The sequence below is a fragment of the Sebastes fasciatus genome, chromosome 5, assembly GCF_043250625.1.
Source record: "Sebastes fasciatus isolate fSebFas1 chromosome 5, fSebFas1.pri, whole genome shotgun sequence".
In the NCBI taxonomy this organism is placed as follows: domain Eukaryota; kingdom Metazoa; phylum Chordata; class Actinopteri; order Perciformes; family Sebastidae; genus Sebastes; species Sebastes fasciatus.
Genome location: NC_133799.1, coordinates 13,702,671 through 13,846,849, shown reverse-complemented (window position 1 = coordinate 13,846,849; position 144,179 = coordinate 13,702,671). Strand labels below are relative to the sequence as shown.

At 39.6% G+C, this 144,179-nt stretch overlaps 5 protein-coding genes and 1 long non-coding RNA gene across 10 annotated transcripts; 3 read left to right on the top strand and 3 right to left on the bottom strand.

Moving 5' to 3' along the window:
* Window positions 1-2,158: 2,158 nt before the first annotated feature.
* zranb2 (zinc finger, RAN-binding domain containing 2) lies at window positions 2,159-8,276 on the top strand. Of its 2 annotated transcripts, none has more exons than XM_074635152.1 (10): window positions 2,159-2,317; window positions 2,996-3,042; window positions 3,163-3,271; window positions 4,181-4,263; window positions 4,352-4,428; window positions 4,935-5,102; window positions 5,188-5,345; window positions 6,410-6,469; window positions 6,960-7,103; window positions 7,341-8,276. In XM_074635152.1, exons 1-10 carry the CDS (start codon window positions 2,262-2,264, stop codon window positions 7,396-7,398), a joined length of 960 nt encoding a protein of 319 aa, XP_074491253.1. In that variant the 5' UTR covers window positions 2,159-2,261; the 3' UTR covers window positions 7,399-8,276. The 2 variants fall into 2 exon arrangements, with proteins under 2 accessions (XP_074491253.1, XP_074491252.1); XM_074635151.1 differs by having other exon boundaries at window positions 2,996-3,048.
* Window positions 8,277-10,105: 1,829 nt separating this feature from the next.
* ptger3 (prostaglandin E receptor 3 (subtype EP3)) lies at window positions 10,106-15,632 on the top strand. Its single transcript, XM_074635149.1, has 2 exons — window positions 10,106-11,785; window positions 13,711-15,632. The coding sequence occupies exons 1-2, from the start codon at window positions 10,928-10,930 to the stop codon at window positions 14,035-14,037; spliced, it is 1,185 nt and encodes a 394-aa protein (XP_074491250.1). The 5' UTR covers window positions 10,106-10,927; the 3' UTR covers window positions 14,038-15,632.
* Window positions 15,633-70,939: 55,307 nt separating this feature from the next.
* On the bottom strand, window positions 70,940-77,192 carry LOC141767646 (uncharacterized). 4 transcript variants are annotated; one of them, XM_074635145.1, is made up of 16 exons: window positions 77,036-77,192; window positions 76,799-76,927; window positions 76,562-76,690; window positions 76,325-76,453; window positions 76,091-76,216; window positions 75,131-75,610; window positions 74,747-74,986; window positions 74,237-74,602; window positions 73,851-74,093; window positions 73,755-73,814; window positions 73,279-73,373; window positions 72,421-72,462; window positions 71,997-72,212; window positions 71,731-71,908; window positions 71,431-71,610; window positions 70,940-71,340 (listed from the first exon to the last, which is right to left on the bottom strand). In XM_074635145.1, the coding sequence occupies exons 1-16, from the start codon at window positions 77,100-77,102 to the stop codon at window positions 71,249-71,251; spliced, it is 2,772 nt and encodes a 923-aa protein (XP_074491246.1). In that variant the 5' UTR covers window positions 77,103-77,192; the 3' UTR covers window positions 70,940-71,248. The 4 variants fall into 4 exon arrangements, with proteins under 4 accessions (XP_074491246.1, XP_074491245.1, XP_074491247.1 ...); XM_074635144.1 differs by having other exon boundaries at window positions 73,755-74,093; XM_074635146.1 differs by lacking the exon at window positions 73,851-74,093 and having other exon boundaries at window positions 73,755-73,848; window positions 74,334-74,602.
* A 14,061-nt stretch (window positions 77,193-91,253) lies between these two features.
* cth (cystathionase (cystathionine gamma-lyase)) lies at window positions 91,254-102,780 on the bottom strand. Its single transcript, XM_074635148.1, has 12 exons — window positions 102,520-102,780; window positions 100,392-100,473; window positions 100,152-100,247; window positions 99,868-99,977; window positions 99,482-99,616; window positions 99,296-99,353; window positions 97,448-97,525; window positions 96,861-97,013; window positions 96,132-96,253; window positions 95,600-95,652; window positions 94,570-94,708; window positions 91,254-92,108 (listed from the first exon to the last, which is right to left on the bottom strand). The coding sequence occupies exons 1-12, from the start codon at window positions 102,703-102,705 to the stop codon at window positions 92,091-92,093; spliced, it is 1,230 nt and encodes a 409-aa protein (XP_074491249.1). The 5' UTR covers window positions 102,706-102,780; the 3' UTR covers window positions 91,254-92,090.
* Window positions 102,781-103,821: 1,041 nt separating this feature from the next.
* LOC141767649 (uncharacterized) lies at window positions 103,822-104,029 on the bottom strand. Its single transcript, XR_012593905.1, has 2 exons — window positions 103,946-104,029; window positions 103,822-103,894 (listed from the first exon to the last, which is right to left on the bottom strand). It is a non-coding gene; the product is annotated as an uncharacterized LOC141767649 (long non-coding RNA).
* Window positions 104,030-109,261: 5,232 nt separating this feature from the next.
* LOC141767645 (ankyrin repeat domain-containing protein 13C-like) lies at window positions 109,262-143,834 on the top strand. The gene is made up of 13 exons (XM_074635143.1): window positions 109,262-109,976; window positions 113,391-113,432; window positions 123,107-123,211; window positions 130,216-130,301; window positions 131,505-131,550; window positions 132,508-132,574; window positions 133,933-134,077; window positions 135,402-135,533; window positions 136,482-136,643; window positions 140,818-140,897; window positions 141,272-141,370; window positions 141,945-142,045; window positions 142,176-143,834. Exons 1-13 carry the CDS (start codon window positions 109,568-109,570, stop codon window positions 142,304-142,306), a joined length of 1,605 nt encoding a protein of 534 aa, XP_074491244.1. The 5' UTR covers window positions 109,262-109,567; the 3' UTR covers window positions 142,307-143,834.
* Window positions 143,835-144,179: the final 345 nt, after the last annotated feature.

Here is a 144,179-nt window from a genome sequence, read left to right as displayed (position 1 = left end):
TACTCCTGCTTTAGATAGCTGTTATTCGAAAGACTACTGTGGAATATTAGATACTGTACATTTGCACACACACACACTAGCCATCTTGAAGTTGTTTTTTTCACATCATAACCTTACACGGCCCGATTTACATGAACAAGCAAAATCATTGGCAACCTGTGAGCAGAAGACATAAACCAAAACAAAACAGGAGGGTTTCTGAACATGTGCAGTGTTAAACGTTGGCATTAACTGCCATCTAGTGGCTAGTACTGGCATTGCAAGAAAACAGAACTGGAAAAAAGGGTTTCAAACTCCCAGATCTGGGTTTTGAATGAACAATATTCATAATTCAAAACAGATTTAATCACTCGTAAGTTAAATTACTGTCACCTGGACATCCACTGCCCCTGTGTCAGTATCTTCCATCTCTTTGTATTCAAAGATGTAGGTTCAACATTGCAAATCAACAAAGTGAATGCTGACGTTTTTAAACCCCAATATTAAGGTTCAAGGTTCTTTATTATTATTATTAAAGCAGTCATTGGCAATGAAAATCTTTGGTCTCAGGTTCCTTCAACAATGCTCATAAAATATTTATATATTAAAGGGGAAGTCACACAAGTAAATGTAAAAGCAAAAGGATAATCTAAGGCATAAAATAGTGCCGTTAAAATAAATATAAACATAAGTAAAGTAATGTAAATTTGTAATTTAGTTGATGAAAGTATTTCAAATGGGAAAACTGAATGCAAACAGGATGTAGTATTTACGTATATGCATGATGAGAAGTAATATATATACACAAAGGTGTAAACAGGAATGTAGTATGTTATAATGAGAAGTACTAAAATATATATACAGAGGTGTAGACTATTTACCCATGTGTCTATAAAGCCTCATCTCCTCTTTTTAAATAAAAAGTGTGTGATGAAGAGAGTTTATCCAATACGACATATGATATACCTGAAGGGATGTAAAGTGTGTTTGATAGCAGGTTTATTGCCACATTGTAATCATCTTTGTATTCCTAAGAACTTGCATATTTACTGTGATATCCTTCACGGATAAGTATCACACTAAGGTTTGTGACATATTCCGTACACGGTGAAAGCCTATTATTTTGTACATACACAACCTTCACGGATAGGTATCACACTACGGTCATTCTTTGCTTTCCGTATTCTAAATCAATTCAATTCGGATACATGTATATACAAAAATCACTTTACTACAAGTTCTTTATGAAACTATTATGCTTTTCTTACACGGAAGTACAATATTTCATAAAACATGCGAATGCAACATTTACAAAAGACAAAACCTGTTTTTGTTGTAAGGAAAATAAGAATTGGCAAATATAATATGCAAATTGCGTTCTTTCTTTTTTTTTGTTTTTAGCAAAAGCAAAGAGTGCTGCAAACTTATCAGACAAAGTTGTCACTTAATTTAAAAACAAGATATTTTCTATGACTTGATCTGGATTTCTTAACCTAAAAATATTGGGTCTCATGCAGGAAGAGATATACAAACAAATGTTCTCTTATTCTGTTCATATGCATGATTTCTTCTTGTTTTGTTAGTACCCATTGATTTCAGGGATTCACCAATGTTTTCTTACTTTAGCGCTTCTCTTAGTTAAGAGAACATTTTACTAGTGGTCAAGAGCACTCTTACGAATTTAAGAAAAAAACATTTGTGTAAATATCACTTTACATGTAAACCTTATGCGTTATGAGTTATGCGTATTTGCAAATCGCCCTGTATTTTTGTGGATGTGACTTTACACAACACAAATACAATAATACATGTTTGTGGATAGTGAAATATTTGCAGATCATGGTACATATTTGTGGAGAGTCTTCTGAGGATTACAACTAATAAAGTCCAATAAAAACTTCCATATAAATGTTGCATTCGCATGTTTTCTGAAATATTGTACTTCCGTGTAAAGAAAAGCCTAATAGTTTCATAAAGAACTTGTAGTAAAGTTATTTTTGTATATAAATGTAAAGAATGCCCGTAGTGTGATCTTTATCAGTTAAAGGTAGTGTATGTACAAAAATAATAGGCTTTCACCGTGTACGGAATCGCAATCCCAAATACGTGTCTCCAAATTCCGAGCCAGAGAATGGCGAGTTTACAGCGCTACCGGAATGCACCTGAAGGCATCATCGGTAGAGACTGTGAGGAGGAGCTCAGCTAGCTGGTAGCTGCATGAACACACTGAGCAGAGCACACCCAGCAGCCAGCGAGCCACTCGGTGTTAAACAGGCACTACCATGTCGGGGAAGAGTTTCCGAGTCAGCGACGGGGACTGGATTTGCCCTGATAAAAAGTAAGTGATAGAATAAATCCACATTTATAAAAGCTGGTTTAAATAAAGCAGCTATTTTAATGCTTAAAGTCGCGTTAGCATGTCAGTTAGCTTCAGGCCTGTTAGCATTCAAAGCTAACGCTGACTAGCTGAGTAAACTAGTTCACTTTCACTTTCATTTATACCTCATTACCTGCTCTAAATGCAACATAACACGTCATATAAGTTGTGCATTTAAGGGGTGAGGATATAGTTGTGATTTAGGTGTCTTAATAGAAGTTGTCAGTGTGCGCAGACTTGTAAAAGATAAGAAAGCTAGCTCAGTTAGCTTTCTGTGTGTTGGCTGGGTGAGAGTCTACAATCATGGGTGGTGGTGGTGGTGTTTACAGTGTTGCAGGAGCCAAGTTGTCACGAGTGTAGGAGTCCAACTTAGGTGCAGAAGTATCATGTTGCACTTGAGTTGCACTAAAAACGTCTTAAGTGACAGACAAGCCAGCTGCAGATGTCACCCTGTGCACAGGCCTTAACACACAGGCTCATGGAAAGACTGCCAGCTTTCATGTGTGGCACATGCAACATGAATAAACCTACACTAACTCATCCTGCTTGTAGCACACTCAGCTTATGCCTGAATGAGGAAGTAACAAGCTCAATCCTTATCTGTTTCTGCTGTGTATTTACTGTATTATCCTGTTGCAGGTGTGGAAACGTGAACTTTGCTAGAAGAACCAGTTGTAACAGATGTGGTAGGGGTGAGTTTTTCTTTTTGGTGCAAATTAATATATCTTGCAGAAAGCTCAATGTATCCATACAAAAAAAGCTGTTGAACTATTAAATACAAAAAAAATGCTTTTTTGCATCCACAGAGAAAACCACAGAGGCAAAGATGATGAAAGCTGGAGGAACAGAGATTGGGAAAACTCTGGCTGAAAAGAGTCGAGGCCTCTTCAGTGCAAATGATTGGCAATGCAAAACGTACGTGTTTTATTGTAAATTATAAAAGGGACTAGGGATGTCACGGTACCAGAAATCTAGTAGTCAGATACCAATACCAGTGAATTTACACGATTCTCGATACCACGGTATAAAAAACCCCAATAAATCCCATGTAATTCAACACGCACTCCTTTTATTAAAACATTTGAACATTACAAAAACAGGCATAAATAAAAATAAACAACTATTAACATTGCAAAACAGAACAGTGGCATGTAGCCTTCAAGTATTTAAAACAAACAATATTGTCTGGATGTCTCGTCTTTGAGGTGCTTTGCTAAATTAGAAGTATTTCCTCCTTTGGAAAGAAAAGTACTACGGCACCGTTACTGCACCGCATACTGCTTTTTGCGAATCTATTATTACTCCTTGTAAATCCGCCCCGAACCCAAAGTACTTCCATACCCGACTCATGCTATTTGTTTTCTCAACGAGTTGATGCGGAGGTAGCGCTGGAGCAGCTTCCCATCTTTCACGTCTCGCGTTGTTGTTTTTTTCCTCACTCTTACGGCGTTCTTCTTCTTCTTTCATTTCACGGCAGATGAGAACACTTGTAATCGTATACTGCCATTAGATCCGGAAGAATCGCATCCCCAGTACCTCCGCTCCAGTATCAAATGACCATTACAGGCATCGTTCGGTACCGAAGAAAAAGAGTACCGTCACATTTTTAGAATTTTGGTACTGAAGTATCGGTTCTCGTGACATCCCTATAAGGGACTACCAAAATGCTTGTTTAACCAGACACTGGAGCAGATAAGACATTTTCCTAATGAGTGAAATACATAACACAATTGTGCATTTTTGAAAGCTGAAACTTTATTCATTTTTTAAATGTGTTGAGATTTTCACCGATTTGTATTTCCCTTCCCTCCTGTCCTCATACAGATGCGGCAATGTCAATTGGGCTAGGCGGTCAGAGTGCAACATGTGTAACACCCCAAAGTATGCCAAGCTTGAAGAGAGGACAGGTATCTCAACAAATATATATAGTTGGCCAGTTTTTTGTGTGCTTTTGAAAACCAGTTATTGATTGCCTTTTTTCCTCTTTGCTTTCAGGGTATGGTGGAGGTTTCAATGAAAGAGAGAACGTGGAATACATTGAACGGGAGGAATCTGATGGCGAATATGATGAAGTGAGTCGTACCTGAAACTGTAATGTTTGATAATTGAAACATTTCAGCTGTCATACTTTAAGTTGCATGTAAGTAGGGTTGCAACTAACGATTATTTTCATTGTCGATTAATCTGTCTGTTATTTTCTCGATTAATCGATAAGTTGTTTGGTCTATAAAATGTCAGAACTTGGTGAAAAATGTCAATCAGTGTTTCCCAAAGCCCAAGATGACGTCTTCAGATGTCTTGTTTTGTCCACAACTCAAAGATATTCAATTTACTGTCATAGAGGAGTAAAGAAACCAGAAAATATTCACATTTAAGAAGCTGGAATCGGAGAAGTTTTACTTTTTTTCTTCAAAATCAATTATCAAAATAGTAGTTGATCAATTTAATAGTTGACAACTAATCTATTAATTGTTAAAAATGTTTGGCAGGGAGAACTTGATGTGTCCTGAAACTGTTTAACTAAATTTGCGTTGTCGGAGGTCATTTTACTGACGAGGTTATGTTTTTAATGTCCCAGTTTGGTAGGAAAAAGAAAAAGTTTCGTGGAAGGAGAGACAGCACACCTTCCGCAAAAGAACCTGAAAAGAAAGAAGTAGCAAAAGTAGTAGCTGCAGCTGCACCTGACGAGGAGGAGGAAGAAGATGAAGAAGAAGAAGATGGTGACCTTTCCAAATACAAGTTGGATGTAAGTGGCTGGAGCTTGAAATTCAAAAGAACAAATATTACAATAGTAGCCAATAACAATGTCATATTAAACACTTCCTCTCCAGGATGATGAAGAAGATGACGATGGAGACCTGTCAAAGTACGACCTGGACGCCAGTGATGAGGAGGGGAAGCCAGCTGAGAAAAAGGGCAGCCCTTCGGGTTCGTCCCGTTCCCGCTCGTCCTCGCGCTCCTCCAGCTCCAGTTCACGGTCGAGGTCCAGGTAAAAGGGTACAGGTCAAGGGTAACTCCGGGCAAAATGTCAGTATCAGCTCAATCTTCCTTCTGATTTACTGATCAACATCAATTACATGTCCTGTTCTGCTGATTTGTTGTTTTCTGTTTTCTCAACCCCTCCCCTTCTGTGGTTTTAGAAACTTGATGTGCAGGCTGAATATCTTTTTCTGGATAATATCTTTTTATGTTTTTGATTTGAAACGCCTAGATGGAAAGAATGCATTGTTCATATTGTAGTCTTGAAATGCACACTGGTTCTCTGTTTGTTACCTCTACAGGTTTTAGTTGTTCTTCTATTTTCTGGGTTATTTCTCCAAACCCCCATAAGCATATTTTGTTAGTTAGAATACTTACTCATCAGTTATGTTATAGTAAGGCAAGAATAGTTTCACTCAAATACTCAATATTTAAATCAAGGTTATAATAGTTTTTAATTTTCAATTAGTTTTTTATTTTATTATAGTTTTGACTTTTCAATTTAGTTTTACTTTCAGTTTTTCAGAAATGCTTTTATATTCTTAGTTTTTCGTTTTACAGAACTTTTAGTTTGTTTTTGTTACGGCCAGGTATGATGTCTCAGAAGTATGTAGCTATATACATAAATACTACATGGTTGGAGAACTGAGTAGGAATGGCCATAACGTAAAATGTTTAGTCTTGGCGCTACTTCAGGGTCCGATGTGAAGCAATTGCGGCATAGCGCTGTTTGGAATGTCATTCAATTTCTGTGGTTCAATGTCAAAAGAGTTGGCAGAAATTCATGCCGTCTTTTTTTTTTTGTTAGTCATATAGCTTTAAAAAACTGAAATGAATTTTTGTTCGTTTTTATTAGTTTTTAACCAGGAAATATAGTTTTAGTTTTTCTTCATTTAGTTTTTATTTAGTTTCAGTTTACCAAAAACTATTTTTCACAGCTTATTTTAGTTTTTAGTTTACTATGCTAACCCTGATTTAAGCGCTGTTAAATCTGTCTGTGCATTGCTGTGTGAACCATCGAGCTGTTTCTCTTGTTCAGAAAATATTGGAAAGGTTCTGTTTTTTGTCTTTCAGGTCCCGCTCGAGAAGCTCATCCAGTTCCAGGTCTGGATCTCGCTCGAGGTCCCACTCCAGGTGAATGAGGTGACATGCACTCTCTCCTTTAGAGAGTGTATGTATGGGGCTGAAAGCTCCACAACAGTCCTATTCCCTAGCTTTAAGTTTGAACAAAGACTGGATAGTGCTTACTCCACTACAGTCCTCTTTCTCAATCTGCAGATTGTAATTTTGGTCTTAGGAAAATTCATAAACTGCCCGACGGTTTTGAATCATTTGATGTAGGGTTATTTCAAGTTTCAATTAGGGAGTGCAAAAAGTACAAGGTTTGACGAACCGGAAATGAGTTTTAGTGCTATCGAGGAGCAAAAGTCTGAATAGACAACTTGGGTCTTCATCAAGCGTCTCTCGGGATCGGTGCTGGCTTTCAATATAATCAGAGGAAGCTAAACATGTTCTCAGTACCATTAAATATAGTTAATCAGAGAAGCTTGATAAATACCCACGCTGATGAGACTCTGTCTTGACCTTACTGACCTCGGTGCTTGGTTTATTCCCCCCCCAAAAGATCCAGTTCTGGAAAGGGCTCCTCTCCCCGGAAGAGGTCCCGCTCACCCTCCTCCTCACCTGAGAGGGGACAGAAGCGCAGTCGCTCCAGGTCCTCATCTGGAGAGAGAAAGCGGAGGCGTTCTAGATCACGTTCGTCCGAAAGGTTTGGGTTTCTGTGGAATACCACACTGGCACTGATTATTATTAGCCATCTGTCGCCTCGCTTATGGGAAATCAGATTTACAGAAATATGTGCACATTTTGCCTTGTTATATTGTTTTTTTTGTTGTTTTTTTAAATATTCTTGGACCTTGTACTTGTTTCAAGTATGCATAAGTGAATGTTAATAGCTGAGCCCGCTGACCTTGTATTTCTTCCCATGGTGTTTGTGTGATTTCAGGTGCCGCGGACAGTCCTCTGGATCCTCCCATTCTGGCTCCAGTCCAAAAAAGGAATAACTTTATTACAGCCTTTAAAACAAGACAAAGGAACCTTAGTAGGAAAGTGCATGTTGGGTTGCAAGGAAAACAACCACATCATTTCAGTATGCTGTCCTTTTTCATAGCAAAGTCTTATTTCCCTAAAAAAAAAGACAGCGGCAACATGACTTCTTCTTCTCTCTGCCGTTACCCATCATTTCAAGCTCCCTTTTTAAAACCACATACACCCCAATCTGTGACAAGTGTCTGTAACTACAGGTGTCCAATAAACATAAATGTTTGGTCCCATAAGAAAATCAAATATACTTTGAAGAGGCATTTTAAAACCCATATCTTCATGGCAGTACATTTTATTCTACTCATCTGTGGAGACATTCAAGTAAACATTTTTAATTATTTTTTTTGGCCCTAGGAAAACATCTGAGATTATATTACTTTATTTTTTTAAATAAATACATTCTTCAACATGAAGTTGAAGTACTTGAGCACCAATTAAGAAATAACAGACGTAGCAATGAATTTTGGCCCCTTTTTATTTTCTTGATAAATATATATTTTGTGTTTTCAAGGTAAGTATTTTACTTTTTTGATATTGCTTGTATTAACTAAATGGCAGTAAATTCAACATTCTTTGGTTGAGGTGTTTAGTGTTGTTTTTTTTTTTATTCTTGACACAATTGTCACCTGTTTTACCACTCAGTTACTCCTCTTCATTTGTCACTTGGGAAACTAAATGAATTCAAGAAATTACTGATATTCGTGCCCCAGATTAGTACACCCCAGAATAATAAAACCATACATTATGTCCCGATTCATGGTAGAATGTGGCAATACAGTCCTTTTTATTGGTGGAACAACTCAAATGTACACGTGTAAATAAACTCCTGTCGACATTGTTTCTTGTTACTTCCTTCTGCGTTTTGATTTAGCCAAGGTAAGGCTGGGAAGTAAAATAGCTCATGTGTGTAATTTATCCCGGTGTTGTGTTGACTACTGTTTCCCATCGATATGTATGTCCTCCATAGAACAAAAGGTGTTTAAAAAAATTATACATCTATGGTTTTTTCCCCTATCTAAACCTAAACCAACCCTTAACTACCGAGGGGGTTCGCTATCACTTTAACAGGAGGGAAACACTATTCAACGGGGTAACAGACTTCAACATAACACCTCTATCACTATATTTAGCTGTTATGTTAAGTATAGTGATTTAAAGCAAGTATGGTAACAGTTCTGATACCAGCAAAGGTTAACACAGCAGTGCACTGAAGGTGTATGAGGTAAAAAAATCACGTTACAGTAATATAAACTCTGTTTTGTAGCTACTTTTGGTGTTAGACTAAAGGTTTAGTAGCTCATATAAATAGCTAATTTTGCCCTAAATCTAATTATGAAAGCCCCAATTATTACTGTGTAGTTGAATAGTGAACAATGGGCTCCACACTTTGGTGTTGTTGTTCTCTTTGTGGTCAACAGATGGCACTTGCTGCTGCTGCTACTCCTGGTATGAGTTTAACAGAGGAACCTCAGGGATGAATACATTGGTGTGCTTAATATAGTGGGAAATTCATCAAGCCAAAAGTCACATAAATTAATATAAAACTATTGTCCATCACACAACACCTGTTCCTTTCAGGGTGTGACACAACATGCCATTCAAACTTTGTCAAATTAATTGTTTTGCTGCACAGTTTTGGACACATTTACATAGGTTGTTGATTGTGGGTCTCATTAAGTGGTGCAGATATGCGTATGAGAAATGATGCATGGCCTGCATTAATTTCCCATAAATAGCCGGAGGTATAGTCGAATGATTTAATCCCTTTTTTTAATCTAATCAGTAAACCTCAGCTCTGCTTTCAGATGCACAAGGACAATGTTTCAGTGTTTTTTTTTAGCCTTAAGTTCAAGAGGCGAACAGCAGGTTTGTTTGTTCCCTTATCTCACCAGACGATATCTCTAGGATATTGACTCCTGTGGGTCGGAAACAGTTGTGTCTGTGACAGTGTTATGCCCATTTTAATTGCCATAATCTCCAGATCTACTTATGAATAGAAATTATTTAATGAACTGAAGTCACCATTTCCTCCTGAGACCCAGCCCATTGACATGTGTCCTCTATAGTGGACATTTCTTTCCACATGCATATCCTTTTACTCTTTTGACCTACTCTATCAACCCCTAATGTATTGGAAAGAGGACATCCTAGGCTTTCCAGTGATATGGCATGTGTTTTTTTTGTGTTTTTTTTATCAATTTGAATGTATTCTTGGTTTAATATCACTCTACAGCCATAATCTGTTCATTTTTTTAGTCTTTTCTTTCTTTATATACTTTTTTCAAGGCTGTTTTCATATATGCAATCCACTGTTTGTAATTACAACAGTCTATAAACCAACTTTTAAGTAGATGAGCTTACAGACAAACCCATAAAGTACACTAGAGAGAAAACAACCTCAACATTCAAAACCAAAGCAAAACCCAGAAGAGAAATAATAATAATGACAAATAGAAAGAGTAGAGTTAAAAGAAAAACAAATCAATAATCATACAAAAATACGAGTCATATTAAATGAAATCAACAAATAAGTTAATAGAAAATAAAAAAAAGGGGGAGGGGGGGAGCGCAAATATATAGTAATATGATTTACATGGGCACACACATGCATCCTCCTTAACGTGAGGTCACCTCCAAGCATAATGTATATGTGCATGCGTGTTAACCCATGTAACTATATTTTTCCTTCTATAAGACTCCATCTCTTCTCAAAAACATCCTCCATATTCCTTATTTTGTGAGTTCCCTTTTCCATAAATGTTACTTCTTGAATTACACTTTTCCTTTTTATAAAATCTGGGGGTTTAGTTTTTTCCACCCTTTTGTTATTTGCTTCAGTGCTGTGATTCTGAGTATTCTAAATAAGTAACGTTCATCTTTACCGAGAACAATTGGAGGTTTCCCGAGTATGATATGCTCTGCTTTTAAATACAGAGGTTTTCTGAAAATGTCTTCTATGAACTTAAATATTTCTAACCAAAACAGATTTAATACACTACATGTGTAAACAATGTGTAAATGATTTGCATTACTTTCACCACAGTTTCTCCAGCACTGGGCGCTTGGTTTTCTTTTATATTTATCTTCCAAGCGAATTCTCTCCAGAACAAGGAACTGGTTGTTTTATGTATTTCACTCGACATCTGTTTCCATTCTTCATCAGTTATTTGTGTTCCCAACTCTTCTTCCCATTTTGTCTTTGTATTCATTGTTTCTTCTTATTATGCCCATTTTAAGTGCCGTAATCTCCAGACCCACTTATGAATAGAAACTCAATGAACTGAAATCCCCATATAGCAGATGTAAATATATTCAAAATCTCCTCTTATTTGCTTCCTTCAGTGCGTCTTTTCAGTCCCGCCTCCAGCGCGTAAAAGGGACCAGACGCGCTTTTACGCACCACATTCAGTTTGTGGAGCGCAACAAGAGGAGGATGCTTTTCACACACATGGGTCATCTGCTGCACATAGACTTACCTTTCCATAAAGGATGACACATATGGACGGCTGTGATTCTCTGGAGAGCTTACAAACCACATCTGGAGACATGCTGAACTTCAATTTTTCCAAATTGCGCGAAGGCAATAACACCACACAGAAGAACTCCAGCTGTGGATCCGTATCGGTCTGTTTCTCCATCGCCATGATGATCACCGGCATGGTGGGCAACTCCTTAGCTCTCATTCTGGTGTATATCAGTTACAAAAAGAAGGAGAATAAAAGGAAAAAGTCCTTCTTGCTTTGCATCGGATCTCTGGCGTTAACGGACCTGTTTGGACAGCTTTTAACGAGTCCCATAGTGATTTCAGTGTACCAGGCTGATATGAAATGGGAGCTCATCGACTCATCCGGCAGATTGTGCGCTTTTTTCGGTGTTTGCATGACAACTTTTGGATTGTGCTCTCTCTTCTTGGCCAGCGCAATGGCAATAGAGAGAGCCATGGCGATAACGAACCCACACTGGTACTCCAATCACATGAAGACGAGTGTGACCAAGCAGACTTTGGCTGCCATTTGGTGTCTGGTGTTGCTCTTTGCGCTGCTGCCCGTCGCAGGTGTGGGTGAATATACGCGCCAGTGGCCGGGCACATGGTGCTTTATCAGCACTGGCTACAAGGCTGCCAAAGGCAGTGTGTTTTTTGCCATCACTTTCGCTGTTCTTGGGATTTTCTCTCTGCTTGTTACACTTTCCTGCAACGTGTTGACGATCCGAGGCTTGGTTATCCGGTGCAAAACAAAGTCTGGCACGTCTCAGTCTTCAAAGCAGTGGGAACGGCTCACCACGGAGACTGTCATTCAGCTGTTAGGCATTATGTGCGTCCTCCTTATATGCTGGTCTCCTCTGCTGGTATGTTTCTATAAAGGCGACTGCAGCCTTTATACATTTCTATATACAGCATGCAATCAATAGTTACACAGAATGGAACAGAGGATATATATTCTCTAATAATGCTTCAATATTTTATCCTATAGGGGGTTGAACTAATATGATAAAGTGGCCCAGTGTCATAATTCAGTTTTAATTGGGTTTTTACTGTCACAAACAGCTTCTGGTCTCCTCTGCTGGTGTGTTTCTATAGGCAACTGCAGCCTATATACATTTATATACACAATGCAATCAATAGTTAATATGGCACAGATTGGAACAGAGGATATATACTTTATATATTTTTCTAATAACGCTTGATTATTTTTTACTTTTTACTTTTTTTAAATTTTTTACTGATGATGCTTGATTATTTTTTACTTTCAAGCATATATTTTCTAATAATGCTTGATCATTTTTTACTTTTTAAAATTTTTTACTAATGCTTGATTATTTTTTACTTTCTTATTACTTTTTTTAATTTTTTACTAATGTTTGATTATTTTTTACTTTATTTTTAATTTTTTAATTTTTTACTAATAATGCTTGATTATGTTTTACTTTCAAGCATATATTTTCTAATAATGCTTGATTATTTTTTTTTATCTTACAGTGGGTGAACTAATATGTTACAGAGGATATACTTTATATATTTTCTAATAATGCTTGATTCTTTTTTACTTTCAAGCATATATTTTCTAATGTTTGATTCTTTTTTATCTTATAGCGGGTGATATAATATGTTAAAGTGGCCCAGTGTCATAATTCACAGTTAAATTGGGTTTTTACTGTCACAAACAGCTGCAGATCTCTGGAGATGCTTCATCTCCCGTTGGCAACAAGAAAGCAAGATGCTGCTCACATTTTCTGTTTCCCCCTCAATCACTCACTCATTCAAGTCAACTTCTTTTACTCTAATTCTCTTCTCTCAAACACAAACCATACTTGCATGTTACTACTTACCATAAATACTGTCATGTATGATTCCTTTGAAATGCCGGCTGCCACTTTCCATTAAGGAGCAATCCACTTAGCCGGGTCCTGTTTGGGGGGTCTGCTCAGTGTGCTATGAGATCATGCATTGTCAGGCACATTTTCAATAGTCCCACAAAGGATATTAATAGAAGCCACAGCACTGTGGTCGCACTGATGGCAGAGAGCGAGTACCTACAGGGAGTAGGAGTGCTTTTCTCCCAGATGTTTGATACAGTATCTGCTCAGGATTGTCTTAAGATTAGTGACATTAAATATTAGACCTGTTATTTCTCAGCCAGTGTGCATTTAATACAACATCCACCTCTCAAAAGGCTTTCTCAGTGGTACATTTTCACTAATGAACATAATTTATCCTCATTATCCTCTATTGGTACTAGGGCTGTCACTATATCAGATTTTCACTACACGGCCAAAAGAATTCACAATAACGATATTATCGCAATATCTATAGAAAATTCAGTAAAAATTCATCAGTACAATTAATTTTTTAACTTTGTTTATTGTGCGTTTTGTCTCTTTTTGGAAAATTAATTACATTCAAAATACTAGCGTAGGGAGGTGGAGAGAGAGTGTATGTACAGTATATGTGTATATATGTACTGTATATACAGTATATGTATGTACAGTATATATATGATTCATGGGGCACTGTACTATTTATACAATATCATATGTGTATTATTCACATGATATCCATATTACATTTTAAAATATCAGTCACTTAGTCATTATATACACATTACCGATTATTTATCAAAAATCTCATTGTGTGAAATTTTGTAAAAGCACCAATGGTCAACCCTAGAATATTGTCGCAATATTGATATCGAGGTATTTGGTCAAAAATATCATGATATTTGCCCGGCCAGTCCTAAATGGTACTAACAGCTTGTGCCTCCCGCCATCCTCAGGTGCTGATGCTGAGGATGATCTCCAACCAGGTGTCCTCCCACGACTGCAACTCAACATTGTTGACCTCCAATCACACCTCTAGCCGGGACGTCCAGTTAGACTGCAACTTTTTTCTGACTGCGATCCGCTTGGCCTCCCTCAACCAGATCCTGGACCCGTGGGTCTATCTGCTCTTCAGGGAGATCCTCCTCCGCAAGGTCTGCATCATGGCTAACGCCGTGTCCAACTGCTCTTTAGACGAACAGAAGGAGACCCAGACGGCGTTGGATGCCCTGAACCAGAAGAAGCAAGAGAGCATCAAGAATCCTAATTCACAATGTGGCTAAGTCGACCTCTGACAGGAAGCCGGGACAGAGACGGATGTGAAAATGGATACACTATTGTCATGGATGTGTTGCGAAAAACACGGGGACAAAAATGTTCCCCCACGTCCTCCACAGAGGGATATTGTGCAACGGGAGACAAGAGAGATCTCAGTTGCAATCTTAATGAGAATCAGCCAAGTCTGCTCTGGGTGCATTTGTTTTGCTTAAAACAAATTCCAGTTAAAGTCACCTGACCAGCATGTGGTTGCATGACCGTGTCACTTCCTGCATTTGGCTGCAGCGTGGGAGCTGGGAACTCCTTCATTGCCAGTTCTCAGTTTTGGTATCATCTCCCAGGCCCAAGAACTGAATATGGGTGACTCCTAAGTGACTTCCATGGAAGGGATTTATCTCATGCTCTTTTTTAGTTTCTGAACTGAGTCATTGCTTTCAACAACTTGAAGCCATAAACCAGCTAAAGGACAAGTGTGTTTTTTCTTTTTGTGAATGTCTGTAAATTAAGAAAGAAACTGTAAATGTGCTTATATTAAGTTGTAAATACCGTTGCCATATCTTACATGAAATGTAACCACGGTGGCCATTCAGAAAAAGAATGCAAGTCCTAAACTGGAGCCAAATATTGATTGTAAGGTTATTTATTAGTGTCTTTATTGATATGAAGTTAGTTGTTTCTGCGCTGAATGCTGATGATGCTACCTGCCGGTTTATAATATACCGTATGTTGCATTCCTCGGCGAGCAGCCAGGACTATGAAATGTGAAGCATTTCGTTTGCTGCCACTTTCCCTCCTGAATATGAATGCACTGGTATGTTGTTTAATTATTTTCTCAGCAATCTTCTTTTCAGAAATAGCTTCAAGGCTGCTCTTATGAACGAAGTGTGTGAGGGAAAGCGCTGTAGATTTGTGTTGTTCGATATTATGAGATGATGGATGACAGGGTGGCCTGATGCTGTAGTTACAAGGTGCCATTGAGCACTCCCTGCGTATTTCATCAGATTAAAAGTATTCTTGTTTTGTAAGTGCACAATGTGTAATGTACCTAATTTCACAAGCCAAAACTTTATGGAGAGGAAAAAATAACATAATTTGTGCAGCCTTTTGACCAGTTACATTAATATAAGTAGAGAGAGGGGTGCTCTTTGGATACACGGCCATGTCTAAACTGTCCAAATTGCATGCACCAGGACATTTAAATTATCAAAAAGCTTTTTTGGCACACTTAAAGCTGCAGTGGGTAGAATTGGAGGGAATATGATTTGAAAGAGTTATTTTTATAAAACGGTCACTATGTCCTGACAGTAATGCAAGAGACAGGTCTGAATAAAATCATGTGCCTCTGTGTCCTCCGGTGCTCCTATAATGGCATCTGCAAGATTTCATAGACCGGAGTAAAACAACCAATCAGAGCCGAGCTGGAGTCTGCCGTCTGTGAGCAGCTGTCAATCACTCGCGAACTCCGATCGAACGGTCAAACTAGGCAGCGCTGATCAAATATGAATCAATATTCTGTTACTGTAATGCCTATTTCTCACCTCAAATGTTTTCAGAAACATCTTGTAGTGTACTGTTTAGCTGTAAAATGAGAATGTTTATGACTAAATAGTACAGTACAAGATGCTTCTGAAAACGAGAAATAGGCATTACAGTAACAGAATATGAATTCATATTTGATCAGCGCTGCCTAGTTTGACCGTTTGATTGGAGTTAGTGATTGACAGCTGCTCTGTTGAATGAACAGCCAATAGGAATGCTCTCTCTCTGAAATGACCTGTGATTGGTCAAAGTCTCCCGTCACAGTCTACATTTTCTAAAGCCTGAAAACAGAGCCATGAGGAGGTGCAGAAGTCTAGTTTTCTCTCAGAACACTTGAATTACAATATGCTGAAAGGTTATTATGGAATTTGTTGCCCAACGATGCTAAAAACATTCTGCCTACTGCAAGTTAAAAAACTGCTTGTGCAGCTGCTACCAGCATGCGGCGGCTTCAACAGTGTTAGATAGTCATATTAATACACCGGGGCTGTAGCTGCATGTTTAAACATGTTTTTTAGCGACACAAATTCCTGCTTTTGATTCTGTGGCGATAGCCTCGGACATGTTGAATGTGTCATTCCGTATTGAATCGTTTTTCTTATTATCTGCCAAATTGTGTCCTTGTAGCCTCGGTGCTACCTCTAAATGGAGTTCATTTCTTTTTAATGTGTACAGTGCGATTCATCAGAGGTCTCAGATGAAATCAAGGTACTTTTCAATGAGGTGATTTGCTTTGATGCCAAATGAATGAATATCATTTAACTGAGGCAGTCTGTTGGCAATCCATTTCTTTTCCGGTGATGTAAATATGATCTTTTTGTTCGGCTACGTTGTCATGTATAGCACTGTAAATGTATTCGAGGAGGTCCAGCATCTCGATCAAAGACATCTCAAGGATGGACACATTTGCTGTCATGGTAACCTGCAGGTCATGTGACACTTTCTGCCTTCTCAGCACATCAACCAACAAGATTAGACCTATCTACACTCTGCTTTGCCCGGTCTTGCCTTTTTTTTGCCTCTCAGATGTGAGAATACATTCAAGCTCAGTGATAATGACCCTAGAGGAAACTTGTTATCTGCTAAAGCCATGTGAAAGATGAACCAGATGTAGAGTCTATCCTGTATCGATTGTGATGCCGGTCAGTTTAAAGGATTAACCTTGGGTTGATGAATGAAAACAACAATGTGAAAGGAAACAATGCGCAGGAGTGTGTTGCAGAGAAATCAATCATTTGGCATTATTCATGATTATTCTGGAGCTCATTGCCAGGCCATGAATGTGCAGAAAACACTAATCTTCAACAGTAATCAAAGTAATCAGGTTCATTAATGCCATCGTGCTATCCCACTAACACGAGGAGTGTTCATTTTAATTGAGCTTGTGGCTCTGCATTGTGAGCTTTTATTCCAAGCATATGTTCATCTTGTGCTGCAATTAATATGCTCTTCAACGGAGACATCTGTGGTTTAATCCATGCATTTAAAACAATGATTACAATTGGCCGCAAGCTGCAGTGTTTACGATTGACTCAATCAGCTTACACTTGAATTTGCGTCATGTAATTATCACAGTTTCGCCGTCCAGGAGTCTCTGAAGCTTCCTGTTCTTTAGTTAATAAAGAATAATTGCGCAAAGGAATATCCCCTTAAAGCTAACTGGCCCTACATTTGGTTTTGAATTTTCCAGGTTACATCCCACCCAACCCCCACAGTGGAAAGGAAAATGGCAGAATAACAATTCAATCTTTGTAAATAGAATTCAAGATACATGTCTACCCCTTTTTAATGGACTCTGTAAAGGCACAATGTTTACAAGGAGTGCTTTCTGTGGAGATACATATCAATCTCGAGCTCCGATTGTCCTCGACTGTGAAGGTTTGCTCACGTGCTTGATTGTTGTTCATTTGTGTAAAGAACAGGTCATTTCAGCAGGCAATTACACACAATAGTCCTGCACCAGCATCGAAGGGATTACATAATGATTTGAAAAAGGATTTATGAGGCCAGCTGGTAGTATCGCTCTCACTCAAGTCACTAATGCATGGAAGTGATTTACTGATTGCCTCATGAGCTTAAGAGTCACTTGATGTCTTGAGATATAAAGACGAGAGAAGAGATCGTTTCTGATGAAAGTGTTTGGCCATTTGATATTTTGCATTTGTGCTCATTTTTTAAACATTTTCTAAAAGGTTTAAGTTCAACGCTGTAGTATTCAGGTGATTACTTTATGATCCTTTGGAAAAAACGCCATAATAATATTTTACCGTCTCTGTAACATATGTAACATCAACCAAAAAACAACAAAAGCATCTAATTCCAGCCCGTTCTCATTCCCAGGGCGTCAAATACTGACGCTTTGTCACGGCCGTTTCCTAAAAAGACAAGGTTTTCATCCAGGAGACCGCTGTTTGTGTCCCGCATGTTACATTTCACTTTGTCTTTATAATCAGCTGATCATTCGTGTCCCGTGTTCACAACGTCCAGTCACATTTTCACTGTAAAAACGTTGTAATTTTAAACCCCAACCATCTATGTTGTTTTTTCCTAAATCTATCTAAGTAGTTTTGTTGCCTGAACATAAGCAAGTGTTTTTGTTTAATTCACAACATGAAGCATGTGTTCACTGCGACCGAAAAGTGGCGCCGAGGGGTCTGACAAAGCGTTAGTATGTGACAAGCTGGGATGAGATTGTGTTGCTAATTCCTGTAAATTTTATTCTGGTGACAGTTTTGCAGTGAGCAGGTGTCCTTCCTAGAGAGAACTGATTGAGATCTTTTCCCTTTTCTTGTCTCTGTGGTATCAAGAAATCTCAGACTGGCCCAGCTAGTAGACATACCATGAGCAGTTCACTCAGCTGCCACCGAGCAAAGTCGCCTTGTATAGCGCTTCAATAATATAAAACTGTAGTAAGCTTTGCTTGAAAAGCCATTTTCAAAGTTGATATCCATGAAAGGCAAAAACAGAGTCAAACATTAAGTGTAATCATTATTAAAAGGGGTGAACCAACCTGGCAGGTATAAGATCACATGATGGTGTCACATGTGCACACAGTATTAATAGAAACAGGTTTGCCCCACCAGCCACGGCTCCACTGATGAATGTAAATACATACCGGATGTCTATCAGATGTCCTTCTTCTTATCTCTGGTTCACGTTACGCCTCTGCTCTTGAATGTTTAACAAGAACATTTCACTCTGAAATGTCTCCAAACTCTGAACTCTGAGACACGATTCTCAGATGAGGGCTATCTACATACTTTATACTGTTGCTCTGTCAACGCTCTGGTTCTGTTTACGCCGGCGAGGAATGCTGTACATTTTGCAACCTTTTTTTTCCTTTGGATATTTTGACATATCTGTCAAAGATAAGCTTATGTAGTAACACATTGCTGAGATGAAAAGAGAAATATCTACCTAACTATCAAAGTGTCCTTTTTGATGTCTTTGTCCTCTACTTGACTTGTGTCAGTTCAACATGCACTTTTGATTCATTTTGTAGCAGTGCTTATTGCTTATTATGTGGTGGTGTAATGTTGTAACTTCATTAAATGATATGAACATATTTCTTTCAGTATGTGTTGGGATTTTGTGTCTGCTGAAGCATGTTTTCTTATTAAATATTTATACATCTACACTATCATGCTAATGAATGACTGATGCTATAGCGGAGTGTACGGTGTTTTACATGTAGTGTGCCTCCTAATTAGGCTGAGCTAAGCAATATATTAAATATAAAAACAGAAATGGGGGGGGGGGGTCTGGTGCATCGTCTAAGACTCGTACCATGAAACCATTCATGCCCCCTGGTTGGCTTTGTTGGCTTTAATTACTATTTTTAATTTCCCTCTTATGTGTAAAAAAAAATCCTCAAAATTGAGAAAGCATCCTTAAACAAAAGAAAGATATTTGATACACGGAGTGCAGAGTTAAGATTATTTTGCATCTTGGTGAGTCTTGTTTTCTGTGTTGAAATTGCTTGATGTATGAGAATGACAATTTAACTGAGAATGATGTGAATGTGTTTTCCACTGGTGAATGTTTCCAACACTGTGAATCTTGTTAAATACTGCTGGCCATTTAAAAGCATGTGTAGGCTTCTGTTGTTGTTGCCGTTGTTGTTGTTGATGTTGTGCGATGTGTTTCCCATGGGCCAATAAATGGAACAATGTGGTACAAGGTTGGTGTTTGCGATCCTCCAGTTTTATTTTGTTTGAACAGCTAGCACCTAGGCGTTGTCCAATGTGCTCCAGGCAATTTCCAGGACATTTTTGATGCGTTCCGTGACTTTCCCTCTCGTCCTGACCTGTCGGAAACTCCCCGTCAGAAACTCCCCGTCAGAAACTCATGTGAAGCACACCTTAACTCTAACAAACAATACAAAAAAATACATTCTGAGGCCAATGATATCACTGGTACAGGCGATGTAATGTATAAAACATTCCCCAGTCTAAAATATGTTATTATATTTTTAACATGTTATTTTATTGTTTTCTCAACAACCATCTGGCAAAAATGATCTTGCATCCTCCTTGGGGTCCCGACCCCTAGGTTGAGAACCACTGGTCTGCTTCGGATAAGCATCTGTTATGTGTTAATACGACAGTCTATTGTTACAGAGAGAGAGTCATAAAGGAGCATTGGCATTCAGAGTTTTGCAGAAGAGCAAAAAACAATATTTCAAATGATTGCATCGAAACACAACAAAAGAATCATTCATACTTTTATGGGGAACTGTTCAAACTTTTAGAGACTCAAGTATTCAACATTTATCAAATATCAGGTCTATTGCACTCCCTCTGTTTTTTGAATGATCACATTTATGTAAATATGCTGATTACAAAATAGTATGTATTTATTCATATTTTGTTAATCAGATAGAGCCCAGCAAGTTTCCAATAATGTATATATAATACCTGTTTTTTGTCAAAATATCACCAGTAGTCTCTCAAAAAGCAGACCCTCATCATGCACGTTTATAAAGTACCTTAGATGTGGAGAAAAGAGCAAAGGCCCTGCTGAATGTCTAACCGAAAGCTTTTATCATTAAATACTTGCATTAGGGGAAGTCTGCTGAGCTTTCTTCTCCTGATATTTTGACCTTCTTACACCTTAGCAGTTGCTTGTGAGTGTGGTGATCTTCTCAAAAGTCTTTGCAAACTTATTCAGAGTTTTAAAGTGAAAACTCAAATGAAATGGTGCCAATTTGTAAAGTATATGGCCGTACTGTATGCATGTGCATCAGGCTCCTCTTGAGTGTCAAAACCACTAGTTAGGATTTAAGAAGCTCTAACTGTATTTCACTTTCAGTAACCTTGGCCCCCAGGATATATTACAAGCTAAACAGTAACTACAACTACAGTCAGGTAACCCTTAAGCAAGGTATATGAAGCCACAGGCGCTTAATGTTTAATCTGCTCAGTAGCACACAGTAGGCCACTAAACTGTGGTGAACCTGAAGTGCTTATTGAATATACCCTCAATAAATAAAAGATAAAAGGCCTTTCCATCACCTTATAGATGACATCGGTGACTAATTTTGAGACTTTAATTCAATTAGTCATGAATAGTGTAAATCACCTGGCGCAGTCTCCGGGCTCCGCACATCACGTAGTCATTTTATTGCTGAGTAAGGCCACTGTCTGCATCTGATAAATTCTAGTGGGCCCATTAAAGGCTTTATCCTCCCATTATTTATCGTTGTTAAGCTCAGTAGACTGAGGATGTATATTCTTTTTATGTGGAAAGCACAGACAGAGGCACTTTTGTATCAGGATATATTGTGCTATATTGGTGTATTAATATGAAATATAGTTGTAAAACTTACTGTGGAGTGAGAAATAAGAACAAAAAATCTTTATTTACAACATGCATCCTTTTTTAGCTTGTGAGGGTGAATGGGATGCAGTTTTAGATGGCAATTTGAAATATACCAGATGAAAACATGCTGGTGTGGCGCTCCAAATGTGTTAAATTGTAGTCTAATTCTTGTTTTTGGTGAAGCAGAAGTGTCTCTCTGTGATAATAACAAGAAATGTACATTACCGCCTTAAAGAGGACATATCATTCTCATTTTCAGGTGCATGCTTGTATTTTGGGTTTCTACTAGAACATGTTTACATGCTTTTTTACATTAAGTAAATCATTAAGATGAACATTAAGTTCAAAAAATGCTTTATTTTTCTCATACCAACTGTGCTGCAACACCTCTTTTCACCCTCTGTCTGAAACGCTCTGTTTGAGCTCCGCCTCCCCAGAAAAGCCCAGTCTGCTCTGATTGGTCATCTGGCCCACTCTGTTGTGATTGGTCAGCCAAACCAAACTCTTCAGACTCTGCTCTAACTAGCTTTGTTTGAGGGCGTATACCAAACTAGCTGCTAGGCAGGTGTTACGCATACTGTATGTGTTACTTGGTGACATCATCACGCTACGGAAGAAAAGGCGGGACTTCAAGCAAAGTGTTTTCAGGCAGTTCAGAGGCAATGTTTTTCCTTTGGCGTGGACTTTGGGCTTTGTAATTTTGCAGACCTTTTACATGCACAAAAAGCTATATAACACACTAAAGGAGAGGGAGAAAGCACAAAAGCATAATAAGACCTGAGAAGGCTATTTCCATAAATTTAGAGGCAAAACATCTTGATAGTGAGGTAGTGTATTGTTTCAATAATTTATTAAGTCTCATGTCTCTCAGCAGCAGAGCACTCACGCAACAGAAACATTTCATTAATTTTATCCTCAACAATAGGGGCATTAATATAACGGACATATCACAGAACCTTTCTACTGTTTGGACTGCGGCCTTGAAGGATGTCCGTAGACGACTACTGCTATTGCTCCTTTAATGCTCTCCTTCCATAGACCATTATGCTAAGAGAGATAAATGTCTGTTTACGCTAAATGACATAATTGCTCCTCCAGGGCCTCTCACAGAGGAGCGGAGGCATGACTTTAACTGAATTAATCAGGTTGGTGATGGATGCTTCTATTTTACCTCGCTTATGCTTTTAATGTATTCTTTGAATATATGGAGGAGGTCTTTGTTCACAGACTTTGCGCTGCCTGAGGGAATAAGGCAAGACGATGCTGCTGGACAAGGTTTCCCCAGGTCAGATAAACAACCAGGATGGGTCAAAAGGTCGCCCGCTGGCTGCAGAGAGGAACCGGCAGCGTCCTCGCCCCTGAACACAATTACTCTGCTGCCGTGTAGAAGGTTTGACTGTATGTCCTCGGGCGATTATCCATTATGGCCACAAACATAGCGGTTGGTACAGTATGTGAAATTGGTGTATGCTCTCGCTGCATGACAATGAGGATGAAATATGTAAAGCTTTTGTTTACTCAGTCGCGGAGAGAGAGAGACGTGGACGTACACGTCATGGAGACGTGATTTCCACTGGGACCGAATACATACGCAACAATGTCCGAAGATGAAGTGTCAAGTAGATCATTTCAGCAAATTTAAATCACCTGAACACATATCACATTTTATATACATAGACTGCCTCGTTAATATTCATTACTTCATTGTTTTCCTCTCAATCTCACACCTGATTTATGTGTTTTATTAACACGGGGAGAATTGTGGTCAGTCTTTGCGAGACCCTCATCAGTTTCTACCCCGCGGTCTGTCACTGTTGCTCTCTGCTGTCCAAACACAAACGAATGAAGCCATAAATCCATCCCACAGCTTGGTTTGGCACTTCCAGTCCAGCGAAAACACTCGACAGTTCTCTCGTTTTTGCAGTCAAGCATGTATCCTAAAAATCACCTTGTTAATAGGCTATAGCTACAGAGATGCTGAATGGTAATGCTAATATCCGTGACACTTCTAGGAAGTAGACTGATGCAGAGAATACATTTAGCAAGCATTAGAAAGATTAGAATTGAAGATTTTCTTTAATATCATGGCAAACCAATAAGCGTATTGACCGCTCCGACACTGTTTGATGGATATGTATCGGATTTAAGACCACATCTGATTGAAATAAATCAAATTTCTGTGTCCACACTACTCTGAAAAAATCAGATCTGTGTCACATGAGAGAAAAACAAATATCTGATTTGGGCCATATTTGCTTGCAATGTGAACGCAGCCATTGTGTACCTTTTTGTATTTGTTCACAAGACTGCAATAAAAACCCTGTACTATGAAGATAAACACCATAAAAGCTGATTAGAGCTTCAATAAATACTTTAAAGTGTCAATAATGCAAAATAAAATGTATTGTTGTTATCGCAGTTTATTTCTAATGGAAGGCCTTTCAAAATAAAATGGAAATAATATGGATACGTGTGTGTGTGTGTGTGTGTGTGTGTGTGTGTGTGTGTGTGTGTGTGTGTGTGAGAGAGAGAGAGAGAGAGAGTTCAGAGTCATAAGAGGGCAACTTGCAAGGTTATGCTTAAAAGGCCCTGTTTGTCTTTTTTATTAGCATGTCAATAAAGCTTTTTATTACCTTGTGTCATTTAACATCAAGATAACAGCGACACCACACAAACCTGGAATGAAGACGAGTCTCAGATGGGATTTAGTTCACCCTCTTAATGTTATTTGTCAGCGTGGTATCTAATAGAATTAGTAGAGTAAATATTCACCCTCTGCTGCACTCGGCAAACACAACAGGTATTCACGGCCCTGTGACGTTGTTATGGTTACACTGTTGCTCGTTGATGCTTGTAACTCCTCCTGTCGAAGTGAGATTGTCAATGGGGCTAAATGAAATCTTTTTAATGTGACATTTAAAATCTAATAAACAAACAAAAATGGCTCAGCTGATACGAGAGTCTTGACAATGTAATTTAATCTGGTACAGAACAGTACATTTATTCATCTTGGGTTGTCTGTGTTATATTTTAGCAGTCTTCTGCAAACAGGCTTTACTGCTGGCAACTGAGCTACGGTATAATGGAGCAGCCGGGGGTTTGGCAGATTAGATAGAGGAGATTTTTCCTCTTAGTTTTTCTTGTGACTATTTTTCAACTTTTTTTTGTCAAAACAAAGGTAAGGAAGAAGAAAATTGATAAAGAAGTGAATTCAAAAGGAATAATATGCTAACATGCCAATTTAACAGACATAATGTTTGCCATGGTCACCGTGGCAACACAGAATTGCCATGGTCACCAGCTTGTTAGTGTGCTTTAATTAGACACAAAGTCCCGCTGAGGATGATGGGAATGCAATTAGTTTTGCAGATATTGAACAAATACAAATTTGGCCTTAAAGGTCCCATATCGTGCTCATTTTCAGGTTCATACTTGTATTTTGTGTTTCTAGTAGAACATGTTTACATGCTGTAATGTTAAAAAAAAACTTTATTTTCCTCATACTGTCGGCCTGAATATGCCTGTATTCACCCTCTGTCTGAAACGCTCCGTTTTAGCGCATTTTGACGGAATGCGACGGAATTGCAACAGAATTGCGTTGCTTGGCAACAGCTTGTGTCCATGTGTACTTCCTGCCAGCTGATGACATTCACATACACTGCAACCAGGAATAAACTGGGACACATTTAGAATGTTTACGTTTAAAACTGTGTAAAGGGTCTAAATATTGTATATTTGTGACATCACAAATGGGCAGAAATCCTGACAGCTTGTTTCAAAGGCGCCGTTTCTGAATACGGGCTGTGTGTATTTTCCTGTGGATTGAGTGGTTCGATACTTTCACAGTGGGACTTAAGCATGCTTTATAATAAAAAACATGAAAATCTCACTTTTTTTATAATATGGGACCTTTAATGATGGCTTTACATCATCACCAAAGTTATTACAGTTCCTCCTCAGGGGGTCATGAATGTGTACCAAATTTCACGATAATCCATCCAACAGTTTTTGGCAAATTTTATTCAAAACTACAAATATTAATCTTGTGGTAGTCATCAAAATGATCAACCTCTGTATCAAATTTTGGGCCAATCTATCTGGTAGAAGTTGAGATATTTCACGGGATAACTGGAAAACAGAAATCCATGTAAATGTGCGTGTGAGCTGATCCACCCACTCCTGTGGCTGACTCCACACCTATACTGTATATTAATGACCAAGCCTTCAATAATCAATCACATCTCATTGATTGATGTACGGACTCAACACTGTTTGTGATCAATAGCCCTCCCTGAACTACATTTGCATGTTCATGATGGAGCAATACCTGAATGAATATAAACACAAACGAGTGATCAAGGATGTAACCTGTGAGAGTCGTTCTAAGCCCAGTGAACACACTGCCGTTTACACGGGGGAAACGTTATTTAAATTCAGTAGCAAAAAGAATGGAAACATCGTAAAACATTGTGGTACTATAGCTCCCTGTTGACCTTTATACACAAATGCAGTAAAAGAAAGCAACATAATGGACCAATCATGACTGAATTTTACTGCAGCCATAATATTCTCCAGGGCAACACTGCAATAAAGACAGTAATACAATTGTAAGACAAATATCACTCGGTGCTACATGGCAGCTTGCAAACATTTTTTTTGGTTGGGTGAGATTCTTTTGCCGCTTTGGGCCCTCCAATTTGCTCCTACAACAAAAACGCTCAACATTTCCCCTCATTTCAATCTGCTGGATGTTTAATATTATTGGCCTCCCAAAAGTCTAAGAATGTGATATTTTTCCATGTGGCTGGGTGTAGTGATGTGCAGCGTGAATGGCTTTGGAAATGATACGCTTTGCATCCTCCGCTCTGCTAACAGGCCAAATCCAACCACATACATCTTAATAATAGCACTCTGCTCTGCTTCCTCCTTGTCTGCTGCTCTGCTCCATATTAGAGGTTCAGTTTCTGTCTTTCTGACCACTGAACAGGAATGGTGACTACCACAGCGGCAGGGTGGAAATTATAATAATTTTTTCTGTCCTGATTAAGTCACACTTTCTGTCACACAACAAATTACAGTGAAATCAAATTAACACATTGTCACAGTTCTGCGTTATATACCAGAAACACTGGAAGTGTTTAATGAGCACTATGTCGACAGCAGTGGTTGAAGAAGTATTCAGATTGCATTAATGTGTGCATAGCATTTAAAGGGAGTGTTTGTAAGAATCAGAAATGCTTCTTAACAGCGACACCTGTGGCCGTTAAGTCAACGAAAGTCAGCGTCGGGCTCGCGCTTGTGCTCGCTCTACATAGACGTGAACGAGCATCGCTCAAAACAGTGAGGCGACACACGTCAGCTAAAACCACAATATCACTCTATATTTCAGCTGCTTGGCAGTAATGTTAGCTGACCAGATGAAGGTCTCTCCATGAATCAATGCTGATCCTAGTGTTGGCTTTTCCTGCCTAAGCATCCCGACCGCGGTCGTAGGGAACAGGGGAGACACCGGAGTTTTGGTCGGAGACGATAACTTAACTCTTTGCGGAGCCCCATCACTTCACAAGACACAGGAAACCTCTGTTGGTCTGGAGGAGCTGCAGCATTTATTTCTGCACAAACGTCCACTGTACATTCACTAGATATTCTCAGAGCTACTAACTCTTCTGCAGTGTGTAGTGTGTGCACATGCACGTGAGGTGGAGCGAGCTGAGTGAAGTCAAGCAGGCAGAGGAGCAGAGGAGCAGAGTACAGCAGAGACTCCGGCCCTGGAGACCAAAGCTATGGTCTCCCCCGCGTCCTCCGAACGCCGCCAACACTTTTTTGCAAGACGGGCTTCACTAGATTTAACTTTGCGGTTTTGGTGCTTCCGTGTAGTTTGTGTTGGAGTCTGAACAGCGTAGTCACATGCGAGCGCGCATGGGACACCAACCCGGATTGATTTATGCGTGCCAGAAGTTACAAACAGTCCCTTTAATAACAGAAGCCTAGGCTTTATTCCAATTAGTTAACAGACCCCGATTGTTTTGTTTTTTTAAAGTTATTTTTTTGGGGGCATTTTTCCATTTTTATGACAGGACAGTGGATAGAGTCTTGAAAGGGGGGAGAGAGAGAGTGGATGCTGAAAGGGCCACAGGCCGGATTCGAACCCGGGCCGCCGCGGTCAGGACCAAGCCTTAATACATGGACACCCGCTCTACCAACTGAGCTAACCCATATATTGCTTGTAAAGGCTAAAATGTATCATATTGTCTGAATGGTATTACATGATGGTGAGAGGTCTGCTGAAGTGTGTTGTTGTCAGCACCATGGACAGGGCCTGCATGGGCTTTGGACAAATTACAAATCCTCCAATTTCACATGATGTAGTTGTTTATTTGTTTGTGCAGACTAGAGGTCTGCTGCTGGTTGCTTATCAGAGTTGTGTAAGGCTTGTTTTTCCTCTTAACTTAATTGTGTTGTATAATTGGTAATTGCTTTATTAATAGGTAGGATATTGTTGTATCCCATACATTGAATGGATGTTCAACTCATGTATTTTTTTTGCTCAAAGTCTTTTTTTAAGTGGTATTCTGTACAAAATCCAATAAATCACAGAAATAATTGTATAAACTAATTATATCCCCCCAACAATTACATTTATACAAATAAATGAATTCAATCCGATAGAAACATAAATGAAACATATACAAAAAAAAAGGAAAGTAAGAAGAAGGAAAGGACCAAAAAACAAAAAGATAAGTAAATTAAAAATAATAATAATAAATAAACAACAACAAAAAACTAAGTATAAGTTGTGAATTATATGTAATATGGGGTCAGCAGTTTGCTACTCTGCTACTAACTATACTAAATGCAATACAATAGTAGATAAAACAAACAATACACCAGCATTTTTACATTGCTTAGAGCGTTACAAATCGTGGGACTAAACATTTTTAAAGTTCCTCTGATGGTGCTGCTGAAGAATCTATTCATAAATCAAATCTTTATTTCCATGTTAAATCCACCCATTATATGTTTCTATTTCATTGTGTACTAGTGGTCATTTTAGCTTGATGGTTGCACTTTAGAAAATTCCAGTTGGTCTTCAAAAATCATTACTATTAGTGGTAATATTGGGCAAACCCTGGCTGATAGACTCAGATCACCACAAATCAATGAATTACTGAGATTGTGGTCTTCCAAAATAACATCAGTCTTGAAGGACATGGCACTGACGAAGTGTTAATACAGCAGAAACATATACTTAGTTTGGGGCTAACAAATAAAGTAGGCAGATCACATAGCAGCTGATTTATGGTCCCTGGTTTGTTCATTTTTGAAATGGCCTATTGACTTGTGTTTTTTTCTCAGTAATGGCAGTTTGTTTTCCATAAATATCGACCAGCCTGCATCTATAATTCAGTTTTCGTCAAGATAAAATGGGTTTTCCAATATTACTAATATGGTCTCACTCGAGGAAAACATCCTTTCTGAGCCTGAATAGCGACAACACCACTCTTGTTTTTCCACGGGAGTTTGTAGTTAATGAATTTAGCAGTAAATGACATTTCCTCAGCAGTAAATGCATTTCTGCTCTTCCTATGTTTGAAGGTGGAAGTGCGACAACATGAGGTTCATTGTTCTCGCTAAAGCTAGACAAACAACTGCCAGAAAGGTAAAGCTAATATCCTCGAAACCCTGCAGCTGTATTTAGGTTCAGGCAATCAAGTGATAGACACAAGGAGGAACTAAACAAGAGGAGTTAATCAGGTTGAAACAGAAACTTTTTCCACAATGATCACCCTGCCTGTTATTTTACAGCAATTATTTGAAATTGTGTGGGCGATTAAACATTGTCTATCACTGATTATCATCATTATTATTGCGCTGCTGATATAAAAAGGTCTCACTTTAAGAGGGAGGATGGCAGTGTCAATGCACTAACCAGCCACTCACATTCAATCATAGGATTCATCAACCTCTTAACCTCATAAAAAAATCTCTCTGCGGAAACTCAACTTTATTGTCTTATAGATCTTGTTTCTATTCAGTTATACTCCCTCTGAAAAAAATGACAAAGGGGAGGCGGGGAGCAGGGTCGTGACCTCTACCGCTCAGATGTAGGTGTTGTTGGTGGTTAACTTTTCTTATCCACATCCAGTGATGTGACTGGTCTGATCTGACTCTGGACTTGGTGTGTGTGTCAGAAGGAAAAAGCAGATACATGACTGTGTCATGTCATATGCGCCATAGGGTTTGACTTGTGGGCTACTGAAGGCCAAAACCTTTCTTTTTACTATATAATCTAAGTTTAGTGATATTGTATATTTTTCTTAACATCAATAAATGCCATTAAAAGACCAAAACCAACAATGAATTGAAGTATTGTCTGTGCAGCGTGATATATCTTATTCCTTTGTACTACAGAGCTCCATTGTTGTCAAAAACACATCATTGAGCCTCACTGTTGTATTGGCTGATGTTTTCTTTCATTACGCACTGTAATTTATTTTGAGTCAAATATAATGAAAGCACGATATGGCCGGATCACGTACGATACATCCGTCTGGTGTTGCCGTAGTGCTATTAATCAAGTATTGTGAGATGGACTAATGCATTGGATTTGGTCTCTTGGTCATGATATTTGTTGACAATAAGAGAAATATAGACTAAGGACCTGCTCCATCAGCCTGGGGCGGCTTTTTGTAATTATTTTCAATGAGAGTGAAGCTCTATGCGCCTCAGGTTTTCGCAGGAGTGCCCTGAACACCTCGAGTGGAAAAAATTCCACTCAGAGCGGAAAATCGGCCAACACCATTAGCGTTTTTTCTCCTTGTGGTGACTTGTTCTGGATACCCGGAGCTATATGACCTTACCAACTGTAGTTACCATGAACTGAACCGAAAACAACAGGTCTGGAGGCAAATTATTAGATTTTGGCTAAGATGTTTTATTTAAACTGTACTATTAACTATTAGGTAGCATACAGGTCATGGTTTGTGTTAAGCTAAAATTGACACTTATTCTGTGGTTGCCTAGCAACAATAAAAAAAAAGACTAATGGTACATGTCCACAGCCTCCGTCCTTTCCATGCTTCCCATTCATTGTCTATGTAAGCAGCCGTGTAATGCATTCTTGTAGCGTAGCGGCGCAATTCGAGAGACGGGGTGTCACGTTGACCGTTCCTCATTTGTATAAAGTTGAGGTCTACGCTACTATGCGTCCGACGCGACTCGCTGCCTCTGGAAACTCCTGAGAGACTTTTAAACTAAGCCTTGTCGATCCAAAATAAAGACCGATTCAGCAACTGCGTGGCTTATTTCTCACATAAAGTGTTTTCAGAAACACATTTCGGTGTATTTTTTTTTGTGATATAAGAGAAGAGAGTTTCCAAATGAGCCGCCATGTTGGCTCTGGTTTGAAAACTGGGAGCAGCAGCCCACTACGGAAAGCGTTCGCCCAGTCAGGTGCCTCGTGTCTAGTGGCAGCCCATCAAGCGTCCAATGCTGGAAAGCGAAAGCTGGAAAAAAACGCCCCTTTGTACATGTACCATTACTGCAAAAAAAGCTCTGTCTGTTCGGGCAACAAAAAAGCACTGCAGTGCGTCTCGCATTTTCCACCTGCAAGACGTGCTCTGTCTGATCAGGTCCTTAGGGGCTGATCACACCGAGATGCATCGCTATAAACGTGTCGCCACTCGCCAGCAAAACCATTGTTTTGCTATGGTATGACGCACCAGCCACGCTCTCCTCCCAACTATCAGCGCCAGGTCAAGCAAGAGGCAGGCATTACTACTTTACCACTTCCTTCCTGTTTTGATGCCAGTAGTTGTGGTAGGGCTAGCTGGCTAGCTAGCTGTTGGACTGTGAGAGAGCTATGAAGTAGGAGGGGGAATTCATATCTCATTTGTCGCTCCACAAGCGCACTGCCAGACGCGCTTTGCCAAGACGTTTTTGAAGAGGCCGTGCCTGTAGCGACGCGTCAACGCAATGCCAACCTCATCATTTAGTCCCTGATAAGTGATATTTTGAGATACATGTTATTGGATGTGTGAATTTTAATGTGTGATAGAAACCCCACTGAAACAGCTTTTGGAGCCAAATCAAACAATCACTCCACTGAAATCCATAATTAATTATTTGTTCTTTAGAGTTTGCACTTATTTAAGACAATGATCCACCGTGTGTATTTAGTTATGGGGAGAGATTAAACTTTAAACATTTTAATTAACAAAACAATTCACTGAATGTGAAGTGTTAATTAAAGTAAATGTCACTGCAGGCTTTGCAGAGTGTTTTGTGTAGCTTTGAACAGAGAGAAAAGTCATTAAAGGCCAGTATCTACAAATTAATTTCATCAATCAACTAATTATCAGTTTATGACCCATACGCAAGCTGAAGTGACCATAAATCATGTCCCTAAATGTACCTTCATCTGTCTGTGTGTGTGCATGCATCAGTCCATGTATAGATACAGGTATTCCTCTTTATATTCTTTTTGTCTGCTGTTGAACTCATTCAATTTGCTTTATTCATAAGCTACTCCACAACAAAGTGTAATTTAACTAAAGCCTGTAATTTCCCACTCTAATTCACTCCTAACTGAGAGGCAGTGCTAGTGAGAAGTGAGAGCAAATGGCAGTACAGACAGTTTCCAACAATAAATGAATAGCTGGTAGCATGACTTTGCAGGCTTAAAGATGAGTCGTCAATATAGCTTCATCGGGTCAGTCATAAAATGGGGCCGTGAAGTTAGTTTTTTCTGAAAGTAAGTTTTCTAACCTTTATGTATCCAAGTGTTTGCTGAACATTCATGCTATTTTTACACTGCTCTACTTCCCATCCAAAGTGACACAGATAGTGTTACTCATGACTTTCTCAGTAGGAACACTGTTAGCCACTGAGACGCTTGTTTAAGAGGGTGCAAATTAAGCAGCAGCTGTAAATTAAAATGCTAATGTAATACTCTTGAGATTAGTAAGTAGGACAGAGCAGGGTAAAATGAGCCATATGGAAACAATACACAATTTGTGTCATGAGGCCTGAAATATAGGGAGAGCCTTTAAGTTCACTAAAGCTGTGATGGTTTGTGGTTTATGAATTAATGGCTTTGTGTATTTTGAGCCATTTAATGAAAAAGAGGATGGCTTCAAACTTTCTTTCTATTTTTCAAAATGTTGCCTATTAAGCTGAGCCAAAAGTCCAGGTGTACATTAGGCTTGCTGTGGTAGTCGGTTTAACTAGAGTTAAACGGTGTTCGGGCATACACCGATTACGTTACTTGCCCACCATCGTTTTGCTATTTTTTATTTAAATAAAACTCATTTAGTTAATTTTCACGTATCAGCGGCGTGTTATCAATACATAGTGGGAGGACAAATGCTACAAACTGAAAGTGAAAGTGTCTGCTCTGTACAGCAGGAGTCATATTTCTCACATGGGGTGAGAGAGAGTTGACAGACAAGATGATGGCAGAGGATTTGGTGTCAAAGCGAAAAGCAAAAGCACCTATTTAGCATTATTCAGATTTAAACCCAATGCTATAAGGGAAATTTGTTAGTGAGGCAATCACCGTGGGGAGGACGGAGCGGTTACAGCTGGTATGAGCGGCACTGGATGGAAACCTGCGGCCTCGCAGTGAAAGTTTGACCAGAGATGCCAGACACATGTTCAACGTTAAAGATCAAAGTAAGCTCTCTGCATATATTTACCCTAATTTTCTTGTAAAATGTCCGGTGTAATCGGTAACACCGGTGTTAACCTGTTGGAAATTTTGCTCACCGTGACTTCCCTAGTGTACATTGGGCTGGGTTATCTTATTTTTTTGTGCCTATACAATACCAAAACAATACTATTACAATACATCCCTGAGGATAAGATGAGACAGTGGTTTAACTTGCCTTGCTGATGCAGTATATGTAATATAAAATAAAATGTATTGATAAACATTACAATAACAGTTTGAATATGCATAAAGAACAAATGCAAACTCCTAAATCCACAATCCAGCTGCTTGACGACACATGCCAAAGATTTTGTCCTGGTGATTGAAACTCATCTATTTCATTATTTTGTTCAATTACAAATACTCTCAAGGAAGCAAATGATGTTCGTCTACCTCCGCCGGCCCTCGTGAGTGACGTGTATTTCCCTAAACAAAGATCTTTATACATACTCTAAACAGAACAGTTCAAAATCCAATGTTATGGCAATATTCACACAAAGATGGCCACAAGGGCACCGTGACAGAAATAGTTTGAATCTGCATACTGGAATGACGTAAATAGCTTGTAAATTTGTTTATTGTTATTACAAACAACAATCAGTAAGTAGTGCAAATGTCAAAGCTTCTGTGCCATGACGAGGGCTGCAACTAATGATTATTTTCACTATCGATTATATCTGCCCATTGTTTTCTCAATTAGTTATTTAAGTATATGATCTAAAAAACATCAGAAAATTGTGAAAAATTACTAATCAATTTCCTAACACCCAAGGTTATAATATCAAATTGCTTGTTTTGTCTGACCAACAATTGAAAACCTCAAAAATTCCCATTTACTTAACACAAAGTAAAGAAACAAATCCTCACAATTCAAAAGTTGTTTTTCCGCATTTCTTCTGGAAAAATGACTCAAACAATTAATTGATCATGAAAAGAGTTGATTATTTTTCTATTAATCGACTAATAATTTCTGCTCTAGTCACGACATAATCCTGCAACTACCAAATGATGAAAATGGAAGAGTTAGAAATCTAAACACGTACACAACTTTCCAACGCCTTGGGCAATTCTGGGAAGGGTGAGTGAAAGTGTGGGAAGACGAGAAGAGTGTCACCTTGGCGAGCTGCTCCGTCTTAGTGGTAACAACAACATCCTTACTCTTGAGAGCGAGAAAGTAAAAGCGAGAGGAAAGCCACAGATTGACAGCAATATCACACTTACACTGTGTATTTGGCTTCATCTTAGATTTTATTGAAAATAAAGAAGGCGTCGTACAGTAGCCTGTTTCAGAACATCTTGCATGGATCAGCACTGCTTATCAGATGATTCATAACGTGGTCGTGGTCCATTTCATCCTTTTACCCTGAAGGAAATCATGCCTCATCCATCAATAACACTAAAGTCTTTTTCATCACCACCTATCAGTCACTTTTCATCTTCCCCACAGCGAATGTGATGTGAAGCCTGATGTCTCACGTCTACCCACTGTGACTTACTGGCAGGATGTTCTCTTTGTTCAGATGAAATACTGCAGCTGATTAAGCCAATATCAAGAATCACAGCTTATGAGTCTATTCTGGGGAAAGCAGTCTGTTTAATGTAGCACAAGACAAGACTTCTCAATGAAATGTAGTAACTTTATTACAAAGTAATAAAGTACTTATTGCAGATTTTGCAGCACTTTTTGCAAAAAAATTCTACTTAAAGTTTACACAAAAATCTATCTAAATATGGTAAAATTGAATGCAGGTTATGCAAATGTCCAAAATTCCTGAATCCAACGTTTGTGTGTGTATATGTGCGTGTGTGGGAGGGGGGTGGGTTTGCTTTGACCTCGAGCACAGTGACCAATCAGTGGAACATCCTGTCTCCTAGCATGGACATCATGCTTTTAAACGGAAGTCTGAGGATGTACAAGGCCATAGTCGAGCCTCATCTGCATTTTTAGCCACATGTGAATTCGCCAAGCACTCAAGGTTTTCGAGTCCGCTGCCAATTTGTGCCGTCCTACAAGGTCTCTCATTCCATTCATGTCCAATTCCCGTGCTGTTTTGGTCAGTCTATTATTCTTTGTTGACATTCCCTGGTCACAGAGCGGTTTGCAAGTTTTAAGGAGGATTTCCTGAGAAATCAGGGTTAAGACATGTTACCCCGGGGACTGAATGTGACTGGCAGAAATGTTGCACATTGCAAGGATTTGAGAACAGTGACGTTTTAGTCTGATGAATTGTATTAAAGGAACCTGTTGTTTTTTTTAAAAGCAACTTCTAAGGGCAATTACCAAACTCATACATCCACGAATCTTCGTGACTGTTGAAAGCTTCCCATGTAAGCTGTGAGCCGCTGTCACAGCACTGCGCTGCTCGGATGGCACGTTGGCAGCTTGTTACTATCTTCGAACTGTTTCAAGTCCCCTAATATGACAACTGTCACTGCTAAATTTGCATTGGTTTCATCCGCTCATTTCCAAAAGATCAGAACAGCTAGCCTAATATAATTTAAATGTTATGATTGTGCTAATGATTAAATCTAAAAAAGAAAAACGTGCACCTTCTCATGAACAAATCGGGTTGAAACAAGTGATTTACAACAAGCTCAGTTAAGAGAGTTTGGTGAACATGACTTGGAGCACTTGTAAGAGCAAACCGTACAGAAAAAAAGTAAGAAGTTTAGGATAAAAATGTGAAATGTTCCTCCATGACGCCCATTGTCTGTCTGTGAAATTCAATTTGTCAGGCAAGGACTTGAAGTGAAACTGCACCCAATAAATATTTGCGGTTTCTGTTTTTCGTTAATTCTGTTGGTTACAATGGAACAAAAGTATCTAAATTATCAAAATGTCCACAGAGACTTATTAAACCACCAATGTGTCTGTCTCTCTGTCCGTCCATCCGTCCGTCTCTCTGACATTTATGCTGTTTTTTGTCACACTGTCCCCACCCATTGGCATGTGATGAGTACAATTAAAATAGTACAACTTAAGGAGGAAGCAAAAGCTACTGTTTGTTTTACAGCGAGACTAGTTATGTGCTTGTATAAACACGACGGAGGCTGTTTTGCAGCAAAATGCAGGGATTGATAACAACTTTCCAAGAAGGCAGGGGATGAACAAGAAGGTTAAGGTCACTCTTTTCCAAAAAAGGTATACAACCAAACCAATACCTCATTCTTTGGTAAATATAAAATTCTTTGGAATCTGGCCTCCCCAATAGCTTTAATCTTTTTATCCTGTTGTTTTCCCGGATGTCATTAACCTCATATATCATGTCAGAGGTTACACTTATTCGTTTAGTCATTTCATGTTCTTCAGTGGAAAGATGACTGGGAGGTCACAGAAACAGTTCCAATTTGCCATCACTGCTTCAACCTATGTCCATTTAAAAATGGCCATTTTACACCATCCATTAATCTGCTCAAAAACGTCATTTCCTTTTCTATCTATCTATTTAGTTCATTCAAGCTTGTAGAGTACGCCCTACACAATAGCCACGCTCAATAAATATGTAGTGTTTGCTGTGTAAAATAGCACCAACCATTATTCCCTGAAGGTTGTTGTTTTACTTCGTAAAAGTGTATTAATATTTTATGATGTTAACGGGGGGACCACTTCAGCTATAAAACTGTGAAACCCTGCATGTGTAGCGGCAAACAGCCGCGTCGCTCTGATGGTGAGTGACAGCTCTCAGCTGAGTTGTAGCTAGTAGTGCACTTAGACCACAGTTGAATAATGTTAGGAATTAGAACAACAAGTTCACAACACATTAAACTATAAAGTACTTTGGTTCATGCTCTCCAGAACGACAAAACCATTAGTGTTTTCTGATCTGACGCCATATGGTTAAGGTTTGGCTAGGTTGAGATACAAAAAGAGCTTTGTTAGGTTGAGGGAAAGATAAAGATTATGGTTTGGGTTAAAATAACGACTTGATTAAAGTTATGAAACATCCAAGATCACAGCTAGAAGAAACCAACATTGACTGTAGGAAACGGAAAACAAACAGCAGTCTCCCACTTTTAAGATCAGCCTTTTGTTGACCGATCCATCCATCCCGACCTCTTCCTTCTGCGGACTTTGTGGCTCTATAATAACTAGTGTATAACGATACTGAATATTTGAAATGATTTCAATACTCATTTTCCACAGTATCGATACACGTGTACCAGCTGCGTTCTCTGCTCTCTTCTTCACACATACTGCCATTTATATTTTAATAAAAATCGAAACTGTTATGCCCTCAATGTTGTGATAATTTTCGAAAATAATATTGGATATCAACATTTTTTCAAGGTATTGTATCGAAGTTAGAAATTCCAGTATTGTGACAACACTAATAATAACGCTACACTGTTTACTCCTTTGCTACTGACGGGCAAAGGGGCGAGATAGAATCTGTAAAAACTGTCTTTGTAAATGTGTTTATTTAAAATGTTTTCACCTATACAGTTTTGTATAAATGTCTGATTTCGTTGTAGCTGTTATGTTTAGTTGTTGCAGGCCAACACAAGCCAAGCAGCTGTATAGCTAGACATTGGGTTTCTGTCAGGTTTGCCTAGTTTCACCAGTGTGTTATATTGTTTATTACTGTGTCCCAAGTTTTCTGCTGCCGTTAAAATTGAATTTTCCTCTGGATAAATAAATTACTCAACTATTATTTCAGAGGGGGGAAAAGGAAAATGGATCTTCTTGATGAATGTTTTTTGCCTCGCAGACGTATATAAAATAAAAGGCATGGGATCAAAAACGGCAGCTGTGCTTTGAAAACAAACCGACCACATCGTTATATAAATGCCATTTTCTGCAACGACTTTTAAACACCATCATGCTAATCAATGAGTAACATTCCTGTCGGAGGGTTTATTGATCCTGTGATATTTTGACTCAAAGTTGAAAATTGATCTATGCATTTCAAAGACAAAAAAACAATTCAGCATTTAAGAATTACAGACAGGAAGGTGAACAGGAGTTAATCAAACGTAGCATCTGAAATGCTCTTTAGAGGAAGTCAGGGAGGTTGAGTTCATCTTGCTCGTCTCTAAGTTTTATCCCTCTGGTTTTTGTGACTGTTGCTTTCATATGCTGGCAAAATCAACTCATAAAGAAACAACCAATCTCCAAAAAAGAGACATTTTGTTGATGGTTTCTGTCTGGACTCCTGTCTTACAAAAGTACCTGTCCCACAGATGCAAATCGGGGGAACACTTAAGATTTTCCCCTTGAGATGTGCCGACCGCTCCCTGTTAATGCCAACTTTAAATCTTTATTCGCCATCGAAAGAGATACAACAATCTCATCTCAAGCATTAAAAGTTATCTCTCTGTCTGGCAGTCTGCAGTAAAGTTGGAAGCCCAATTGTGTTATTACATTTACCCGTGCCAAGAGGGCATAATGGCTGCCAGAGGCATTTATTCCTGAAATTACCTCTGCTGTTACTAAAGCAAGTGTAGGAGTATAATGACTCATTTCTAAGGGCAGATTGCGTGATTGAATTTTAAATGTGGGTTTACTTTATTTGAGAGCTGCTTTGACTTTGAAGGTCACAAGTGCCAGTTCAAAAACTCTGAAACGTCAAAGGAAAATATTTGGTCAAATCCCTCCTGATCACTTTGTATCCTCCAAACAGCCAAACTGAATAGCAGTGGAAGTTCATTGACATTTGAAGGCTAAACTGAGGCCAAAGTATGATGACTCACTTCTCATTTCCCCGGCTCTTTCAATCAAGTCTTTTTGAGTAATGTGTACTATCAAACATTGTCAGAAAGGAAGGCTGTAAGAAGCACAAGATGATGTCTTGCAAAAGATGAAATACATTAAGACGCCTGTATGACGATTGAGACACATTTTTCTTGCCACATAGCAAAAGACTAGCAATATATCTGTTGAGGTTTGACAGGATTATTGATCCTAAACCAATGACTCAGCAATTATTTCGAATGTGCTGAGGTTCCTGCCCTGCAGGACATATTTTCCAGTCTCTGGTTTGAAACTGAAAAACTGCTCAACCCGGGAAGGATCTTGTATTTATAATGTATCGAATATACAATATAATACATCCAGTTGATTAACACCACAGGCTGGGTTGAATCAACACCTCCCCAAAGCAGTCTCAACAGAAATATATCACCATAAAGGCCTCAGTATATGCTTTAAACAAAGAACTTGTTGGATTGTCTGACATTGAATGAAAGAATTTTTTAACTTTCCAAAACAGACAAATCATGCAGTGAATGGTCAGGTGTGCAAAGGTTTATTCACTCACTCACTCACTTCCGTCACTTTTTGTTTGTACAAACACAAGTGCAGCACTATGAATGCCCTTGAGGACAGTCTGTTAAGAAGTGTGCCCTTATCGTCCTCCAAATTAAATGCCAAAATACGTCGTTTGCCCATGGCTTCTAGATCGACGCGCAGAAGTGCTTTCTAATCTGAAGCCCCTATCAGCGGGACAACGTCGGGTGTTTGCGCCTTCCAAAACTGTTACAATTCACTGTTGAAAAAATATGTTTGACGATGTGACAACAATATGGTTAAGGTTTGGTTAGGTTTAGACTAGGGCTGTCAATCGATTAAAGTATTTAATCGCAAATTAATCACACTTTTTTTTATCTGATCAAAATGTACCTTAAAGGGAGATTTGTCAAATATTTGATACTCTTATCAACATGGGAGTGGGCAAATATGCTTGCTTTATGAAAATGTATGTATCTATTTATGATTGGAAATCAATTAACAACACAAAACAATGACACTTGTCCAGAAACCCTCACATGTACTGCATATAGCATAAAAAATATGCTATATGAAATACATTTTGCAGATCAAAACTTATATTAATAAGTATATCTCTCAGACAGCTTACTTTAATAGGTTTGGCTTAATGGATTGCTAATCCATTAAGTTGCCAGTTGCCATTTAGTCAGTCTTTGTATCTTGCTGAGTGTATTCAAGTTATTTATAAATCTAGTGGTTTGCAGTACCTCTCATTCATGCATGAATCTTAATTATGTTGTTAAATTCTGCCAAAACACAGCAATCAAGCCAGATTGTGGCTGAAGAGCTCTATTATTATGTGACAATTACAATTAGGCTACTGTTTTATAGCAGTGAAATCAAGCAACTCAGATACACAAAAAGAGCTGTCAGCACCAGCAGCAGGAAAAACAAGATTGAAGTGAGTGTGTGACGGAGGTAATGTGAGTGCGAGTGAAGCTGATTGAGATGAAAAACTGCAACCAGTCTCTATTTTTGTCAATGTACATTTTGTCTTTTTTCTCTCAATGAGCTGAGGTTTCATGAAATAATTACTTTGCACTTACAGACATGTAGGTTTTTACTTCTATACTCTACTCTCACTAATTAAATCACTTGTTAATATAACAAGGTTATTACACAGTACAGTTTAAAGTCATGACACGTGGGTGTTTTCTCTGAAGATTCCTCTGGCAAGAGTGTCATATCTCATTTAGCAGCCACAGTGAATATTATAGAATAATTATGCACGGTACAAAGCAGTGACGGTCGCCGTGGCTCAGCAGACAGCGATGTGAGTTTCTTCACTTTCTATAGAAATTAAAGGATTCAAATACCACTGTACTGTCCACACTGTTTGATTGACAGATGGTCTCTAGAAAGACATTAACGTTAACATTACCGCTATTATGTTCCAGTAGTGTGTGGGAGTGAAAGTCCTTTTCTATTCTGTTCTATATTGTACTTTATCTATAATACCTCCTTGTCCTTGTTTTCCTGGACACAGTACATTGCAGCTGCATTTCATATATATATATATATATCACAAACTTAATTCCCTTTTAGTTCAAAGAGCCGATGCAGAGAGAGTCCTAATACAAGAGAAGGACGCCGGGAGGTTTTCACAGCTGAATAAAAATAAACGTGCACCACATAGAGCATTTTATGTACCTCTCAGAGGTGCATTACTGCTGGGGAAAAGTAATTAATCAAAGGGAGGACAGAATGAAACTTTACTGGCTTACCTCTTGCATCGTCTTGTTGCTGACTAAACACAATCCTCTAGTCTAGCAGGACTAGAGGAGTAGTGTTTTATTGTATTGAAGCTTTTTGGTATCTATCACCAAAAATGCTTCTTTCCTTTTAGTGCACCACTGAGTTAGCTGCCTTCCTGCGATTTGTGATGGAGTAAGTGAAGCATACATCACATTACACTGTCCTGTGCTGCAGGCACGTTCCCCGTTTCAAGGAATATAAATGTAGCGTGGATTTCCATCCATTATCCTGTTAAACAGTGATTGATGTAGTCAGGCCATACAGACAAAATATAGCATCCGGGACATCCAGCTCAAGGTTATATAGGTCAGGCATCTGAGAGGATGCAGCTGCTGCTTAGTATGGTATATTAAAGAGAGCAACCTGGCTTGGTTCATGACTGGAATTATAAAATACAGTGTTTTTCTGTGTCATCTCTGAAGGACTATTTTGTTTGGCCTATTGTTCAGACATCGTAACATTCTCTTCAACAGTAGACTACTTGTCCAGAATGCCAAATGAAGATAATTGTCTTCGGTATTTGTGGACAAAAAGTAAAGTCTAGGCCTGTTACGATAACAGATTTTGTTGGATGATATATTGTCCAAGAAATAATTGCGATAAACAATGTATGCCACAGATATAATGATAATATAATAGCATAATAATGCAAATACACCCTTTTAAAAGAGCAATAAACTTAATTTTTTTTTTAAATATTCAGCCATTGGAATTGGACTGTGACATTTTTTTTTAAATATCCTAAATTAATAAAAGATAAATAAAATAAAACCACACAACCAAAACAATAAATAAGATGGACTCTCGGACTCTGTTAACAAAAATGCGCAATGTCTTAAAAACCCTGCTGTTTATTCTAGTATCATGTTGGCTAAAATATTGATGACATTCGTATATAAACAAACACATGTAAACACAGCGGGCAATAGATGAGATCCGCCGGGCCTGAGAAGACTCCCCGCCGGGCCTAAGCATTGGGGAATTATGTATTCTTAAGATGTTTTTTATACTAAAATGTGTTATCTACGTAGCAAACTCCTTTAAGGCATAACTCAGTGCGTAGGTTGTGTGCTTAACGTTAACGAGTGTCAGTGTGTGGTATAGAGAGAGACACAGAGAGAGCGAGGGAGTGTGTGTGACAGAGTGACGGTGAGATGAAGTCAGCCATAGCTGTGAGCGTAGCAGTACAGTGTGTCTACAGTTTAGGCTGCCGGTGAATAAATGCTACAACTCCTCAAGCCACAAGCCAAGTTCCCGTGTCTTGAAGGGTTTTCTCATACATGACGCATCAGCCCAGCACAGCAGGGATTTACGTCTCCATTACAACAGGGCTACCACCGCCGCCGGTCCTAACAACTTTTCTGGCAGAAACCCTGGATTTAGTAATTATTGTGAGTGACTGGCCTATTAAAGTCCAAAAAGTGAAAAATGTTTTTCTAGAGTACCCCCATGTTTCTGAATTGCAAAATAAACGGTATTGATTAGAAGCCAGCACTTGCTGTAAAGTCTACGGGTTAGTATTCAGTATTCACAGAAGCACAGCAAACTGTGGTCATTTCATCTAAATGTCACAGCAATGTAGCCAAGATAAACTACTAAACGGGTTTCACAGCTAGACTACACCATGACTCAGCGAAAGAACCCCCCATCCAAATACTCCTTATGGTTTTAAAGCTCTAAAACTCTGTCTCTGTGGGGCCTTGTGGTAGATTTCTGGATGATAAGAAGGCTTGAAATCCATTAGCTAGATATTATAGTGCAAAAGATGAGAAAGCATTTTTGAGTCTGCAATAACTACATGAGGATGATGGACCCAAATGGCACAGAGCCATCTTAGTCTCCTTGGAGTGTCCTCTTCCTCAAAACCATCTGGATCTGCTATAATTATCTCTGTGCAGATTTGTCATGAATGGGATGGAGATGATGGTTTGATGTATGACCCAGGAGAAATAACACACTTTCCTCGTACGCCTCATGACTTTAACTCAAGCTTGCATAACTAGTGTCTCTTTAAGTATTTTTTTTAGACAGGCTTATGTAGTTCTCTTTTAAAAGTTATTTTATTCATGTTATTTTAGCCATGCAGGTGGCATGGCTCTATGGCAGTCGGTCTACTGTATCACTTTGGTGGTCCAGACTGAAATATCTCAACAGCTATCGAGTGGATTGCCATAACATTTACAACAGATATTCATGGTCATCCAGAGTGTGTGTTCTAATGACCTTGGTGATCACCTGACATTTTCTTTAGCGCCACCATGAGGTTGACAGTTTTGGTTCACAGTGAAATGTCTCAACAAATATGGGATGAATTGCCATGAAATTTGCTCCAAACAGTTGTGGCCCATAGAGGATTAATCCTACTGACTTTGGTGATCTCCCAAGTTTTCCTCTGGCACCACCATGACGTTGACATTTTGGAGTTTTATTGAACTTTTATATTTGAATATTGAATATTTATATATTTATTTTATTGATCTTGACAACTATTGGATGGATTGCTGTGGCATTTGGTAGGTACACACATTCACGGTCGAATGAATGGATGAATTGTAAAATTTTTGATCCCTTTTATCTTTCATTTACCGCCATCGTCAGGTCAAATGTTGATTATCCAGTACTTTGGTTTATGAACAGTTAAGGAGATGGGAATCGAGAAACGGTTCCACGTTGTCCGATTCATCGGACTTGTATGCCCCCGAGGTTATCAATTCCTTTTTATTGATGCTGGCGTGTTTCTTCTGTTAGTTGCGCATTGTTTGCGCTGCTGGAATCTTGCAACAAGTAGGAGTCATGGCGGAGAGGAAGAAACGGTCCAAAGTGCCAGTTTTATATCTGTTTCAAGCTTACTCCCTTTTGAAAAGGAGTATTGTAATTGAATCAAATATTACTTTTTATTCATTTTGTCAGTCATTTTTATATTTGTCTTCCAAATTATATCCTCTGACACAGAAAATTGATCAGGAATCAATAAAGAATGGGAATGATAATCAGAATAGATAATGGCATTGGCATCAGTGAAACCTTATCCATTCCCATCCCTACTTGCAGAACTAATTCCCACCATCCTCAGCTGTACTTTGTAAACTTGGAGGGTAAACATTATAAAGCACAGTTGTGCCTAATTATCGGACCCTCAGAGCCGCCCTGAGTCTTGTTTTAATTCATGCCATGATGAATTTATCTACTATGTCTGTCTGCTGGCTTTTTAATTCAACTAAAGTTGAGTTTAGCAGATTTTGTTGTTGATCCGGGTCTGGGATTTCTGCATTTGAGCTGAATAGTTTTGATTTCTGCAGCTGTAACTATATTAATGATAAATGAAGCAGCTGTTTAGAGGCTGCTGCTATGAAAGTTTAACAATTGTAGAGGGTTGGCAGAGGTTTGCACTCTCTACCGAGAGCCTTTTTATTTTTAAATAACTACTTTTTCATGTCTGACAGACTATAAAAGGAAAGGAAAATTCCCCCGCTTCGCTCGTCAGCAGGGACGGATGGCTGCGTACATTCCTCTAATCCTTTCATGAATGTCTCACATCAGAGCAGGTGAGATATTCAGAGGGAAATGGAGTAGAAAAGCTGTCACACTCCATCGTGTCAATTGCCCCTTTGAGAAGTCTAGACCATCGAAGTGCCATGCAGCTTGTTATCTCTTCATGCTCAGTGTGTGCTGGTGGTCAATGAGTGAAGCCAAAGAGCCAAGAAGCTGTCAGCGAGGGTCCGCGGTGACACAAACCAGACGCACAAGTCATTTCTGATGTTCAGCTCTATGGCAGGATTTTAAGCTGTTGGGGAACAGTGTCACACACTGGACACAGCATTTCAGAAAGACTCATAACTCATAACTGTGTTAAAACCCTCTCTAGGGGAAGGAGGGAGGAACACTTGTCTACCTAACTTTGTTATCCAGTTACAAAAAACGTAGAAACTAATGCAGTGGTTTTACACTGATGTTTCTTTTAGAGTATGCCCTAGGCTTTCTTTTGCTCTAGTTATACATGTGTGCTGAAAAATGATATACACAAACACGAGTGGAAGGGAAATAAGGACGCACAGGTGGTGCCCAGTCAAAGAACTTAACAAAACAAAACTCCCCTAGAAAAGAACATGTAGTGATAAGAAAACCCAATTATTCTGAATGAGCCACAAACAAAACACAGAGTGTGACACTCACCACAAAACAGTGTGTTTAACAGAAGTAAAACCACTCAGTGTAAAGCAGGACCCCGATCTTACCCGCCCCTTCTCGCAAAATCTGAGAGCATAATTGGGCAATTTCTAGAGTTAACTCAAAATAGTCAGACACTCTGGTTAGTCAAAAACATGCAGAGAGGTAGACAACAAACACTAATGGCCACAAAAAAACAAAAAACAAAAACAAAACAGCCAGGAGACTAGACTTGAATTTTGGCAACGGTTGCGCTAACAGTACAGAAATCAACAAACACTTTAATAAACTCCTAGTTGTAACGCAGCCAGTGCTGATGAACAACACAAGACACAAGAGGCAGCGAAGACAGTACAGGGTCTATTTTGTATAACCACACAAACAGATAACAGTTGCTATTACTGCTTGAATGAACCAGGGTCAGTCCCTTGGACAGCTCCCTCTCTGCCGACAGCAGCGAGGTCAGGACCCTGGAGAGCGCCTGATGCTGGACGCCTTTTGTATTTTAGCACTTAGATAACTGAAGATTGTAAAAAAAAAAATTGCTTAGAGCTGAGTTGCACTACAGACAAGGTTACATAGTGTTGTATAACGAGCTGTTGACACAATGTACATAAATCAGGCCAATAAGGACACATGATATTGAGTAAACTTGAAATAATATGATTATGGAAACGAATTGACATGTAGGCCTAATATTATTGATTTTATTTGTTGATACAGATTAAAATGTATTAAATGACCTAAGTAAATCTAAATCAATTGAATCCAGATATTTAGTAAATGTAATTTAAATATACCCAGATTTTGTGTAAATATTAATAAATTTTTCTTGTAAATTTAATTTGGATTTATAAAATTTTTTAGTTACATTAATTTTTTTTGTGTAGCCTACATTTGAGTAACTTTAATACATTTTTATCAGTTACCAATCAGATAGTACCAATCAATTTTGGTACTATCTATTCAATAATAGTACGTATCACTTTATTGCCATAAACTTTTAATCAGTGATCAGATTTTTTATGGTGCGGTTTCTGTTTTTGTTCCTCAGCAGGTGGGTTTGTTCAGCACAGGTGCTTGAACTTGGCCTTCATCGACTAATTAATTCTCCATGCTCCCCACAGATTTGCACAAATATGTGATATTTTCCATCTCATCACGAAAATGTCAGAAACATGAAATAACTCCGATAAAGATAATTATACTGATTTTCCTGGAACTTTAAGCATTATAATTTTTCAGAAACCACTCTTGCTTCTCCGTCCTCCTTTTAATAATATTAACACATTGTCATTTTAACGCAGCTTTCCTCTCGTCCACCTCCACAGGGCACACCTCACGTTGCTACCTAATTAACAATACACTTGTATAATGATTACACAACAACATTTGTTATGAAAAACATTCATTACCAACATTCACACCGAGTGAAACCTCTCACTTCAAGAGGGCGGATGTTTGCCATCACTTGGGGCTTGAACCCTGCTGCTCATGTTGAAGGATTGTTGGACTACTTTCCTTCCCTCCCTGCTGTCATTGAAGAATGTTGGCAATTGTTCAAACAATGAATTACTATTTTGAACAGCTTGTTCTCTCCTGACAGCATGCCGAACTCTGTGTGAAATGTGGAAAGAACAATCTAATGTTCTAATGCACTTACAAACAACAGCTCTGAGGAAGAATAACACAAAGGAGCAGGCTGTTTAAATCAAAACGTAACGAGATAGTCCGATGTTTGTGACAGATGGACAGCAACAGGTCAGAGAAAACAGCTGTATAAACATGATTACATGTCACTCATGCAACAGATCAGCTTTCAGACAAGCAAATGGCTTGTCATCAAGTTGGAAAAATGTGTCATGCTGAACAACAATAGCTGTTATCTCCATTTTTGGTTCTAATCTTTGGGCAGCAGGTTGAACAAAGAGACTACCAGTTATTTAAAACCAGTAGGCAAGTCCAGGGTCTGAGAAGTGAAGCCAATGCTGAAGTGCCTCAAACTTGATTTATTACCTCAGTAAACATTGTAAACATGAGTTTATGGTCTCAATCGTTAGTTTCAAGTCTTCTTCAATACAGCATGATGTTCATTTAGTAAATTAAGGTCCCATTTAGAGTCAAATAGATCATAAAGCAGTGTTTGCTTTAGGGCGTTGCTTCCTTGTGATTCCTTGTGATTGACGGGTCGCTACCACTGCGTTGTCACATCTGGGAGTTGTCCGTGTTTTCGTCTAACAACTTTAACCCTTTCACAGTGTGTTTTCAGTTCATGAAAGTTAATTATAACCATTTTGGTTGCCTAAAAATGTCTTATTCAGTGTTCGGTTGTACTTAGCTCCACCCTCTCGTGTCACTTCTGGTTGCAAAAGACCAAGATGGCAAAGGCCAAAAGCTTTAAAACAGCAGTCCACAAACCAATCGGTGATGTCACGGTGACTACGTTCACTTCTTATATGCAGTCTATATTTAAAACATATAGTTAAATGCTAACGTCAGCATGCTAACATGCTCAAAATGACAATGCTAACATGCCAATGTAAAGTGTTAAGCGTAAGTTTTGCAAAGATTTAGTCATTAAATAAAGTATTGAACAAATTAAAGTGTTGACCTGATGATGGCGCTAGACCTTGATTACAATCAATCCTGAGGGGAACATGAATATATGTATACATTTCTTGGCAATCCATCCAAACGTTGAGATATTTCAGGTCCAAACCATGAATGAGAACCTGCTTGTGGTGTTTGAGGAAAAGTCAGGAATGATCAAAGTCATCAGGATTCATCCTCTGAGGACCATGAATGACTATACACCTTTTATGGCAATCCAGTCCAATAGTAGTGGACCAAGCTGCTAGCATGGCTAAAAATAAATGTAATGTTACAATGTAATATATTAAATGATTAGTGATTGGAAAATATCTGTTTTGCTAACCTAACCAATGTTATTTGGTCATTTAGTCATTTGAGCTTTGTGGTTAAATGTAATTTAAAATCTTGACGTGTAATTTTCCACTTAGTAAACAGTTAACATTGTAATGAGGGTAAATTTGAACAGCTGGTGCTGGTGCTCCTGGTCCAGCACCCTTGACGGAAAAAAAGAGTGGCTGACATCTGAGGAGATGAATAAAGAGAATATCTGTTCCAGGGATCAACAAAGGATCATATAATCATTATTTTTCCATGAGACACTGTGTGCAGGTCTTGTATGTTCTTTCTCAGAAAAGCAAGGCTTCATATTTAAACACCAGTCAGAGCTGCCCAGAACAAGCCGGCCTCGATCTGAACAATTCCTGACTGAATGTCAAATGAGCGGAAATTGTTTAGCAGTGAGGAAGTGTTACTCATTCACTTTTAAAGTCAGCATGGGGATTGAAATCATTAATCATCCGGTAGCCGACACACTTCTCTAACCTTTTGAGGTACATACGTGGGACGTTAAAACAGCTAAAACTGTCAAATTCATACTCATAGTCAAAGAAGAATTTTGATCTCTGTGAACAGATGGTTCAATAAAGTAATCAAATGATTTTACTGCCTTGCATCAGTTTTTATGAGTCCAAACCTTTCATTGGACACGGAAATGTCTGCAGGCCACTAATGCCCTGATGTCACTAAGTGACGGACTGCTTTCTAATTGCTTCACAGGCAGAGAAGTCACGGTCCACACAACCAGCTAATCGGTTTGGGTAAACGACAAAAATAGTTTGTCGTGCTGTGGTTTCTGTGGAAATTCTCCCGGAGAGTAATCTCTTCTCAGCCGGGGTGCTTCTGACAAAACAGCTGCAACACTTAGTTAATGCTATTTCCCCCCATTTCAGCATGTTATTTTCCGCATTGCACTGAATGGATCATTGTTTGTGAAAAGGGATTCCTTATCTTCAGATTAAGCTACAGCACTCTGTGGCTCTTTTGGCAGTGTGGAAAAGTCAGTGGGAACATTCGACAGTTTCAAGATTGCTGATATTGTCCAGAGCAGGAAAATCTGACTGCGAATGTTCCCATTTACTGCAGTAAGATAAGCATTGTCGTACCATTTGCCGACATTCATCAACAGATACCATCCTCAGCTTACCTGACCGTGGAGGATGTTTGTACTTTGTTGGACTTGAGCCCTGCGTAGCAACTCTGTTTTCCCTGGCAACAAATGTTATGAGGACATACAGTTGTTCAGCCTCTGAGAAGCTAAACACTTTGCAGCCCGCTGGCTTTTCAGGTGGAATACAGATTTGATGGAACAGCTACAGCGATAAAATCAATGAAGGTTGATATAGAAACTATGCATCCAGGTTGTAATAAAATGGCTTTCGCACATCAAACGTTGACCGCCGTGCTGAAGAGAGGGCAGGGTTTTCGATTACAGGGCGTTAGGTACGAGGCTGTTAGTGACTCATGTGTTTCAGTAAATCATAAACCAATTACATTAAAACAGACAGCCGGCTTGGTGCATGGAGGCCATTGGCTTTGGTTATTGTGTTACCATTAGTGGTGGACCACTGCTGCTCCCGCCACAGCAATCTCATCATGTCAGAGCCCGTCATTGGAGTTGCATGAAAGCTAAAATCAATACTAAGTGAGTCTATACTACATAAATAAATAAATAAATAGGAAAAATAAATAAATAAGCAGCAGTATAATTACACCTTGTACAATAGAATTTTATATAACGAGATTTTAGTGGTATGTGAAAGAAAAAGAGAAGGTTTTAGCCTCAACAATGCTGGGAAACGTTTAGATTTACACCAAAGAGCGTAGAAGCAGAGAGACGAAAGTATAGTTTTGTTTGCCGCTGCCACCATTTTGGACTGAAAACGCTTATTACATTTATAATATTTTATTGTTCAACACAGGCCATTTCGGCAGAATATGACAACAGAATAGAAATAATTTAGTCTTACTTTTGTGCGGCATTTTTTAGATGAACGTTTTACTGGCGTCTGGTAGTCACTTTCCAAAGTCCAAAATAGCTCTGCTGCTCGGCGCTGATGTTGCAGTGGAATGAACAATTGTCTTTCACTTCTTGGCAATATACGTTCTTTGTTTACACATTGTACATTCATCCATCACTAATCCAAAAGCACAAGAACCAAACATAAACCATAAAGAATCTTCGTTCTGAGGCCATGATTGCACAGAACATGTTCGGAGGTGTGAAACGCAATCAAACCACACAGCCTTTTTGTTGCTTGATCAGACAGAGCGCGTGTTTTGCCTTTTGCTGCATCTTTTTTTTTTTTTACGTAAGCTTAACACAAACTATGAACCGTACACTACCTAATAGTTAATAATACAGTTTAAATGAATGAAAATAACTAAATCTCAAGTACCGCACTGATTAGTTTCCTGCTGTTTTCTGTTCAGATCATGGTAACTACGATTGGTAAAGTTGGTATCCAGCAAAAATCACCACAATGAGGAAAAACCATAAACTATATATAAAGATGGACGACGCGTCTCCACTTTCTCCCACTGTACAGAAGTGAAGCAAAAGTATCACAGATACGGGAGCTGCCACCTTGAGATTTTGACGTCATTTGGAGCCAGAGTTTGCACAGTAGTGATCGGGCGGTGGAGCCGCGGTATCAAGGTCACCTGCCCGAACCAATCACGAGCCGAGCATGGCAGCAGCTTGTCCGTGAGAGAGATTCACAGCTGCCAATCATGACGTCTCACCCCCTTTTTATAGCATCAAATAACAAATTGGAACCAAATTTATTAGAAAAAATAACACTTGAACATACATCAGTGTGATAAGAATAACCTTAAATGACAGAAACATCTTTGGGAAAAATGTATTTGATGTGTACTTTTTAGTTTGACCGATGTCCCATCCGCTAACATGGAGGGGGCGGTATTTATGACCTATACTGCAGCCAGCCACCAGGGGGCGATCGAGATGTTTTGGCTTCACTTTGGCTGTCATGTTGTCCATCTTTATATACAGTCTATGGGAAAAAAACGCTAATGATGTCGGGTACTTTTCCACTCTGAGTTGAATTTTTTTCAACTCGAGGTGTTTAAGGCGCTTCTGTAAAAACGCATGTGCACAGAGCGGAAAAAGGCGCTCAGCAACGCAAAAGCAACACAAAAAAAATGCTTTACTCTCATTGAAAACAAATACAAAAAGCCTCCCCAGGCTGCTGAAATGTGCTCTGTGTGATGATTGTCCAAATCTCTTTATATTGCCAGGCATCTTGTTTTCTATCTCAATTTACAGTGATTCAGTAAAAGGTCTCATGCTGCTGACCTGAGACTGAACAGAATTGAAATAAGCCCATACTGGAGCAAATGGAAGCTAATTGCCTTAGCTTGTACATGCCAGCCGAATCAGATAATTGCAGAAAGTACTAGATAATGGAGGCTACGAGGTTTGCATTGATATGTGACTGTAGTTAGGAGCGCTTGTGTAGTTACTCCAGGCTTAGTAGAGTTCTGTTTAATGCCATTAACAAAGCTGTCTAGCTCCGCTCCCAACCATCCCCTCTGTGATAAATTCCTTTAATTTTCTACTAAAAAATTGATGATAATTGGGATCAAGGGAACACACGGCCTGGCATCAAAAACATCTTTTGAACATAATAATATTGTCCCCACAAAACAACTGAAAGGGACACTGACATTGAACATGTGAGCAGACATGTTACTGGCTTCTTCCCTAATTTCTTTTTGAGTAACAAAATTAAAGTGATTATTTGTGCACCCTGTAAACCTGTTACCTCTTAAATTCAGTTTTCCCGAGCACCTTTTCACATGTAGAGCTGCAACAATGCACGAGCATGAACGCCCCCTGTTGGTGATTGGCTTGAATACTTTGTTTGTTTCTTATATAAGGTCCTGACACACTGAGCTGTTGGCTGTTTGGGGCCGTCGGTGAGCGTCCGTCTGCCTAGCTTTTGTGGTGTGTCCCGCAGCGTCGGCTTTAGTCTGCCCATGGCTGAGTTTTTTCGGCCAATTCGGCATGTTGAATCGGCGGTGGAGCTCGTGGGTGAGAAAAATCAATCTGATTGGTGGTTCAGCCTAAGCGAATCAGTGCACCAGAAGAGAAACGGACGTGAGGAAAGCAAGCCAACGAGTAAAGTCAAGAGGGCACCCACAGGAGCGTCTTCTCATTTTTCTTCTTCATCTCATCTGATCATTCAAATACACAGATATTTTCACAACGACATTGCCATCTGGAATGAGATGTGGTGTGAAAATGGTCGGCAAACGCTGCCTTGTTTCATGTACGTATCCTAACAACGGCTTGTATATCGCAGTCCTCGGTCTTCCGGTTTCCCTTTTTGAATAACAAATACAGACAACCACGACCTGCTTGTGTGGAGAGTTATGTAATCTCACACAGGCACAGAACGTAAGTGGTAGTTGGACGTCGGCTGTCATCTTTGCCGTGTGTTTGAGTGCAATTTTATGGCCAAGACAAGATGAGGTGACTCAGCATACGGCCTTCGTCGCCGCTAGTTCTTTGATGTCAGGTTGGTGTGCCTTGGCCTTTATAGAGCCAGGGCTGTGTATGCACACCGGATTTTGTTTCCACACACAAATTAGACAGTAGTGATGGCTGTAGCTCGGTGGGTTGAGTGGGTCATCTTTTAACCACAAGGTTGGCAGTTCGATCCCCATCTCCTACTGTCTGCCTGTTGAAGTGTCAAGGATGTCATGAGAACCGATACTTCGGTACCAAGTTGATGCCAAAATTTAAAAAAACTGACGGTACTCTTTTTCTACAGTACCAAAGGTACCGTACGATGCCTGTAATAGTCATTGGTAGGGATGTGACAGTGAGGAACATTTTCCCACCGGTTAATAAACTTGTGACAACACTGGCGTTACCGATTACACCGGACATTTTACAAGAAAGATTACGGTCAATATGTGCAGAGCCCTGAATCTGATGTTTAGTATTGGGTGGCGGTGTGTCTGGAATATTGAGAATTGTGGAATTTAACTGGTATATATATTGACTTCTATATTTCTGGTGTTGTGACATCCTTAGCTCTGTGTTAACTGTATAATGTAGTAACATGATCCCCCATGTTGAGGTTTACTAACTGTTCGGTTAAAGTAATGCAGGGCCGGAGCACATGCTGCAGATCACTAATCAATCGTGACTCTAATGACTGTTTGTCGTGGTGATTAGTGTTTTTTCCCCCAGAAGAAAAACCTGCCCCCACAACAGATGGAGTTACTGTAGCCTGGGGAAGCCAGAGCTCCTGTTTAAACACATTAGCCATCGGGGAGACTTTGAATATTTTACTGTTCGCTGCACAGACGTGTTCATAAACTCATCCATATCAATGTACCTGCAGCCTGAGCTGGTCTGCGGTTTCTACCAGATGGCTACAATCAGTCAAGGCAGGACCAGATGAATGATGCCAGAGTTTTATTGGCTTAACTGATGGGGATAATGGGTGTTTTTTACTCAGTAAAAGGTCCCTGCTAATATGTCGGTTATTTATAGAGGAAAGATTTCTATAAACTGAACAGTCAGTAAGCAAACATGTTTTTATACGTTATCACTTTCATGATCAGTGTGCAGTACAGCTGTTTGAAGAAACTCAGTAGCTGACAAGTTTACACGGCTATGGCTTATAGTTTTTCATTTGGCTGCAGGTCGGACATCTGCGCACATTTCTGTATTTCCAGCAACACTTGTACTTTGGAAGTAAATGTGTTTTGGGTAAGTGCACCACAATTGAAAACCTGTTTAAACTGAGCACTGAAATGTAAGATGATATGATCATGTGATACGTCTATAGCTGCAACTTATTCAGGCATATTCCTGACATAAAATCACAGGCATATAAAATCTATTACTGAGCTGTTTACTTTTGTTCACAGCAATTTCAACATGATATATTTAAGATTTTAAGAGTGTTTGTTTTCTTTTATAGTAGAAATCACACTTCACTGTTACAAACAAGTAGCTAATAATAACCATAATATTATTAATAATAATCCATGAAACGCTTGCTGGGTTGTTTCCTCTTGTGCATCAATATTTGACCTACATCTGTCAACCTGTCATTTGGAAATTAGAGATATTTCTAACATAAATTTACAACAGTTCACAAATTATTTTTAAAGGAGTAAGAAATCTCCCAGCTTTTCACAGAAACATAATGATGAAACTGTAATTAACATGTAGGATCATGTGATGCTGTTTTGCCTGTTGGTTTTTATAGTAGAAATCAGTTTGCTGTTACCACAAAGCAGCTAATAAAACCGTGTGTTCAGGAATTAAATGATCAGATAGATGGTCATCAGATGGTCCAACTGCTCTTGTCTTTTCTAAGACACACTGTGTATTGGCCTTCACATCCACTGAGAAATGGTCAGTTTATGACTCGACACATAACACACTGTTGACAGTATAGCATGTATCAGTGTGGTGACTGATGGTGACGGTGACTACAATGGCTTCTTGTGGCTTCTCCAGAGTCATTAATTTTATGGTTCAGAGTTCACATCTGCCAGTGTCAGTATTAAAGTGATAAAGGTCAAGGCTGACTGACAGGAATTACAGCCGCTGGAGAAAAACTAATCTTGATACAGATAATTAAATGTCATAATCATATCATCCTTAATGTGCAGATGCTTTTTCAAGTGAAACCTGACCAGTCATGAGTAATATCTGAATATTATCAAAATAGGAGTGATTTTAAAGAATACATTTAAAGGTCCCATATTGTAAAAAGTGAGATTTTCATGTCTTTTATATTATAAAGCAGGTCTAAGTGCTATATAAATACTGTTAAACTATCGAAACGCTCAATATACGGAGAAACACACACAGCCCGTATTCAGAAATTGTGCGTTTCAAACAAGCCATTAGTATTTCTGTCCATTTGTGATGTCACAAATATACAATATTTAGACCATTTCACGGTTTAAAAGGTAAACATTCTAAATGTGTCCCAGTTTATTTCCTGGTTGCAGTGTATGTAAATTACATCAGCTAACAGTAAGTAAACATGGACCCAAGCTGTTGCCTAGCAACGCAATTCCATTGCAATACCCTTGAAATGCACTAAAACGGAGCGTTTCAGACAGAGGATAAATACAGGTATATTCAGGCAGACAGTATGAGAAAAATAAAGTTTTTTTTTAACATTACAGCATGTAAACATGTTCTATTAGAAAAACAAAATACAAATATGAACCTGAAAATGAGCACATATGGGACCTTTAACAAGAATGTTACTCAGACCACAACAAAAAAGAAACATCTTACCGTATAAGCACTTCTGAAGTCCACCAAATAAATATCAAATCAGCAGTTTCACCAGTTCAGAGCCTATTTGAATTTACATTAAACAAAGCAATGACACCATCTTATTCATATCCTATTGTTAGCTTCAGTTTGCCAAGTTTGATCAGCAAAATTCAGAAACAGGAATGTCAACAAACAGGTACTCAGTGATAAATCATGAGATCAATGACACTATTTTGTGAAATAAGTTTAAAAGATCAGAGGTGTGTAAGTCAATACGACATCTATTAAAATATACTGTAGATTTATTATTTTGTAGGAAATAAGGACAGAAATGCTGACTGATGCTGACTCTAGCGGAGACTTTGCATCAGCATAATGGCCAAATAAATCTGAGGAGCATCATTCACCCAGCAAGTCAGTGGAATGACCGTGGAAGAGTATTAAAAGGTTTTCCATTTAAAAATAATTAAAACTAATTTCTTTAAAATGAACACTGGAGGTTTTTATGGAAGTGCTACTGTAAGTCTGACTGAAGCTTTTGTGAAGTAATAAACTAGTTTGAAAAGGAAACTCATTGACTGACTGAATACAGAGGACAATAGTGTATAAAAGTCACAGAGTTCATTCTCAACCCAGCAGTTTATTATGGATCAGGTGTAGTTTGCATGAACGTAAGGACATTGTTAATTATTTAAAAAAACTAATCTGAATATGCAGATCTTTAAAAGCAGATAATCATAAACCAATGTTAGTTTTTGGGTGAGGATGTGTCTCTGGAGGATAACGGAGTGGAGTTTAAGTTAAACAAACATTTCTCGGAGGCAGAGCTTCTTGCCAGATATGATCACAGAGTATAATCCGAATAAACAGAGACAAACAACTGCAGAAGATAAAATTATACTTTCCACCCTGTTGCTTTAATTGGAAGCTCAGTTAATATATTATCTATCAGGAACATCACCCCCAAATCTGATCATCGTACTCTGATTTAATCCTGCTGTTGTTGTAGTTGGTGGTGATGTTGATGTGAGCCTTCCTGAAGAGGAAGGTTGTGTTGCAGGTAATAGAGCTGAAAGGGCACTCTGATTAGCGATTGGCTCCTGGGACTCCTGTTGACATTGCCGGGCCGTGTGTGCTTTTAGTACATGTTTGTGCATGCCACCCCAACCGATGGCGCCATCATAGAAGCGTAACAACCCCCCCCTGGGTCACCCTCAGGTTAACACTGTCAGCACTGTTGCCGTTGCTTGCACTGTTAAGCGCTGTTAGCACCGTTAGCTGCGATCGTTGCCATGTTAAGAGCCGTTGAGAGGCAATAGAAATACTCCCAATAACGTATTTAACACCTTTAATGAGATTAACAGCCACCATAATTTACAGCCATGCCAACGGCTCTGACAAATCAAATTGTTGACCTGAGGGAAAAATGAAGTCCAATATTCACTCTCCTTTTAGCTCTGTTTTAACAGTTCTAGCTGGTAAATGCTGCACTATGTTTACCAGCTAATCTATAACTGTGGCTGTCTGCCGCGTGGTGCTGGGGAGGGTAGTGTATACCGTATATATAGTGGGTTTATCAGAACCTTTCATCAGGATTTTCACAGCTGCCCGGTGCGTCTGGAAGTGGTGCTGATGAGTGAAAAAAAAAACAGTAAAGTCGCGGGCCTTTAAACCAAACCAACAAGCTGAAAGATCTAGATCTGAAGAATCTATGTAGAGCTGATGGGAGCTGTAGAGTCAGGGGGATAATTCTCTGTGAGTTCCTCTCTATGCGTGATCCCTTATTATGGGGTGGTATGGGTTCACTCAATAGTTCATTAGTGACTCATAGGTACCAGATTTAACGCAGAAGATGAAAAAACATATACAGCTGGCGTAGAAAACAGATATGTGCAGCAGCATGTAAGAAAACATCAGTCATCATCAGTCAGTTTACATATAAACAGCAGCATAAACAAGTACCGAGATGTTTCCTTTTCATCCGACGCGAGCAGCTGACTCCTGTGCTCCTGGGTAAAGTCAGCCGTGTAAGTCAGACCAAACCGTGAATAATTGGACGTCATAGGATTTTCATCAAAGGGAGGCCTGAAACTCAAAGGGACTGCTCTGTCTTCTGATTTATTTAGATCCCGCACATCAGAGTAGGAATATTTTTTTATCAGGCTCGAATGAGTCGAATTTGACGGGAACTCGAAATAAATCACTTCACCTCTCAATCTACAGCCGGGGTTAGCAGAGCGTCTTTTGAAGTGCAGCTATATTCCCTGCACATCAAATGCTCATCAAGGAGCCCGCCAGCAGTAACATTAGCCCGTGAAACACCAGATCAGGGTCTGATGTGTTCGCCCCCCATCTACACGAAGTGAGAGAGCTGCCCAGAGGAGCACAGGAATAATGGAGAGGTGGAGAAGGTTATTCTGCGCTTCTCATGTGCAGCGGTGCCTGCTTCAGCCGGGAGCTGCTGATAATTTCAAACCGTGAATTTCTCACATATTTCGAGCGAACACGAGCCTTCCAGATTGAATCCATGAACAAAAATGGGCTCCGTGAAGGGAAATAATTCTCCAGTGTCAGCTGAACTGCAGATGTGGTGTTGGATGGAGTCAGAATAAATGGATATTCTGCCAGGAGACAAATGTAACAGCATTCGGTTTTACCTCAGAATGATGCTCCCTTATAGGCTATATGAGTGACTTTGGTCATGAATAAATTGAAATTACAGACACCTGACATAGCATAACAAGACGTTGAAGACAAACATGGAGGATGAGGTGGTCAATCTGACAGTGACAGGTGAGATTTTCTTGTCTGGAATCACTGAGATGAGAGCTACGAGTTATGGGCAGAGAACATAATAATGCTATTTTAAAAGTAATTTATATCGTGTTTATTTTTTAATAAAACAACATCTTGATTGACTGGAAAGCGCTGTGGATGCCCTGGGTTATAAATTATGTTAGGTGCATACGCGCCGGTCACGTAAACAATCACAGAAAGGTTGAGCCCCCACTGTGAAGGCTGATCAAGAAATAAATGAAAACATCAATACATAGATAAAACTGCATCTTAAAGAAATGCATCTATTTAAACTACTATTACTGTATTGCGAATTGCCATCCAATTGAAATTGTTATAGCTCTGAGCGACATAGTTTTATGTTGTGGCCAATGTGTATGTAAATAGCTTTTTTTATATTTTTCGTTACAAAAGATAAACTGAATATCTTAAGGTTTGTTGGTCGGACTAAACAAGACATTTGAGGATATGACCGTGGGCTCTGGGAAATTGAAATGGAAATTTTTCTCCCTTTACTGACGTTTTATAGACCAAACGATTCATTGAAAAAATATTCACAGATTAATCAATAGCGCAAATTTAATCTTTAGTTGTTGCACCAATCGATGTAACCTGCTCCAGCAGGATCGTGGAGCAGCTTGCTGTTGACTGCAAATGTATTCCATTCATGCATATTATTATGTGTAGAGAAAATAGGAATCTTGCTTTATTGTAATGACATTCAATACAAACCTGTCTCCTGGAAAAAATCATGTTTATAAAGTGCTAACTTGGTAATAAATACAGTCTTTGTAAAAATCTTGGTGGACAAAATATTAGAAACACCTTTCAGTAGGCTGCAATACATTTCCAAACAACACTGCCACAAAGTAAGTTACCATAGAGTCCAAACAACTAAACGCTGGCCCACACTAAGAGATTGTTCAAATCTTGACTATGTCAAAAATGTGAGACACCTGACCCCACACATAACGACATTTAATGATAAATTTAACACATTTGTTCTTATAGTGTGTGGCAATCAAACATTTGGCCAAACAGCACTAACACTAAAAAACAGAAATCACGCAAAATCCCTCGCGCTCAAACATGGCTTTAGTGTAAACAAACATGGCGGACGACAGGCAGGAAGAGTTAGCGATGTCAATTTTTGCACTACTTTGTACTGAAAATTCACAAAGAAAAAAGGAAAATAATGGATGAAGTCATGGAGACATGTTAAATAAACGCACATCAAAAAATGTTGTTTGCTACAGATCAACAAGTCGGTTCTCCATTTCTGAGAACATCTTACTCCTACTTTATGCTTTGTGTTTTGCATTAGCTCATGCATTAGCTCATGCATTAGCTCATGCATTAGCCGCGGTCGCTATGACGGCGGTTGTTGTCCTTCCGTCTTCATTCAGCTTGATTCCCAATTGGCTGTCGTTCTTTCCCACGTGACTGCGTCATCAGCTGTCCTTGGGGTTCCCCACACACAACAGGATATCCAATCGTAAATATTGAATTGAAATATTTGCGATTTGAAATTGGTGCGGCTAGGATAGACTTCCGAGCAGATTGGGGGATGTAAAATACACTTAACATACCTCAACATCGGGCAAGATATACAAAAATCTGGGCTTTGCTGACCATTGTCGTCACGGGGGAATCAGGCCCAAAATCGTCTTGATTCTAGTGTAGTGTGTGCCCAGCTTAAGGCAGTAGTCTCAACAGTCTCTTATGTTTTGGCATCTTGGAGATGCTTTTATTTTCTTGTATATCTGTACGGAGTGGTTGTAAAACATCTGCTACCTGCAGTAAAGCCTGGGGGGGTCACAGAGTCTGCCAATCTGTGGTAGAGTATGTGGTTGGTTTGATTTCTGGTGATTCTGCCTGCCCTCATTCCACCTGCTTGCAAACAAGAGCTAACAACGAATGCATTAGTTCTATTGATTCACCTTAAACATGTATGACCAGACAATGTGTATTTACAGCTTGCAATATGTTGTTTCCACTGAGGGCTCATAAAAGTTTAAAGGAGATCAGATACTCTGAAAACACATGAAAGTATTTCACCCGTGAAAGGTCACAGAGTGAAAACTAAAAGAGAGAGAAAATGCCTTGAGGGTCAAATATAAATCTGATTTATTGTACATTTGCAGAGTTGAAGCTTCAGGTTGTGCCAAAGCGAGTCCTTAACAAGAATTTACAGCATAATTTGACATAATACACCCTGTGTTTTATGATTCTATTGCAACATAAAGAGTATTATTTTGACCTATAACAGAAAGTAAAAAGAAAAGCAGGACGAGTCTGCAATTTATTACACTCTCACACTGTAGTGGAAGCATTTGTGAAACAAATCATATATAAATATGCTTCCTCTGGCCCCTAACAAACTCTCCTCTCTGCTCCACTCATGCATGGCCCGGGAGACTAAGCAGTCCTTTTATAATGGCATAGTAAATTGGTGTTGTCAAGAATGCAAATTCAGCATTAATGGGGCGTGTGGCTGTTTTTCATCATTATGCTCACGCAGTAAATAGCTCTTTGTGTAACTGAAATCGATCAAGATCTTAAAAGAGTCACCGGGTTAATGTGGTGAAAGCATCACGTAAAAAAACATGTATCATTCTGACAGTTCACTCCCCTTTGAAAACTCCCCTTCATCAACACACTACTCTCCAAAGTCAGAGCAAGAATTGATTTCCTATACCGCAATGAAGTATCTTTTACCCATTCTGCAAAGCACACCTTGGTTAAGATGACAGTTCTCCCAATCCTGGATTATGGATATATATTAACGCGTTAATATCGTTTTAATGACACTAATAATTTAACGTATTAATGCAACTTGCAATTTTGAAGCTGTAGTGGGATCAGTTTTAAAACTAGAGTGAAAACACTGGTAGCTTATGAAACTAGAAAAACCTAAGGAATCCATTCGTACTAACCATGTCATACTAGCTTGTCGTAAAGGAGGTTAAATAATACTCAAAATTTACGCTAAATTTTGGCGAGGAAAAAATAGCATGGTCATTTTCAAAGGGGTCCCTTGACCTCTGACCTCAAGATATGTGATTGGAAATGGGTTCTATGGGTACCCACAAGTCTTCCCTTTACAGACATGCCCACTTTATGATAATCACATGCAGTTTTAGGTAATTCATAGTCAAGTCAGCACACTGACAAACTGACAGCTGTTGTTGCCTGTTTATATTTTTTATGCTAAATGCAGTACCTGTGAGGGTTTCTGGACAATATTTGTCATTGTTTTGTGTTGTTAATTGATTTCCAATAATACATTTATACATACATTTGCATAAAGCAAGCATATTTGCCCACTCCCATGTTGATGAGAATATTAAATACTTGACAAATCTCCCTTTAAGGTACATTTTGACCAGATAAAAAAAGGTGTGATTAATTTGCGATTAATCACGATTAACTAGGGACAATCATGCGAATAATGACGATTACATATTCTAATCGATTGACAGCCCTAATAAATATTGTTACCCACTTCTTTGTCTGTAAACCATCTCATATCTCTTATCTCAAACATCAGCAACATCAACATCTGCTAGTTTTGTCTTCAATACTAAACTAAAACTACATCAACCCAATCATCAAATTAAAATGATTTGTCATCACAATCTTTTGGATTAAAAAACGTTTTTTGTTTTTTTTCTCTGTGTTTACAGCTCTTTAGCGCCGCAGTATATTCATCTTTGCTGTTTGTCTTAATGCAAATCATCCGACCGTTGACAGTCGATTTTATGTCCATTGATCTGAGGATTGGGGACCACCTTGTAATGACATTACCATAATCAATTATGGCATGTTCATTCATTATCGTCAGGTTGGCTTTCTTCCTTCAATATCACTTTGAGAAAATGTGACACCGTCAAATAATCACCGTTAAAAATGTTTTGATGAGTCCTGACAGAAATATGTCACAGTCTCAGATCAGAAAGTGTTCTGTGCAAAATTACCTTTTATTTATTTCATTGATTGAACACATTCCAGTTCACTGCTGTGTTACATTGAGAGGAAATGAGACTGAGTAGGTGTGGCTGATTGAAAATGCTCTGAAATCTAGTTTTGTTTTTCTCGTCTCTAACAATATATTCAACACCATTGCAGATCTGTCTGTTTTAGTAAAGGATCTTATAACTCAGATGTGCCCTATAGGTCCAAGTATTCAGGTTTATGTTGCTGACTCAATTCTCAGCAGCCCAAGTCAGAGTCTGGCACCTTCACATCTCTGTCACAGTTTCCCGAACTTTAAGTTGTATATATATCAAGCTTTTGTAATTTGAGTCATCATGGCAAATTTTCAAAATAGAACAACCCCATCGGCAGAAAAGAGCGTCGATATTGGACAAATCGTGGATTACTGTACGTTTAATGAAAAACTGTTTTACAGCCAATGCAACCGTTTTTAAGAGTCTTTATCTACAGTATCTGCACATGGATAAGCGAATGTTGCAAAAATTGCAGATCTATCAAACCCTCATAACTACTGGCTGCAACTAAACTTTCCTTTGTTTTTTTAAGACATGTAAGTGTGTGTTTGGCTGCTTTTACCATTTTTGCCATTTTGAAGCATTGAGTTTGACATTTTGGTCGTCGCCATCTGTGTTTTTTACTGTCGCCATCTTGGCTTTTTTGCAACCAGAAGTAACATGAGAGGGTGGAGCTAAGTACAACTGAACGCTGAATAAGGCAAAATGGTTATAATTAACTTTCATGAACTGAAAACACACTATGAAAGGGTTAAAGTTGTAAGACGAAAATGCGGACATCACCCAGACCTGTCAATCACAAGGTAGCCACATCCTAAAGCATACCCTGCTTTATGGTTTGACACTAAATGGGACCATAATTTACTACATGAACATCATTCTGTATTGAAGAAGACTTGAAACTATGGATTGAGACCATAAATTCATGTTTACAATGTTTACTGAGGAGATAAATCAAGTGAGAAGTAGGGTCATTTTCTCATAGACTTCTATACAATCAGACTTCTTTTTGCAACCAGAGGATTCGCCCCCTGCTGGATATTAGAAATAATGCAAGTTTAAGGCACTTCAGCATTGGCTTCACTTTTCAGACCCAGAGGTAGCCCACTGCTCTTACCTCAGTATTATTAACATCCACATACAATGTCTCAGTTGGGAACTAAACTCTTCTCTGATGCAGCATCATTTTGAAATTAAAGCTGTTTTAACACAACATTGAGATAAAAATCTCTCCAAGTCCTGATTTGAATTTTGAATAGAATACAACTTATAGTCCATCATGTAGAATCTTTGAGTTTCACTGTTGTAGCCACTGTTGTCAATATATCTGTTAGAATCAGCAGATGCAGCCAGTCAACGTCTACGTGTTTCATTATTTGTCACCTGTATTGTGCTGCCTCACATGTCCGGTCTGGTTACTTATGACACTAAGAGGTGTTTCCATGTTGTATTAAGGCCTGTTTTTTTTTTGACCAAGCTCTTCTGGATTCAGTTTGAATTGTGATTTAATTTTATTCACTTTGATGTTTTCCACGTCTGGCTGTTCCTCACCCAAAGATCCAACATTTTGATTTGCTCGGCCTTAAATCATGTTGATGTGCGTCTTTACACATATAAATTTTATGGGGTGCTAACCCATCAAAGGGTACTGTAGAGGACATCAGGCCATAATAAATCTACAGCATCTCTCTCCAGCTGATGGAAATGGAACAGGCCTGAGAGTGTGAGAGCAGGTTTGTGTCTGATGTCATCGAGTACTCTTCTCATCTGCCAGCACAGATGTTACATTTAATCAGGAGGACCATACTGTGTCTTTCCATGCGAACATCAAATGGATCCAATTTCAAACTGTGATATATCTTTTTTAGAAATCACTGGTGAAGAAAATCAATAAAAGAAGAGACGGAAGATGAATTTTGGACTGTTGCTATAACTAGAGAAGTGCTAAATTACTTTGGCTTTGAACCAGTTTCATTACTTTGAGTGTGCAAAGTTGAATATCTTGAATACAAATATGTTCTGCTTATAATAAATCAGGTCTAACAAAGTTTAAAATATTTAAAGTGTAACTTCACCCCCAGATCTGAAAAACAAGGATGTTATTAGACCTGGCTCTTTCACATTGAAGCCTTGAATGTGGATTTTTTTTTTCCAGCCTGAAAATTGAATAGACAACGTTTTCAAGCCATTTGAGGCAGAAAAATCAATCAGTAACTGTCCTGTTTGCTGAGGATCTTCCTCAGCAGACTGGCAGGACAGTCTATAGGAGCACAAATATCAAGTTACAAGTGAGTCACAGTCCAGTCAAAATGCCATGTGACACAGTGTATATATAGGGAGGCTAAAGATGGGTGACAAGAATGAAAATAGCCAGAACATTACTTGGCGTGGACTTTCTTTGTCTGTACCATTGACTCTATATATAGATGGATGACGCGTCTCCACTTCCCCCGCTGTACAAAAGTGAAGCCAAAATATCCTGGATACGGGAGCTGAGATTTTGACGTCATCTGGAGCCAAAGTCTGCGCAGTAGGTGATCGGGGGCCTGGAGCCGCGGTATCAAGGTCCCGCCCGAGCCAATCACAAGCCAAGCATGGCCGTAGCGCGCTGGCGTGAGCCACCTAGCTGCTATGTTAGCACCACGGTAGCTGTTTGACTACTAACCAACCATAATATCTATAACTACATTTATGATCAAATTGACACATGTTCTATTACTCTTGTTGGATCTCTAAACTATGGTGTACGGTCTAAGACCTGCTCTACATATAAAGCGTCTCGAGATAACTTCTGTTATGATTTGATAAAAATATGATATAAAAATAAATTACATTGAATTGAATTGAATTGGAAGTTAAAGTTACATCTCCTCTCTCTCTCGTACAATTCCCGATCCTCCAGCTGCGACTACTTTACTCAGAGCAGCTGTCAATCACAGTTGTCAAGAATGACGTCTCACCCCCTTTGTTATAGCGTCAAATAACTAATTAAAACCAAACTTATCAGAAAAATAAAACTTGAACATACATCAGCGTGATAAGAAATATCTAAAATGACAGAGACCATCTTTAGGAAAAAAATTATTTGACATGTATTTGACTTTTTTATTTCGTCCCATTTCCAATCCGCTAACATGGAGGGGGCGGGATTTGTGACCTATACTGCAGCCAGCCACCAGGGGGCGATCAAGATGTTTTGGCTTCACTTTCGCGGTGCTGTCTTGTCGTCCATCTTTATATACAGTCTATAGTCTGTACCATCGCAACTAGCTGTTTATCATCTGTTTTTTACTTTTACAATTTTACCAAATGTCCTCGCTAATGAGACATATTTAATTTAATACTGAAAGTAAAGTTTCATCCCAGGCTTGATGCCAACTAGCTAACAACTGTTAAAGGAGGAGGAGGGAAAGAAGGAAGGAGAAAGAGATTGAGATGAACAAGTAGATGGGCGGTCTGTGTGAATGTAAATCTGTGCGACCTGTGTAATGTATACTGCACATGTGGTCTTTGATGTATATTAGACTATTCATGCCTGTGAGTGCCTATTATGGTAACTATAGTAACCTCCCGAGGTGATAAAAGTGTTGAACGTGTCGTGAAGGGACCACTTCCAGTTTGGTTGTCGTGACAACTCAGACTTAATCTGTATGTATCATCTAACGGGAAATGTTTGTTTATTAGACTCATATAAGCAATGTTAGTAACAACATCACATAAATGTATTTACAGTAAGTCTGTCATTGTTCATGTGCAAACACACTGCACTGATGCATTCATTTGTTCATTTATATTTACTTATTTACTTTCCTCAAACACTACAAGAGACTGCGCTCAGCCTCCGCTGACTTCTCTGCTTTATATATAATTATTTCATCATATATATTAATATCATAATATGTATGTTAGCTGTTCTCTCCACCACAGTGCTCTTTAAGAAACTGGATAACCTTAATAAGTTATGACCATAATTCACTTTATCTACAAATCCGTCTGCAAATACACAATACACTTTAGGAAAAGTCCATAGTATAGTACAGATATATTTATATTAAAGGATTTTTATTGTGGTTTGCTTTACAACTTTATAGTTTTTAATTTTTTATATACTAGAAAAATTAAACAGCTGGGTCAAAATACACTTTATATATAATTATACATTTTTATCTTTTAATTTTTACCCTTTATATTTCTTTTTCTTTTCTTTTTTTTTACTCATATTGTTTTATCATTATTCCTCATCTCACACTAACATTTTTAGCACAGCCTGAAGAGTATGCCCGGTATTTTACTGCACATATTTGACAAATAAAATCCTTTGAATCTTGAATATATTCTGCAGACTTACCCAATCGACAACAGCTTGACTGTACTTTACAATGTCTGAGAGATAATTAAGGATTATTACACCTCAGATACTCAAACACTGTTGGATATCATCAAATGTTTATGGTTGTTTCATTATTTTGTGTTGTAATTACATTTTTTATGTGACTCAAACTGCCTGAGTTTAACAGTGTAATTGCCCCAAACAGCTAATGCAGATTTATCTTTTTTTCATAATGCTTGCAGCAGGAATAAAGCAGATAGCAGCAGGGTGATGAATGGCACAACAGCTCAGGTAAACAGCAGGTAACACCCCCGCAGAGATAACAGCCCCTGCCAGCTTTTGATGTGCAAATCCAGGTGTTGTGATGGGCTCTCTCAGGAGGATGTCCATCAATGTGCTTGTGGCGCAAAACCAATTTTGTCCCATTTGCATCCTCTTCCAAAAAATCAAGACCTCTGGGGTTCTTCTACTGCTCAGAAATGGAATAAAAATCACATCTTTTGGGTTTTCATTACGTAGTTTAAATTGCAAGAGGGTCTCATGTCCCTGGCACAGATTTTGTGCATTACAGCTCAGCATCAGGATCCTTTCAATCTTCACAACGCCATCACCAAGAGAGTGAATGTGTTTCTTAAGTACCAGTGTGTGTCAGAGACATTTTAGAAACCGAACGAAAAGTCCTCTGATGATCTGGTACAGTTGGTACAAGACCATTTTCTTGAGTAAAGAGCTTTCTTCGCTTTTAAGGTTCAGAAAGCTAGAGAGCCTACTGCAAGTCTAAGATATGTGTATAAGTACAGTTCAGTTCAAGATCTTTATCGTCCCACAAGAGCAGCAAAAAGCATAAAAACACAACCATGAAACAGTAAAACACACTAAGACAATTGAAGACATTTAAAGTGCTGTACCTAACTCAGAATAAAATAAAGGGTGTATGATAAAAACAAAAAAAGCTGCAACACAAAGAATGAAGATAAGAAAAATAAGAGACAGTTTTAATGCATTAGACTGCAACGATTCAATTAATCCCCAACATATATTTTGATAATCAATAAATCGGTTTAAGTCATTTTTTTTTTTTTAAAAAGTCAAAATTCTCTGATCCCAGCTTCTTAAATATGAATATTTGCTGGTTTCTTTACTCCTCTATGACAGTAAACTTAATATCTTTGAGTTGTAGACAAAACAAGACATTTGAGGACGTCATCTTGGACTTTGGGAAACACTGATCAACATTTTTCTCCATTTTCTGACATTTTATAGACCAAACAACTAATCGATTAATCGAGAAAATAATCGACAGATTAATCGACAATGAACATAATTGTTAGTTGCAGCTCTAATTAGAATTAAAGGCACTTATTGGGATACATGGGATTGATGAAAACTTGCACCTAATTTTTGGAAATCTGAATCTCGGACCCGAGTTTGTCTAAATAAACATAATGAAACCTCCAAAATCCAGTTGCAGCATTTGCAGTAAATTATATTATAATAATTAATAACTGACCTACATCATGGCTCAGGCCTTGAGATGGACAGCTCATTTTGAAGGGTTGATATCCAATATTTTCTATTTGTTCAGTTGTAATGAATATTATGTGTGTTTCTGCAACTATGTTCACTTTTTATTAAAAATAAATAAATACAAAAATCAACTTTTATGAATTTTAACCATCAGAGTATGTTTTTATTTAATTTATTTATTAGTTTATTTGACAGGGACAATACATAGGCATTGTTACACTTAATTAAAGTGCAACCGATGCAACGTATATATAGGACTTCTAGCCATAGCTAATTTGCAGACCTTGTCCCTGGTTAGGCTTTTAAGAAAAAGAAAATAAATTAAAAAAAATAAGGAATAGCACATCATACATAAAATCGCATAATACAACATCGTACATTACAAACAATTTACATATGTATGTTCCCAATCAATAATCAGTGATCACAGGTTTGGTTTAGTTTCAGCCAGTATTTCACATATATTTCATTTATATGTAATACATATAAACAGATACACAAAATATATTTTTATATTTATCCTTTGAGAAAGGAAATATCAATGTGCCACCACATTTTGTCATAATAGTTATCATTCCTTAAGGAAAATATTTTTGCACAAGAAATGGTTGGATGATTTTTAATTGTGTGTAATCGATTTCTAATCCATGTGAGTTTTTTGAGTCTGTGTGATCTTACACATTTTAGTTTTTATACATTTTAATTTGACATTTTTTTTATTGTTTAACAGATTGTTTTTCCTCCTATTGTTATTCACAAATCTCCTGAATCTCATGGCAGATTGCGAGCAATATTTCACTTTGACGGAACATGTCCGCGTACCGGCCCAGACCAAAATCAGTGTACATATCTGTGCTGAGTCACGACTGAATGGAAAAAATGCTACCCAACACCGCGGTACTTCAGCTGTCATGAAAATCAATCTGTAAATGACCATGTAAACTTTGACTTCATACAAGAAAACAAAACAAAAAAAAACTTATTAATAATGGAAATGAAGTTGTTGGGTCCAGCTGTTCACCTATTCCAGAAATATTAACATCTGCAGTGCATGCTTCTGCATCAGAGTGCAAGAACTCAGTGACATATTTTCTTTTCCAAGGTGATATAATTTATGTAAAAATGTTGCTCTATCTGCTATAAAATGGCAGCGATAATTGTTTTATGAATCGTTTCATGTTATGGATTGTTTTATCCGTGGCCATACTGAATCGTGCGACAGATCCCTAACGATGTATGCAAGAAAAGCACTACCATGTTTAAAATAAAGGCCTACTGCACTGTTTTTAAGACAAACGTGAACCAGATTTTTGTTTCTCTTGTCGAACTAATCATAAATATAATCTATAAAATGTTATATGAAATATTACACTCTCCTAGCTCCTTCACAGCTTTCCGCAGGTTTGACCGCGTCATCCCGTCAGCACCACGGAACAGTTGGACTACTGCTTTGCTGACAAATCCCCGGCATCCGACCTCCACGGGATAAACCTTTGCTTTCCAGCCAGCCTCTTGGTGTTCCGCCGCCAGCTTTGAGTACTTTAGATGTTTCCTTTCGTGGGCTGCTGTTATGCCCTCTTCTATTACAGTATATTGAAAACCAGTCCTTCATTTGTTATTTATTCTACTGTACCAACTCTTGTTAACAAGCTTTTTATCATTCTTTGTGGCTTCAGGCCTCTCAATAATTTTCCAGCAGTTATTTTTTGTAAAGACGTGATTGTAAAATAGTCTTTCTGGGTCCCATTTATCACATGACCTGTAGTTCAAACATCAAAGTCACTGCACATCCATCCAAATACTGAATGTTGTGAGCTAGTCCCGCTGATCTTAACTGCAATTTATCATGAACACATGGACAATCTCATGCAATCCAGTACAGCAACCCTTTCTTCAAAAACATTAAGATGTAATAGTACAAATAAATCATTGTGTCAAGAAGTTGTTATGAGGAATGAGGCATTATTTATTTATCAAGCCTTCTTTCTGTGAGGTGACAGTGATCACCACTGCACCTCCACCCTGTAGACATTTTTAATTCACTTCAAGTCATTTTTATTTGTAGCCCCATGTATAAAATAAAACCCCATTATTACACGGCTACGGTCTGTTATTTCTTCATAGCAGACCTTTGCTATGGACGCAGTTCTGATGTCGGACTGTGGAGGACCATTTTTGTCTCAAATTAGTGATTTCTTAAGTAAGTAGCCATGTAATAAGCGGGATAATGTACAGCTAGCGGGACAACAATGACCGGCTCGCTGTACATTATCCCGTGCACTCTCAACCCAGCTCCAGCTCTCTAAGAAAACGAGGAAAAACTCGGTAAGAAACCTCGGAAAAGGCAATTCAAAGAGATATCCCCTCTCCACGGACAGCTGGGTGTTTGAAGCATGAACGTAGGCCTATAATCACTATGGCTTGTCGCGGTAGTCCGTGTTACCAGTGTTACACGGTGGTCGGGCACATTACATTACATACCCGCCACCCACACCTGCAGCGGCAGGTTGTCAATAGATAGTCGGACGACCGATGCATCTGCTCCATACAGAGTAGCAGGAGTCAGATTTCACACACACGGGACGGGAGAGAGTTGAAAGACCGAGAGATGGCAGAGGAAAGCAAACACGGTTTAAATTTCAGATTTATACCCAATGCTAAGAGGAGGACGGAGCGGTCACAGCTGGTGTGCGCGGCGGAGCGGCGCCGGGTACACCCCAGCGGCTCCGCAGCAAAAGTTCTACCGGAGAGGCTAGTCACTCAGCCACCTGAAGGTAAAGATCAAAGTAAGCGGCTACACATGATGACCGTCATCTTTTCCTGTAAAATCTCTGGTGTAATCGGTAACACCCATGTTGTCACAAGAAATTTTCCTCCCCGTCACAGCCCTACTAGAGATTGACGCCACCAGCCTCTCGGTCTGATTTCTACTGCTTCAAGAGAGAGTGCAATGGGAGCCACATATGGGGACTACAGCAGCGTTAACCCTGGACGAGGTCCTTCCGTGGTCTTCAGGGATCCATCCGTGGTCCGAGAGGTCCAGTCTGTATCACATCAGACTGGATCCCTCAGGACCACAGCTCACACGAGCCAGGGGTGGTGCTTAAGAGTCTCCAGGGTGGGTCGGGCCTCTGGGCTCTTGTCCATACAGCGTGCTATAAAATCTTGGCAATCTGGACAGACCAACAGGAATCATGTTTAAATACAAATGCTGTACTCTTTGTGTGTTTATGTGTGTGCTTGTATTCTACTGCATGTCTTACTGTAGGAAAGAGTGTCACGGATGTCAGGGACTGCATTGATGATGTCACGGGGGTTATGGAAGGGGGTCACCCCATCATGCAGCATCTCAAACAGCACCGCACCGAGCTGCCACACAGTGGTAGCTTCAGGCGTGGACCACCCACGTCGGATATACTCAGGAGTAGTGTATAACAGGGTACCTACAATACATACAGCCACACAGAGACAAAGGTTAATGGATGAGGGACGGGAGTACAGGACAGAGACGGCAAAGATGCTGGGTTGTTTCAGAGAACAGGACCATAAGAACGACAGCCTACCTTCATTTTCAGTGTACCTCTCCTCTGTCAGAAATTCGCCAGAGCCAAAGTCAATGATCCAGACACGTGGGACATCAGAACCGGTTTCGATGAGAATGTTTTCCATCTTGATGTCCCTGTGGAAAACTTCTCCGGAGTGGACCTCTTGGAGACCTTCCACCAGTTGTTTTGTTATGATCTGGGGGAGAAAGAAAGAGACATGAAGACTGTGTGACACGGTTGGCGTGGACACACATACAGAAACACACATGTCATCAACTGCTTACCCGGCCCATGTCCTCCTGTATTGATGACTGTATGGACACCAAATAGTCATAGAGATCCATGCAGGGGACAGGTCTCTCTAGGACGAGAATCAGCTCATTGTCCAGATTGTACCAGTCCAGCAGGCCCACCACGGCACTGGTTCCTGCTCCTGCTGGATTGAGGTACAGCAGCAGCGCCACCTCTGTAGGGAGATCTGTAACTTCCCCATTCAAATCCTAAAGATATGGAGTGAAAGAGAAAGCAAATAATGAAACCTTAATATACACATGTATACAAAAGTTAACAGTATTTTAACTATTAGATTGTATGAGGTACAAGAGGAACATGTTCCCTTTGTACTCAGAATAAAAATAACTAAAAATAAATGTTACTCAAATGATTTAAATAATGTGTTGGTATTAGGATGAAAAACAAATCTCTTACCACTGTTGTGTAAAGAAACTCGCGGATACGCTTTATGGCCACCTACGGGACAGAAACAGACATTTGGTCAGCTTATACTACATGAGGCTGTTCTCATACGCCCTTCGTAGCTATACCTACAAAAAGTAATGCACTGTCATTCGTATATATATATCCCACAAAATCAATTTGTATGTAATCCACGTAATTGTGAACCACGAAGTATAAAGAGCGACAACTGCCGCGCAGGGAGGGAACGGGGTCTATGGGTGGGTCAAAAATTACCGGAATTTCCCCAATAGGCCGGTGTTCGTACCCCACGTGAAACCTGAAGTCAACGTTGATTTGTCATGTAACTTCGCTACTTAAGTTACGCCACTTCCGGAATTATTTTAACCCAAACCGTGTTGTCTAAACCTAACTAAGTATTTGTTTTGTCTAAACCTAACTAAGTAGTTGTGTTATCTAAACCTAACTAAGTAGTTTTGGTGCCTAAACCTAACTAAGTCGATCTTTACCTAAACATAACTAAGTAGTTTTTCTCATGTAACTTCTGTACTTAAATTAAGCCTCTCCTGGTGTTATTTTAACCCAAACAAATTCCAATACCTAACTAAAAAGTTTTGTTGCCTAAACCTACCCAAGTCGATCTTTTCCTAAATCTAACTTTTATTTTGAAAAGACTGGAGCAGAAATTGACACATGCGTCACGTGTTGCTGGACATTCGTAGGAAAGCGCAATGAAAAGTAGGAATAACTTTTTGTAAAATACAGTATCATATGAACCGTTGTATGAGGATACGTTGACTACATACAGAGCGGATACATGAATCATGGATTCTGTGTGTGTGTGTGTGTGTGTGTGTGTGTGTAACTTACAGGCAGATGGTCGTCCTTGCGGTGGCCAGCAAAGACTGCTCCGAAGCTTCCTTCACCCAGCATTCCCTCTTCCTCATATTTCGCCTCAAAGTCAGCTGCAGAAACAAAACACAAACACTTTGACCGTACTTGTTCAGAACTTTCTTTCCACTTCTAAACTAACCCCTAATACTACAGTAACAATTACTAATTTAAAATCAAATCCTATTACCAATATAAATTGAAAAGCCAAGACTAAAACTTAGAGGAACGATATGACCTTTTGAGCCAGCAGACGGTTAAGCTTAGCTTAGCATCAAGACTGTGAACAGTCTGATTCTGTCCAAAGGTAACAAGATCTGCCTATCAACATCCACTAGACATTATACAACAGTCTTCCCAGGCTAGTAGTACGCCCCATGAAGAATAAACTAAACTGAATTTACTGATCGAACTCACACTTGATCAATGTTTCACGTATTTCTATCTCTACTCACCTCTGTTGTGAAACAGAGTGGCTTCTGGGAAGGTGGTGTCAGAGTCGCTACTGGTGGCCTTAGGGGTGGTCTCAGCGGTGGCCTCAGGGATGGTCTCAGGGATGGTCTCAGGGATGGATGGAAAAAAGCGATTAAAAAGAAAATTAAATGGGTACGAGAGGTAGTGCAGGGGTGCCTGGTACCAGGGGTAGCTGGTGTCCGCACTGGGATTGAGGGACGTTCTTCTCCTCTTCCCATAGTCTCCCGTGTCCTCACACTTCCTCTTCCTGCTCTTCTTCTCCTCAGAGTCAGTGCTGGCGGGTATCCATGACACAGCATCCTCAGCGGAGTCTAAGATATCTAAACACATTATACATGTTAGAAAATAAGTGCTGAAACAGTCTTCCTAGGCTAGTAGTGTTCCTCATGAAGAGTAACTCAACTGAATTTACTGATAGAACTCACACTTCATCAACATTTCACATATTTCTATCTCTACTCACCACCGCTGTCATCTGTAAAGAAGGTGTCAGATCGGTAACTGAAGGAGGTCTCAGCGGTGGCCTCAGGGATGGCCTCAGGGGTGGTCTCAGCGGTGGCCTCAGGGATGGCCTCAGGGATGGTCTCAGGGATGGTCTCAGGGATGGATGGAAAAAAGCGATTAAAAAGAAAAGGAAATGGGTACGAGAGGTAGTGCAGGGGTGCCTGGTACCAGGGGTAGCTGGTGTCCGCACTGGGATTGAGGGACGTTCTTCTCCTCTTCCCGTAGTCTTCTGTGTCCTCAGACTTCCTCTTCCTGCTCTTCTTCTCCTCAGAGTCAGTGCTGGCGGGTATCCATGACACAGTATCCTCAGCGGAGTCAAAGATTTCTAAACACATTATACATGTTAGAAAATAAGTGCTGAAACAGTCTTCCTAGGCTAGTAGTATTCCTCACGAAGAGTAAACTCAACTGAATTTACTGATAGAACTCACACTTCATCAATGTTTCACGTATTTCTATCTCTACTCACCTCCGCTGTCTTCTGAGAAGAAGGTGTCAGATCCGTAACTGAAGGAGGTCTCAGGGATGGGCTCAAGGGTGGTTTCAGTGGTGGCCTGGTGGCTGGTGCCCTCACTCGGACGTAGGAACGTTCTTGTCCTCTCCCCGGATGCTTTTGTTTCCTCAGACTTCCTCTTCCTGCCCTTCTTCTCCTCAGATTTGGTGCTGGCGGGTGCCGATTTCCCAGCATCCCCAGTAGGGTAAAAGGTTCCTAAACACATTATACATGTTAGAAAATAAGTGCTGAAACAGTCTTCCTAGGCTAGTAGTATTCCTCACGAAGAGTAAACTCAACTGAATTTACTGATAGAACTCACACTTCATCAATGTTTCACATATTTCTATCTCTACTCACCTCTGCTGTTTTGTGTGGAGGAGGTGTCAAATTCATCACTGGAGGTGGTCTCAGGGATGGTCTCAGGGGTGGACTCAGTGGTGGTATCATTGGTGCCCTGGTAGCTGGTGTCCGTACCGGAACTGAGGGGCGTTTTTCTCCTCTTCCCGTATTCTCCTGTGTCCTCAGATTTCCTCTTCCTGCCCTTCTTCTCCTCAGAGTTGGTGCTGATGAAGGTATCAGATCCGGACCTGAAGGAGGTTTCAGGGGTGGCCTCAGGGATGGCGTCAGGGATGGTCTCAGGGATGGCCTCAGGGGTGGTCTCAGTGGTGGCCTGGTAGCTGGTGCCCTCATTGGGACTCATGAACGTTCTTTTCCTCTTCCCGTATGCTTCTGTGTCCTCGAACCTCCTCTTCCTGCCCTTCTTCTCCTCAGATTTGGAGCTAATGCTGGCGCAGGCGGGTGTCGATGTCCCAGCATCCTCAGCGGAGTTAAAGTTTCCTAAACACATGTTAGAAACTTAGTGCTGAAAACATGTGAAAAGACTGAACTATATAGTACTGAATTGTGGATTTAGACTGCTTTTCACCACTGGAGCCATCCTTAGCATAACCCTTTCCCTAACACTATATAAAAACTAGAGTGGTTCGGCCAGACTTATAACACTTAACACTCATTTTTTCATGATTTTTAAACCAAATTTTTTTATACTTGGTGATATTTTTAGGGCAGATGTTATTAGCACCCAGGTGTATATAGCATGGCAGAGACAAGCCGGACCGACCCAGTCACACTATATACTGTATGTGTATACAGTATGTACTGTTTGTATATTTTTCCTAAACCTGAGCAAGTAGTTTTGTTACCTAAACCCAACTAAGTCAATCTTTTCCTAAATCTAACCAAGTAGTTGTGTTGCTATTTTTACGTTACCCGGACTTTAAAAAAATAGCCCCTGAGGTTCTTTCTATATCATCTAACCTTGACTTGTCCTGCTAGTCTTGATGGCTCTTTCATGGCTCTCGTCAGACTTTCTCTTGGTGGCCCTCTGGTTTCCACCTGACCTGTTGTCCAGCATGTCCTGGATGGGATCTACTGTCTGACAGACTTAAGGAAGAAGCAGCGTTAGTAATCATTAGCCCAGCAGCTAAATCATATGGATATTAAAGTAAGAGAGACTGCAGTTCTCGTCAGGATTTTGGTATCACTACTTACCCAGATTTCTACTGGAGGACGGACGCTCAGGAGTCCTTACTAATCTTGTTCTTAAATTGTAAGGCATGGCTCTCAAACAGTAATGGTTCACCGTTGAAATGTCCTGGATGGGATCTACTGTCTGACAGACTTAAGGAAGAAGCAGCGTTAGTAATCATTAGCCCAGCAGCTAAATCATATGGATATTAAAGTAAGAGAGACTGCAGTTCTCGTCAGGATTTTGGTATCACTACTTACCCAGATTTCTACTGGAGGACGAACGCTCAGGAGTCCTTACTAATCTTGTTCTTAAATTGTAAGGCATGGCTCTCAAACGGTAATGGTTCACCGTTGAAATGTCCTGGATGGGATCTACTGTCTGACAGACTTAAGGAAGAAGCAGCGTTAGTAATCATTAGCCCAGCAGCTAAATCATATGGATATTAAAGTAAGAGAGACTGCAGTTCTCGTCAGGATTTTGGTATCGCTACTTACCCAGATTTCTACTGGAGGACGGACGCTCAGGAGTCCTTACTAATCTTGTTCTTAAATTGTAAGGCATGGCTCTCAAACGGTAATGGTTCACCGTTGAAATGTCCTGGATGGGATCTACTGTCTGACAGACTTAAGGAAGAAGCAGCATTAGTAATCATTAGCCCAGCAGCTAAATCATATGGATATTAAAGTAAGAGAGACTGCAGTTCTCGTCAGGATTTTGGTATCGCTACTTACCCAGATTTCTACTGGAGGACGGACGCTCAGGAGTCCTTACTAATCTTGTTCTTAACTTGTAAGGCATGGCTCTCAAACAGTAATGGTTCACCGTTGAAATGTCGAAGATTCGAAGTTCACCGTTGAAATGAGATTGATGAGAGATTCTGGTTGGTATCAAGAGTTTTCTCCGGAATGTTGGCCTCACAATTCCTTTAATACCTCACAATTCCTTTATGACATCACAACTGCTTCATGACCTCACAACTCCTTTATGACATCACAACTGCTTCATGACATCACAACTTCCTCATGACCTCACAACATTCTACTGTTGTACAGTTCTACTCTTAGAATGCATGATGTCAAGTCAAATCTAAACCAATAAATGTATTTAAAGGTCCCATATTGTAAAAAGTGAGATTTTCATGTCTTTTATATTATAAAGCAGGGTTAAGTGATAGATAAATACTGTTAAACTATCAAAACGCTCAATATAAGGAGAAATGCACACAGCCTGTATTCAGAAACTGTGCGTTTGAAACAAGCCGTTAGGATTTCTGTCCATTTGTGATGTCACAAATATACAATATTTAGACCATTACATGGTTTTAAACATAAATATTCTAAATGTGTCCCAGTTTATTTCCTGTATCAGTGGCTGTGAATAACATCAGCTGACAGGAAGTAAACATGGACCCAAACTGTTGCCTAGCAACGCAATTCCATTGCAATTCCGTTGAAATGCACAAAAACAGTGTGTTTCAGACAGAGGGTAAACACAGGTATATTCAGGCAGACAGTATGAGGAAAATATTTTTTTTTTTTTAACATTACAGCATGTAAACATGTTCTAATAGAAACACAAAACACAAGTATGAACCTGAAAATGAGCATGATATGGGACCTTTAATCAAAAACAAATACTAAAACAACAGCTTCTTGCAGATTAGGATTCTTTTTCATAGCCAAATCCCATAATATGTGTACAAACATTATAACATTGTGATAGTGATTATACACTAATGAAAACATGGTTATGAATATTATTTATTATATATCATTTCTGCAAATAGATCATTAAACATTACGTCCATTAGCTATATACTTCTGCGATGTTATACCTGGTCCTAAAAAAAGAAATAGAATAAATTTCTTACTGTTTTTCTGGCATCTTATTGTTTATATTTCTTTTTATTTGTAAATTATATTATAAATATAATATAATATATAATATTATATTATAAATGATATTATATTTTATTTGTATTATTTCTTTTTATATTTTTTCAATATTATTTTACTTTTTTTCAGACCCTTGAAGTATTTTTTTAATCGTATCTTAATTGTAATAAATATTATTTAATATCTTGACATTATTAATATTTTGGTTGCATAAGTTGTCATCATGTATGCACAAGATTTTATTTAAAACATTAATTAAAAAAAAAAAAGTGGGACTTCGGGGGCTGTGTATTTTTAAATATTTTTGAATTAATCATATTTAATTTCTTTTACTTTTCATGGACCATTGAAGTCACGAAAGATTATATGTATATTTTTTTATCTTATTATCTTAATTGTAATAAATACTAGAAAATTTCGCAAGAAAAACCATAGGAAGAGGAATAGTAAGACTTCACTAGAAAATTTCGCAAGAAATTTTGACCAGTGTGCCTGGTGCTGGGGGGGGGGGGGGTCTGAGGACCATAGTGAGGTTTTAAGAAGGTGGATGAAAGGCCCAATAAAGTCCCAAGTCTCGTGACCCGTTAAACTTTTAATGCTTTTTCTACGTTAAAGTATGGCGACTCTGTACGGCCCTAAAGAGGAGTGTTTTTGAGCTCTCTTCACATCGATTTGCCACTCATTCCTGTCGAGCAAATAAACAGGACATTTACATGTTTTCATTAAGTTCAACCTTAAAATGCTAATCGGTGAGGCTGAATTGTACAGCTAGCTAGCTAGCTAGCTAAATACACAGTTAACGTGAGACTCACCTCAAACAGAAGTCAGAGAGGCAGAAGGAGACGTGAAGACGGTATTTAAGTGAAGGTCACAAAACAAAGAGCCAATGAGAGTTCTTTAATTGGAGAGGTGTCATCAGATTCGTCAGGTTGGTTGCTGGGGACCCCCTGACCCCTAGCAACAGGTTACACATTGGTTCATGTGTAACCAATGTGGCATTAGTCTGCCCAATGAAAGTGAGTTTACATTTGAAATCAAAACAACATACATTTACATTAACACTGCTCTATGACTAAAGGAGACACCCCAAGTGGTTAGCCATCTACTGGCGGGAAACATCGTCAGGTTGGTTGCTGGGGCCCCCCTGACCCCTAGCAACAGCTGACACATTGGTTCATTCCTGCCCAATGAAAGTGAGTTTACATTTGAAAAAGGAGACACCCCACGTGATTAGCCACTTACTGGCGGGAAACATTAGTTCAAAACTCAAATTAGTCATGCTATAAAAACTATGCTAGGTGACACACAGTAACCTATTGGTGTCATTTAAACTGCGAGCAGCTTCTGTCCTCTGCGCCCTCTGTCGGGAGATTAACACACACAACAGCGCCATGCAGCGTCAGAAATGTTACTGAACTGAACAAACTGAATATCTATCTGTTGATGCTATGAATTAAGGGTTTATTTTGACCAAAACCAGATTTTGTGATTGTTGGAACAGTGGAAAGAGAGCTTCGCTCCTCCTATAACTGTAGGCCTGTACGCTACTGTAGGCCTATACACAGTTATAGGAGGAGCTTCGCTCTTCCTATAACTGTGTATATAATGTATGTATATAATGTTTAAATCTATATTATAATGTTTAAATTATAATGTTTAAATGTTATAGGAGGAGCTTCGCTCTGATTCGTCAGGCTGGTTGCTGGGGCCCCCCTGACCCTTAGCAACAGGTTACACATTGGTTCATAGTCTGCCCAATGAAAATGAGTTTACATTTGAAATCAAAACAACGTACATTTACATTAACACTGCTCTATGACTAAAGGAGACACCCCAAGTGGTTAGCCACCTACTGGCGGGAAACATCGTCAAGGTTGGTTGCTGGGGCCCCCCTGAGCCCTAGCAACAGGTTACACATTGGGTCATAGTCTGCCCAATGAAAGTGAGTTTACATTTGAAATCAAAACAACGTACATTTACATTAACACTGCTCCTTCGCTCCTCCTATAACTATAGGCCTGTACGCTACTGTAGGCCTATACACAGTTATAACTGTGTATAGGCAGCTTCTGTTCTGCAATGCCAGATTGAAATTACGCTGCAGAGCACATTGAACCAAAGAGACTAGAAATGGTTGTCTTATTAATATATTTTATGTATTTAAAATTGATAATATACTGGTATTTATGGTTTGGTATGAATATAGAAACGGTTTATTCATCTACCTGATAAAATAGACAACAGTGGTTGTTTTTGAGTGGTTAGTGATCTGAAAATGTATTTTCTTTCGTTCCTCCTATAACTGTGTATAATGCATGTATATAATGTTTAAATGTATATTATAATGTTTAAACTAGAAAATTTCGCAAGAAATTTTGACCAGTGTGCCTGGTGCTGGGGGGGGTCTGAGGACCATAGTGAGGTTATAAGAAGGGGGTTGATAGGCCCAATAAGTCCCAAGTCTCGTGACCCGTTTAAACTTTTCATAATTTTTCTACGTTAAAGTATGGCGACTCTGTATGGCCCTAAAGATGAGTGTTTTTGTGCTCTCTTCACGTCGATTTGCCACTCATTCCTATGGAGCAAAGAAATCGCGCTTTTGCGCGATTTTTTCGGAGACCGCTACGCGAATCTCTTAGAACAGTCATAGCACACCATTGTTTACATGTGAAATCAAAACAACGTACATGCACATTAACACTGCTCTGTGACTAAAGGAGACACCCCACGTGATTAGCCACCTACTGGCGGGAAACATTAGTTCAAAACTCAAGTTAGTCATGCTATAAAAACTATGCTAGGTGACACACACAGTAACCTATTGGTGTCATTTAAACTGCGCGCAGCTTCTGTCCTCTGCGCCCTCTGTCGGGAGATTAACACACGCACGAACACACACAACAGCGCCATGCAGAGTCAGAAATGTTAGGTCTGTTGACTTGTTCAGAGATCCTCTATCGATTTGTTCGAGAAGATGAGTCACTCCTCTCGAAATAAGTGAACTGAACAAAGTGAACATAGATCCTCTATCGATTTGTTTGAGAAAATGAGTCACTCTTGGGGTAAAAAACTGAAATGAACTGAACAAACTGAATATCTATCTGTTGATGCTATGAATTAATGGTTTATTTTGACCAAAACCAGAGTTTTGGTCAACTCTGGTTGACCAAAACCAGAGTTTTAACTGTTATTTAATATCTCCTCCTTTAACTGTAGGCCTGTACGCTTCTATAGGCCTATACACAGTTATAGGAGGAGCTTTGCTCCTCCTATAACTGTGTATACGACTGTGTATACAATAATATACAGTATAATGTTTAAATGTATATTATAATGTTTAAATTATAATGTTTAAATGTTATAGGAGGAGATTCGCTCCTCCTATAACTGTGGGCCTATTTGCTGATAAGAGTTACATATAAAATGTGTGTGTGTTAGTCAGGCTGCTCTGATTGGCTAATGTGATTCACCTGTCTGTCTAGCAGGAATGAAACGTTGCCATGGTGATTGGCTACTGCTTAGTACACTCAGTCAGACAACTGATAATAGGAGTTAACCAGAGACGTACATGTCATAAAAGTGCTTCTACGACAGAAACCGTGACTCCTATCGCTTAGATTGTTCATGAGACCAGTTAGGAGTCTCTGATGAACAAATGGTGTGACATTTGGGTCTGTAGTTTCAAAAATGTGACCTCGGCGGCAGTTTCGAAAAGTAGTAACTTTTTTCTCTGATCCAAAAGATTCTGTGAAATTTAATATGGGCCGCTATGGGAGCCTAGCCTGGAGTTGCTGTCACGTTCAGGCATGTCTCGCCAAACGTGTAAGTCCGACTGATTCCATAGCTACATGAATGCGACCGGCACAAAAATACCTATGTTTTGATGTATTAATTGTGTATGAAGAGTGACAATTGTGGGCTACAGAGCAATTTGTTCGGAAATTTTTTAAAAGATTTCAAAGCTTTCCCGCACTCTAGCGATGATGTCACACACTCTAGCCCTTAACGACCCACTCAATACACACCCATTATAAAATCTTAAACGGTCTGAAAATTTCACAAAACGTAAACTGCGATTTCGTGAAAACCGTGCCAGCTATCAAAAAATTTCCATTTGGCCAAATAAAGTCCCAAGTCTCGTGACCCGTTTAAACTTTTAATCACGTTTCTACATTAAAGTATGGCGACTCTGTATGGCCCCAAAGAGGAGTGTTTATGAGCACTCTTCACGTCGATTTTCAATGCATTCCAATGGAGCAAAAAAATCGCGCTTTCGCGCGATTTTCTCGGAAACCGCTGCGCGAATCTCTTAGTCAGGTCATAGCACACGATTCCCGATCATTCCGCACGTTTTGATGTACTTTTTGTACAGGTGTTGGCAACGCTGCCGGAGGAGTAGCGCGGCAAAGTTTAGGCAGAAGAAGCGGAAGAATAAGCCCATCGAATAATAGACCAGTGTGCTTTGCACAAGGCTTTGCCTTGTGCTTCTAGGTACACTGGAAATAGCAAAACTTAACGATCAGGCTCAGAAACACATTTACAAAATCATTGAGTTTGTTCTGCCTTTCCCTGGAGCTGTTATTTTCTTTCCTCTTGTTTTTCAAGTTTAAATTAATTGACATTCACAGTTTATTGTCAGCACAGTATTCATGCACTCATTATTGTTGGTTTCTGGCAATGCTAGTCATAAGTGCAATGGGGATATTGATTATATTTACTGTGCTTTATATATATATATTTTATATTAATATACTGAACTACGTGACTGACACGACACTGGCATGTAGTTATATCATTTCATGACGTGCTTTATATAATTCTCTTGTTATGACAAACGAAACCTAATGCATTTTTCATTCTGGGGGCTAAATTGTGATTCTTCTCCAAGATTAATAAACAAGTCACCCATGTTTGCAAACTGTCCCTTTTTAAAGACACTCAGAGTTGTCATCTGATTCAACATGAATCATAATGTTTGTGTTAGTGGTCTCGGTATCTGGTAACATGCTGCTCTGTTGGCTGTGAGTCAGTGTGAATGACTGAGGGTCAGATTCATGTGAGAGGACAGAGAGGGGCCGTGTGCTGCGACTCGTGTTGGACGTGATCCAGATGGGATGTTTTTCTTTTTTTTGGTACTTACCGGATGATGAATTTCCAAAAAGCAAAGACGAGAACTTCTGGGAAACAAATGAAACATCAGATTGAGACAGAGGGAGAACAGAATATGCTCTGTCTGTTCTCTCAACAACACAACACACCTCAGAGTGTAAATAATTGATGCGATGCCTCACCTTGACAGGGTCAGGAGCAGGGAAAATATTCCCCTCCAGCTCGACCTGCCGACGCATCCATCTCCTCCGCGTTAACACTGACAACTTATTTCCTTACTCAAGAGATACTTTATTCCGCTGTCTGATCTGATGGACTCCTGTTGGACCTTGTTCTCTCTGAAGAGGCGGTGCAAACACGTGGCGTATTGCATAGATATAATTAATCTCAGCAGATGGAGGGTAATAATGAGAAACAAGAGGCAATTTTCTGCTTGATCTATTTACATGCATGTTTCATGTTGTGTTGGAACAGATTTTAGCCCCAAGTCAAGAACATGCATAAGTTTGACCTTTGCTTGTCATGTTGAGCGATGCAACGGTCTCCACGCCATATAGCTACGGTGTACCTCCACCGAAGTGTTCACATACAGAAACATAAAGCACACAAGCACTAACGTATCTGTACAGAAACAAAAGTATGTACATGTACATAAAATGCATCTCTCTTGTTTTTCATGAGATTTTCTATCATGGCTGTCAGACCCCCGTGCTGTGCTGTGTACAAACTATTTGTCTTCCTAATTGAAATTTGCAACATATATGTGTATAAGGGGAGTTTCGTTTACTGTGTTCATGGTGTGAATGCATTTGAACAACCCTCTTGCGACATATTAAGTGGATTTTTTTCTGATCAAAGCTCATGACATACACTGATTTTTTTTAAAATGCAAGAGCCCATGGAAGTTTTTTTGTTGGTTTTTTGTTATTGTTGGTTACTCTCACTTTTTTACTGTACTTTATATTATAGTGTAAGAAATACTGTGCAATAGCATGATGTCCTTTCATTGTCACACTCTCAATACATTGATGTAAAACTACTTATTTTAACTTATTATCTATACAATATTTATTGCACATTTCTTCAATCGCAAGTTTCAAGTCTTCTTCAATACAGCATGAAGTTCATTTAGTAAATGATGCTCCCATTTAGAGTCAAATAAACCACAAAGCAGGGTATGTTTTAGGGCGTGGCTACCTTGTGATTGACAGGTCGCTACCACATCGTTGTCCGGTCTGGGAGTTGTCCGTGTTTTCGTCTTAGAACTTTAACCCTTCCACAGTGTGTTTTCAGTTCATGAAAGTTAATATTAACATTTTGAAAAATGTCTTATTCAACGTTTGGTTGTACGCGATAATAATGTGTTAACGCAAATTCGTTTTAACGCCACTAATTTCTTAAACGCATTAACGCAATCAAAGGAGGTTAAATAACGCTCCAAAGTTACGCAAAATTTTAGCAAGGAAAAACTGCCATGGGCATTTTCAAAGGGGTCCCTTGACCTGAAAACGGTTCTATGGGTACCCACGAGTCTCCCCTTTACAGACATATCCTCTTTATGATAATCACATGCAGTTTGGGGCAAGTCATAGTCAAGTCAGCACACTGACACCCTGACAGCTGTTGTTGCCTGTTGGGCTTGAGTTTGGCATGTTATTATTTGAGCATATTTTTTATGCTAAATGCAGTACCTGTGAGGGGTTCTGGACAATATTTGTGATTGTTTTGTGTTGTTAATTGATTTCCAAAAATAAATATATACATACTGTAAAATTTGCACAAAGCAAGCGTATTTGCCCACTCCCGTGTCGAAAAAAGTATTAAATACTTGACAAATCTCCCTTTAAGGTACATTTTGAATAGATAAAAAAAAGTATATTTTAATCGATTGATAGCCCTAATATATATACACCTACCTGTATAATAGATACATGTGTAGAGGTGCTTGTATTTGTTTAGGTTGTTACCTTCTTAGCTGTACATTTTTGTATTCCTCTGTGAATTTGTTATTTGTTATCTGGTATATGGAAAACTGGACTGGTGTCAACATACTTGGCCAATAATTTGGATTTTGATTCTGATATTTGCTACTAACCATGACTTTGAAATTTAAAAAAAAATGCCGCTGCACCATGGCTTTAAAATTCACTGAGGCAGCCCTTGCCAAAAATGTATGAACTAGGTACTCAATATGGATACAAGTGTCCACCAAATAGTGCTAACGTAAGCACAATTTCATTGTCCCTGTAGATCGATCTCCTCCCAGCAACACTCGTGACCTTTTATATTCAAAGCCACAGGGCCATGCTGCTGCCTTGATCAATACATGCTGTAACAAGGATGCAGACAATTAAAGGCTGGTTGTCATATAGGCAAAGCACACCTCTGCTAACGGTAGTATATGTTCAGAAAATCTATCAGTTTGTTCGGTGGCTATATCAGTTGAATTTTTTTCTTGAAGATGAAATGATGGTGAGGGGTAATGATGCCGTAGAGTCAGTTTGTTCTTTTAGATTTGACGTTAAAATATTTATTTCAGCCGTTTGTTGAGTACATTTGATTATACCTTCTGCCTTCCTTCTTCTTTATGGCTTTTCCCTTTCCAGTCTTAATCGCATCATCATATTTAATGGCAGCAGTGTTTCAGCAGACATCTACGGACTGTGAGTCATATTACAGAGAAACATCCAAAATCCCCCTAAATGTCTGTTTTCAGATCAATGACCTCCGTTGCAGTTCAGTTGTGGGTATAAATGGGTTAACATAACTAACCGCTTACAAGATCAACAACTGCCGCTGTTGTTTCTGGTTGTCCCAGAACATTTCCCAGAAAATTGACATAATTCAAAATCAATGCAGGACTAATTATGTTATTTCCCTTTCGAACGCAGAGTGGTTGAGAGAAGAATGGGGGACTGAAACCCTTCCGACATGTACTTATCACTTTCTGTATACCTGACACTATTGTAAGGATTTTTGTACGGTCTTTATTGACCTAAAAACAGATAACCTCTTAGTCAGCCTCTGGTCAAACCAAGAGGATAATTCTTCTTTTAACTACTGAAGAGTAATCTGTGGAAATTATGGTAGTCTCCTGTCAATTTTCACTTTCCTAAAAAACACGTCAAGTGTGAGATTACACTCTGTGTTTATAGTATCTCAGTATGAGAGCTATAGCAGGGCTGACATTCAGGGCTGCAGGACAATTTATAGCAAACAAGGCCTGGCGGACATGCTATAAAAATGAACATCAATGTGGACGTCCATTACAACCAAGCTATATAACATGACACCGTACATGAAGTGTGATACTCTGAAGGTCAGCCACACTGGAGCCATTTATTTGTATGGTTCATTTAGTTGTCATATTCAATCTACTACTAATGTATGCTTTAATTTACGGGCTAATAACGTCAATTACACTCAAATTGTAACACTGAGAACATACAGATCTGTACTGGGATTATGAGTGCTGTTATTCTTCATTGTGACTCTTTACTGGCCCATTTAATCAACAACAAAAACGGGTTTATTTAGCTTCTCATTTACCCACAGTAATTTTACATGAGCAATAAAACACAGTACACACAAACACACTGTTGCTATTTATTCTCAGGTCTCTCCTCCCTGCAAACAAACTGGTTAATGTGGGACAGAGTTTATGGGTTCAGGGATCATTCATTAGCCTCTTGTCACACACAGCCTGTTCAAGGCGGGACTGTTGCCGCTGTAATTCTGCCTCGCTGTTCTGTATAAAAGGTACGGAGGCTGAATGGGGGGATAGAGTTGTTAGGAGGGTAGTCACAGAACCGAGCTGACTTCAGTGTAAAAGGGACTGCCGACACAACAGGACAACACACACACAAACACTAAACGCCAATGCTGTTGTGTTTAACACCACGCGTCTTTTGATCCTGTGATGCTGTACAGTATTATCTATTGTATGGTTCAGTGTGAAAAAGCAAAGCCGGCATAATGGCGGATCTTCTTTGCGGTAGTATTGCGGAATCGCTGTGTGAAAGGGACTATTGTCTCATCAGACGTAATGGCCAACAAGTTTTTAAAAATGACAAACCATCACGATCCAATTCACCATTGGCCTTAGCGTGCGAATTTGTGCACAAATGAATGTTCCTGACCATTTTTACTGCCACTTCCACATCACCTTGTATTATCTTGAATAGGTAAACCAACCATTTCAAAGAGATATCACCACTTTGTTTTATGCATGTGTTATTGAAAATGTATACACATGTTAAATACTTTAGAAATGAGATCAAGTAAATGCATTTATGTGGAATTAACAGGCTCTTGTTTTTTCCTCTCATCAGTGAAACAAACAGAATGTATGCTAGCCTTTCATATTACATTCATTGTTATAAGTAGACGACAATTATCAGAGCAATATGAAGATTCAGGCTTCCTCATGTGGTTCAAAGGTGTACTGCAGATATACACGTTAAATAAAAGACTAATTTAAATCTAAAGACTAATCTAATTTTAATTAAATCTCCTGCAACCCAGTCTTTGGGAATGACTGCTCTAGAGAGACCAGGTACAAATATAAAACTATTTTTGAGAGACCAACCAACAGCAACGTTAAATACCGAATGAGCTCACCCAGTAAGCATGAATTTGGTGATTAGCAGGTCAAAAGATGTTTATAGTTTCAAAAAAACTGGAGAAAACGTGAAAAAATTTCTCCATATCCATTTAGTAGCTCTTCTGGAGATTTTGATCTTATCACATGAGTTTTCCCAGTTGTCATGGAATTGTAGCCTGGACTAAATTTGGTTGAAAAGCGAAGGCTTTTAGATACTTTGGTCGCTGCTTACTGAGTAGTGCAGCACAACTATAATCTTTTTGTTTATTTTTGGCATGTTAAAATCATGACAGGACAGATATCAAAATATGAATTTTTCATTCAAGCTCTTGCCAAACGGGTTCACACGATGCTGATTAAGCCTGTCGCTGCCAGGGAACGCTCTCTGTATTTCCCAGTATACCGAAGTTGTGGTGTCTGGTGTCTGTGGCGACTTTGTCAGGGGAGACGAAAGTTCCGCACTCCAGCTTTAAGTAATAAAACTTTGAATCAGGATACCGTATTCAGTCAAAACCAGTCACACTGCCCTCTGTTTCCATCACCTCTCTCTGTTTCCATCACAGTTAGTTTTGTAGTTTGGGGTAATTGTGAGACAAGTCTCAGTTGGTAAAGGTTTACAGCCTCCCATGCTGTTATCCTGCGTTGCTCTGTGTACAATGACAAAGCTAAAAAAAAAAGTGCGGTGATTAAATTGATAAAATACAAGTCAAATTGAGGGCTTCTCAACTGATGATTTGAATCATCGACGTTTAGACGGCAGCCCTAAGAATAATAATAGAAAATGCTCTAAAATTACAGAGTGAGGCTGTGACAGACAAAAGCAAACCATTAACATTTGTTGAGATGCTATATGTTCACATCAAAGGAATAGTTCAACATTTTGGGGACTAGGCATATTTGCTTTCTTGCCGAGAGTTATGTGAGATCGATATCACTCTAATGTCTGTACGGTAAATATTACGCTGGAGCCAACAGCCAGTTAACTTAGCTTATCTTAGCACAAAGACTGGAAACAGCTAGCCTGGCTCTGTCCACCAAAATCTGTCTACCAACACCTTTAAAGCGAACTAATTAATACGTTATACCTCCTTTTTTTAAATTCATACAGAAAATTGTAAAAACAACAAGTTGCAGTGGCAGTGACTGCTCCTGGCCAAGAAATAGTCCGGCACATAACCGCACGTGAAACCACAACTTGACATTTGTTTAATTGTCTGCATGGGGTAAATTCTGTCAGGTACAGTATAGCCGTCACTGGATTGAGGTGACAAATCAGCTTCAAAAAGGATAATGTAAATGGTCTCCTAAATAGCAGCAAGTAAATACTTCATCCAGAGAACCCTGGACTTGCCACTCTTGCATCGTTTGCCTCTCTCATCTCTTTGGTATGTTTTGGTAATATACTGTAGTTCTGCAGTTGATGTCACTTCACAAGATTTCTCGGAACCAAAGCCATTCAAGCCATTTTTGCCGTCGTAGTCACTGACACACAGGAAGTCGCCCTCGGATCTCTAAACCTCTTATCTACAGATTTGCGTACATGAATGTCATCCATGCCTTCAGATGTGATGGAGTGCAGACGGCCTCCAGTGAATGCAAGTGGGAGGTTTCTTTGAAACCCCGCATTAGGAGTCAAAACAGCCACTCTTATGTTTATATTGAAGACTTAAGCTGCACATTTTGTTGTTTAAACTGGTGATAGCACACATTATTTAGCAGTGAATAGTTATTTAACCTCTCATGCCTTCACTTGGTTGTATCATCAGAAACTTTTATCCGTGTTTGAGGCTCATCTGATGGAGACTTGTTCTCCAAAAAAAAGCTCTGGCTGCCTGGAGGGAGCTGACAAACACTGAAAACCTGCACTGAATGATGATGTTATCTAGAAAAGTCTAACCACGCACACTCACAGTGACAAGATCCCACCACATGAGTCTGGGAGAGTTGAGAGCTGAATTTTAAACACCTTAGCAGCATCTCTACTTTAAATGCAGAGCCTCCCCCAGCCCTGTTTCCATTTAGACCACCCTCCGAATCTATACTCTAACTGGATGTGCCAGGTTTCATCAAGTCTTCTGAGGCAGCATTTGTGATGGCTAAATGAACGCATCAGCCTTTGGCAGAGATTTGAGAGGTAGTTACCTAGATGACAGTCGGTACACCCCCAGCTTGGAGAAGCCACTTAAAAGAAAGGCCCAGCTAAAAAAACTTAATATCAGCTTAATTGTACTTTATAATTAGAATATTTTCCCCGCTTTACCTTGCCGTCAGAAAGCCCTTTCCGACAGGGAAGCCGTTGTATCCATGTATGCTCTCACCAAAGCCACCAGACTCCATTGAAAAAAACAATAATTTTACCTCGTAGAACAGCGGTAGACCGGCAACTCCCGTGTTCTGCGAGGTTAAATTACAGCTTTTTTCAATGGAGTCTGCTTGCTTTGGCGAGAGCTTAGATAACAGCTTCAGTTCCCCATTGGAAACATTGCATAGTTGTCTCATGGCAAGATAAGCCGGCAAAAATGAATAATGTAATAAACTGATATTGTTTTTTTTTAGTTGAGCCTTTCTTTTAGGTGGCTAAAAAGTTTTTTCTGCCAGCTCCGTCCTTCTGTGTGGTCTGTTTCTCCAACTGGGGACGTGCCGACCGTCATCTACTGTAGGTAATTCCCCACACAAAACACTCAAACTATACCTTTAATGGCTGATTCAGAAGCTCCTCAGAGGTCTGAAATCCATTACATGGTCGTAAGTAACAAGAAATTAAAGTTCTAGTGAACCAAAACCTTCAGTCTCCTCTCCTCGTGGAAATGTTACTGATGTTTGGTCATTAGGACGACAACTAGCTCATTTGATCCACAGGCTAAAACCCCAGTGTGCCTACCAACATCCAGAATAAATTGGATTTTGCTTATCGACTTGCTACGGTTACTAGTCCTGAACTCACAATTACACTGCTCGTGTGTTCGTAAAGCAGGATGGTTGAGAGGAAGCGAGACACGCTGCCAACTGATTTAAATGGATTTGTCGGTTACATAAATGACATTGATCGTGAATGGTCTGTCCCAAATGAAGCGTATACTTAAGCAGTGATGTGACTACAGCAGAAGGTGGGAGTGCCTGAGTGAAAAAATGTTTTCTCTCCACTGACAAAAACCATGCGAGTCCTGACCTGGGGGAAGTTTAGCCTTTGTCATCGGCCCAAACGCTTTGACTTGTTCAAGAACACACATCAAGTGTTTCATTATTCATCGGTAGAAATACTCTAACAGCCTTCAGTTGTTGCTATAAAAAACCTCCAACATCGTCATTGCTGGGAAATTCTGCTCTAAATAAGGCATGAGCTTTTCAAACACTCCCTCATTTATTGGCAAATATCCCCTTTACAAAGCATACACTGGAAGCATAATATCAATCATATCAATATTCTGTAACCACATACATACATTTCTATCAATCATGGTATCGTTTGTTCTTCATAAAATTATTTAATTGGTTCTGAAAGCCTCTAAAATCTTTGAGCAGATGCTGACAGTAAAGAGAAAATATTTTTGACTTTTGTACAGAAGGTGGCGGCATTCGCTTCGCATGTATCAGTCTGGTTAGTCCGACTAATGAAAGGTCATTAATGCGTCTACATCTTTTACAGAGGGAACTATGGCAGCTAGAATAATGAAATTATTAATACAGCCTGCAGTTTTGCAGAGCAGTGACATTTGGCTACCGTTGTGTGCATCAAAACTAGGATTCAGCCTGAAGTGCAGTGCACAAGTTTTAAAGCAAGATTATATCGGGAATACAGTGTTTGGTATTTTTTCCTGCAGAAATGTATAATATAAAGCATCCGTCTTGTCCACACATCGCCCTCCAAACAAAACAAATACAAACATAAAAACAAATCAAACCCAGCATAAGATAAATAAGATTACAAGTGATGTTCTAGTAATATAGGCATGAAAACATTTCTCATGTAAAAATCGTATTAATTATTCACAGATAGCATGATTTGTTTTTCTAGAACAAGTTGTTCCCTGATAGTTGAATCTCTGCTGTATGTGCGCTGAACAGAGATACCCAAGCGTTGATTCATCTGCGACGATTCGAGACTTCAGGTACCTCCGCTCTTCATCCCGCCTTCGACTGATTTCAACCTCAGCCTCGGGGGGCGCCCTGAAGACATTTTCACTTCTTCTTTGGATGCTATTAAAAGACGACAGGAATAGAAAGAAAATGAACAGTGAAATCAATACTCTGTACAGTCCACACCCAGGCATGAGGTCACAGTTAATAACATGCTACAATTTTTCTGAAATGACACATTAACACTTCCTTGGAAAGAAAACAAATCCATACAATCATTCCTCCTCTTTTTGCTTCATGTCTGCAATGAAGGCAAGTCAGAAGCAGAAAATAACAGAAAACTAATCAATAAAACACCACAAACATTATAAATGTCACAGACCCTTTAGAGAGTTCCAAATGATTAACCAACAGCCAAGTTTGTGATTCAAAACTATAACCCGAGGACGAGGACGCTTGACCGGAAATTTAACCGCCTGCCCCAATCTGACCTGCCATCCCATCCAATTAAACGTTTCACCCATCAGAGGTGCCTTTTCCCCGGACCACGCACAGTCATTAGAGATATTTGTCTCCATTTAATTTCCATTTGCTGCAGATGGGCAGCAGAGGGATTCAGAGACATTATCTCAATCCTGAGGAGAGGAGGTGCGGCTCGCCACGCAGGATACGGCTGCATGAGGTGGCATAAAGGGGTTTTTAGGAAACTCAAATTCCCTACTGATGGTAATGCAGTCAGTAGGTGGGAATTGTGATGAATTGTTTGCACACTAGAGCTTGTATAATACAGTTTTAATGCGATAAAATCTCAACCAGCTTCATATGCCAAATGAGCTGTTCGATTCTCGCCGTTTCATTAGTTTCTTTTCCCCTCTTAATGTATCTGTGAATAATATAAAACACACGATGATTCAATCGAAATACTGTGTGTTTGATGAAACCTCAGCCGCCATGCCAGGGCAGAAATAAAGAGACTGAGGTGCAATAAAAACCCTCAGATGTCGACATCTGCCGTTAGAGCGGAGAGAGAGAGATAATAAAAATGCAGATGTCTGGACCGGCCCGGGCCAGATCTGAGGGCCAACGGTACACAGAAATGAGAAAAGCTGAAACTGAGCAACTTGAAAATGGATTCTGGGAACACTGGAGTACTTCTGATGAGCCATCTGTTCTTCTCCTAAGTAAAAATACTTTGCATTTTTTTCCACAACAGAAACACTGACAAGAAGCTTGGAGCTACTAAATCAACTTCGAAGTATTTTTTTTTAAGATATGAGCGTGTTTGTGAGAATCTATAAACATTTTTCCAAGAGGGTAACACAAAGAGTGACTTTGGGGAATGACATGTAAACAATATAAACTATCAGGGATTTGCTGAGTAAGTGCAAATGGAGGAATATGCCCAGTGGACCACACTAAGAGTGACCTACCCCAGACTTCTGCACAGATACAGAGACCTCACAGTGTATGATGGATGTGGTCATGCAGCAGGGAGAGGTTTTTTTTTTTCAGATGGGTGGATACGCCACAGCCCTCTACAAAGTTCACAGCATGCAACCACTGCATACCTAACTCAATCCTGGTCTGCTCCTCTTCCTGGCCTGGCTGTCCCTAAATGTTCCCCCAAGATAATTGCCTCTTCTCCTCCAAGCCGGATTTGTCTTCATTTTGACAGACGTGCCTTATTCTGCACTATACAGGTCAAATATGTAGTTTGTTGTGTGCCTTGAAAGTAACATGTTAGAAATTAGATCATCCACTCTGTTTCCTGAAAATATATATTTCCTGGAAACTTGAATGCACCAGTAGGTTTTTTTATAAATATTACCCACAAGTGCAGGTCGTAACTCACGAGACATCCCACACATCTCTGAGATTAGATATAACCTTGTACTTGCAAAGCACAGAGATGCAAGCGTGCTTTTAACTCAACTTTCAGCAGTATTCTCTATGCTGATAGATTTTCATAGTGTATGGATGCATTCAAATATCTAGTATATAACAGGATGACTTGCTAGCTGCGATGTTAGGTAAAAACGATTCAGTGTAGTCGGTGGCCGTACAACTATGACCCATTTAACAAGTAAAATGATTTTGTCAGTTGCAGTGGAAGATGAAGAGACTCATCAATTCACACCTGTCAATCATTGACCACCTAACATCTGTTTTATATACTCTTCTCAGAGAGATCATGACCAAGTGACGCATTTTCAATTCAAAACTGTCAGTCTGGCTTCTGTATTAAACCTGAGTTACAGCTAACTGACAGCTGTCAGAGTCACACGCTGAAAACCTACACAGCCTGACATACGCTTATCGATTATTTATTATTGATCAGAAAGCCTGACAATCTGCCCTGTCTCATCTGAAAGCATGTATTTTTTTCTCTCACACGTTTTTGAGAATATACATCCAGCACATTATTAAAATCCAGACACCTCTATGTCCTCTTGGTCGTTCTGTAGGCTCTTCTGTGTAGATCAAAACTTAGAAAATGAGTGCTTTCTCACAATTTCTGATAAACCAATTAGTGTGCAGTAAATTCCCATCACTTATTGTGTTGGTATTGGATGTTACTTACAGCAGCAGACAGCGCTTGCTCCAGGTCTTCGATGATGTCGACCTCATCCTCCAGACCCACAGAGAGTCGGATGAGTGTGTCACTGATCCCCAGGACAACCCTCTCCTTTTCTGGCACTGATGCATGGGTCATAAGCGCCCTAAATTATGGGAGGACAATGACACTTACATATGAGTCATAAACAGAAAGACATCCTGCTGTTTTAATAGAGATTAGAGCAGAGACAATGGTAACAAAGTGTCTCAATTCAAATCTGTTTGAGAGAGTCTGATAGGGATTTTTCTTCTTGATCTGTGCTGCCCTCTTGTGGTGCTTCTTGTAACATTACAGCTTAGAATACAGTTGCTAAAAAGTTTCAGTTTTAGGTAAGAAACCTGCTGCTAAACAGTAGGAAGACTGCAGGCCCTGATCTGGTATCCTCTGCTACCCTGAAATATTGTGCATATTGAACTTGCCCTTATAATATGCAGCATTTTCCTAAGAAAACAATGTATGGACGGATACAAAAGTAATCCTTCTCAATCATCACTTATGACCCACGAGAAGTGTGTGGTGGATCTAAAACGGCACATATCCTGAAGCTGTCCACCTCCTTAACGCTACAAACAAACAGTAAGCACTGCAGGCCGGTCGGCAGGTTAAATTATGGTGCAATAGGGCAGATGTTTTTAATGCACTTGAAGCACCTTATCTAGTGGGTCGTTTGATGCCAATTTCCTTATTGGTGCTAGTGTTTTATTTATGGTGTTCTTATGTGTTGGATTTCATTTTACCCATCTGATTATTGATTTTATGATTATTTTGTTTTATACTTTGTTTAATGAATGATATGCTTTATGAGTGAGTGAGTGGCTTTACTAGGTTTGTCTTTGTTTAAGTGAGTCACTAAGACAAATTCCAATCAATCATGTTGATATACCAATACATTATTGAATCTTGAATCATAAACTTGCACATTAATGTTAGAATTTGGAATATAATATACTGTATGTATAATGTGTTGAGAGTCAAAATCTGCAGGGATACTTACGGATGTTCTGCTAAACTCTCATAGCCACCGAGACTCTCAGCTATCGCAAACAACTGAAACAAAAAGAAAAACAAAGTGCAGGACGTAAATAATGTGTACACCACAATATAAGAAACTGAAAAATTAAGTCACAAAAGATAAGTAACCAACTACAGAAACTACCCAAGACATGGTCATATTTTTCGCTTACATTTTGTGGTTCAGATCATTTTCAAACATATCAACAGTGAGCATTTGGAGGTCTGTCAGCAAAATACAATCTGGTATTGTGACATGAGCTGAGGCATGATTACATTAAATGGAATTATTTTAAACAGCTTCATGTTGCTTAAAATAAGCAATCCGTTTACTGAGGATAGTTTCTAAGGTGACCAAATTTAATGATTTTGGGACATACTCAAAAGCATCCCTTGAGTGCTGTTCAGTTTTATGCCAGTCCTAAAATTTGCATACTGCAGAAATTTTCAAATCCTACTTCCAAAACATATAACCGAGCAGTCCAGATCAAATAAAAAATGAACTGCCAAATTACTTTGAGGTTACTGAGGAAGGCGCTGGCGTGCTCGAGTTGCCCCTTGATGTAGAAGGTGATCATCCCCGGACATCCGGTACATTGTCTCTTCATCACATCATGCTGAGGGTGAGAGGGCAGGCCTACGTCGAGAGAAGAGAGAAGGGAAATATGAAAAACAGTCAGGTGGTGATTGTGTTTCTACCTCACTAAAGCATGGACAAGTGAGGGTGTGATTGAACAGGCTGGGACTAGTTTATTCTAACCCTGGAATGTTTACTCCTCCTTTGGTTCACTGCTATTCAAAACAGCTACAGGTGTAGATATAAGGTGTAGTTGCAGATGTCATTGGACGCAACGATAAAAAACACCAAAAATGCCAGGGTCAATGGGTGTAACAGGATGGGTCAATGACATCTGACCGTCAGCTGTTGTAAATGATTAGCAACCCTTAGATAACAAGGTGAAAGGTTTGTGTATTTTTTTGCTAGTATGACAATCAGAGAGCAGACGAACACCGCAATTTGTTTCCGCAGCATGCTACTTGTGAGAAGATGACACTTTTGAGCCCTGGTTTGTTGGGACTTAGTAACAACTCTGTCCTTAGAAGACTTTCTCTGGCATTCCTCCACTCACCATGAAATTTAAAAATAACTTTGGTTAAAATTTGTCAGTGACAACAGGCATGCCTCAACAAGATGTTGGTATGAAAGGCTGTAAATCAGCCACACCCCAGTGCTGACAGATTACCTGGGAAGATAACCCGCTCCACCCTGGAATCCGCCTCTAGAAACTTGGCAGCAGCCATGGCGTTCTTGAAGTGCCGCTCCATCCGCAGATGTAGCGTCTTCAGTCCTCGGTTACACAGGAAGCAGTCGAAGGGAGACGGTACACAACCCAGAGCTGAATCAAGATCACAAAGAACAAAGAGGTTACAAAGCCGCCAAAAACCCAGATCAGGCAAACAACAAACGCATGAACAAATACTTCCTTCTAGAAAGGTTTTAAGTTGGTGCAGACCTTTGGCCTAAGGAGCATGTTTTGCTTGTTAAATGAGTGACCAGTCCACCAATACTGAGCGTGGCAGAGCAAGACATGAGGTGAATATTCGACACTTGAACTTTCTGAGATCTGTGTCCTTAAATTACACCTGGTTCCAGATACATAACTGGTGAAACTGGCACTAGCAAATATTTGGCTTGTTGTTCGATGAAGTCTGTCAAGGCAGACACTCACTGACGTAAACTGGCATTTTGTCAAAATATGTTTCGTAACCTAACAGACAGATGTTGCCAATGCAGACTGCAAGAGTAGTTTAACATGTTATTTCCACTCACCATTTTGCAGGAACTTCAGTCGCTCATACAGATCATCCCGGTTCATCGAAGCCAGACCCATCACCACGTCACTGTGACCTGTCAAATTAAAAAGGTAAGGTGTTATGTTAAGGTGTTATTCAAATACGTTTTTTTAAATTCTCACTACATCCCGACAGCAATCAATAAATTAAATGCTTAAAAAAAATCCAATATCTGCAATTGTCGCAGGACTGTCATAAGCCCCTTCAATCATTTTATTTGGCCGAATGACACGGGTTGATTGGACGGATTGCCTGTTTGCGCGCACTCTGCTTGTACACTTATTGTGCGTCACCGGAGTCTTCCACAAGCTGCTAGCTTGACAGCTGTGAATACTAACAATAGCCATGTTCGTTGTTCATTATATGTTTCCGTTGATAATGATAATTTTGGGGGAGTGGCTTTGGAGGGAGGCCTGAATGGAAAGAATGTCAGTGTTGCAGACTTGGCAAATTTCTCTCTAGATTTTGGGACTTTTGTAGGGCTGACCCGAATGCTTTGTAGCTTTGAATCTTCGACCGTTGCCATGGTATTCAACCTCCAAATCACTATTCGAATGCTTTGGTTTTTTATTTTTTTCTTATATATAAGTATGTAATAATAATTATAATTCCAAAATAGCCCATGAAATAAGGAATAATCCCACAACATTATTCATATTCAACATTAATTATTAGTAGTTATTCTCAGACAGATATCGCTGTTTGTTGTGTGTAGAGGTCGTGTGTGTACAGTAGTGCAGCAGCAACAATGTCCCTGGCACTGAAACGGGGGAGATGAATACAGACAGAAGAGCATGTCAGCCTGCTGCGCCGTGCTGCTCCACAGAGCTTTGAGTACCTTTAAATATTTCTCACTGAAGCTTCGAAAGCCCAAAAAAATTGAATTCGGGACAGTCCTAGACTTTTGGAGCTAGGGCTACTACTTTCATAGAAAAAGAGAGAAGAGACACTGGGCTGGGTTTTTCGGTTCGATCATTTTTTAAATCTAGTGAACTCTTGTTAGTTTCTCAAGATTACCGACCCTGCCTTTAAAAGACAGGAGTAAAAGAAAGGTTGAAAAGTACAAATTTTGGAGCAGAAAGTCTTTCATTGGTTTGTGTTTTGAGAATAAGGTCATAATATTTCAAGATATAACAAAATGTTGTGCGTCATGATTAGATTGGGTCGATTAGATCGCATGCATGTTTTAGCTTTGCCTGACTGTCTATGTATACAGTTACTATTTTTTTTGCAAAATATATTGCAAATTGCGATATATGATATTTTCTATGAAAATATTGGGGACGATCGAGCCCCATCTTTTCATGCCCTAAAAGCTTTGATAATGAAGTGCTTGCTGGTGAAAAGGACAGACTAAAGATCCTACTCATTCCGCATTTTGACACAACGAGCTGGCAGACCAACTTTTTGGTTTAGATTGTCGGGCTGCACGATTTTGAAAAAATAGCTAATTGCGATTATTTTGTCTGATTATGCGATATGATTTACGATATTAGAGGGAATGAACATTTTTACATCATTATTCTCGTTTTCACTGAAAAACATTAAAATGATTATGGTGTGATTTTTTGCGGCGATCTGTACCAAACAAAGATGTTTTCTTAAGTCTGTAGAATATGATGTGTATGCCAGGACATCTCTGCAGCACCACAATATTTAATTTAAATGGTATTTTTACACACATTTGACCTTTAACAAATACTGCGATTTGAAAATTGCAGTAGGCCATATTGTGATTTCGATAAAATTGTGCAGCCCTATTACATTGTATAATATTTGAATGACATCTTATGCTAGTAAAATGGGAAAATGTAGACCAACCTACCGTTCATGTATTTGGTTGCTGAATACATGCAGATATCAGCTCCTAAAGCCAAGGGGCGCTAAGAGAACACAAGACAAACACACATCAATGACTTGTTTCCACATCAACTGGAATTTGAGTGCAGGAAATTATTAAACGGCCGTTTCAAAATCAAGAGAGCATGAAGCGCACATCTGTCACTCTCACCTGGAAGTAGGCAGACATGAAGGTGTTGTCCACGACCACCACTATGTCTTTGTTGTATTCATGGGCCACCTCAGAACAGGCCTCGATGTCAACAACCTTCATCGTGGGGTTAGTGGGCGTCTCGATCCACAGCAGCTACACGAAGAAGAAGAACCATGTTTAGGAGGGTGTGGCAAACACACACACATTCAGCTGAGGAAAAAGCTTTGACACAGCTCATCTACTGTGCAAATAACAGTCATCACAAAAAGTGCTGATTCGCCATGACGGCTTCAAGTTTGCCCAGAGGGAAATGACACATCCAGTTATCCAAGATACAAAACCAGACCAAACACAATTAGCTAAAGACAAACGACACTTAATTCTTATATTATTCTTTGACCTACTTTAGTGTTGGCCTTCAGAGCGGCCTTCAGCTGTGCTGGTTTTGTACAATCAACAAAACACACCTCCAGACCAAGTTCAGCAGCAATTCTTTGGAAGTAGCGGTTTGTGCCTTTAAAATCAAAAAAGTGAAACTCAGTTTAACATTTCCAAAACCATCTGCTTCCACTTTCACACCAACCACCATTTTTTGTACATGTGAGTAACTGGTTGGTTCCTAATGGCATCTGGAAACATTTCATGGTTGCATCATATTTTTCTGCACAGTTACAAAGCGGCCTCTTACCTCCGTACACGTCGTCCATGCAGACGATTCCATCACCCACCTTGAGCATGTGAGTGATGGTCACTGTGGCTGCCAGCCCAGAGGCAACAGCAATGCCTGTAGAGAAAAAGCACAAAATCCTTTTCATTTCAGAGGAAACAGACGCTGCAAATTACAGACATTTCCTCCATTATGATTGAATCCTAATGATCTAATTTGTTAAATCTTTCCTCTCCATGCAGTTTTGATAGTCTTACTTACAATACTTTCCGCCATCCAAAGCAGCCACGGCCTTCTCAAGACAGTTTCTTGTAGGGTTTCCACTCCGGCTGTATTCAAACCCCTACATAAAAACATGATTAGAAGACATTTAAGCCACATAAATCAACATTTATATTCTGTGTTCAAACAAAAGAAATAAGCAGTCTATTAGCAAACTGGTTAGACGAGATCAACTAGTATAAAAGCACCGCCTACTGACCAATCGGAGCTCAGTGCACAGAGCGTATGATGATATTACACAAATACAAATATATCTGTATTAGCATGCCACCGTTACCTGCAGGCTACATCCGTGTTTACATTTGTCTTTAGTTGGATTATCTCTTAATCAAGTGAGTGTGTGCACAAGACTGAAAACTGTGAGAACCAACAGTTAATTAGGGTAATTATGAGAAAAGAAGACATCATCCAGTAATTAGAGCCTCTGCATGAAAGTCCCAGAGGCCCAATGGTGTAGAGATTATTTTTCTTCTGCCCAATCCCATTTTTGAGTGGCTTGGGTTGCTCAAAAACTCACGAAAATTGGCACTCACTTCGGTGCTAGTGAAAATTGCAAAGTTCCGAGTGATTGGGCTCAGTCATGGCCGTCGGGCTCCATGGCGCCCCTAAACGCACGTTAGGGTTGGTCTAAAGTTCCCTTGATGTTCACGAAATTTGGTGGGCTCATTGCTCTCATCTTTAAGAAAACATATTAAAAAATTTAAATGTTTTGCCCGACAGAAAGTCAGACATTTTGGATTTTGTGCGTTCATTTTAAGGATTTTAGGATAGCAAATATGTTGGATAAGCTCAATTAGTGGTTCTACTCTGACTAGTTTCATCTGATTATAATATTAATGAACAAAGAAGCAGCCACTGTTTTGAGAGGTAAAACAGGTTTTGGTATTGTGAGCTCGAGCAGAATATTTTGGGAGTGGTGCAGCCTGATATATCAGTCAGAGAGTCTACAAAACAAGGTCAAGAGGTCAAGAAGTCAGGAGATCAGCGTGAGCGGTGGGTTGGGTGTTTCTTTTAGTTTGGTCACTTCATTTTAGATGCAGTTTTAGCTGTTAAAGCTGTACATATGCCTCCAGATTAGTTTTAAAACTGGAAGACATTAAAGACTACTCATCATTCCCCTCCTAAATAAACATGAGAAACCGTAAATGGCCTCTGCTCTCGATCACTCTTTTTATGTTATACTGTATGTGCGCTCTGTGTGAGAGTGTGATAACAATGGCACTTACAGACTTGTAATTGGCAAGACAATTCATGACTAATCAAGAGTATAATCATTGACATAGAGACAATTGGCAGTTGTATAAGTTAAATCAGGAAACAGGAAAACTAGATTTTCCTGTATACCTTCCATACAGACTGGTTAGTGTGGATTACATGGCAACGGGGTCATACAGACTGGTTAGGGTGGATTCATGGCCTTGAGACAAATGTCAGTTGTATAAATGAAATCTTGCTTGCAGAAAAAATGCCTACAACCTAAATTACAGGGAGAATATGACAGTAATTGATTTTCAAGTATACCTTTCCATACAGACAATATGCCCAAGGACTTCAGTGGGCTATAAACGCAATATTCAGTTGTTGTCAGTTGAGTCATAGAAACATGATGTGAGTAAAGCTAAACTCTCATCCATGTCTTCTATATTTTATGTTTTTATCAGAAGATATTTTCAAGATATATAATCAATACTGAATCACTCTATGATGGAGCCTATACTTTATTAATCCCAAATGGGCAATCCAGCCTTAAAGCAAGCCAAGTCACACAACAAAACAACATTAAAACACAAAGAGAGGTAAATAAGTCATCTTAGTAATAAGTAAACTTGAGATCTAACTTCATTACATAATTATCTTTATTTAATTTCATGCACCATTAAACCTTGAGGTTTTTGCTCACTATGTCTTTTTAACAAACATATTTATGTATAAAAAATTCAAAACATAATATCAATATATATAGAATTGTGTCCAGCTAACCGCTTTTACGCATGACATGACGTCAACATAGGGCTTCTTTTACGCATGGCAAGTGCATACCACTGACTGGATGACTCCACACACCACCCCCAAGTCTTAAGTAACATGGACATATCAGGCTACTTACAGCGTGGTTTCCTGGTCCTCGCTGCTTGAACGTGGTAGACAGTGAAATCGGCGGCACCACAGCCATGGACTTCCACTGCTCCGGCTCCTGACCGACGTGGATCGCCTCTGTGGCGAACGATTTGTACGCCGTGCTGAAGCCGGCGAACAGATCGCCATGCTCGTCTTGTTTGTGATTTTGATCCATGGCCAAAGCGCTCTCCTCTCCTCTCTAGATGCGTGCCACACAGGCGGACTGACTGAGGATGAATTACAGTTACGATGACGATGGGACGCAATTTAACTGGCCGTGTGCTTACGCTCGTCGCTGTCAGCCAATCAGAGGCCATCAACAAGCGGAGGAAGGCGCTGATTGGTTGCTCAGCAGGGGCGTCCAACCGACGCAGCACTGCACGTTGTTCGGTTCCTCTTTTTATGTGTGTGTGTTCAGTGAGTGATGATGCAACGTTTCCTGTTGTTTGAGTCAGTGAGGTTATGCAATTTTTTTTACACTTTTCTTTAAACATTTACTTCGAAGTCAGTTCTACTGAGTATAATAAAAAAAACTGATTTTAAACAGTCTCAAAATTATGATTTATGTAGTTCTGTAAAAAGTAAAACAAAAAATAATGAAATACATTTAAACTTCTTTGTAAACATCCATACAATACTAATAGGATGTTCACACACGCACACATCAGATATGTTTAGCTGTGTTCCCATTCCATTTCACTCTTTTCTTTCTTCATATTACACATTGACTTAAAAGTCAGTTCTACTGAGTATAATAAAAAAACAGATTTTAAATAGTCTCAAAATGATAATTTATGTAGTTCTGTAAAGTAAAACTAAAAAGAATGAGAATCTGTAAACACCCGATACAATACTAATAGGATGTTCCTCAACCACCATCATAACATTTGTTGTTATAAAGTTATACATTGATTTTTTTGCATATAGTTCTAAGGTAAAGTAAAACTAAAAAAGAATGAGAACAATTTAAACTTCTCTGTAAACACCCAATACAATACTAATAGGATGTTCCTCAACCACCATCATAACATTTGTTATTATAAAGTTATACATTGAATTTTGTGCATTTTTGTGGCTTGTGGCACACACTTACATCACAGATGTTTAGCTGCGTTTCCATTCTTGAACCATAGGGGGAGGAAGTGCTCTGAAGACTCAGTGATATCACTAGAGGTCTTAGATCAGCGGTCTCAAACTCAATTTACCTGGGGGCCGCTGGAGGCAGAGTCTGGGTGAGGCTGGGCCGCATCAGGTATTCCACAAAAAAAGCTTTGTTAAAAAAAAAACAATCTTCTCAAACGTCATTATTAACAGTTCTTTAACTTGAATGGGTTCTTCTGAACATGAACTGTCCTGAACATGAACTGTCCTGAACATGAATGGAACATTGAAGAACATGAACGGTTCTTCTGAACATGGCCTATTGCGTCTCCCACTTTTCCTGAAATTGTCTGTGCTCGTCACCAACCTTTCTCTTCACTGCAGGCTTTGAAAAAGACAAGATATATATTCATTCCACTTGGTGTCACTCCGCAATAAAGTTGTGCCTGCTGTGTTTGTGTTGCTCTGCAATTACACCACCAAGCCGCTAGTTGGCGGCGGCGTCTCTATGAGTTTCCTTCTTCTTCTTGTACTACAAACAGAAACTGAGCGGAGTTGGAGCTAATAACTGTTGAACCACAGAACTTTTACTGATATTACTGCAACGCCGAAAAGAGAAAATATATCTGAGTGGATTTGTGTGAACAAACATTGAAAAGATGGAGGCAGAGAGAAGTAGAACTTGGTCCTGGCCGCTCAGCATCGCTGACAGACTGGACCAATCACAGCTGTTGCGGTCTGCGTCGCCGCGACGTGTAGTTACATTTCTGGAGAGGTGCACGTCAGGCTACGGCGTCGATTCAACGCAGAAGTATAAATCAAGCTTTAATCGAGCTTATGCGATGTAACACGGGCGCCGCCATAGTTGTTGTGAAATGTTTCTCTGCTTGCATCAAGCCCGGCCGATTGCCCGCCCCCGGGAGCCATATACCCCGCTGTGATTGGTAGGTTCGTTCAGCTCGGGCTCGCGCAACAAAGGGACCTTCCACACACAACGCGGCAAACTGCCATTCACATAAAACTCGCGGGCCGAGGGCGCCTGGTTAGCTCAGTTGGTAGAGCGGGCGCCCGTGTAACAAGACTTGGTCCTGACCGCGGCGGCTCGGGTTCGAATCCGGCCTGTGGCCCTTTCCGCATCCACTCTCTCTCTCCCCCCTTTCCAAGACTCTATCCACTGTCCTGTCAATAAAAATGAAAAAAATGCCCGCAAAAAAAAACTTTATAAAAAAAAAAAAAAATTTGCGGGCCGCACTAACATTAAACTTTCATATCAAGGTGGGGGCCACAAAATATCGTCTTGCGGGCCGCAATTGGCCCGCGGGCCGCGAGTTTGAGACCCCTGTCTTAGATAGATAGATATACTGTAGATAGATAGATAGATAGATAGATAGATAGATAGAGTAGGGGTTCTACTTAAGTAGGTTTTGGTTATTAGCAAATTAATTAATAAGTAATAACAGAATTATTAATATTAATAAAGATTATCAATAAACATCAATAATAAACGGGGCACCACCCTGGAATCAGGGACCAATGACCAAAACGTTAATATAGTCTCATTATATATGCTAAACTATCAATTTGGAACGTTGATTAATAATTAAATTAATAACTATAACCAAAATAGATAGTAAAGGTTGAAGGATATCGGAGTTCTTGACATAGCAGAGGTTGGCATTATTCACTCTTGTGCAACGTTAAACAGACCAGCATGTATATTCCACAAACATTTATTTACAAGATAATAAAGGTTCAAAACACAATATTAATCTAACTAAATAACTAAACTAAACAAAGCAAACAGTGTGTGTGTGTGTGTGTGTGTGTGTGTGTGTGTGTGTGTGTGAGAGAGAGAGAGAGAGAGAGAGAGAAAGGGGGGTGGAAACAAGATGGGTTCTTGTCTCAAAATGTCTGTATGGCCTACAAACAAAATGGCGGGCACTGTAAAACTACAAAGATGGCTGAATCAAAGATGGCGGAATCAAAGATGGCAATCAGCATGTCACCACATGACCTCTTTGTTCTTCTGAGAAGAAGGACAGAGAGGCGGGTGATGTGGGGTTAAGATTATCTGAAGCTGTATGTTTATGTTTAACTAATTCATTGTTTCTGTATGTGATCTTTATGTGTTAGATATGCAGTGGGTTAGAAAAGATGGTTAGTTTGCATGCAAGACCTTGTCTATGTGAAGCATAACTAAACACATCAGATGTGGCGAAGCCAGTTACCCAAAAATCAAATACAGATAAATCAACACAGTCAAACTCAATGAATAACATTAAACCAAATCAATACAAGTACTTTCTAGAAATCAAAGTTGGACAGTCTTGCTCAGCCCTGTGCGATTGCTAATGCTAAGGCCCAGTACGTTACCGATCCATGGAAGAAAAGGGTTTGTGATTCCATGTGTTGAAGTTGTGGTTCCAAGTCAAAGATGTCGTCTTTGCTGTTAGCTTGGTGCTAACTTCTTTGCTTGATAGCTTGAAGTTAATTGGTGGAAAGGGCAGAGCACTCGCGTCATCTGCCTTTTGGTTCCTTGGTTGCAATGGCTGTTTCCTAACAGGCCATTGATCAGAACAGAGCTGTTTCTACAGCTTCTGGACTGGAGAGCTTAGATGAAGAGTAGAAAGAGGGCTGTGGGTCACCTCCAGCAGCTGGTCAGCTTGGGTCAGGAGGTGAAGAGCAAAGAGTAGAAAGAGTAGAAAGAGGAGGAACAAAGAACATTCCTCTGGTTTTGTTCTGTGTGATTTTCACACCTCTGGGTGAAATGTTACTGTAACCAATGAGGACTGAGATGAGTCCTGTGGTCAAGGATCAGGTTACTGAGTTCATGAGGTCACTTGAAACCAGCCAGATGCTGGGTCCCAACAATATATATATATATATATATATATATATATAGATAGATAGATAGATAGATACTGTAGATAGATACTGTAGATAGATAGATAGATAGATAGATAGATACTGTAGATAAATAGATAGGTAGATGGATATATACTGTAGATAGATAGATAGATAGATATATAGATAGATACTGTAGATAGATAGATAGATAGATAGATAGCTATATACTGTATATAGATACTGTAGATAGATAGATAGATGTCAGAGCAAAATCACACAAATCATTAATCAAGTGGGACAGGAACACTCAGTGAGGCAGGTAAGAGTATTATTAACATGGAGCAAAAACTTTCAAACTCCCTGGATTAAATGACTACAGGCGCTTGATCCTGACGTCCAAGGTCATAAAATCCTTCAAGAGACTGGTGTTGACCCACCTGAAGGACATCACATGCAGGACCCCTTCTGGACCCCCTGCAGTTTGCCTACCGGGCATACAAGTCAGTGGATGATGCAGTCAACATGGGACTGCACTACATCCTGCAACACCTCGCCTCCACAGGGACATATGCAAGGATCTTGTTTGTGGACTTCAGATCAGTGTTCAACACCATTGTCCCAGTCATCCTCCGCTCCAAACTCACAAACTTCCTGACGGACTGGAGGCAGCAGGTGAGACTAGGGAAAATCACATTCAGCACCTGGACCATCAGCACTGGCAATAGTCAGACATCACTAGACACATGAACAATAGATGAGTTTGTGATATGAATGTGATGAATGTAAATAAATGTATAGTCAAGTGAGCTCTCTTCTCATTGCATCTTATTTTGCCGTCTCTTGTGGAAACAAAGGTTATATCAAGCGTCGCTGTGGACTTGCATGATGGAGAAGATGCTATTACCTGTACGTTTTTAGGGAGAACAAAATGATAAACTGTAAGAGTTTAATGATGAAATAATGTTTATTTCTCTTTTCTGACTGTACCCTGAAGCCAACCACAAGAATGGAAATAATTATCCGTCTGTGTGCCTGGGGCTGCTGCTGTTGCTGTCATCTTTGATACATTTTTATAATCAAAATGTAAATTGAACTTTTAGGTTTCTTTTCCTCAGGCCATTGGTGCAGTGAATTGTTTATTGTGCTCTTAAAGGTGAATGTCTGGGTGAATCAACATTCACATCAGTAGGCTTCTGCTAACAGAGTTCTAATACACGAGACTAAGAGATTGTTAGTTATAGCTGAAGTAGTATGGTACAATACAATAAACTGTACAGTACACCACTTAACAGTGGTGGACATTTACATTTTCAACCTTTTACTCCACATTTTTCTTACTACTGGAAGTCACATTTTGATACTTCAAGTACATTTTGGTGATAATAGTTGTACTTTGATTGTACTTTTAAGTTGAGTTATAAATCCAGGAATTTTACTGGTATTAGAGTATTTTTCCAGAGTAATATTGGAACTGTGATTTCTTATTTTTTTTATACTTTATTTTTTCCCTTTTTTCGAGGTTGTTTTCATATATGCAATTTACAGTTCGTAATTACAATAGTTTATGAACCAACTTTTTAAGTAGTTCAGCTTATAGACAAACTCATTAAATACACTAGAGAAAACAACTTCAACATTCAAAATTGAAATAAAATTAAGAAAATAAATAATAATAATAATAATAATGATAAAAAGAAAGAATTGAATTAAAAAAATAACAAAAACAACTCACAAAACAAATAAAACCCAATAATAATACAAAAATAAGAGAGTAATATAATCTGTTAGACTCCATCTCTTCTCAAAAACATCCTTCATATTCTTTTATAAAATCTGGGGTTTTAGTTTTTTTCTTACCCTTTTGTTATTTGCTTCAGTGCTGTGATTCTGAGTATTTTAAATAAGTAACCTTCGTCTTTACCGAGACCAATTGGAGGTTTCCCAAGTATGATATGTTCTGCTTTTAAATACAGAGGTTTTTTAAAATGTCTTCTATGAACTTAAATATTTCTAACCAAAACAGATTTAATAGACTACATGTGTAAAAAATGTGTAAATGATTTGCGTTACTTTCACCACAGTTTCTGGAACTGTGATTTAAGAACTGTTGTATTGTGTATGTTTCATTGATGTTATGTTATAACAGGAAAAGACAATAAACATTGCCTATTGGGGAAAAATAGTATGTTAAAATCATAACCAGAAGTAGCCCCATCTCACATTTTTTATACTTTTTTTTTTTTTTTTTAACAATGTCTTTATTGTTTTTTTGTTATACAAACATCAGCATTATTATGCAATATATTCAATACAGGATTTACTTTAACAAACATAACATACCCCACACACCCACCCGTTCTCTCTTAACTTTTCCCTTTCTTACAGGTCCAAAATCAATATACAGCTTCACAGTATGAATCATACAATTGAACAGTTCAATGGCACCTCTAACAAAATGAAGATACACATAAACAGAAAATAAATATATAGAAAATAAATAATAAATAAAATAAAAACAAGAATCCATTCACTTCTAAGGATCTACTATTGTTATTTTTTTTACGTATCCTATCTTAATTATTACTCCTGTAGAAGCTCACCAATATCACTAGTTTTTATTAAATCATTAAATGATTTCCATATTTCCTCATAAACACCCAGTTTGTTTTTCAAGGTATGACATTTTGTATACTTAAATAACTTTCCAGAAACAAAATGTATTGAAGGAATTATATATTAGCTAGTGACCGTTAGTAACCTCTCCTGAACTCTCGCGATACTTCGAGGCGGAAGCCATCAGCCGAGTCTTCCGTACTAGTCAACGGGAGCCGCTTAATGTTGTTGCAGCAACCAGCGACACTTTTGAACCGAAAGGAGGGTGTAGTGAAGTGTTTGTTTTCATACTAAACCGGTGAACGGAAGCCGCTACTTGCTCGTCTTCGAACAAACTGTCGTTTTGGGTGGAAATATTAAGTGTGTTTTTCATGTGTGTGCAGTTTACGGTGTGTTTTGGCGAATCGCATCAGTTCGCCGACACCTACACCGTCTCCCTGCTCTGCTCTGCTCCTCCGTTAACTGTTTAGAGAAAGATGACCGGAGAGAAGATCCGCTCGCTGCGCAAGGACCACAGGCCGAGCAAGGACGAGGATCTACTGGAGCCGGACGAGGAGGCTGCGACCGGGACTTTCACCACCGCCTCCTCCACCTCCAAGAGCTCCAACAACAAGAGCAGAGCGAGTAAGATCTTCAGCAATCACAAGTTGGTGAAGTCTTCATCATCCACACAGCAGCAGCAGCAGAACCAGCAGCAGTCGCAGATTAATGCAAACACCAACACACTGTCCACAACATCGGATGTTATCGATGACAACAACAAGAACCCCATCGTCATCCGAACCGGGCAGGACTTTCCGGTGCATGAGTGTGTGTTTAAAGGAGATGTCCGACGGCTGTCTTCACTCATACGGACGCAGAATATCGCCCAGAAAGACCTCCATGGTGAGTCTACCAGATGCTTATCTCTTCAGTCCGATCCATCAATTGTACGGTTGCAGTGAAGCTCAGTAAGTTAGCTAATATAGGCTATCAGTTGTGAAGGGCTGGAAGTAGGCGAGGCTTCTCCCTATACCAAAAGGCCAACATGAGGAATATTATGATACCCCCTTAAATCTAGTTCAAGTTTCAAGTTTATTTGTCATGTGCATTTAAAAGTACAGTGTACAGTGAAATGCATTTTACCCTGGCTCTCTCTCAGCCCTTAAAATCTATAAATCTAGTGTCCTCAAGTCAACAGAACAGAAAAAGTGTGTAAGAATAATTTGCTTTTCTCCCACATGCAGCACTGACATTATTCAGAGCTTGTCACAAAAAAACCTCTCAGATAAGCCATCTTGGGTTATTATTAGAAGTTTCCATTATGTGTGTTTTATTGTCTGTATTTAGGGATTATTTGCAAGACTTTCCCCCAGACTGATAGTCTGCAAAGGGCAAAGTCTGCTCAGAATGACGTCCATGGTGAGTCTACCACTACCAGATGCTTATCTCTTCAGCCCCTGAAAGGCAGGAGTCCAGAAACCATCCACGATCCACCAGTTTTTAAGGTTGCAGTGAAGCTCAGTTATTTAGCTAATATAGGCTATCAGTCAGTCCCCAAGCAGCCAGCAGGGCTGGAAGTAGGCGAGGCATCTCCCTATACCAAAGGCCAACTTGAGGAATATTATGATACCCCCCTAAATCCCAGCCAACATGGTTATGTGGGCCCCACATGGGTTATGCTGGGGGTACCTGGGTACCAAGTGGGTATGGGCCCAAAATGGGCATCTTATCTGGGGCCCACTTGGATCAACTAAGTAGCTACCCAAGTGGGTTCTAGGTGGGTCACTAATAGGAAATTGGTGCATGGGCTTAGAATGGGCAACACAAATGGCGCCCACTTGGGTCAACTAAGTTGGTCCCACATGGGCTCCCCATGTGGGTTACCTGTGTGGGTCCTGGTTGGGTGACTACTGGGAAATTAGTGCATGGGGCCAACATGGAAACTGTGGACAAACCCACTTGCAACCCATATTTCAGGCCATGTAGTCCCCATGTAGTTCCCACATAGAACCTGAACCTGTGGCAGAGATGGGTTTTGGTTTATGTTGATTGATTTATGATTGACAGATTGGGCCCATATAACACCCACTGTACTCCTGCATGAAACCCACAAGGGCAATTGGCACGGGGCAATTATGGAACCCATGGACAATCCCATAAAGGGCCCATTTTTCAGCCCATTTACTACCCACATGGGCCACACAATCAAATGGATCTAGTGTCCTTAAATCAACAGAACAGAAAAAGTGTGTGAGAATAATGGTTTTGCTTTTCTCCGACATGCAGCACTGGAATTATTCAGAGCGTGTCACAAAAAACCCTCTCAGATAAGCCATCTTGGGTTTTTTATTAAAAGTTGCCATTATGCGTATTTTTATTGTCTGTATTTAGGGATTATTTGCAAGACTTCCCCCTGCAGACTGATAGTCTGCAGGGGGACTGATAGTCTGCAGGGCAAAGTCTGCTCAGATAACACCACCATTTCAACAGAAACCCTCCCTTGAACTAACAAAAGGACAAGATTGTTTTGTTCCGGTTCACGTGCCCAGACAAAAGATGTCCCTGCACTTGTGCTCAGTGTCAGCACAAGAATGTGGTCTGTCTTCAATCAGAGAGCTCTGACGTTGTGGTGTAATGCTACAAGGTGTCAAGACAGGGTATTGGCCTCTGCAAGGTGTTGTTTTGGAACTTGAGCCTGTATTTTTCACAGGTTTCGCCCCGTATAGTTGAGGGTTGGTGTGGTTCAGTGGAAGCAGTTTTGTGTGTTTACTACGCACACATTAGTTAAAGCTTCCACAGGCTGAAGCCAGACATTTTTGTTAAGTAGGATATGAACAAAGAAGTTTTATTTTTCATTCTATTCATTGGCCTAACATTAGCCACACATATAGCAAGTATAATGTACGATTAATGGTTATAATGATGTTAAATGATTTGATAATTGATTGGTCAATTCATCCACATTTTCTCACTTACTGCACCACAGTAGTAGTATTCAAATATATAAATCCCCAAATAGCCCACGAGATAAGGAATAATCCCACAATATTATTCATTATTCATATTCAACATGAATTATGAATCAACAGATATTGCTGTTTGTTATGTGTAGAGGTGTGTGTGTGTGTGTGTGTGTGTGTGTGTGTGTGTGTGTGTGTGCAGTAGCGCGGCAGCGGCACTGTCCCAAAGTTTCAAATACTTTCGGATATATCTCACCGACGCTTCGAAGCCCAAAAAATGGTATTCGGGACAAACCACTCAGATAATATCTTTATTTTGCTCCAGTGTTTTGAGTTGTCCTGTCATAGGGCTGCAACTAACAATTTTTTAAATGATTGATTAATCACTTTTTTTATTTATTGGTGTCTGTAAAATCTCAGAGAATGATGAAAAATGTTAAATTGCTTCTCTGTCTAACTAAATTTAAGATATTACATTTTCATTCATATTAACAGTGGAAAGCAGAACGTCCTAACATCTGTGAAGCTGGAAACCATTCATTTTTGCCAGTTTTTGCTCAATGAATGACTTAAAAAAACATTAATTTATTAAAAAATGTATGACTAGTAAAGTCGATTCATTGACTAAACATTTCAACACTACGTTTTTCAGACTTTTTGCAGAAGAAGTAACTGCCAATGAAAACTATTGACAGCAAGATCTGGATTATCTAAAGTAACCAGGATGCTGATTTTGGAAAGGGATATTGCTAATACAAATGAAATCCTATTCACTTCCATCGAATTCTGTTTATCACAACATGGAATGGGACTGCCAGCTGATCACCACCTTGTATTTTCATGCACATCGGGCTTCTACAAAGCAGGCCCTCTTTACTCTGGATGCTTGCCCACCACTCTCTCCCTGGAAAAGAAGCCTGAAGGAGCTGACCTGGCAGTTTGGTTTCCTCTTGAGGGATTCTCCTATGCTTATGAGGCACATTTCACATCCTGGGAAAAAAAAAACCTGTGCTTCTCCACACCTGACTCAAATGTTATTTTCCCCAAATGCATTTCTAGTGTGCAACCAGTCCCATTCAGTGCTTACTTTATGTCTGCCCCTGCCAGTTAAAGGCAGCTTATTTCGGGGGCGCAGTAGGTTAATAGTTATAATATTGCTTGTCATGGTAGGAGAGCACACAATAGGCATATACTTACCATGTCATTAGGAATTTAGTTGATTCTGCCTCCTAATTTAAACATCTAATTCAGTGTGACCATCCTAGAGACACAGTGCTTATCATCACAGACTCTCATCTCTTATTGTGGTTATCAAAAGCGGTCGACAAATTCTGTTTCTTTTTTTTCTCTTCTTCAGGAAACACACCGTTGCATCTTGCCGTCATGATGGGACACAAAGGTGAGTAATGATGTATATGTGGATGCACCTCTATGTAGTTTATATTTGTCTCTCTCTGTGGCTTTCTAATTTAATCTCTGCGCGTCTGTATGGCTTTTGTTTCCGTTTATTTGTGTGATTCAGTTTGCTTTCCCGTCTTTGTGTGTGTATTTGTCTGGCTAAGTAAGCACCACCAGACATTTGTCACACAGATCACCACACAAATCTCAGACGGCAAGATGCTCATGCATGAATAAAGAGTTTGTGTTTATGGTTATGGTTATGGTTTTAGGGCTGCACAATATGAGGAAAATATGCGATAACATTGTTGAATGTAGCGATAACGATAGGGATGCATCGATACCGGGTCGGATATCGGTGACAATGGGGTCAATCTGTTAATTTCAATTCTATGTTTATATACTATATACATACAGTATACCGGAAATTTAATTAAATTAAATTAAGTTTTGACCAATTTTTTTCTGCATTAAAAAGGTTTACACTTGAATTATAAGTCTTGATAATTTTTAAGATTTTTTTGCCAAGATGTTGGTGTACAATTTATTATTTTAATAATAAATAACAATTCAACACATTTGTATCTATGTATTTAATTGTTACATTTAGTTTTACAAAGTTAGGAAAACAATGTTTAAGTCAAGCCTGATGTTGCCTTACACATAAAAGAATGATCCCAGTCACTTCCACACAGTGAGGCATACAGCTTATTAATTAAACACTGGTATCGGATCGGTACTCGGTATCGGCCGATACCTAAAGCCCAGGTACAGTATCGGGATTAAAAAAGTCGGATTGGTGCATCCCTAGATTACAATATTACATGCAACAACTTGCCTGTTGAATTTAAAAAATCAGATGAAATTATTTCCATCAATTATTTCCATTTTATTGAACAAATTAAGCATTGAACACAAAAGACACCAATAGAAAAATAATGATTTAACAACTTTTTAAAGTACAGTTTTCTACGGATCAAGTCAAAAAATCCTTGAGTGCAGTATCGCAGTCTTTCGTGATATTGTTACTAAAAAAACTATATTTTGCAGCCCTATTCAAAGCAGAATGTAGCAAGAAAACAATTTCTTCTGATGGTCATTCGATACATTTATTGAGAAATAACATGCAGTGGGGATTAGATAATGATGACACTGCAAGAAATAGGATCCTCTCAGTGGCTCACGTCTCTTGTTCTGATTGATGTTCCACTGCTGGCTCAAAGACTAATAGTTTGAGGCTGGCTAAGGGGATAATTAGCTGAGCTAAAAGATGTCATTTTCAACTTCCAAATTATTTGCTTAGTGGGCTATAATTAGTTTTTCTGCTGGTGTCTCTTGTGCTGAAGAAGTTACTTAGTTATTATCATAGTTATTAGTTTGAATCAAAGATGGCACAAATGACGTGTCACACAGATGGTACAGCTATGTGTATTGTCCCAAAAGGAAACCAGAAAGTGTAACATGTTAGTGTATTTATGTAACACGTCCTAGAATAACAATCAGTTTGGAGCATAAGATGAATATGTCATGATGTATGAAGGCTTTGTAGAAGTCTTTACATGATTTTGTTCTTTAGCCGAGTTGCACTGGCTGGACTGAAAGCATGTGCATAAAATATTAATGCATTGCAAGGAGACTACAGAACATGCTATTGAAAAATTAATCCCCCCCTCTTCTGCAGCAGGTTCTCAGTGAACAATTCAAGCATAGGGTTACTCGTACTGCAATTGTTTAGTGGCTGTTACTAGAGCGAGGGTTTCAATTGATTTCACATTTGCAAGGTTTAATTCCCATCGACGGAGTGAAGGCCCTGCCGCTGTAGTCCAGATAGCGGACTGCCGAAGTGTAGTGGCGGATGGGACGCTATGGAATTGATTGTGCTAATGAGGTTGCCTATCTCTAGCCTGGGCTGCTAGCCTGTCCTCCAGGGATGCTCAGGCCAGACAGACTGAGGGCTAGAGCATGAGATCATAGTCTGGGTGTGGCTGCTCTGGTGGGATGGAGAGGACAAGGCTCCCTTTGTGTATGGCGTGGTGCGTGTGTTTATTATTTACCAGACTAGTAATGACAGTGATGCATGTCTATAGTCCCTTAAATTTGATCTTTTACTGTTGTACAGGTGAAAAATATCGTTGTCACTAACAGACACAAACGTAATGCAGTTCATTGTTGTGATTAGTAGCAAATAAAACACTGATAAAGCAGCGTTGTATGTTCATAACTATAGATGCAAGGCTAAATAAACATTTGTCAAAAAATAAAACATCTGCACAGCAGGGTGCACATGTAGGTTTTTTTCTTCTGAGATGCTACAATGTCTTCACCAACTTTCTCTTTCAATTATAACAACTGGGCACAGCACATCGAGGCATAATTCTTTATCCACACTTATTTTGTCCTTCATGGAAAAATGGATTATGCTGTTGCTATTACAGGGAGCATTTTTTTTCTCTGAGGGTTGCCAAAAGACTTCAGGGAAAATGCATACACAGCTGCTGCAACTAACAATTATTTCATCATCGATTAGTCTGCCAATTATTTTTCTCAATTTCTGCCAATTGTTTAAAAAATTTTGGAAAATACTGGAAAAATAGCTATTAAGGGTTTCTCATAGCCCAAGCTGACGTCATCAAAAAAAAATTTTTTGTCTATCCAACACTCCACAACCCAAATACATACAGCTTAAAATTATATATATAATAAAAAGAGATTTTTTTTTTTGGGGGCATTTTCGGTTTAAAAATAACTTGGTTATCAAAATAGTTGCCATTTGAATTTTCTGTTAATCAACTAATCATTTTCCTAGAGATGATTGTTTCATCTCTAGGAAAGTAGGAAAAGAGTAACTTAAGTGGTAGAAGACATGTCAAGTGGATAAACCAAATTTATTCAATAGATACTCTTCAGGTCACTATCTGACTCATTATTTGTGTCCCGAATGCATTCTCTTCTAATGAAACTCTTTGGAAATTGAAACTTGGAGTACACTAAATGCTGTATTTCACACCCAGTTTTAAGCTGACACTGTGGTCAGAGGTATACGATTAACACAGTTTTCTCCTGAAGCCTGTTTTCTGTCAAGTCTCCTCAAAGGACAGAAAATGTTTTCCTTTTGTCCAGGGGTTATGATATCTGATCCACTGGTCACAAAGATAAAATATAAATTGGTTTCAGAGATACAAGATAACAACGTAGTGAATGTCTGGAGCCAAAGTGCCAGTCTGGCAGGGCTAGTCTTCCTCTGAATTGACACATTTTATCACTTAAAAAAAGAGCAGCCTGTTTAATCAAGAGAGGCAAATAAGTACATTAACATACATTTTAGTCTGGAGAAAAAAAACACAACATTGGTTTGAGATAATCTGCAAAGCAAACCAGGCATCAGTTTTGCCTCAGAGACTGCAACTATGTGTTTCTTCAACTGCTGTTTGATACGGTCAGTGAGTGTGTGATCGATGGGCGAGGAAGTGAGCGAAAAAGCCATTTTATAGATGTACTCAGCCTGGATCAGGATGGGTGGAGATGGTGGGGGTTTTAACAGCCCACAGAGCCTCTTGACAAGTGCCCCATCTGTAGCCACTGCACGTAGCGAAGCAATAGATTAGCACTTTATTTCTCCATCCCACTCTGCCTCCTTCATTCCTCTGTTAGAGTTGTATTGTATGAGTCTTGAGCAGGACCTCCTTACAGCTGCTGCACATGCAATCAACCCACAAACCCACAGGGAGACTTCCTTTCAATACTTCACGACTGCGTAACAGATCGAATCGGACAGCAAACCATTGCTAATGACTTATAGGCTAAATGTATCCAGGCAGCTTTTCGATCGGCTTCAAATAAATCACCTGCATCTGTTTGATTATTCTTTCCCAGCTTCCTGCTAGTAAATTAAAGAGAAAACTCCTCAAAAGAACCGTATTTACATTATATTATAACTGTATTATATGATAAAGAGCTGAGATAATTGGTTAGTCCATAGACAGAAAACATCATTTTTTAAAAAAGATTTTTGGGGGGAATTTTATGCCTTTTTTCGGGTTTGCTGGCAGATGACGTGGACATGAACAAGGGACGTTGTGGTTCATGGTTGGCGCTCTGATTGGTCACCCCAATCAGCAACTACGTTAAATAACAAATTAATATTTCCATTTATTTTCTTAGCAGAAATACCAAACGTTTGGTTCTAGCTTCTCCATTGTTAGGATTGCTGCTTTTCTTTGGCGTATATGTTAATAAACACATAATGAATCTTTGGGAAATGATGATTATCATGATTTTTCACCATTTTCTGACATTTTATAGATAAAAGGTTTAATCTAGAAAATAATCAGAAGATAAATCAATAAATAAGTCAATTGTTAGTTGCAGCCCTCAGTCCATATAATAGCTCTACTACTCAAAATTGGAATCATTACTAAGTCATAATTAACTCCCAGGATTGATTACTCTCATTTAATAATCATTGATCATTAATGATCATTTGATTTAATAATGTTAATCGGTAGTACAAAGTTTGTGCTACCGATTAACATTATTAAATCATCACCCCATATGCACATCCATCCTCATACGCCCCACACACTCGCCCAGGAGAGTGTGTCTGTGAGAGGGATTTAGCCGCGAGAGAAGGGAAATGCCAAAAAAAAGTCTCATGCCGGCGGCTTAAAAAGATGAAATGTGAAAATGAAACAATTAATATGTGTACTCCATGTTTGCGATATAATCATTTACTACATCCCGTGTAGAAAAAGCCGCAATACATTGAGTATATTTGATGTATCGCCCATTCCTAGTACAAATGTTTAACATATATTTAAGTATATAAAACTAATTATTTAACCAATCTGTCCGTACATTATAAAGACGCAATCATTCAAACATTTTTGTCAATATCAGTTAATCCTCAAAGCCAGACTACAAGTCTACTCCTTGTACTTGAAAGTCTGAAGCCAGACCAGAAGCTAGCAGGTTGGCAGCTCACTAGAACACATGGCCTGGCTATTCTCTCCATGGTTATATAATGTATGCTAAATGTAGTCATTAGTATTACACAATCATTGGTTTTAGCAGGGTCATATATAGGTCAAAAGCCAGAGGGAATGCAGGGCTTACATCAGAAAGCAAACTCTCGTCCATTTGGCTGCCTGTATTTTCCCGACATCAACTTCTGTTATCGGAACTAATGCATAAACACAGAGGTTTGCTTTTTTTGTTTGCTGATGTAAGGCTCTTTGTGAGGCACTCTGCAGTTCCATCCACCCTTTCTGGTGCTAACGCAGCTTCTTTATTTAATTAAAGCATGCAATATGGCAGATATTAGTCAATCTTTCTGAAGTGCCGAGCCATGGACAATATTCAGAGCTTAACATGCAGATCGCGTCGAGCAGAATTGGGCAAAAAAGTAATGCAAAAACACATCCAGACTAGTCATGAGCCAAGTCTTTGAACCTCAGCTGCTCCCCTGGTGTGAATACAATGACTTCCCATTGGCCCGTCTTTGTTCATTTCGACTTCCTTTGCCATGCTTCCACATGGAAGCAAGCTGTATATAAGAGCAATGGTGTTGCTGATAATTGCTTCTGTAAAGAATATAGAGTACCAGTAAGCGCTGTCACAACACGCCTTTTTTTATTTTTCTGTAACTGCTCTCCTGAGATAGCCACGTCCCTCTTTTGTTGTGCGGATAATATGTTTAATTAGGAAGAGTTTCAAAATGTATTCCTCTCTGGCATAAAGAATGCATGAGACCCTGGCCTCTTTGTCATTAATAAAACATTGAGTATGTAGATCAGAGGGGTTATGTGGTGTTTTAGACTATGTGACAAAGTTGCTATGTGTGTTGTGCTCTCTTTTCAAAAAGGCAGAAGTTATTATTTCCAGTTCTAGGCACCAGGTTGGCTCTGTAAATATATTTTATTGATTTTCAAAGTTTTTATCCCACAAGAGTAGAACATATATATTTGACTTACATTTCAATTCACTTACTCAACCACCAACTATAAAGAGGCACCATTCAACAAAATACGTTAACAAATTGAAGTCCTCATTACCATGGATTTTCCAAAGCCTGAAAACAGAGCCATGAGGAGGTGCAGAAGTCTAGTTATCTCTCAGAGAGCACTTGAATTACAATAATGCTGAAAGGTTATTATGGAATTTTTGCCCAACGATGCCAAAAACGTTCTGCCTACTGCAGGTTTAATGAGGGAGAGGGTAGAAGTTCCTTGCAGCCCGAAGTGTCTCCTAAACTGAGCCCATATTCTTACTGAGTGATTAACTACTATACATTCAAACTGTTGCTAAGAAGGGGCAAGGCTACACAAACCACTGAGCCTTGGTGGCGTTGGCATGATTTTTAATAGCTTTCATATACCGATGTTAAGCAGAGAAACAAGTCCGAACATGAGGGCAGTAACCAGTTTGAGTTTGTTTACATGACTAATGGGTTGACTCAAAGGTTTGTAATGTAAGAAGGGCTGTATTGAGAGCTTCTATGCGGCCTTTGTGTGCCTTAACGATCATTGAAAAGGCCGGTCAAACAGCTATAATAATCCCGCCCCATCAAGTGAGAGCCCTGCATATCCACTGAGCAGCAGACTGTTAGCAGTTAGCCTCTGCTTTGCATTCGAGTGGTTTGCTGCTCACAGGCCTGTGACTGTGACAGCTCCTGCCCGGCGCTGAGACAGAGCCGTACAGACGCCAACACTGTAATGAATGATGTCACGACAAAACTGACAGCTGAGCCGGAACAACAGGCTTCATTTTTTGGCTCGCTGTAGTTTGTTGACAGGCTGCCCAGAGAGTGAAGGGATTTTGCACTGCACTTACTGCTGATCTTGCCATTGAAAGAGGGATGAGGCTCTTTGGCTGGTTTCCCATTGTTGGAATACAAGCACAGCTCTGAGGGTTACTCTGCACAGCACCAGGGGATGGTTGACACATTTTATTCCTGAGAATCTCTCCTCATGTTATAGCAGTATAGATTCCAAAGCAGGATGCTGAGTCTTGTGTAACTGTAGGTCCCATATGGCTCTCTGGTTAATGGGTCAGCTGACATCTCAATCCTACACACAATCTGCCCCTCTATAAAACCAGGATTAATTTTTATCATTGATTTGATGCTACAGGAAACATTTTCATCTTGTATCTCGTAGCAGTCAGACAACGTTTATATCTGAAATATACTGCAAAGTGATCAGATAAAAGTGGGATCAGATTAAACGGAAGCATGCAGCAGCATTTGTGCAAGAACAGAAGTGAAAAAGTAAAGCCAGTAAAAGTATCTTTGACTTAATTTATGGTTGGTTTGTTTTGTGACGACGAGCTGGACACAGTGTTGGCGTGGAGTTAAAATTAGTTTCTTGGGCTCTGATTATGCATTTAATGAGTATGTCACCATAGCAACATTATAGGTGACGACAAGCAGAAGCTCTGAATTAATGGGAAATGTGGGATATTAGGTCAGTCTCAACATATTAAAGTCCTTCCAGGGTATATAGGGATACAATGATACCAATACTGGATCGGTTATCTGTGACAATGGGGGCGATTTATTCAATTCAATTTTATGTTTATATACTATATACATTATATATTGAAATTTGAATTCCTGTTTAAGTTCAGACCAATTTGTTGCTGCATTAAAAAGGTTTACACTTGAAGTGTAATTCCTGTTGATTTTTTTAAAGATTTTTTTTACCAAGTTGCCGGTATACGATTTGTTATTTTAATAATAAATAACAATTACATAAATTCATATCTATATATTTATTGGTCACATTTTGTTTTACAAGTTAGGAAAGCAATGTTTAAGTCAAGCATGATGTTGTCTTACACATAAAAGAATGATCCCAGTCACTTCCACACAGTGAGGCATACAGGTTATTGATTAAACACTGGTATCAGATGATCGGTCCCAATACCCAAAGCCCAGGTATCGGGACTGAAAAAGTCAGATAGGTGCATCCCTAAGGATGTAGTCATGTTTTCAAATAAACATGTCCTGTGCATGTTTGATACCAAACAGACATAATCTAAACATTTTGTGGATGTGTAGCACCAAAAAAACAAATGAGGAAAGTCATTAGAGCTTGTTCACCCATTGGCGTTTGGCCCTTAATAAAGGTCATTTTCGCTAAATACCACACACTTTTTCTATCCCATCTGTTTCTCTGTGTATATGTTTGTTTCTGTAGTTAAAAGAAAACCAATTTCATTTCCTCATACCTGTGAGTCGTCTCTGAGTGAGACACCTTTGATGCTTAGGTGCAGAGTCTTGTTTTTGCTCCGGTCGAAATCTGTTAATCTTTTAATGGGCTGTGTTTATCACTTAGGAGGAATTCCTTCATAGTTTTATCGCCTCTCTTTTTATTGCCTGGATTAAATGTGTCTCCTGTGCCTCCTGTTTAAGCAGAAAGCAGCAGCCAGGATTTTAATGGGTGGTCAGAGAAAAAACACACTTCTGATGTTTCTGCACTGGTTACCTGTCTGTTGCAGAACCACCTTTTTACAGATTTGATGATCTTTTTTAATACACACACATAAGTTTACTGCAGTTGTATTCCAAAGGGTGTTAACTTCCAAAAAAGCTAGACATAAGACTAAAAACAAACAGACCTTTATTATGGGAGCACCTACTGACTCCTGTTTGTAAGGCACATACTTATGCTATGTAAAGATCTCTGTTTCCTACCTTGTGTTGTTTGCTCGTGGTCTTTTATTTGCATACTGTATATGTTGATGTTTGTCTTAATAGGATAGTTCGGGTGTTTTTAAGTGGGGTTGTATGAGGTACTTATCCATAGTCGGTGTATTGCCTACAGTAGATGACAGTCGGCACGCCCAACAAGCAGACAGGAGTTACCGCACAGGACAAAAGCAATGTACTGATGTGGATGGGGCCGGCAGCAAAGCATATTTTAGCCATCTAAAAGAAAGGCCCACCTACAAAAAAACGTTTCAAGTGATCGCTATTTTGAGAATATTTTCGCCGGTTTACCTTGCTCTCAGACAGCCCTTTCCGATGGGAAACTGAAGCCAATATATCCATCTATGCTCTCGCCAAAGCCACTAGACTTCATTGACGAAAAATTTAACATTACCCCGTAGAACACGGGGGTTTGCTGATCTACCGCTGCCTCGATCGGTTCGTTTATTTGTACTATTGTGTCGAACTAACCAAAGTCACACAATACCGTAAACAAACTAAATGAGCGGTAGACCAGCAACTCCTGTGTTCTGCGAGGTAAATATGATTGTCTTTATCAATGCAGTCTGGTAGCTTTAACGAGAGCATGGATAACGGCTTCAGTTCCCAGTCGGAGACATGGACTGTATAGCTGTCTCACAGCAAGGTAAACCGGCAAAAATATTCTAAATATAGCGTACACTTAAACAAATATTGATTCTTTTAGGTGGCTAAAATATGTTTTGATGCCGGCCTTGTCCACAGCAGTACATTGCTTTGAGTCCGTGCAGTAACTCCCGTCTGTTTCTCCAAACTGGGGGCGTGCCGACCGTCATCTACTGTAGGTAATACACTGACTGTGAATAAGCACCTCATACAACCCCTACACACCCTTTAATTGTGATGCCATTAGTATCATTTAAAGAAAATTGTTATTGTGATTTAAGTAATTATCTACCTATCTGACCATCTTCCTGTCCTTCTTACAGAATGTGCCCACCTGCTGCTGGCTCACAATGCACCAGTAAAGGTGAAGAACGCTCAGGGGTGGAGTCCCCTTGCTGAGGCCATCAGCTACGGAGATCGACAAATGAGTAAGTCGTCTGTGACTGACTGAGTGGCACTACTTGGTAACATACTGAAACCCCACCACCGCTGCTACATGCTAAGATGATGTTGCTCACCAGGCATATTTACTGAAATCAATGTGACATCAATAAGGTTTCAGTTTGGGCTTTCTGGTGTGTAAACAGTGATGGGGGTGAGAATACAGTAGATCCGATCAACAGGTGCAAATCTACAGTTGCCTCTGCACATTCTTCCATGCCAGTTCCTCCAAGGGAGGCCACGCCGCCGGCCTGCCTCCTTTGTCCCTCTGAGAGAGAGGGGACATTCCTCAAGGTCCTCTGGCTTTTGTGCTCCGATGAAAGGCAATTCATTAGATGTTTCTCTCTCTCCTCGTAGGCTGAATATGTTCAAGCCCCTGTCTTATTTTTTTAAGCATAATTTTCATTTCAAATTGATGTAGCCACATTTACTTGTAAGCATGGGCTTCTACAAAAACATCACTGACATGTAAGTGAAACCAATTAGTTAGTTTTTATAGCTACTGGGTGTTGGATGAGAACACCTTTGTACACTGGCAGTTTAATTTTTAACATTGAATATTGAGATTCTGCTTATGAGCATTTCTTTATTTCAAAATACACTTTGGAAGCACACCTCCATCAGTCTAACAGATATCTCCCTTTATGTACTAGACCTTAAAGACCGTATAGTCTTTTGATATCTCAAAGCCTACTTTTACATGACCGGTGCATCTTGTCTATTATCTATTCTAAGCTCTTGATATTCTGGTCATGGAAACAGGAAAGGCCTGAAGTTTCGCTCTGTGTGGCAGAGCTTTGTGGCAGTGGTGAGAAACGAACTGAATTACAATACTATTGCTACAAAGTTACTGAGGCAAGTGTTGTCAGCTGATATTGGCATATCACAGGTACATGGGGTTGGAAGATTATGTTTAAGCTTATAATTTAAAAGGAAAAAAAAGAGGAACATTGATTCCAGAAAATCCCTCTTATTCAGCCATGCATAAAAGCCCTTGATGTAAAGCGTCATCATGATATTGTTTTTTTTAGCCGTTTCCATTGTCTTTAAATACCTCAGCATGTGACCTAGCAGGGTAGCACGTCACAGTTGAACAGATGGTGATGCTGTTTTTAGAAGACTGAAGGTAAATATGTTTTTCTTGTAGTAAAAGGATCCTTCATATAATGTGTGTTAATGTATATACATACACTTAGACGTTTCATCTGCCAAATATTGGTATCATATCGACCCCAGTAATACATAATCAGTAGGGGTTTAATACATTTCTGGGCCCATTTGTTTGACTAAACATTGATGCGACAATATTACATAGAGACATTTGCAACAAGGCTACAATGAGGCTAAAAGGCAGAATGCTGTTGAATTTTCTCAAACAGACTGTTAAGTGTCAGTCCATCAGAATCAAAGAGTTAGGGCTTATTAGTGCAGCCACTTGGCACCAACATTGAACAGCTTAAAGTGTCTCCATTGACTGCATCCTCTAATTAACTCTTGAATGCCACTTACCTTACTGGATTTACAAGCGTCTCTATTGACTGAAGCCTCAAATGAACTCTGTAGCACCATTGTACTTTACCATTGACAGTTCCTCACCTCATCTAGCTTGTACAGAAGCTACCTGTCATATTGGCATTGCTGAATGCAGCAAGTTTGTTCCTGGTGTCGGAATATTATTAAAAGACATTCTGGGGAAAAACAGAAATTCTGACTGAAGTTATGTAGAAGGTAGGTTCAGGGAAAGTGATTGTACTATTAAAGTAATTCACAGCATTTCATAATAGGGGTGGGAATCACCAGAGGCCCCACGATATGATATTATCACGATACTGAAGTCACGATACGATCTTATCGTGATTTGCTGAGGGGTTTCTTTAAGTAAAATTCAAGGAAGTTCATTGTTTACTGTGGGATTAGTATGTGTGACAAAATGAATCTCAATTTACCAGCTTTCACAAGGCTTTCAAACACATCTCACGATTTTCATCAGCAAATGTGAAAAAAATTAAGGATTAAAATACTATTAGGTTGTAGAACAAGCTCTTCCTTATCTCAAACTGGACTTCCTGGATCATATTTCATTATGTCACTGGTACCTGAAGCAACGCAGCCCCAACGCAGCCCCCCTGCATTGTTTTAACACAAGGCTGACTTTGGACTCTGAATGCCCCCCAAACGCTCTCTTTTCAAAAGGCAGAAGTTATTGTTTTCATTACCATGGCAACTTCTGTTCTGGACACCATAAGGCAAATGTGAGCCAGGTGAGGGGTCGTTGGGTTGTGTAGTGGTCGTTGATAATCCGTATACCCTCCACTACACCACTGGTGAAGGGCCAAACTAAGACTCAAAGATCTCTATGGGATGGCATTCAGACAAAGTTCATCAGGACTATACATGTTTCTCCTGGATGCGGGACAGGGAGAGGCGTTCGTAAGCCAGATCAATATAGGAGATCAGCAGACAGGTACAGGTTGAACCCGCTGGCAGACAGGGACAGTAGGTCAGTCTGCTGATTACCTGAATCATCAGACAAGATGAACTTCTGTCGCACTGAAGCAGAAACTCTGCCGCTGGGACTGTTGTTATTGTTTAACCCTCTTTACCTCTTTATGTTCTTTTAATGTCGCTCCAAAGTACAGGGCATGGCCTCAAACGGCTGAGTCTGCACGCCGTTAAACAATCACACTCCGCCTTCCACATACAAAATTGCACCCGGCTGCCACGATGACATTAGAGGAGAAAGGTGCTGAAGGAAACTGTGACTGTTTTTCTCCATTCAGTGCAATAAATGTCGAGTCCCATAGCTGGCTTAGCCCAGCAGAGCCCTGCCTAGCAGTTATTCAGTATGAGCTGAGTCAGCGGGTGTCTGTGAGGGAAGTGGAGACCTAGGAGCTTTACAGTAAGGCAAATGTCCTGGGCTCAGTGCTGAAAACTGGCGACGTAATTTAATCTAGTTACAGAGGTCTGGTTCTCCATATTGTCAGTTTAGCTTCTTTCTTTTCAAAGAAAACATTGTCTTGAATGTGGCTGATAAAAGAAATCCTAACTCGGTGCTCTCGCTGTGTTATTTTTAGCCACCGTTTGTGACTAATTTCCATTTGTCGACCCACATTTCTTTGTGATTTGATGTATTTGTCAGCAGAGCTTTTGTCACTTACGGCTTTATCGTTTGAACAAGGAGGCAAAACATGGCTCAGAAATAGTTTCTGTCATGTGTTTTTTTCAATACGAGCTATTTCTGTCCTTCCACTCACACAGCTGTGTTGCAGGCCTCAGGAGCTCATTTAAAGGCTGTCACTGTCATGTTGGTGTTTATAAGACGGGGATCTGCTTGCGTGCTTTCATTGTTTCTTGCATTATTCTCAATTTAAAGAACAAAGGACCATATTATAAAATTACAAGATCAAATGATGAGGATAGATTAGGGATGCACCGATCCGAGTTTTTCAATCCCGATACAGATAGCGATACCTTAGCTTTGGATATCGGTCGAATTACCCTACTAATAAAATGATGATCGTCAAATAATCAAACAATATATATACACTTAGAATGTTAGCAGGTTATTTAAATAAAATAAAATATGAAATGTGGCTTTTAACAGTCCGTTACAGCGTCAATAGCGTGAGTGGTAACATTTATGATCGGGAATAAACTCTATTTTTTGGAAGAGTACTTTTTATATTTATAAATGATCAAAGGGCCAGATTTGCTAATAGAATAGACCTGTTTCAGGTTGACAGTATCAAAAAGGAAGTGTTGTTCTTTTTAAGGCCATATGGTTTGTAATTAAAGGGACCATCTTTTCATAGACCAGGAGGGGAAGTATGGCTGTGATATAATTTTCAAATTTTAATTTATTTAATTATGGGAGAGCATTGGTGTTAGGCTGGGTATGCCGTGATTATCACCACGCTTTGGCCAAGATTTTATTTTATTTATGTTGAATCAGTTTGTCCACTTTTACAGCCAATTTAGGTAGTAAACACAAAGAGTATAGATGCAAAGAAAAAACACTTGTTCAACAACAGCAGCTGCTGCCAATTTTGACTGAAAACACTTATTATATTTATAATATTGCTTCTTGTTCAACACAGGCCATTTTGGTAGAATATGACAATAGAATAATGATTTTGTTTTACTTTTGCACGGCACTTTTTAGGCGGACGTTTTGTTGGCGTCCGATAGTCGCTTTCAGTCCAAAATGGTGGAAGCGTAGCTTTGCTGCTTGGTGCTGATATTGCAATGAATGAACTGCAATTGACTTTCACTTCTTGGCAATATACGTTCTGTGGTAAACAGCCAACATTTTTGAAGATTTGTAATATTGTAAAAACACTGTGTGTTGGTGCCTAGCCTGTACTGGAGTCCTCTACATCTATAGCATTAGACCTACAGTCAAGTATTGTAGCTTTCAGAGCAACGTGAAGTCACATTCCATTTAAAATGCACCTCTGACAAAATAATATTAAAACTACATATTAAAGATCCAGATCGCCCATGCTGAAGCTCAACTAAATTCTTTCTTCGTCCCTAATACATTTAAAGCAGCTTATAAATTTTAATCAAACATTAAGAGCTTTCCATCCTGCACGTGGCGTGTTATCTCCAGCTAATGTGGCCGTTTTCAGTCTTTCTAGATGTCTTGTAAAATTAATAGACCATGCCTCGGTAAGTTAAAATATTTTAAACTATATTCAGATTGGCCTGTTGGCTGCTGCCTGCCTGCTTCGCTCCACCATGCAGTGACTCCACAGCGTACCTAACCTCAGATTATTGGAGACCTGCCAGCAGCAGTAGTCCAGTTAGATTCAAGGCCTAATTGTTAAATTAGCAGTTTGTGGTAAATACAAAACTGTCCTGACTTTGTCTCCTTTCATTAATGTGCGGATGTGAAATTACTGAGACTTAACGCCAGGAAAATGCCCAAATCAGTATCTGGGTGAACTAACTCCAGCGTGGAGAGTCACTTTGGTTTAGTGTTAAAGAGGTCGGTATTGGTTTCTCGGCCCTGTGTTGGCCGGGTGGTCTGTGAGCAGATGGCGAGATTGTACTTTTTTTCTCCTCGCCCTGCTGAGAGGCGGCGAGGATCAGGAGGAGCCCCGTCCAGAGCTTGTCCACACTCATTACGCAGCCGGGCCACAAAGACACCCTCGTCCTGTACTTGTGTCTGTGGCAATTGGCGCGTGTGTCATCATGTGTATCAGTGTGTGCGTGCCTGTACTCTCATTTGGTCTTGTTTTAGCATCGAGCCCTCCACCCCTTCTGTGCTGCCTCGCTGGGAGCATCAATACAACAAAACAATATGAACGACACGTTTGTGTATTGACTCACCACGTGGAGCACAGGAGCTACTTAGGCCAATGATAATGCCATATGTACACTATTGCTTTTAGTTAGTTATTAAACTGTAGGGAAGTCTGGGTGTCACAAGCCAAACATTTTTATTTATTACTATTTCCATGAGGTTAGAAATGGCACAGTCATGTCATCATTTACTCCCCTCCTCCTGGCTCCATTAAAGCACCACAATTATGCCAGTGAGCAACTGATGCTCCCCCTCCCTTTATACATAACAAATAACATTTGAATAAATGCTTACTAGTTGGGTGTGGATCCTTTTTTATTTTTCCTTAACCCTGTTTTCTTTTGCATAAACAAGCAAGTCTTCCCCTGCAGCCGATGGGCTGAAGAGCTGTGAATGCTTGTTAATCTGACCTGTCATGGTAAAAAGTCTCCCGTGAGTGCGTCTCTCCCCCAGGTCGTTAAGGAGGTTAAAGGCGCAGCTCATTAGCAGGAAGCTCCATATCTGCCAGGCTTGTTCGCTTTGAACTTCCTGGAAACGGTTTGATCCCTGCAGGCGGTGTACAGGGATTGGCCCGATGCTGCTGGGAGTGTCCCATCTGGCCCCAGGAAATCTGCCTATCTCTGGGCCAAAAGCCATCGTTACTGTGTGATATCTGCCGTTAGCGTGTCACGCTGCTGACAGGATTTGCATAGTGAGTCAAAGATAATGGGGGTGACTCAGTACATTCATACAGGCATAAGCTTAAAGGTCCTCTATCCAGAGCATTAATATAGCAGCAAACAACTATTTGCTTTGTAAAGATATAGTGGAGTAATGTCTACCTGAGCAGAGAATTAAGTCGCTCTCCCTCTGTGTGTGTGTGTGTGTTGTAATCCGAGTTTCTCGACTTTGTTTACATAGCCGGGCCGGCTGCGCGTGCCTTTTAGTACATGTGAGCGCATGTGAGCGTGCCCCATTGGCTAGGTCACGGCCGCCACTCTGCACTGCGCTCATACAGCGGTTGCAGCTGATAACGCCGTCCCGATCCGACGGTGTTGTTGCAGAAGCGTAGCACCCACCCTCTGGTTCCCCCATCAGGTTAACAATGTTAGCTCTGTTAGCCCCGATAGCTGCGTGCCGCCGGCTCAGCCGTCGCCATGTTGAGAGCCGTGCGGAAGCAATAGAAATGCTCCCAGTCTTGCATTTAGCACCTTTAAGCCTTATTAACCCTCTCAAAGACCTTAATAATAACTTTCCTGTACAGTGCTACATTAAGACAGAATTCATTTTGGCAACCTTAAAAATTTGTTTTGGTCTTTGTGATATGAACTTTATATTAGTTTTAGTTTTCTTGTAAAACTTAAGCTCTTTTTTTTCCCGTAGTCAACTAATCATGATTAATGTGAAGCTGGCTTCCATGCCTTGTGGAGAAGGAGGCTTGCTGTTTGCCAAAACAAGAGCAAACATGGTGGAGAAATGAGTTTTTTAATATAGTGAATAAATCTTCTTGGAGCGAGTTAAGTGGTGGGATCAGATTCAGTAGCAGCAAAAGGTTATTCGGAAAAATTCACATTCAGCTGCTATGGGAACAAATTACATTTCTCCAATACACTTTTTATAATTTTCTGTGTGGAAACAACTCTTCAGCCAAAAGTCATCATTGATGCTTTTGGTCTTATTCGTGCTTCTCTTTCTGTCTTTCAGTCACAGCGCTGCTGAGGAAGCTGAAGCAACAGTCCAGAGAGACTGTGGAGGACAAGAGGCCCAAGCTGCTGAAAGCCCTGAAAGAAGTAAGTAGTCCAGTTACTCAGTCTTCTGCTCAGGATGTCTTGATGCTGTTTCTTGTTTCTGCTCATCAGATCTTCTTACTTCTCATTTCGCTCCCATCTTGTAGTTCCTTTTTATCTTCTCTTTCTCTTCATCACGACAAAGCAAAGCCAGGAGGGACACACACACAATGACACAAACACAGACACATTAACAACTAGTCTAAGGCGTGGTATTAAACGCTAAATGAAACCTCAGTGTTTTTGTGGCTGTCTGATATGACATCACATGTCCACAAACTCTGTGAACTGTTAATGTAAATACTAACAGACAGGCAATTATCCTTCAGGCTTTCTTGTGACATGTTGTCACACTTACATAGACACACTGTAAACATTTAGTCATGTACAGACAGACATGTCTGCTTTTCAGAGCAACCAAACGAGGAGCCTTTCTGTTTTGTTGTTGCTGCCTAAGATTAAGTTATGGAGTCATAACTGTAGGCGTGTAAGTCGTAATCGTCTGGTGCGCCGGTCAGCTGCACATCAGCGCCACCCCCACAAGATAAGCCAGGGAGGCAAGTAAGAAGGTACAAGATCAAAAGAGGCAAACTATCTAAAGTTCTGTGAGTTTTTAACTGCATTTAAAGAGGTCCCTATACTACAGGCTATAGATTTGAATGTCTGTACAAGTTGCTCAACACTGAGCCGAGCCTGTGTTTGACGTGACAGGATGTGATCCTTCCTGGATGCTGAGGCAGAGATGCCAGAGATGAGATTTTTCTGCGTCATCATCGTCGTCGTCTTTCAGAGATTATATAGCTCTGGGAAATCATGATCTCTTACGCCAGCCTGACGTCATCACTGAATGCCAGATCGAGTCCACCAGTGGCGGTGATGAGATTTCATCCCACTTTAGTACCTCAGAGAATAATTAGGATGTATTGAGTTGTGTCAGTCAGGCAGGATTTGTTATGAATGGACATTTTTTAACTCAGGTTCATGTCAACTGAAAGGCTTTGATACATCATTTTAACTTCCATTCTGCAAATATATCTTCTCTGTGTTAACCGTTTGTGAAATGGCTATTGTTTCTCATTTCTCTCTGTTTCTCATCTATTGCCACTAAAAATTATGTATACTTTTTTTTTTATCACAAATAGCCATGTATTTCTTTCCATCATTTAGTTTCGCTTGTGATTGAGATGTGTTTGTCTTCGTTTGCAGCTTGGAGACTTTTACTTGGAGCTTCATTGGGACTTCCAAAGTTGGGGTGAGTCAAGCAACACCTTCTGCTGTCTTACAATAGTGGCATCATTGTTTCACAGACATTATCCACTCTGGAAATGAACCATCTGTCCTCAGTAACGACTTGGTCTGAAACATCTGCAGAAATATGTGTTGCAGACTGGAAAATGTGATGGAATCTGCCAATGTCTGTCTGGTTAGTGAGTGTTTATCTGTGCCATAAGGGACATTGACTGTTGGAGTCACCAGAGGCTACAGCCTGAAAATGACTCCCCCTGCTGGACATGCTATCCTCTAATGTCAACATCCCTCTTTTAGGATTATATCAGGACTATCTGCTGATACCAGGAAGCAGAATTTACACATTCACCTGATAAACTGTTGCAGAAGAAATATACCGAGAATGTATCTGCTGGCACTGGTACAGCAGCACTTGCTTATTCTGCACTAGTCTGGCCTCAGAGTGCGAGCCAGGACTGAATTCTGTGTACTCACTGTGTCCGTGTGAATTATTGACAAGGTGGGCAAGATTATGTAATGGACGCATGATAGTAACAAAATGTAAACTGGTTGCATAACAGTGTATTTGTTTAATGGAAATTGTGTCGAAAGTAAATTATTTGTAGGTTGGAGAGCTGAAGATTAATGTGCTTAGAGAAGCATCTGGTTTAAACCAACACGGTCTCACAGATCTGTCACAGTGTTGTTTTTTTCAATGCAGACCTTCACAGAATTGTTTTGGACTGTTAAAATACCTCTTGAGTTTTGAGCAATGCCAAAAACAGCAGGAGAAGTTTTCTTGCTTTCAGTTACTTCAGTGAGTTATTAAATATTTAGGTACGGACTTGCACGTTATACAGCCCTCTAGTCTACAGAGCTATACAGTAGGCTTTGAAAAGGATGGTTGTCTTTATTATTGAGTGAGCTTTCTAAATTTAGACATTGTTTCACATGTTTTTACTCTTATCTTTTCATGTTGCAGTGCCTTTGCTCTCCAGAATCCTGCCGTCAGATGCCTGTAAGATCTACAAGCAGGGCCTCAACATCAGGCAAGTGTTGTTCAACAAATGCATTTAGATTACTACTGTCAATCGATTAAAATATTTAATCACGATTAATCGCATGATTGTCCATAGTTTGAACATTTTGAACAGATAAATAATGTTTAACTCATTTAAAGACATTATTTTCTACAGCTGGTTTGTAACAGCAATATATGTTGTGGTCTTGAGCCAAAATAAACAAGAACACCAACTTATAGGAACCACATCGAATTAAATCGTAGTTCTTTTTTAAAAGAAACCGCTTTTATCGAGGCACTTTGTTACTTTTGAGTCTTACCAATTCATCTGTCATCTTGCGCTGCACATAACAACCTCTCCTCTGTTTCCTCTCTCCTCTCTCTCTACTTCCCAATTTTCTCCCCTCAACCTAGTTTGGTTAACTAGAGTGTGAAATCAGTGCTCGGCAGTGTGAGGAAGCTGAACAGCGATGCCTCTGTGCACAGATCTCTTACTTCTGTGTTACAGTAATATGCTGCCTAGCTCACTTACACAGGGCGTCAGCAAAAATCTGTCATACTCTGGCGCAAGCCGACGCGTAGTCACAGCCATGAATCTACCGCAGGAATCCACCTTGCTGTGTTTCATGGCCTTGTGGGCAAAAAAGCTAACAGCAGCTCTCACAGCCAGGGCAACTGCACAGACATCAACACTTGCAGTTGTATTTTATATCTGTTAGACAAACCAGGGCAGCCCCTTTATCCAGCACATACACACACGTTTCTATATTTGGATATCATAACATATCAACTTGAAGTATGAACTCAGCACATAAAATAGTGTGCTGTATGAGATATCCTTGATGTGGAGCTTGTCATTATTCTCTGAAACTGCTCCTGGCTGTCTCATTTGGTATTTAAAATGCCCTCTTATTATCCTGGAGTTGCAAAGAGAGAGTGAAGAGAAAAAAACCTGTCACAGCAAGTTCATTTACATTCTAGTGCTACAGTGTGCCAGGTCTGTCATACCTACACACAGCACCTACTGCTTTGTGTCTGGTCTTCACAAGCAGATCAGCTATTCTCTTTGCTGTCGAGCCTCATTCCAGGACTACCCACTTTGACAGAGATTCTTGAAATGTGCTGTTGGTCTCCCATGGCAGTGATTACCATACACATTGTCTCTAAACTCTCAGAGCAAAGGTGTGACATCCATCACAGTTTTTCCTTTTTGCTTACAGTTTTGACACTGCGTTTGTTTGCTGGTATCTTAGTGGGTGCCAAAGTGCAGCTCTTTTACTGTCATCCTCTGTTTCCTTTTCCTTGTTTGGCTGTCTTCTCCTTTCATGCATCTAAAGTTCCCACACTAAACCTACTCTCTGTATGTACATATGTGTGTGTGTGTAGATTGGACACTACCCTGATAGACTTCACAGACATGAAGTGTCAGCGCGGGGACCTCAGTTTCATCTTCAACGGCAACGCCATCCCGTCCGAGTCTTTTGTTGTGCTGGACAACGAACAGAAAGTCTACCAGCGGATACACCACGAGGTGTGTGAGGCACAACAATATGTAGCCGTGTTTCCATTCACATGTTTTGATGCACATTTTAAAGCTGTATGGAAACAGTATATTTTGATAATACTTAAAAAAGTTTTTACGCTCATTTGAGGTGGTTTTTGCTTTTGTCGAAAAAGAGGTGATGCGCTAAATGGATTATGGAAATGCCTTTGCCGAATAAATCCTGACGTAGCAAACACTTAACTCACATGACTGATCTGCTGTTGCCGTCTTCTCGGATGTTCCCCTAACGTGCGAATACCTGTCTTTGTCCCTGGACGGCATGATATACGGCCACTACTAGCTGACGGGAAAGAACAATTAAAACTTGCCCAATTGAAACAAATTCCTGAAGACCTCTCCATTTTTCTCTTGTAGATGCGATAGATTGCCAAGTCGACTTGTTTTGTTTCTGGTTCGCAGCCTCTACTTCTGGTGGATTACAGCCATGTGTAGCCTATAGCGTCAACTTCTGGCAAAACTACACTGTAGCCAACAAGCCCAAACCAGTTGATGGAAATGCGCCTAATTAACTTAATTAACTAAATTTGCTTGACAATTGAATGGAAACATGTTTTTTGTCATCCGATTTAACCTGCCAAATATTCTCTCGATTCACGGCTTTGCCTATAAAATGTCAGAAAATAGTGAAAAATTGCTTCATATTTTCCCATAGCCATATTCAAATGTCTTGTTTTGTCCAACTAACAGTTTAAGACTAAAAAATTTTGAGTTTGCTGTCAGCTGAGACAAAGAAAAGCAGCAAGTGCTCACATTTGGAAGGCTATAGTTGCTTGAAAAATGCCTATGATCAAAATAGTTGCAGATACATTTTCTGCAAAACGACTAATTGTTTAATTGTTTTAGCTCTACAGCATTACCGAACTTTTGGCATACTGACAATAGCTATTCTCACAGCTTTATCAGTAGTGTGGCTAAACATGTGTGGTCTGTTCTGATGGTGATGCTAGAATAGAGGCTGTTAAAATCAAAAGGGTCCATCCCCTGATGAGTCTTTTCAGTAAATGACATGGTAGTGTTCCTACATATTATGATATTTCTTATGTTCAAGTGAAACATTTGACCTGAGGGAGAAACTAGACGAAAGGTCAGGTATCAATATCATTATCAATCAGGCTCTGGGAAGCATGAATATTCATACAACATTTTTGTGCCATCTCACCAGTAGTTGTTGAGATATCTTGTGTTGGAGGAACCAGCAGACATCAAAGTGATGACGCTCTTCACCTCATATTGAGTGTCCATGCCTGCGTCGATGCCTCTGTAGTTTCCTGACCCTGTCCTGTATTTCCAGGAGTCGGAGATGGAGACAGAGGAGGAAGTGGACATTCTGATGAGCAGCGACGTGTACTCCGCCACTCTCTCCACCAAGTCCATCACCTTCTCCAGGGCGCAGACCGGCTGGCTGTTCAGAGAGGACAAGACGGTTGGTGTCCGCTGTTGTATTGTGGTTGTTGTTCTTATCGTGATATTATTACCCCCCAGCACCACAGCTTCTACAAAGTCAGCTGTGCGTCACCTGGATGTGGAATTTCTGGAATTTTTTAGTAGCTTGACCCAGACAGAAAGTTGGGAATTTGATCTTGCAGGAAATGGAAGGTAAACAAATATATATCAGAATGTATATTACAGATTATGTGTAACATCAGCTGCAATGCATGATGGTTTTCAGCTGCTTTACTCAAAAGGAACCCAGACTGTTGACCCCTTTACAGCATGTCTGACCTGAAAAAACATGGGCTAAACTAAAAGGCATGGAATATTAGGTCTGGTCTGGGAAGTGCTCCGACAGTGTGCTAGATATGAAAAATCCACAGAAAGAGACAGATATGGATCCCTGTACTCTACATTTTTTACTTTTACTTTACTGTAAAAGCTATAATGCCTGCAAAAGAAAGTATTGCAGATGAATGAGTAACAGTTTGACAGGTCTGGACTGAATTAGTTTGTTTTTTTGGCTCTTTTTCCCTTTTCTTTCCATCTTTTTGGGCGAATACTTTCGGTCACCATTATGTGTTATTAGCCTGACCTGTAAATGTTGTTTCTCTGCGTCTCCTTGTTATCTCAGCCTTCCTCTGTAGAATATGACTCTAACTACAGTTACTATTGCTATTCATTGCTGTTGGCTCCATCCACTTTCCTGATCATATTTCCTGCACTACATCTCCCACACCAGGCAGGAAAGACAGTGAATAAATCATTGATAACCCCAGGGAGGAACCACAGGTGACAGAGTTAGACAACAACACAGGCAGGGCAGGGGTCTTGAAGGTGGTGGATGAGAATTGCTTTCTGTCCCTTTGACGTGTGTTTAAAAAGGGAAATTGATGACTCAGCAGGTGGGGACTTATATAACTGTTTCTTCTACCTCCAGGAGCGCGTGGGAAACTTTCTGGCAGATTTCTACTCCGTGAACGGCCTGGTACTCGAGTCCAGGAAGAGACGGGAGCATCTGAGCGAGGAGGACATCTTGAGAAACAAAGCCATCATGGAGAGCCTGAGCAAAGGAGGGAATCTCATAGAACAGAACTTCGAGGTGAGTCGGGCTGATGGTCGCTTAATTTTCAGCAGGGTGATGGAGGAAGCGGAGGAACTTCCACCAGAGAATCTAATTTACAGCCTCAGTCCACAATGCCCACGCCATCATCACCCATGATGTGATTATTGGGTTTATGGATATCCCAATGGAGCAACACATCACAAACCTATCATAGACTGGTGCTTGAAACCTGCACGTTGAAAACATGACATTTTATGACTACATTAACATCCACCTTGACATTCTGACGCCCGCAGCGCTGTTAAGTAGCTGACAGTACAAGCTGTACTTTTAGGGAGTATCCGGTATCTTCAGCCTCTGGCAGCAAACAACAGCTCAGGATACTGTAGATTCAAGGAGACTTCTTCTATTGGAGAATGTTTCATCATTTGTTTTATGTATTTCATTAATTGGACATCATTAGCTCCTTTTGACCAAAAGATTCTGGGAACTATAAAACCAGAGGAACTAAAAGTCTCTTTCCTATTCCTGTATTTGCACTTCCACAGCATCTGAAGAGCCCTGATTAGAACAATGAATGGGGAAATAACTGTGGTCGTGTTTTAAACTAGTGATTCTCAATTGATCGCTCAGATTCATTCATTTAAATCATCATTATTTTTTACAAAAGGCTTCATAGTTCAATAAATATTGAAAATTTTAAATCTACGGTACAATAGTTCATAAATTACGCTCTAATCTAACAAAACTATAACTCTTAGAATCTGCAAATATGTTTAATTAATCTATTAGTCTAATATCTTTCTAGTACATTTCTCGTGTGTTGTTCTTTCACATGACTAAGACTATAGAAGTGTAAAAAAAATAGGTTATACAGTACATCAAATAATTCCAAGGGACGTACGTGAGGGGGTCACCGGTATATTTTCTATCTTGTAAGGGAATCCGTAACTGAAAAAAAATTGAGAACCTCTGTTTTAAACATTCACACACAGAGGAAACAGTAACACAGGGTGACTCTCGCCACCCCTAAACCATCAGAAAGTACTTCCCCAGAGTAGGAGCTAAAGTTTTACACCTGAAGCTATCTTACAGGAACTAAAAGTTCTATTTGTGAAAGGTGAGATGCCGATAAAAGGTACCCAACCCTAGTGAGATACAAGTTCTACAGGTTTGATGCAGTTATTGTACTGTATCTCATCTATACATCCCCCTCAGTTTACTTTCTCACAGGTTCTCAATCAGTGATGAAGTTGCATAGTGAGTCAGACAAACCTGGTTAAACCTGCATTGTTTTTAGTTGCCCTCCATTGGGCCATTTACTGTGACAAATAGTCACAGACATTGTGGATCTTTATCATCAAAAACAGCCTGTTTACTTATACCTGCAGCGTAACCACCAGTCCAGTCCCGAAACTGTCCTGTCCCGCTGGAACCTTGGGGTAGGACACGCGTCTCAGACTAAATAAACCTCACAGTTCTCACTACTGTATCTGTAGAAAAAGCATGGAGTTCCTGCCGACCCCGTCAGTCAACTTTGCATGGTTTATTGAAACATTCCTGTCGTGCTGTCGTTTCTTTGATGTTTGATTTGTTTCGGACATGAAAACAGTATGAGAAGCTGCCCCCCCCCGATCACTCACTGAGACAGGTCCCCCTCCTCATCCTCTATGCATGGATTTGAGTCCGAGCACTGCCACCTAGTGGCGAAAGTGACAAAGCAGCACCTTCACATTCACAGGGATGACTCTCCCACCCACCATGCACCTCACTGTAGTATGTTCCAGAGTTTGCTCAGCTAGCCCTTGTCTTTACACTGACCATAAAGCCGGTCGCACAGTGAAGTCAAAGCCTCTCAACACTCAATGGATGCCCTTTAACTGCTCTTGTTGTTCTTTGTTCTGTGCTGGGCTTTGTCTCATCACAGTGTCCTCTGTTGTCTGTCAGTGCATTTTACATTTGAATCAGTGCCCACTCATGTTTAAAGTGAAAAAAGCTGTGTTTTAGTGGGGATGTGGAAATAGGTTCTCCTTCCACTCCAGCAGAAAAAATGATACATAGAAAGTGGGCGAGTGAGAAATAAGCAGCTGCTGTGACGTAGCTGTGTTTACCACAGCGAAGGAGAGCAGGTCAGCTCTGTGTTTGTGGACACAGGGAAGCGTGGGGGGGCTTTTGAACAGGGCTTGACACTATTGATCACATGGATGAAGGCTTAAAGCCCCGCTACCGTGGAATGATGGAATGGTGGGATCGGCATACCAGCAGGCTGTGTGTACTCTGTCCTCGTCACAACAACACGCCAGAGCCGATACACACAGTGTGAGAGCGAGCACATAACAAGGCCGCCGCCCACCGTAAACACGCCAAAACATCTCTGTGATGACTGCAAGTGTAGGTGGTAGTAAAGGTGAACTAAGATATCGTCTCCATTTGCACACACAGCTGACTCCTGGCACGGTCAGGTGTCTCGTCATCCACAACATTTTTTCCACATTATTCTGCCCTAGTTGCCTTATTTAACCACGGCTTACAAAACGGGAGGTCAGCTGGTGTGATTCAGTGTGAACGTTGGCGAGAACAGTGAGTTTATTTAAGGAGAAATTAATTTTTAGGAGAAACAGGATACAGATCAGGGTTTGTAAGAGCAGATTGTCCAACTCTTACGGTTTATTCAAGAATGCAGAGCTGAGATAATTTTCCTCAGGAAGCTTCGATTATTTGATATGAGGAGGAAACTCCTGCATGTTTTTATCTGGGTGTTCTGGAGAGCAGATAATAAAATAATAAAATAATAAAATAATAAAAATGATCTGAGAAGTGTGCTCTGTTATTATATGCCACTCCTTACAGAGGACAGTATTCTTGATTGTTCCAACAATCACATTATATAACAACTGACGCAAATCTTCCAGTAAGGCTAGGACATACTGGCCCTGCTTTTAATTATGATTAACGGATGATCTTTCATCATTCATGATACATTTTGATGTTTAACTGATCATAATATGAGTGCTTTTATTTTATTGTTAAAGCAGTGGGTTGACTATTTTTATGTTCTTTGTCTGTGTCTTTGTCCCCTGAGTCTTTTTGTTGTAGATGTTTTGTTAGTGCATGTAAAGCTAAAGGTTTTTGAGGCAGCAAAGAAAAGTACACAGAAAAAAAAAATGGCAACCATCCATCCATCCATCTTCAACCGCTTATCCGGGATCGGGTCGCGGGGGCAACAGCTCCAGCAGGGGACCCCAAACTTCCCTTTCCCGGGCCACATTAACCAGCTCTGACTGGGGGATCCCGAGGCGTTCCCAGGCCAGAGTAGAGATATAATCTCTCCATCTAGTCCTGGGTCTTCCCCGTGGTCTCCTCCCAGCTGGTCGTGCCTGGAACACCTCCCAAGGGAGGCGCCCAGGAGGCATCCGTGCTAGATGCCCGAACCACCTCAACTGGCTCCTTTCGACGCAAAGGAGCAAGGACTCTACTCCGAGTCCCTCACGGATGACTGAGCTTCTTACCCTATCTCTAAGGGAGACGCCAGCCACCCTCCTGAGGAAACCCATTTCGGCCGCTGACGTCTTTCCTGCTTTTCTTTCTTACTGTTTACAGCTGCTGTATTTGTAGAAATTGAATCTAGTAAAGTGTGAATGTAATAAGGAATAAGAGCAGAAACACTGCTGGTCAGGAAGTAAAGGTAATATGTACGAAACCGCATTAAACTACACTCTGTGAAATAGCATGGCGTCTCAGGTATCAGATGTTTAGTGGTGTACTAAATGATAGTGATTCAGTTACTCTTTTGAGTGAGGCTGAAAAGGCCAAACAGAGGTTAGTGGGTTTAGTGATGCACCGGGGCCCTCTAGTGGCCTGTGATGTGCATGTCGTCACTCTGTGGGAAGAAATCAAGACGGACTGATGGAATAAAGTGTTAAAATAATATTTAAGAGATTCCACTTTTTTAACTGAAGACTTCATGTGACTTTTGTCAGATTTGCTGTTGAGCAGAAATTGGCAGCTGCATATTTTATTAGTTTACAGCCCATTGTAAAAACACCTGTGGTTAAGCTTAATGTTAGACTGTTTAATCAGGAATCATTATGTTTTGTCTGACATCAGTGTGAATTTGAACCGTTGTGTTTTTTTCACGTGTGACCCTGCCGTAGTTTCATCTTTAGAGCTGTTCTTAACATGTTCTTTATGTTTTCTCTCTGCTCTTCAGCCGGCGAGGAGGCAATCTCTAACCGCACCTTCACCCAGCACTATATCCTGGGAAGAATACATCAGTGCTGACAATGGAAAGTAAGTTTTACAGGGCAAAATATTGACATATTGTGACTGAAGGAAAAGAATGGAACGTTAGACTAAAGATTAATCGTATTTCTATAGCAAATATATTGCTGCAGTATCATGGTTATGTAAGCTATGTAATTTCCAAACACATTGTAGACGACGTTGTCACATTGCAATATTTATATATTCTTTTCATTTCATGGAAATCTTTACATCTAAGTTTCAAGGACGGTTATTTCCTCTATACTGATAAGAGTCACGTTCAGAAGAAGAAAAAAACTCCTGCATCCGGTTTTAGTATTAGATTTCTGCATAATAACAAGCTGTAAGCTCTTCATCATGTGATTACATTCTGACGGGTTGTCATTTCTCTCTCCGCTCAGAACTCCTCATCTAGGAAGAGAGCTGGTCTGCAAAGAGAGCAAGAAAAACTTCAAAGCCACGATAGCCATGAGTCAAGACTTCCCTCTGGGCATCGAATCGTGAGTCTCCTCGTTAACTTGGCATCCAGACTGTTATTAAAAAGCATGTAGCCAAAATTCCCTCATGTTGTTCTCTCCTGGCATGTGTAGTAGAGTGGTGATAAAAATAATTTACTAATTTGTGTAAATGATGAAAGTTTTTATTGGAATTATTTCCTTTACATTTACTAAAAACTCTGGCCTAGTTTGTTTGTGTTTATTGATTCACCAACGTACCACAATAGCACGAACAAACTAACCAATCAAGGCAGTGGTAGACCAGCAACCCAAACTATTCCGTTAAAAGCGTTGAAATCTTTATTTTCATTTTCCAATTACTGATTGTTTGTGTATCAGCAATGTGTTACAGATCTGCCTTGTGTAGCTTAAAATATAGTTGATAAAATAGGATGGATAAAAGCAACAAATGAAGTTAAGTTAGTACTGTTGTATTATAATGTAATATTGAAATAAACGATTATAAATTAATAAATCTAATAAAATTTACCAAAATCTAAGAATTTATTTGAAGTTTATTTATTGGTAGTTTCTCGTCTGTAACCTGTAACCATTTGTTGTTTTTGTTCTCCGTCAGGTTATTGAATGTTCTGGAGGTGATCGCACCCTTCAAGCACTTTAATAAACTCAGGGAGTTTGTTCAGATGAAGCTCCCCCCTGGCTTTCCTGTCAAACTGGGTAAGTAGATGTAATTCAAAGAAGCATCCTGTGTAAAATAGATTGAAATTGTATTTGATTTATTTCTCCAACTCATTTAAAATATGGAAAGAAAGATGTAATTAGTAATTCTGCTCATGTCTCCCTACAGACATCCCTGTGTTTCCTACGATCACGGCCACCGTGACGTTTCAGGAGTTTCGCTACGATGAGTTTGACCAGTCCATTTTTACTATTCCCAACGAATATAAAGAAGACCCCAGCCGCTTCCCTGACCTTTAACCCCTCAAGCTGGAACAGGAAGACAAACGTGCAACAAGTCAACATTATGCTACAAAACATACTTTTTTCAATTTCCAAAAGGAATAACGAAGGGAATAAAACAGCGGTTCCTTGACAGTTAATGGATTTCCATCGAACCCCATCGCAGCCCTGAACACAAACAAGACGACCAGAGTTTGACATACAGGACTGAAAATGGCGTCGTCAGAGCTGATGGATGCCCAACTGTGGCAGAGAGGTCGACGTCTTATTAACAAAAGTGTTTTGAAGCTGTTGCAGGTTTTTACCCTCACCTTCAGATTTGGTTTAATCCAGCAGCCGAGGCAGGAAGTGCAACAAACTTGGAGCTGAGGGCCGAACGTCTCATCAGTGAGAGGACATTGAAGTTAAGATTAGTGACAGCAGAGCAGGTGAGTTTTTCTCTACATGGGGTTTAAGAAGAAGAAGACAGACAGCCGGTTCAGTTGATGCTATGTATTTAAGTATGTAAGTAATGTTTATAAAGGGAATGTGTTTTTAACTGACCTGTAGTAAAGCACTGATATAACTGTGTGAGACGTTGGGGAGGAATTCCACCAAAAATTAGTTTTTAGGTCCTTTTCCCTACTTCAGTAGACTTTTAAAGATGTGCGATATTAGATCTGACGACATTGAGACATACAATTGTATATAATCGAATACAAAACTGTATAAAATCACAACTTTTTTACACTCAATTCTTTCACAATATCAAATTTAGAAATGTTCCCAAAGATGTAATGTCACTTAAAATGCACAACACTGAAAGACAGTGCCAACTGAGGAAAATGGCATCTTTTGTAGGTTAAAAACCTAAAAATCAGTTTTTGAAGAATTCCTTAAATTGTATGTGAGTGTGTGTGTGTGTGTGTGTGTGTGTGTGTGTGTTTGTTTTTTTTGCGGATTTTACTGGGCATGGAGTAGCATCACTGAACTTTCAGGCACTATTTAGATCCACTACAGACACTCTACATTCAGTTGAGTTCATAAACGCTCATTTTGTGATACCTTTGTGATACACCTTTAATCCTGCATTTGAAATATGATAGTTTCATCGAGGGCAACGCTAGAAATGCTGCAATTTTTACGGTACCACAAGGTTTTCTCTTAGTTTGTTTGAGTGGCAGCGCGTGTTATAATGATGTCTTTGTTTCTTACTACACCTTTGTAAACTATGTACAATCGTGCTAAAAGAAGATAACTTGGGATTGTATAGTAGGTAGAGATTAGGGAGTTTAATGAATGACTACAACATTCATGCCATTTTTACAAGAACCAGGCGTTTCCCCTGCACAGTATGTAAATACGTGTTTTAAGAGCTTTTGTCTTTTAAGTTCTCTTTTCTTATTCTTTGTGCTGACGAGTTCAAGGTGTCCTCTGCAAGAGGAAGAGTTGCGGATTTCTTTTTTTTGTAACGTCACAAGTTAATTGAGAGTTTGTTGATTTGTAACATGGTGGCAGTTGCTATTTTTGTACATACTTGTAATGTTTTAAAGGAAAAATTAATCTCTTAGTTCTTTTGTCATTATTTCCCTTCCGACTATATCTGATAAACCTTATGAACCTCCTCCAGATGTGTCGAACAAACAGTCGCCGCCACAGGGTGAAAAGCACAAAGTACCAAGATTCCTCTGAATATTAAGTCCAGATGTTGGCTGGAAAAGTTAAACCCTTAAGGATTGTTTATAGCTGCTGCTGTGGTTCATGAGCTCTTAATCATGTTGATACAAAACAGATGTTGTGCTCATGTTTGTTCGTTAACCTGCCCGCTCCTGGAGTTTCAAATGAAGGTGTACACACACACGTGGTGGCTCAAAATGTTTTTAGAACAATTAGCTTTTTTTACATCCATATT

Coding starts and splice junctions, on each gene's coding strand:
- zranb2 (XM_074635151.1), top strand. CDS start 2,262: ATGTCGGGGAAGAGTTTCCGAGTCAGCGACGGGGACTGGATTTGCCCT. Junction 5,103..5,187: donor TTTCCAAATACAAGTTGGAT/GTAAGTGGCTGG, acceptor CTTCCTCTCCAG/GATGATGAAGAAGATGACGA. Junction 7,104..7,340: donor AGATCACGTTCGTCCGAAAG/GTTTGGGTTTCT, acceptor GTGTGATTTCAG/GTGCCGCGGACAGTCCTCTG.
- ptger3 (XM_074635149.1), top strand. CDS start 10,928: ATGACACATATGGACGGCTGTGATTCTCTGGAGAGCTTACAAACCACA. Junction 11,786..13,710: donor TATGCTGGTCTCCTCTGCTG/GTATGTTTCTAT, acceptor CGCCATCCTCAG/GTGCTGATGCTGAGGATGAT.
- LOC141767646 (XM_074635144.1), bottom strand. CDS start 77,102: ATGCCTTACAAGTTAAGAACAAGATTAGTAAGGACTCCTGAGCGTCCG. Junction 74,094..74,236: donor CTTTACAGATGACAGCGGTG/GTGAGTAGAGAT, acceptor TAATGTGTTTAG/ATATCTTAGACTCCGCTGAG. Junction 72,463..73,278: donor GCAAGGACGACCATCTGCCT/GTAAGTTACACA, acceptor TCTGTCCCGTAG/GTGGCCATAAAGCGTATCCG.
- cth (XM_074635148.1), bottom strand. CDS start 102,705: ATGGATCAAAATCACAAACAAGACGAGCATGGCGATCTGTTCGCCGGC. Junction 100,474..102,519: donor GAGGACCAGGAAACCACGCT/GTAAGTAGCCTG, acceptor GTTTTTATGTAG/GGGTTTGAATACAGCCGGAG. Junction 95,653..96,131: donor CCTTCCTCAGTAACCTCAAA/GTAATTTGGCAG, acceptor TTTTTGTTTCAG/TTGTTTGCGATAGCTGAGAG.
- LOC141767645 (XM_074635143.1), top strand. CDS start 109,568: ATGACCGGAGAGAAGATCCGCTCGCTGCGCAAGGACCACAGGCCGAGC. Junction 109,977..113,390: donor CGCCCAGAAAGACCTCCATG/GTGAGTCTACCA, acceptor TCTCTTCTTCAG/GAAACACACCGTTGCATCTT. Junction 123,212..130,215: donor CTACGGAGATCGACAAATGA/GTAAGTCGTCTG, acceptor TCTGTCTTTCAG/TCACAGCGCTGCTGAGGAAG.